Below are 144,179 nucleotides of genomic sequence, written 5' to 3'. Positions count from 1 at the left end.
GCTTGTTCACATCGCCGACATTCATGAGTGATTGAGTCAACAGTGAAATAATTCTTGCACATTAGTATGTTAAAAGCATCGTCAGCTATGCCCTTCAGCACACCGACTTTGTCCACTTCAGTCATGTCTTTGTCAGTTTTGTGGCACAGGGCTAGAATGTCTTGAATGTAAGCGATGTACGACTCTGTGGATGATTGAACTCTTGACACGAGTTCCTGTCTGGCTGCCATCTGTCGAGCGATCGACCGACCGCAAGTCGCGGAGCTTCTGCTTATATATATCCCAACGTGTCAGTTCTTCCTTGTGCATGTCATACCATATTCGTGCAATACCTCTTAGGTAAAAGATGATGTTTGCCAGCATAAGCGTTTTGTCCCACCTGTAGTGCTTGCTGATGCAGTCGTATAAGACGAGTCATTCTTCGACGCCACTTTTGTTTGAGCTGAAAAATGTGCCAAGGTCCAGAAAGTGAAAAGATTCAAGTGTTGGAGTCGGCGCCGACTGCGAGGACTGTGCACCATCTTCAAGCATCGTGACTGGACGAAGGTGGTGTCTGCTGCGAAGTTCCAGAGCCGAGTTGTTGTAACACCTGCGACCTCCACCAAAAGGGTGTTGCGGGAAGTATTTATTCAGCGGCAGTCAGTCAGCACTGATCGAGATGACACTGCACAGAATGCGCAGGTTCGTAGGTTAACCTGGCAGCTCAGATTCAGCCACACAACAACATTGTTGTCGTCTTCGTCCATTCGACGCCATTTCAGCTAGGAGCCTTGTCGGAGTGGAATTTCAATAACCATGACAATATCGAGCACATCCCACAGAGATTCCAAGCAGACTGTGATAGATACACAGTTGCTGCAATATATTGTTGCACCGATTAGAGCTTTGTGCTCTTTGACAGTTAGTGCATGAAAACTCACTGTGACTTATTTATTTATGTTTATCAGTAAACTTTCTCAATATTGTTGGAGACTGAAATATGATATCTACTATGTAATGTGTAGGCTGCCTCAAATAACCTCTGCATCGAGTATTTAATCTCAGGCTTATCTGACAAAAAAACAACAGCCCACAAAACATGCCTAATATAAACTAGACATGCTTGTGCGCCACTAATCGAGCACTTCCAAGCTGCCTGTGATGAATACATGACTGAAATAATTTGTCGCGGCACCATACAGGGCTTTCTGTTTTTTGATAGTTACAGCATGAAAACTTGCCGCTTATGCACAGATAAGTGCGATAGAGTCAGGTGTAGGCGAAAAAATTTTGCAATATATGACGAGGGAAACTGTTACAGCGCACATATGACACTCGATTCGCAAGCCCCTCTGATTTTATTATTAGGAGCCTGTAGAAGGTTAAAGCTATACTGATGCAGCATGAGATGACATGGTTGCATTAACACATGCCGATACGTGTGTAGTTGCCAGTTATGTCACGAATTGTATTGAAACATCCTACAAGACGAAGATATAACAATGCACTGATAAACGGATGCAGCCATGTATCCTTGAAAATTTGTATGAAAGCACTTTAGTGGCACACAAGTGCACTAAAGCGCACTTCATATTTGGCATCTTTCACTGGCTTTCTTTTTTTAAAAAACAAAAAAAAACAAAGCAGTTTTCAACAAAAAAAATTCTTGATTCTGAACTTATTTGGGGCAGCCTACAACTGATATTTTAGCGATTCAGGCAATAAATAAAAAAATACTGGTTGTAAGTGAGCACGACTATCACTACGGTGCAGTATGTAGTAGTATTTATCTAAAGGTCCTAGGTTCTTGTTTCTTTAAATCTTAGTCAGAGTTAGCAGGGACACTGTGTATATCTCATCGTAGATTTCCTTTAAGACAAACCGAGCAGGTTGGCTAATTACAAGTGTCTTCTCCCTTCCCAACACCCCCTTCCAGAAAAAAAAAAACAAAAAAAAACTGGTGAGGTAGATTATTAGTGTGCGACTGACTGAAGACAATATTGGTGATGTACCAGTGGAGAATCAACATTACTCAACACTAGGCATTTGCAATCATTTAACTGCACTAGCCACTATTAGCAATTATGGAGCCATGTTTAGTCAACAGTAGCCAGCACTACCAAATTTTAGTCAACTTTGGTGACTCAAAAGTTCTGGAACTATGAGAGCAAAAAGATAGTTGATGTGAAGTCACTGCTATGCCTCCAGGATCTTCCCATATTTTTTGTGACAATTCTCGTACCCTGTAATGCAATGTGCATAGAAGAAACTTCTAAAGACATTCTTTTTAGAACAACTGAAAACATTGCAGGTGCTTCCCAATATGTTACTTGAAATGGCGATGTAATGATCAAAGGAACATTAAGTGGTGGCTAAAAGTACCCTTATACAGATTTATCTAATTTGCACACTGCCGCTAACATCTTCGCCCTAATATATGATGTCAGGATAATTTTCTCGGTGTATTTTAGTCTGGCTGCTCTCAGCAAATTCTAATGCCCCTAGCATACTGAACAAAAGTGGCTATGCATAGCACATGTGACCATGAAGTCATTTCCTCTCAGACCAGGAACTAACTGACTGCCAGAAGTTTGAAAATTGAAGATGTCTAGTGTAAGTAGTCACCAAAATAGCTCCATTTTAAGAACAAAACAGGTTGTATTAAAGAGCATTTTTTTTACAATGAGTCTCTGAAAACCAACCAAACATTCCCACACTGTTGATTACATTGAAGAATTCGGTTTAACAGAGCTCGTATTAATGTAAGTTTACGGTGTGTGCCTGTACTTATACTGTGTCATGCACCACGATAGTGAATGACAATGACAACAAACCATCAAAGGGAAACTCTAACACTTTTCAAGCACTTTTTTTACTGATTGCTATGGGGGGTTTAACGTCCCAAAACCACCTTATGATTATGAGAGACGCCGTAGTGGAGGGCTACGGAAATTTCGACCACCTAGGGTTCTTTAACGTGCACCCAAATCTGAGCACACGGGCCTACAACGTTTCCGCCTCCATCGGAAATGCAGCCGCCGCAGCCGGGATTCGAACCCGCGACCTGCGGGTCAGTAGCCGAGTACCTTAGCCACTAGACCACCGCGGCGGGGCGCACTTTTTTTTTTTTTACTTGCAGGTACAGTAGACTAATAGTTGATGATGATGATATGCGGGGTTTAACGTTCCAAAACCATCACATGATTATGAGAGACGCCGTAGTGGAGCGCTCCAAAAATTTCGGCCGCCTAGGGTTCTTTAACGTGCACCCAAATCAGAGCATATGGGCCTACAGCATTTCCGCCTCCTTTGGAAATGCAGCTGGGATTAATAGTTGAAGATGCCTTTAGGTCTGATGATGAAAAAATTAATAAAATATTTAGTACTTTATTCACCTAAAGAAATCACTATACTTTTACCAACCCCAATAGCAAGCCAAGGCACTCACCAGAAGTATATATGAATAAAGTGACATCACCATGCACTCATTCATAATTGGCTATGAAAAAAAGTTTCACATAATCAATTTACTACTGCAAAAATTGATTTACTTTTGTTTGCTGCAACTATTACAATAAAGCAGGTCACCACTTTTGAAAAAATATTTCAGTTGTACATTCAAACCTCGATATAACGAACCCAGATATAATGTAATATCAGTCCTAACAAAGTCACTTAAAAATGGCCTTGCAATAAATATTGGGCATGAGGCTTACCACGGGAGGCACGAGCGCTGCAATCGCTGTGACGTGCAGGGATGGATCACGTGATCTTGCCTTGCTCTGGCGAAGGAAAGCTGGTGGTTGAATGCGTTGTTTGTAGCCGCCACTTCGTGATGTCTTCATTTTTTAACAGCGTTGTATTGCTCTCACTTATGGCGTGTGCACTTCTGCAGACTACACAATGCGAGAAGTCGCAGTAAAATTTACCGGCAGCGTGCCACAGTTCGCTGCGTATGCGATGGCACTGTCACGGCCGCTGGCAGTGCCACTGTTACCTCTCTCTTCTTTATTGTGGTTGTTATTTTAAGCCCATGGGGTTGAAATGAGCATAGACCATGAATATTAACATAAAAGCAGATCGTTTTAGTTTCTGCACAAGAGCCTCATTCACAACAAAAAATTAATGTACAAACAGTCTGATTATGTATATATTAAAATAGAATGTAGAAGTGTACATCTGCGAGAAGTTGCCGCTATTAGATGAAAAAAAAAAAAAAGTGCGTCATTGTCTGAATTGTCAGACAGTCAAAATAGCCTGCAAGTCCAATTTTTTCTATGTATTTTCGCTATTTTAATCCTATTTAGGTCTATTTCGTCGCCAGTTGCTTCTGCGTGTTCGACCAGCGCGTTGGACAAAACCTTCTCTCTTACATCATACATGTGCTGCTCCAGTTTTTGCTAAAGCCTACTGCTCTCCCCCTTACTCTCCCTCGGCTGTCCGTCCCTGTGTGTGTACCCGACTACACCGGTCTCCATTCGCTAGTAGTGGCGTAGCCAGCAAGAGCTGGCACACCAAGCCCGTGCCCCCCACCACCCCCCCCCAAAAAAAATTTTCATGGTATATGCGCACAAAGTAATGGTGCACCATTGCTGCCTGCCCGGGCCCAACTCTAATCAAGGTGGTGCCCCGTCCGAAAAAAATTTCTGTGACAACACCCCTGCCATCCACGACTTCATCTCACAGGTTTAATTCCTTGCTTATAGATTACGTCTGTAGAATCGGCCATAGCCACTCACTTCCCCTCAATGTTGTTTTGATCCACAGGCAAAAATGTGATTAGCTTTGAAAACTGATTCTTCTTCTAAGAGCTGCCATGAAATATTACACAGCTAATGAATGAAGATGTAAAAAGAAAAAAAAAACTGGACATTGGCAATTTTACTGAAACGTGAAATTGCCGTTTAGGTCACGGTACGCAAGGCCTCGCAGCATGCACATTCAAGGGCCCAAAATGATAAAGCTGGCTGATTGCAATTTTATATCACAATTTACCTTTTTATAAAAGCTTTGGAACTGAATCAATAATTCACAATTTTCACCCATGTGTGGCTCCATGGTGTTCGAATGTGCAAAGTGTGACCATCATAGAAATTTTGCGCAATAAATATTAGGATCGTGCCACAAAGAAAAGTTACAACTTTGAATGAGGCATGCGCGTGCGCGATTCTCACATTTGCCCGCAATGATAACAGAAAGGTTGAGGCTGCATGCGGATGTAATAACGCTGGGTTGCTTCCCACAAAGCGTGGAATCCACTTGCGCTCTGCATCGCAGGGCTATGTGAGCTAAACAAATTGTAATTTGCGCATGCTTGCCCTATCAACCGCGGACCCTCTTTAGACGCAAACTTACAATGAACGAAGTAGCTTGGTACACACATTTCTTGCAGTAAATATAAGCTTTTTTACCGTTAACACCCATGTGATACTTCAATTCGACACGAAATGAGTTACCACCTCTTACAGAGGCAGCGGGCTCGGCCCCCGTGGTTTTCATTCAGGTGGCCATAGCAGACGGCGCCAGCAGTCGGGCGTTATAAGAAGCATAAAACTTTTCCAGGGCAGTTATTTAGCACTTCGTACAGTCAGGGAAGAAGCTGCAGCAGTACTTTACCGATCTCATTAAGTGAAGTACAACAAAAATAATAAAAGAGACAAGAAAGCGGCTGCGGGCTGTGCATGAGAGGGCGGCGGAGCAATCCAACTACGTACGTCCCAGGGACGCCTCCGCATGGTGGCGCCACAGTATGTCCTCACGCCCAATAATGTCCTCAATGTACCTTTAAAAGGAATTTTCAGATAGACCGACCTTTTTTCCTGTAAGATGCAACTTTGTTATTCATAATGAGGTATGAGTGTAGTTCAAAAATTATAATTATGCTTTTGGCTTGTAGGGCTTGAGTTCAATTAAGCTTTAAAATCATTAATTTGTTAAAAAAGTAACAGAAGTTTACTAAATCGAAATATGCCAAAATATACCTGTTGTGCCAACAGTCATACCGACTATAATATGGTTGGTGTAGTTTCAATGAAACTTGGCAGGTTCGTAGTGAAAACATCCTGTGAATCTACCCTCCATGATTACACCTTTAAGCTAAGGTGTAATCTATAAAAGCTAAGGTGCACTATAAAAAAATATGGATAAAATTCATATTCGGCAGTAAAAAAAGTTACCGCTCATTTTCGACCATTTTGCTTGAGTGCACTTTCTTTATAAAGCAAGAACACAAAAAATTTAAGTGGAAATAATAATTAGAAGGTAAGTTATTATAGCATAATTGTAGGATGTAAAAAATCGTGTTTTGAGAAAAATGGCTAAAATATTTGAACATAATGTCCATGTTATTAATAAACAAACATTCAATATACCTGAAATTCAGCAGGCTCAGGAGCTTGGCACCTCCTTTAAAGTGGTACAATCACCTTTCTTAATCTCATCATGACTTCTTAATCATGAGATTAAGAAGCTTGCGGGTATAAATTGGCAGCAGCAAGCACAGGACCGGGTTAACTGGCGGAACATGGGAGAGGCCTTTGTCCTGCAGTGGACGTAGTCAGGCTGATGATGATGATGATGAATCTCCTTTCATGTGAGCTGAACCACATTTTTTTGTAGCTCGTTTTGTCTCCGGTAGACACTTATCCACGTGCTTCACAGCAGGTCCACACTAGGTATATTGATTCCTTAACTTGCGTTGGCGCTTTTTTGTCCTATGCTTCATCATATTTCATGAACTATGCTTCCCTCTTCCGTTGTATCAATAACAGACCCTTTGTTATTCAAGACTGCAATTTCTCAGCAATGCTTGTAACTATACGCAGTTTCCATTATCTATCTTTGTCTTGTATGTGCTTGAATTCTTATACATTTTTAGTTGACTTATGTTGCCTTCCTGATTTGCGCATCTGATACTTGTTTATTTTGTCTTTTTTTCTTGTGTGTTATATATGTTGTACCCACCCCCTCTGTAATGCCCTACAGGCCCCGAGGGTATTCTAATAAATAAATAAATAAACTAATACAACTCTCTCCTTTAAAGGCCAGAACTAAGTCCAAGAGCTTGAAATTATGTACGAAAAACACAAACAGCCGAGCAAAAATGCGTGCCACTTAAACAACAGTGCCAAAGTCATGAAGTGGGAATTTTAAAATAAATTGAAAACATCCTGTTCCAGAAGCTTTGAAAAATACTGACACAACTAAAGACTTTCAAAATGCTCCAATCATAAATGGATTTATTTTTCAAAGTTTCGGAGCCAATTCGGTTTGCTCCACAGGGGGGGTGACCGCAGAGGTATCAAGGTGCAACACTTCTTCGATGGGACAGCTGGGGAGAGGAAGAGAAGGGGCGTTTTATTCTGTGGTGAGTGTATTAAGGGGGTTGTGGTTGCTGTGGTTGCGTGGGGTTGACTGGCTGGGGCTGCCAAGGGCCGGGCCGTTAAGGGGAGGGGGGGACAGGTCTTAGAACGATCAAAAATGGCCAAAAAATAATTTCATTGCGCAACTTAATTTCGGGGCATTTGTGCCTCTGAGCACCTACTCTCAAATTACTAACGCCAAATTTGGTCGGGAAGTGTGATAAAATGAGCCTTCAAAGCACCCTGGCAGCAGTAAAACGCCCCCAGAATAACTAAATTTGTTCGAACTTCGTGACGCCATGAGCATTGCAGCAGGCCAAGCATCGCCATTTTGAGCTGGATTTGGAGCTCTTTTCTTTTTGTGCATTTGCGCCACCTCAAAATGGCATTGTTCAAGCAGAATGGCCGCTGCCGCTGGTTTCGTGAAGGTCTTTCTGGGGTTGCTGATAGGCTGTCACTCGGCGCGCATTTTGAGTGCGTCGTACCGAGCTTCCCATTAACTGGCATGCGCATTTTTTTTTGCATGTTCACCGTCATGTCGTCTGATCGTGTACGTCTGCTCTTGTACTCATGCATGTTTCTCAACGTACCGTGTTTGTGCTTTGCGTTGGTAGTTTATCCATGCGAATGAGATGACCAGAGACTCGTCTAAAACTGTAATCGCAACAAGCTTTTAAAAGCGGTAAAAAGCAAGCTTAGAACAAGCAGGCGTCTGCTAGAAGTGCATCGTCGAGATGAGAGTTTGGTGGAGTTGGTGCCCTACTTATCGTGAGGCGCCCTTACATATACGATCCACTCCGTGTGCAGAACGATCACGCGAGCAGTGGAACACAGAGCGCATGTCACGCTCCGCTTACGAAGGCGATTGAGCGAAGCGTGAGCGTCCACTTGATTTCACCGAGATTTTGCAAACACGCTTGTCAGAAACGCGAAATGTAGGCAGTTCCCTGCGCACCCTGCATTGTCTTGGGAAGCTAAATCCGAGCGTAAGCAGTGCTCAGTTCATAGCAGCCTATTACACAGGGCCGCATGCTGCTCGATATCCAGGCGGTTCATTAGTGTGAACCGCCTGGAAACATTCAGTGTTTTGGATGTACCATGATTCGAGTACCAGTAGTTTTTATTGATTACCGTAAAAAGCCTTTTTTGTAAGTTGCCAAGCTTCCTCTGCCTGTAACTTTCACGAGCTCAATCTTGCTACCTTTTTTGCATGCAGATACATTTCAATATGCTTTTTTCCCAGCCGCAGATTTATAGAATTCTTTGCCTGGTCACATTTGATCACTCTCTCCGAATTATTACATGACTATTCTTGTTGAAAATTATTATGTAACACAAGCTTAATTCCTTTATTGTTATGTTTTTTTTATTGTTGCTTCTTTTCATGTATCTTTTCTGTTGCGATATTTTACTGTGCTTTATAATCCCACTCTTGTAATAGCCCCTCTATAGGGTGGCTGTATGTAAAATAAATAAATAAATAACATAAGCCACATTATAGTCCACAAGCATAAGAAAAAGCATGTAAAAAAAAAGTTGAAGAGAACCCGAAACGGCCTGAAACATTTTTTTTTAAGTTTTGCCAGAATTTGGGCTAGAATACTGTACCACCAAATCATTCGCACTGCATATTTAGCGACATGCCATGTAATTGTCCACTACGGACGATTTTATCATACCCTCCTATTCACCCCAGCCGTGCCTCCTCAACTCATGAGACACGCTGCCGATAGCAGAAGTCTCATGAGTGCACTCAACAATTTGAGCTTAGCCCAGTCTAGACCTCCAGCATTGCACGCTGACAGGCTGCGCCCAATCTCAGAGGCTATCATACAGTGCCCCTGGCAGCAGGCATGCCATCTGACAACAGAGACGAAGATCGCGGAGTAGTTGATATTTGCTCCGATAGGTGCCACCACCCTGCCAGCCGATGTTGGCCGCACATACCACAGCCAATCAGATCAGCAGCCTGGCTGACGTTGCGTTACCAGAGCATACTGTTCTGTGAAAGGGCGGTCGAAAACCCATTCGGCCGAGTCGTAGTGATCTGCAGTGATTTGCAGTTCTAAAGCATTGTAATTAGGGGTGTGCGAATATAAAATTTTCCGAATACGAATCGAATACAAATATTCATGTTCAAATATCGAATTGAATAACGAATATCAAAGGACAAATGCCTCTACAGTAACAATAATTTGAGATTTATCTAAAAAAATACACAACAGCCTGTCTGTTAACACAACATACACTGTTATTTGGAACACAATGCAAGTAATGACTAGCTGTTATCATGAAACATAATGACTACATGTTATCATGGAGGAATATGAGTTGCTCCACATGATCAGGCAGGAGGCGCTCCCTCTAAACAGACACAACCTCCCCTGCCACTGAAAAGGCACGCTCGCTTGGAACTGAAGTGGCTGGTATGGGCAAGTACTTGGGGCAAAGCTTTGCCAGACTGGGGTATCTGAAGGTGCCCACAGTCTGCCACCAGTCACATGGGTCACTGTCTTTCTTCAGTAGGGCTTCTTCAGAATACGCTTTAATTTCCCATTCTGAAGTAAACAGTGGTGTGCTTGCTACTTGACTATTTGCAAGATTATCAAATGCACTCTAAACATCAGAGGATGGCTGCACACACTGTTGTGGCTCCTGCACTTTTGCTGCTGGCTGCACGACTTCCACAGCAGGGCATAGGGCAACATCCTGAAGCACCAGATCTTTCAGCCACACCAACTTTTGTTTGTTGTTTCTCAATACCGTTGACTTGAAGCGTGGGTCCAAAAACATAGCCAAGCATGCTTCTTTGTCCTCGGTATATAAGGGGAATCTGGTATTGAGAGACCTTGCCAGTTCCTTATGAAAGCCTGTTGTGCCGCTAAAGTTGCTGAGGCAACTTAGCATACCAAAAATAATTTGTATCTGAGTGGAAAGTGATGGGTATTTTTCTGCGCTAGTTATCACAGATGCATCATACAAGGGCTTCAGTGTGTCCAGATATTCAAGAGCCTCTTTCCATTCTGCTGAGCAGAGACCATCAATGCTGCTACTTGACGTTGCCAGCTCAACAGAGATAGCCTCCTTCAAGTCCAAGAGGCGGGACAGCATTAGGTATTGGCTGTTCTACCTCGTATCTACATCTTGCACCAGACGAAGTGGATCTTCGCCCATCTTCTTCTGGTACTCATCTAATCTCTTTTGCGCAAACGAGCTGTTCTTATAGTGGCCCACGATGTGCCTCGCTTTCTTGCACAGACGGTCAATTGACGGTGTGTTGGAGATTGCATCGTGAATTGCTAGCTGCAGGGTGTGGGCGAAACACGCACGCTCAGTCCACGGGAGCCTTCTGACCGCGGCACGGATGTTGCGTCCGTTATCTGTGACGATGTATTTGCGGCAGCCATCCAGTATTTCCCATTCCGCGCACATCTCGACAAGCATTTGCGCAATGTTTTCGGTGGAGTGGCTAACAAGTTTTATGTGGCGAGTGTTAAGCGTGAACCGCTTCATCCTAAAACTTGGAGTGAGAAGGTGGCAAGTGAAGCTTACATAACTCTCGTAGGCGCGTGATGTCCACACGTCGCTGGTAAAGGTGACTGCAGATGTTCCCCCTTCAAAAGCACTGCTGAGCTCGTCCTTCACTTTCTTCCGTGTGTCATCAAACAAGCGCGAAACAAGGGTACGTGAAAGCGTGGTGTACGACGGTAGGCGATAGTTAGGCACAGCCTCTGCCATGAGTTCCTTAAATCCGCGGTCTTCAACAAAACTATATGGTTGCAAATCAAGCGCTACCATGGCAGCCACCTTGGCATTGAGTGCTTGAGTTTTCTTTTCCGACAAAGGGTCCGTACGGTGCACAAAATCAAATATCATTGACTGGTCTTTCTCTGGCGCACCAGCTGCAGTCATCCGGTACTCCTTCATCGCGGTTGGGTGCTGTTTTAGATGGTTAACAAGAGGACTAGTCGTACCCGTCAGCGTTTTAAGTGTTGCGCCGCATGTCTTGCACTGCGCCAACGACGACGATGTCTTCACAAAGTGCTTCCAGATAGCGCTTCTTTCCCTTCGTTTCGGCGCCGTGTCTTGATTGTTCCTCCGTTTCGCAGGCGAGTCGTGATAACCTCCGCTATCTGCCATGGCACTTATTAACGGCGCGAGTCCATCACAGGTTACAAAGGCTCGCGTCAAAACCGCACCATGTGCACCGCACACAAGCTAGCAGAACTGATCGTAGCGGCTGACAGCACTAGCCAACGCCGCTGACCCTACTAACGTAGCACTGTTCACTACATGGCGCACTACCACTACTCATGCGCTCTGGTGGCCAGCACTAAAAATATTTATATGCATATACAGATATATAAAACTGAAAGGTCGGCACATGATTACCGTTTCATATATTCAATATGTTTAGAATGCAGTCCAAGTTATTTAACGCATACTTGCCGGGAATACGACATAACTTAGCAATAAAATCCCGAATTGGGACTAAACGCTTTCGAGCATGTTGTATAACTGTGCGACTGCTCACGTGCCGAACTTCCTCGAAAAAGGAAATAAATGCGACGTCATGGTACAAATTACGACTAGAACTCTTTTTGTCACTTATGTTTTCTAACCGAAGCATTTGCCCACGGTGACGAAGTTTCTGCTTTGGCACGTGCATTCACGGTCGTGCGTTATCAAGCGATGTTTTGATGAGACAACGCGGCAACGGTTAAGCTTCGTTCCTGCACACGAGGTCCCGCATAGTGAACGTGTGATAGTGCAGCACGTTACGGCGGCATACGAAAAGCGTGCAATACGTTTACATGAACGTCAACTTTGCTGCTGATTGTTGAACGTCGCTGGCCGACATAGTGCCTCCGTGCACTTCTGACGCTTATCGCCCCTCTGGGAAACGTTTTAATATCTCTGAACCCAGCAGAAATATTAAAGAAGAGTTATTTTCCGCATGATAATTGAATCAAATATTCGAACTTTTCGAATACACTTTTTTTCGTATCGAATACGAATAGTGCGAATTTGATATTCGACGAATATTCGAAACTTTTCGAATATTCACACACCACTAATTGTAATAGATTACACAGGCTATGCAGAGAGCTAAAATTGGTCTGCAAATGAGCCTAAGACTTGGTCTACAGGCCCAACGTTCTTGTACACAATCGTCAAAACCGTTTTAGGATCCCTTTAAATGGGTCCTGAACTACTTTTTCATTTAATGATGACTGACCTCAGTATCAGAGTCTATTGCCTCATGAATCAATCACGACAAAATTTTTCTTATCTTTCAAACATGAGCAGAGTAATAAAGATTTGCCACATTCTCTTCCTTTATTTCGATGAGCAAGATGGAAACCTACACAAGGAGGGTTGACATGAGAGAAAGAAGCCAAGTCATACGCACGTCATGAAACCTTGAGCACACACCATGAAATGCACTAGCTCTCTCTCGGCATTAATTTGATGGGCAACAGTGTCACTAGTACCACAGCCGCTCAATAAAAACAAGGTGCGGCCTCTTGCATCACGTTGCCGTCAATAGGCGAGCCCATCTGGGCAGCGTTGACAGTTTCAGACACTTATTTAGGAAGGGCGCTGACACTCCACCCATCAAAGCGGGTGACACTTCGTGTTTCTATGTGATTGCGTGAGGATTTGTGCATGTCTGTGTGCCTTTCCGTGTGCAATCGTGTGTGGAAGAGAGCTTGCCTCATGTTTCCTGTGATAGAGTGCGATTCTTTTATGCCCGCATGCGTGGCAGACAGTTTTTTAATGGTGTGATGCCGCGAAGCTGTTGTGTGTCGCTGAGCAGCTTTAAAACGACACTGTTTTTAAGTAAAATGCATGCCCCTGAGATCTACAGTGTCGAGAAGTGTATTGTGATGCGTATTATTCTTAACAGAGCCCTTATTTTTGTCACAAACGAGCGCTGAATCGGACAAACGCTGCCGCTTCCAGACGACAGCATTAGCAAATCATTGCGCCAAGCGGAGATTCGCTAGGGCGTGCACTATAAAACAATAAAATGAGCATCAAAAGGCGCCCAGGGCATGCCCTTACCCTCTACACATGCAGCAGCCAACCAGCGCAGATGATGAGAAATCGAGACCTTGAATCGGGGCCTCTTTTGGGGGCGACCGTTTTCGCAGACGAAATGGCGAGACGAAACCCTTTCCACTGGCTGCCGCCATGGTACTTACGTGCTACGCACAGTACAATTACTTGAAATGTTCATGAAACTAGGAGGGATCCAAATTAGAGGTGTCGGAGGGTAGGACGAGTGGTGAACTTGGCAAAGAAGTTGTGATGTTTGAGCGGTGTGAGTGAGTCAAGTAGTGCAGTCAGTCCATGTTGAAGAATTGAGTTATGACGCCGGCTGGAGTACTTTGTTGAAGTGTGTCACCGGGATGACGACCAGTGCTGGAATTCATTTCAGCATTTCCTTGAAGAGAAATATTCGAGACACCTTCAAAGAATTGCGGAGTACACGCGTCTGGCGAGTATTTGGGGCCGCTAAGTGTTCTTGCGCACTTTATAATGCGTGAGATAGCATTTGCAGCGCGGTAAGATTGTTCCCGCTGTTTTTGATACCCTCCAAGTAATTTTACGAGTTATAATTAGTACCTGTCGAGTCTGCAAGTTTGTGTCATGCCTTTACAGAGATTACGTATTTTGTTTGTGCAGACTTTTGTTTTTTAATTCAGTCTTTGGACCACAACCACAGTTGTTTGTTGGTGCACTAGAAGAACCTAAATTTAAATAGTGCATGCTTTCGCAGTGTGTTTTGGTGGACTGATACGTCAGCCCTTGGAATCAGCCTGACGATTGCCTCCCCACGAACCGAATCAGTGACCCTTTTCATTTCAGGTGAGTCAAACAGACCGCATTCCGCATGGAGAGTATTGAGGCCTATATTCTACGAATGATTGGCCCTCCTAGGGCGAAGTGTTCATATATGTGGTGTAATAGGTGCTCCCAATAGCGATTCAGAATCGAACTTGTGATGTGGAGCTACGAAACACGTTACAGCCGAACTATGCTACAACGAAACTGACGGGGCACGGAAAAAGTTTCATTGAAGCTAAAATTTTGTTGTAGTGAAATTGAAAAAAATGTAGCCGATCTGAGCTAACAAAACAAAGGAACGTTTATTCTCAAAATTCAAAAAGTGAACGCTGCTTCCTATTCTTTTCCAGCAGCGTTACGACCCGATTCTCACCCATGAATAGCGAGGCCATGGTGAAAAGCATGCTGAAACGCCTACAGCCACTTTTGTGAACGAACCAAACAGTTGCATTAACACATTAACACCAGCAGCGGTCCGCCGTCAAACTCTATCTGACAACGCCGAGGTGGAGACAGGGTATAATGTAGCAGTGACTTTTGCCTTATTCTATGCCATTCTTATCCAAAACTTGCGGCTAGTTGATTTTGTTGATAATGCAGACGAACGAACAGCCACTCTGATTAGTTACCATACTGGTCAAGTGCGAACAAAATGATAAGCATCGGCATCGGAAAAAGCACCGTTCCGCGGTTGCACAAACCAGCTGCGTGAAGGAAATCAAACTTAGCAACTGAGCTTCAGCTTCGGATCGTCTGCGGCTCAAAAGCAAGCCAGTTGCAAAAGCAGGGCAGTCTCATTGCCATCGCTATCGAGCAATGACCGCGCCCACGCTTGCTGAACAGCAGCGGTTTCTAATGGTGCCAACGTGTGTTTTAGATTTCTTCGATGTGTTTTCAGGTTTTGAATATGTTTGAAAATGCATCAAAATGTTAAAGACTATGTTTACTATATAGCAATAAATATCTGAGCCTGGAATTGCATCGTGAAATTTCGTTCAAGCGGGACGGCAGAAGAAAAGCGTTCGTTGTGGCGACAATATTTATGCATTGACTCCTATGAACTGCTGACGAGAAACCGTGAATTTTTCGTTGTAGTGGAAATTTCGTTGAAGCGGCGTTCGTTGTAGCGGGGTTCAACTGTATTTACGACCTACTGTCTCGCGTAGAAATGTGATTGATTGATTTGTGGGGTTTAACGTTCCAAAACCACCATATGATTATGGGAGACGCCGTAGTGGAGGGCTCCGGAAATTTCGACCACCTGGGGTTCTTTAACGTGCACCCAAATCTGAGCACACGGGCCTACGACATTTCCGCCTCTATCGGAAATGCAGCCGCCACAGCCGGGATTTCATCCTGCGACCTGCGAATCAGCAGCCGAGTACCTTAGCCACTAGACCACCGTGGCGGGGCGCGTAGAAATGTGTGTGAAAGCGTTTCTCCTGAGAGGAGTGGTGGCGCCAGAGCGGGCGTGAGGTGAACTAGGCCCGTCCCGTCGCTTCTGTGGCACACAACAGGCTGCACCTTGTTTTGTATCCAGCGGCCGTGCCAGTACTGTGTAATGTCAGTACACTAGAGAATGCAGCACATGCTATGTGGCGGTACCCCATGGCAAGAAGCAAATCTGATCCAAATGCCGCTCTTGGTTTGTCAGCTTTCGGCCAATATCAGCAATCTGTTGAGCAATGCACAATCTGTGGTATGATAGCCCTACAAAGAGAGTGTACGGGCCTCTTGTAAGGAGAGGGCAGTTTACAAAGTAACAACTTCACACACCGGTTGTGAACTCTCTTTGTCATGCATGACTACAACATTTGGCTGAGCTGTTCACAGCAGGGACTGCTTTTTGCTGTAATTATTTTTTCACCAAACATGAAGGGTAGTTTAGGACCTCTTAAGGAAATTTCGCTAACAGAATGGCTGAGAAAAAAAATCTCGACAGTGCAGTAAGCAATGCAGCCAAACACATGTCATACCAAAAACAGAGGTGTTTCATTTAGTGTGAGAACTTTCAGTGCATTTTTTTATAGGTGACCTACAAGAAAGACTAAACTTTAAATTTATCTTCATTGTTTGCATAATAGGTGGTATGTCACACTGTGGTCACCAAGTCCTCACATCCAGTCAGAGCAGTCGATATCAAACTTCCAGGAGACTTGATGGTAGGTAAACTAGCCTTCAACGATGCAGACGTCGAGCATGCAGAACACAGACCTGCAGAAAAATGGTAGTAATGAGGCCGGAGAAGCAGCCTTCTATGCATGGCTATGGCTCATGGGCTGCATTCATATAAAGCACCAACAAACCACTATGACTCAAACTTTTTTTTATTCCTTATTAGCCTAATAAATTTTGGTTTAGCAGCCTGCTCACAATTGGCAGAGGAAGGAAGCACTAGTATTGTGAGGGCTCTACAGCCTCAGGAAATGCACTGGTGTGCTCGCACTTGCTTTCTTGAGGCCTTAAGACAGAATATGGCAGGACAGGAAACGTTTTTTAACTGTTTCATGCGTAGTCAAAAAGTGACAAAGCTTACAGAAAAAAAATTTGAAAAAATGGCTGTCACCTGCCCTTTCAGTCTCGCTCCCATCTATCTTGATAGTTGGCATGGTATGGTCAGTGCAGTGAAATGCTTCTGACCTTTCCCAAACATTGCTGTTCTGATACATGCCAAAAATTTCCACAAACCCACTTAGATTTCTGCACAGGAAAAAAATGATTTAAGTATTGCCTTGTACAGAAAGAAACAGTAGTAATTAGGTTTTAAAAAATGCTGTTTTAGAGCCCCTCACTAGCCATCGGCTAGATGTCAATAGAGTTGCTGAACACCATAACATGATCACTATAATCACTAATCACCTCTTAACTTTTTCAAGCACAGAAGTCCCTTTTTGGTAGAAAACAAAGTTTTATTGAAAAAAAATTGAAATAATTTGCAGAAAATAGTTCTCACAAGAAACAAAAATTTGGCAATTTTAGTTCAAAAGGTATAAGGTGGTCACCAGGTGACCACATTGCAGTAAGGGTCTACTGGTCACTTTCAGTGAAACTACAGCTCTTCATTTGTACAGTACACTCCTCTTAAACGGAACTCAAAGGGGATCCATAAAACAGTCCAATTTATCAGAAGTTTCATTTAGGCAAACTACACTTATTTAGAGGTGTTACCTTTATTCAAATTGCACAAACCTCACCTTACTCATGAGGATGAGTAGGAAAAAAAAAAGGAGTGAAGAGTGGTTTGTTTGGCAAGCTTGAGTTGTTTTTTTACAAGGTACGCACCCATGCCTGACAAACTAGCTAGAAATTCTGGACAAGCCTCATGCTCAAAATAGAGCTGCAAAAGTGCAACAGCTTTAGCTGATCGGTCTGGTGGCAACACTGCACTGGCAGTATCATCCCATTGCTGAAAGGTTGATCACCATCTTGCACTTCAGCAATCATTTCCTCAACAGTCTCTTGACGATAGGTACGAATATTTTCATCAATTGATTCGCAGTCCTGCAGCATAAAAAAGGCAGAGGGCACGACCTGACTAAATAGTGTCTCAATGTCGGCATCCGCAGGGCTTTTTCCTTCATCAGGTACTGCTTCTTGCACTTGAAAGCCAGCATGGTGAAAGCATCTGTGTATTGTTGTTGCCTTCGCTTGCTCCCAGGCACAAGCCAAAATGTGGATGGCTGCCAATAAATGTATGCTGTAGAATTTCCCGCTGCCTGCTCTAGCAGCATTTGATGGAGCATTTGTCTGAGGTAATGAACTTTATTGTTCTGAATGACCCCTTGATCTATCGGCTAGATCACACTCATTGCATAGGCTGGCAAGAACTCCAGAGTGATGGCTTGGAGTCCTTGAACCTGACCGTGGGCTAGGCAATTATTCACGACGAAGACAACCTTCCTGCCTTGCTTCGTAAATCGTGCGTCTTCCTCCTGAAGCCAGTTTATGAAAATGGCCATGGTCATCCACGCTTTTTCGTTCCCATGGTACGCAATGGGAAGGTGTCGAATGCCTTTGAAACAACGTGGGTGCCTTGATTTTCCTGTTACCAACAGCTTCAATTTCTCATCTCCTGCCATGTTTGCATCCTCCAGCACATTGATGCAATCTTTACTGCATTTTCCTCCGCTACAGGCTTCGCCTTTGAAGGTGAGTCTTTGATGGAAGCGCCTTATAGAAAAGACTTATCTCGTCGACAGTGAAGACATCTCGTGGCTCAAAGCTCATCAAAATTTCCTTAAGCCGCCCCTGTTGCCAGTCGGTGCAAATGTCCCTGTTGACTGCACCACTCTCACCTGAGATTGTTTTGAAGACTAGGTCATGGCGTGTTTTGAAGTGGCTGAGCCATCCGTCGCTTGGGACAAAGTTTTTAACACCCGTTTGCATGGCGATCTCTCGAGCTTTCTGCTTGAGAATAGGTCCGCTTATGGGCAAATTGGAATTTCGTGCCCGCTTGAACCACAGAAAACGAACTTTTTCATGTTGTTCATAAGGCACCGCCCGCATTCGTTTAGATGTAAAGGTCCCTTCTTAACAGTGCCTTCAATCATTTCACTGTCTTTCCAGATTCGCGACAGCGTCGATTTCGGGATGTATTTTTTCACTGCCTCCATCTAAAGCTGGCCGCTTCGATCGAGCTCGTGAAGAATTTGCAGCTTTTTTTCAAGCGAGAGTGCATGGTGTGGCCGCTTCCTTTCTATCGGGCTAAAATAACACCGTGATCCACCGCACTTAGCCGCACAAATAGGCCTAACGCACAATTGACTCGCCGACTCTGCTCCCACCATATTTTTCCTTCCTCCATGGCTCCCACAGCCACAAGCGAGAATGGCTACTGGATTGACTTGTCTCGATCTCGAGGTGTTGCCATGGTTGTGAGATTACCGTTGGCATGAGCGAGTGTATGCTGCGTTTAGAATTTGTGCCGTTTAACCATAGGTGACCAATAAGCCCTGTTTCGATTAACCGATGAATTTTACTGTGCAACACATAGAAATCCAGCCATATGAGCCCGTTTAGTTCTATTAATGAGGCATTTTCGTTTAAGTGAGTTTCGTTTATTGGGAGTCTACTGCATAGTCCTTTGCGTTAGCTACTCATACTACATGCCCTCCTGCACTATCAGTATAATAACAACAGCACATATTATATATCTAGAAAAACATCTCTGGTCCACCGTTTAGCGTGCCTTGGGGATGACAGCAGCCGGAATAAAGCAAACGTAACATGTCATACTGAATCCAAAATAAAGTAGCGTCATCTCTGTTATATTGCCGAACGCTTTAAAATATGCGCCGTAATCCGACACGCCGGGGCTCGTGCGTTTAAGAGGAAACAATGAAGAAAAGATGGTTACCTGGGGTGACCACTGTGCTGGAAAAAGTTAAGGATCAACTTGCGAAATTCATAGACAAACAAGACTTGTGAGACTGTTGACTACAGTTAAGTTGTGAACTGGCAACGGCACAATTTTGCCGATCACAAATAACTAGCAGTTGAGCATTAACAGTAGAGCACATAATACGGTAAAAGCTCTTTAATTTGAGATTAGCAGGACCAGTAAACTGTCAGCATTAAACGAATGCCGAATTATCAAAAGTACCAAGAAAACAGAAAATGTCCATCTCATCAATGCACTTTCATTTGCTTAAGAAATACATAAGCCCAGCAATTATTTTGCATAGGGGCAGTGCAAAAGCCTCAATTTTAACAATTTGCAACTTCAATCACACTGTGAGCATGTGTCTCAAGACACCGTGTCTTATTAAGCCGAAACGAGGTCTGGACTCGTACCTTACCAGTCACCAAAAACGTATTTTTGCATGGCGACCAAGTCTTTCCGAAAGCCTAGGCTGTCTGCGAACGTGGTATTACTGCTTTGCGTAGCGTACATTTGCGATGTTTCTTGCGCAGCGCACTTTGAATATGTGACTGATAACAAATTATTTGGATATGGTGTCAAGACTCGTCACTGTGACTTGTGGACCTACACTGGTCACACTGAATGCATTTTAAATTCATGCTTGTGAGCAAACCTTTCAACCCTGTGAAGGCCAAATTTTTTAGACGGTTCAATTACTTTATTTCAGATTTTCGAATGTAGAAATTGAGCAAAGTCAGGAAAAAGTTTGTTAAAAAAATAAGGAAGAGTATTTTTTTATATCAGCATGACTCAGAACTGCAAAATGTTTAGCAGTATTTCAGTGTGGCATTTCTAGAAACCCAGATTTAAGCTTTGGACTCGGCTAATGGAGCCAAATCAGAGTCTGAGGTGTCCTGGCCATCGGTGTCAAGAGAACTGGCAGTGCATTTGGCCATATCGTCAATTTGCCGTGCATCTGAACAACTCGAATGAAACTTGGTTAACAAGTAGAGCGAAGACACCTCGTGAGTGTCAGTGATAAGCAAGCCAAGGTCAGCACCAATTGAGACAGAAATCAACTTCTGCTGCCCCTGCAAGGGAGTGCTGATAAAGATAAAAATTAAGTTTCATGCACCTCCATTGCAATTATATGGCAAAACTGAAACCCCAAAAGGGTGTTGTTGCAGATAGCGTGCCGCGCTGAAGCTAGAATTCAGCTATACTTATCGTGTAAGAAGGCAGCGCAATCAAATTTAAAAGAATTGCACATGCTTTTAGTAAGTCCTAGGGTGTGGCAGTGAGCATTCATTGTCATTATGGCGCGAACTTTAAAACAGAAGGTTGAAACTATACCTGCGCAGCAAAGAAATAGAGGCTCTGCTGCAGAGCTGGCTTTTCTCTCACCTGCATGTTGGGCAAAAGCAGCGACTTCCTAACCAGGTCTCTGGGCGTGCTTGGTCCTGGCGGCTGGCAAACCAACGACCCATGCAATCCAGGCACCACATTGGTCGGCACAAGCAGCCCTGGCACTGGCCTACTAGTGCTTCATCACAGAGTTTCTGCAGCTTTACGTTGGCCGTTGTCTGCATGCAGCCAATGCACGGCTCCAGTTCCTGCACATGCAAAACCACCACTTGCCTCTTCTCCAGCTGCAAATTCGGATCGAACAAATCATAGAGCACTAACAACAACAACAAAAAAAAAAAAAAACTGAGCAGCACTGTTACCCTAACAGTTGGCACTTCTGATATTAGTAAAATAGTGAATTTCTGTAACTTTGACCTCGAGAGGACCAACAGAGCTGAGTATTTAGTGAGCTGAATTCAACAAGATTAACAAAAGCATCAAAGTATGTTTATGTTTAATTTAGCTACATTATTCAATTCAAGAGTGCCAACAAGTAACTAAGCAAATAAAAAAATGGCTGTATGAATAAAAAAAGCAAACTAAAGTAGACTATACAGCTTATATGTTTCTTTATCTGATATTTTTTTCGTTTTGGCAAAAAATTTAACATGCCTCCTATTTCGGTGATTTGAATATATGTGCACAGAATCTTTAACGGGGTCAGCAATTCATCACAACTACATTCTAACCATTAGTACGTTTGAAATGGGCACACACTGAAATGTTATCACTGTATTTTATGACCATTCCCCAATATATAAGAGGGAGTGATCGAGTGATTTTTCTTCAATAGACAGAACCTAACAAAAGACAACGAAGCTAAGTAAGTCATCAGGGAAACTATTTGTCTCCACTGTAGTAAAGTAATTGCGACATGAATGCAAAGAAACTAAAGTGGAAAAATATTAACTTGCTGCAGGTGGGGACTGAACCTACAACCTTAAAAATAATGCGTCTATGCTCTGCCAGTGGCAGTCACTTTTCTATCAACTATATTGGGTATTTATGTTTGCATAATCAAGGGAGTGTTAGCCAGCAGTGCTCGCAGCCTTAACAGCGAGTGTGGAGCACTTTTTTTGCCAGCTGGCCTCACATGCCACATGATGCTGGCTGACAAAAACAGAGTGCTCCATGCATGGCATCACTAACACAAAACAAGACCTGTATATTCATTCAAAGGCTAAAACAGAAACAAACAAGAATAGAAAAGTTGTTTACTTGCATTCACATACACAGTAGTATACAGTGGAATTTCGAGTAAACAAATTCCTTCAACGAAACAACTGCCACTAATATTATAGGTTTTATTGTTGAATTCTGTACCCCTGTTCATCCATCACTAAACGCAATTTTTGTTAATGGAACACATTTTGCTGGTTTCTTAGGGTCCCTTTAACAAATCTTTTAACTGACGAGCACTGAAAAGAAAGGCTGATGAAATCCACAATTCGAGTGCACCAAAACAAGTGAATTCAGAACAACAAAACTTGTGAATAAAAGGAACTTTCCACAAGCAACAGTGCAGTACCGCACATCACGCAAAGCTGGTGCATGTGAAACAAAGCCGCTTCACAAGTCTGAACGCCGGTCGATCTCTACGACCATTGTCATGCAGATGATTGCATGTGAAAGAGGCTTCATTAAAGGGACACTAAAGGCAAATATTACGTTGACGTTGATTGTTGAAATAGCGGTCCAGAAACCTCGCAGTGCTAGTTTTCTACCAAGGAAGTGCTTCTTTTAAAAGAAAACCACATTTTAATGAGTCAAGTTGCGTTATCGCACTTCAAATCATCCATGCGTGAAAGTGGTCTATTAGATGTCACTGTTTTCGTGCTCAACGTTGCCCACCTTTACTACGCGGCTACCGACCCCAGAAGCAGCAAAGCGAAAGTAGCGGGAGCCACATACATTTATTGTGGGGCAAATAGCAAAACTAAAAATAGACTAAATTAGCCCAGCTCGTACCACAAGTATAACAGGCGAGCGGGAGCCACAGTAGCAACAACGGCTACTGAACAATTTTAGGCTATCTCGGAGACCATGATCCTGCTTGCTTAGTTCAACTGGGCCTTGCTGGATGGCACCACCTATGCAGCCTAACCAGCTGAAAATGGAACTTTTGTACCACTCGTGCCATTTCCCATAGTAACGCCAGGCGGTTATTTTTTCTATAAATCAAACAGAAATGGGCAAGCAGCATTTTATTAGGTCTCTTGATGCATGGAAAGTTCTTTTTTTATTGCACCTAGTTTGGTTACTAGTGATTAATTGTAGGTCGACACTCTCACGTCATAGGTATCATTTCACAAATGTACCACTTATGGCACACATCATGTGATACATTTAGCTTAATTTCTTGATAAGTAAGGCACTGCTGTTGATAATAATGCCGTTTTAGAAACCATAAACTGAGCTTTCACTCTGACAAATGTCCTTTGCCTTTAGTGTCTCTTTGAGCCTGCCTGCAGGTGCATGCCATGATGCAGGAGAAGAGGGGCTAGATGCATGAATAAAAGCTTTGTTTTTCAAAAACCAGGACAGTATCTTAAAGATGCACATGTTATGCAAGAAAATAAGGTAACTAGAAGGTGAACTTATTTACAGTCAAATTATTGTCAGGTTAGTTACTGTCGATACATTTTACAAAAAATAATCTGTTTCAGAACAAGCTCCAGCAACTAAGCCCCAGGCAGCATCAGTACTTGTACTTCCATATGCACAGTGTTACATGGGTGCATGTGCTGAAATCTCAAAACAAGCGCAAAGCAAAAAAGCAAATGCTGAAAGAGCACACGAAGTTATTATACTAACCATGCCTGCTGGCAGCCTGTACCTAGAATTCTGTTCAACATGGCTTCTGAAGGCATCAGTAAACCTGTCGCTAAGACTTCGGTGTATTACAATATTGCGCACATTGTCTAGTGGAGCCTGCAGTTTTTCCTTCAGGTCATTGTACTCCATTGAATTCACCCTGAAAAAAAAAAACAAAAACAAAACATTATCCATATATTACCAATATGTAACGTAACAAGAAAATAGAGTAAAACAAATGGCTAGACGCATACGAATACTCAATTTGAACAGTATGATATTCAATTTGATTTGCAAGGCACATATGCTTTTCAAAATAAACTCAAACCTTGATATAATAAACTCAGATATAACGAAATATTGGTTATAACGAACTAAACAAAAAATAGTTTTTCAATAGATATAGTGTAAAAAATAAACCTTCATAACAAATTTTCAGATATAAAAAACATATTCGTCTAAGATGCAATTTTGTTATAATGAGGTTTGAGTGTATTCCAACGGAAAATTTTTAAAGAATGAAAATAACACCCTAATTTTCACCAAATTTGATGCACAGATAGAGAAAATAATTTCAGTAGCCCTATTTCACTGATCATTGTTCATTTTTTCTCTATAGAATTCCGACTATTATGCTGCTGGAAACATTGGAAAAGATATGATAAAACAGTTGCAAATTTATGCAATGCTGAAAAACCATGTCATACCTGCCATCCAAGGTCTAGAACAGAATCCACATTTCTCCAAAATGACAAATTAACTCTTCCAATGTTTGCTATCAATGGTGTCACGAACCCTTCATCTATTATTACACTCCTACAAAATGATTAAGGCTTCATGGGGCAAAGACATGATTGAGAAAATGGATAAAAGTCAGGCTGTGCACGCTTTCTCAAGCTAAAGGTAAACACTCTCAAAATCCAAGAGTTGTTTTGAAGCATTTCAGCACAACTTAGGGTGGTGTGATCATCATAGAACCAGAAATCTCATTAGGCTAAGTTGGCACAGGAGTGGAATATCTGGTTAAAGAAAACCTCAACGAGGCCCTGACACCAATTTTCAGAGCAGAGTTTACTCCATCATAAAAATCTCCTGCATACAGAGACCACTCTAAGCAAATGTCAGTTCAGTAGATGCTAACAAGGTATTTTATTTTGATATTGAAGCCAATGTTCTTATGGCACAACTTGTGACATCATTACTAGCATGATTTCAGGCAACGGTATTAATACTGGAGACTTCACCCACCAGTATGGCTAGTTGTGATGACATCAGGTACCAAAATGTATAAAACGGTTACTTGTACATCACCAACAGAGTGGAGCAGCCATTAAACACATAATATCTGGTGTGAGCACACTATCAGAAGCTCATATTGTGCCACGATGTCAGGGTACTGCAGGAACCAAAAATTTTAAAACATGTCAATAATTTTTCAGGGTGCACTCATACTTATCAGTACATTTCCTAGGCTTTTCAGTGTGTCCTTTCATGTGACAAAAAAAAAGGTTTCATCCTAATTTTCATCACATGCACTATGGTATTCCAAAAATCCCTCACACGAAAACACCTACATAACACAAAACTCCATTTCAATATCAAGTAGGAAACTACCTTATGGAAAAGAATGGTATTCCAGGCCTGCGACTCTTGACGAGTATGTCCAGGTACTGAATGCCCATGCCACTGACATGTGACACAGAGTGCTCGGCACTGCTCACCAGTTCCAGCACCGCATCTGTCTGTTGGATAAGATGCAAGTCGTATGGTGTAGCTTTGATGATCCATGAATTGGTCACTACAGTGCGCGTGAGGGACCCTGCACCACTGATGAACTTGTCAACCTGCTCAAAAACAGAAAGACTCAAATTAAACAAATAATGAGGGAAAGAAAACTTGTTTAAAGGACACAAAGCAGCCTGTTTCCCAACCCTGACAACATGTAAAACTCTCTAAAACAGCAAGTGCTCATCATGTTATACCTACCAACGAGTGACATGGGCAGCAGAGAAAAAATGCTTAGCAGATCTTTTAATTTGGTAGGTGTCAGACACCCCCCTCCTTCCAAAATGCTAATTATGCCACTGCACCTGAAAACATTTATGGCCATGATGCCACGGACTATGTACTCATATTGATAGAGGAAAAAAAATGAGCAGAATCAGTACAAGAACTTCACCACAGCAATACAGAAAGTACACATAAAGTAGGCAACTGGCATTCGAGTCTCTTGATGTCACATAATCAAAGGTACTGTATGGACGTAAATTAAGTGCATACCTGCCAAGTTCAAGGATTCTGAATCCGGGAGATTTCTGCAACGGGGGGGGGGGGGGCATAAAAAAAAACCAAGAATAACAAGCAAACAAGAAAACATCGCCAAAGCAAAAGGGGTGGGAGGGGGGTCTCAATCGCAAGCGCCACCATCAGCGTTGTGGTCTTATAGTGGCTAGCAGTGGCCGAACACACGGGGATAGAGTTTTTCACTAAGGTGGGAGTCTCAAAGGATCAACAGAACTAGCAGAATATATTTCAGTCAAAACAACTCGCGTGCATCTTCCTGGGACACAAGTGAACAGACGGGACGGCGCAGCTCGCTGCCGCACAAGCGCGGGTCATAGCTTTGCTCACTGCTAGATTCTTTTGACAGGAACGCCATAATGCGTCTGGTCCCTTTTTATTGCGATAGCAATTATATGAACAGTCCAGGCCATTTTTTTTTGCCGTCACCATCGCCGCTGCCTTCACCGTATATGTATAGTACGTATCTATATATATATATATTAACACTCCAAGAAAAAAAGCCGCCCGCGCTTGGCATCGAGCTCGTCGCGATACGCCGACGCGTGCTTATCTCGCATATGTACTTTGCCCCATGGATGATGCCTGTGCGTGCGCGCTTATCCTTTGGTGGGAGAATCGTGCGCCTTCGGCTTTCACTGAAACAAAAGCGTTAGTTGCCGGGCCCACAAAGGTGACTTCGGTCTCTGCACAGGCCTCTTTCACAAAAACAGCGTGCTTTTCAAACACAGCGAGGTATAACTGGGGCACTTGTTAGTTTGCACTCATCTGTACCTGTGATTTTGTATCGTGCATTGTTTTTGTTTAAACAGCGCGGTACGTGTCGAGCGGTAAACACTGTTAGTTTGCTTTCATCCTTTGAGTATCGTTTTCGTGCGTCATTTGTGTGTGAGCAGCGCACTGCACGTTTCGATCTGCTTGCCGTTCTCAGCGTTACATTTGAAGTTGTTGCTGTTGCATTTATTGGTTCACCCTTGCGGCAAAACTGTAACTTTTTTATTTTTACGTATTTACTGCCTTTAACCTACCACTGCGTGCCCTCCAAGCTCATAGATCGCTATCACATCGCCGCGACTGCGGTTTCGTGCGCGGTAGTTGCAGCAAACTGCTGTTGATTTTACAATCCCCATGCGCTTGGCTGCGCACGTGCCTTCAAAACTAAGTCATTTTATGCCATCTACGATAGCATCTGCCGCAGGTTTGTTCGCAGAGTTTGCGGAAATCAGCGTTGCTTTGACTGGTTGAGCGCGCACACTTCGGGGTTCTCTCAGTTATGTCATTGCCATACATGATCTTGTCAAGAGCGGCCGCGATTTCGTCCTCAGCGGTTGTGGCAACGACAATCATACGCACTGCCGTGCGCCGGTGGCACGCGTACTTCCAAAGCTTTGAGTACGCTGCTCTCGGCCTTCGTTCGAAGATTTCCGTACGAAAGTTCGTATCACCCACCTCGATTAGGAAATGTTTTCAGAACATTCGAATTGAGGCCTAATGAACTAGTAACACTTGGCTGGGAAATTTAAGAATTCGTATCTGCAGCGGTTTCGCATCACTGAAATTATGCTGTATGTTTACATGAACGCCTTTTAAACTCATTTATAATAAAATGGGGTAGGTTCGCAAAGCCTGGAGTGGATTTAGCTGCTTTTTTGTCAATGCGGCCAGATCAGGCACAGAAATTTCGATTTCCGGTAGATTTTCATGACAACCGTACAATCAGAAGAAACGGTCAAAATCCAGAAGTCTCCCAACCAATCCGGGAGACTTGGCAGGTATGCAAGTGGAAAAAGTTGTCAGGAAGAAGTTGTGGCAATGGGGTGCAAGCTCCTAGCACTGTCAACAAAAAGTCTCAGGCTGGTACTGTCATCATCCAATGGCACCACCATGTGATAGGCTCCTCCAATTTTTGGGGTTTGGTGCAATATCTCATAGCACTGAAAATTCTTATTTTATCAATTTCAATTTTTTTACTCAATGTTCAAAGCAAATTATAAATGTACACTGAAGCATGCAAAAATGTATGTATGTGAAAGTAAAGGCCAGCCAGCTATGGCCAGTGGTGGCTGGCTAATCTTTACATTATTGCAGAAATGTGTGCCATAAATGTGTGATTATGGTAGTGAGTTCACAAACAATCAAAATAAAAGATGAAAATACAACATAGCTATGTTGTCCAGTCATTATTTTGCGTGCCATTTTTACTGCTGATTTCATTCTCATGAATGCATAAATAAGTTAGTGTTGTGATGTGGCATATCCGTTTTCTTTCTCTTCCTTTCTAGCACCTTGACAGATAAACTGTCACTCCCATGGTTAACAATTGTTGTAAGGTGGCATCACCTCATTGATAGCATTAAGGATCTAAACCCACCTGGGAAAATTCTGCATTGATGCGCATGGCAATCATGTGCCATGGGCTGCCATACTGCAAGAGTCGCTGGGTCACAGGGTGCCGGGCCCAGTCTGCCATGGACCATGTGAAAGCTACCACAATACCTGCTGTGAACACCAGGCAAGACACGGCCAGGCCAGCCTGCCACAACAGCTTGGACTGCCATAGCTCCACCAAGCTGTCATCTTCAATCAGGTTCATGAAACCAAAGAAGTAACCTGGGAACAAAATTTGCCACACAGTCGACACAAACTTCCCAATGAACCACTTGACTGGAGCCATCACAAAATGGGCTACAAGGAACACATCCTTATGGGGAGGGATCTTGATAACTTTTAATGAGTATTTTTGCAACCCACTTGCATCAGAACATGAAGAAATAGAGTCACGGCAATGAGTCAATGTCATATGTAAGAGTGCTTTTGCAAGCACAAATATCAGGGCGTATAATATCTTTCTATAAATAGCAAATTTAATTTGAGGCTGGTTGAATGAGAAATTTACTGCAATTTACCAAGCTGTTATACGGTAGTTATTAGAAAAATATGCCTTATTTGATGTTTATGTGCTTTCAGTTGATTAATTGCTCTTGCACTGCCAATTGCTATCCTTCAGGTTAGCTCAAATGGTAGTGTGACAATCTAGGAGAGGTGTTGGCGAGCCCCTGAACAGGGATAATTTCACGCCAACCAGGAAGCTTATCTATTTCAGAAATTGGTGTGAACTTCTTTGTAACTTGTGCTGCTAACAAGTAGATGGCAATACTTCTTCTTATAACTTCTGTGTGTGACAAGTATGAAATATTTTATCAGTAATCTCGAAAGTATGACACAAACCAAATTTTATACTACAAAATGACCTAGACTGCTGTCACTCATCCCATTAACAATATTTCATTGAGAATACACCGTTATGCAAGGTCTTTTATAGGCAATATAACAGAAGCAGGGAGAAAATGATTCCAGATGTTTTTTTTGCATCTTGTAAAATGAAGTTCCCCTAAAATTTAAATGCAATGAAATGTAACAACAGAGATCTCAAGGGATTCCAATGTCGCAAAGCAAAGGTCTGCTTAATTTGCTTTCATCACCAGAACGGGTCGTGTGAACAATCAAGCAATAGCGTGCTTTGAGTTGTGACTCCACTGAAAAAAGTTTAATGCTGATTGCTGGCGGTCCCAGTATGGCGCGCAAAATGTGTGGTTATGGAGCAGGGGCACCGCACGCAATGTCATTCTTTGAACTGCACTTACGCCCATCTGAGTGCACATTTCAGAAACAGATCATACACGTGATTCGCCACCTCGAAAACTTACATGGATGGTGGACATTAGTGAGCAAACCACAAGGCCTGCCCCACATCGGTATATTGGCTGTCGTTCTTAGTGTAAGAGTGTGCCTGCCCCACTTAAATAGGGCAGCACCACTTTCAAGGCTCTCATGCCCTGCTATGAACTAGTTCAGAGTAGTGCTGGCAAATCAAATGGACCTTCGAGCGCATGTGTAACAGCAGGTGCAAACATAAAATATTATATGACTTTGCTATATTTTATGCTAAAAAAAATAACAATAATAATAATACCCAGGGTTCTATGTTGGAAAAGCACAATAATATGGTTATGAGAGATGCCATAGTAAAGGGTTCTGTAAATTTTAACTATCGGGTGTTCTTTACTGTGCACTGTGATTGCACAGAACACGGGCTGCTACCATTTCGCTTCTATCGAAATGCAACCGGTGTAGCCGATATTGAATCCACGACCTTTGGGTCAGCAGTCGAGCACCCTAGCCACTGATCCACCGAGGCAGATTGATTTCATCATAATATGCTGAGCAAGCGTACCCTCCTCTTTTTGGGGGGGATATTTGAAATTAGGGACAAATAAGCCAATGACGGATCCGGGACTGAGCAAGCACCGCACTCCTAATCTGGTTAGATTATCCTTCACTCTGGTGGGGCACTCGCTCATCATTTCACAGCATATTCCAAGAACTAGTAAATGGAAAATTTATTTCCAAAAATTATTTCTTTAGCTTAATGGCGTTAAGCTCTTTACTGGAGTCCAAGCATGCACATCTTTATTGCACACATTTTGTTTAAAATTTCAGGCTTGATGCTTCCGAGACTCAATCTCTTCTGTTCATTTGTGTATTGTGCCCTTGGAGACAAGGTCAGATTTTCCCTACTTAAACTTTCATTAAACGCAATATATTTTGACAATTTCAATTATCTATGACACAATCTCCAGTTGACCCTGCTTTCCGCCACAGTGGTCTCGTGGTTAAAGGCCAACTTCGGCAAATTTTTAGACCATGTCAAGGTAACAGTGTTTCTATGTTCCTGAGACACTCTTGTCACGAGCTCAATAGCTGAAATGCTCAGAAAAATTTAAAATTATTTTTAATAAGCAAAAAGATGCAACACGGCAACCCAAACCCAACCAGGCGCCCTGTTTGTGTATGACGTATTATTTGGTAAAAACCGGAGGCCGTATACTGGTCCCACTGGCACAGTGTATGAAAACTGAAAACGCCAGACCAGCGAAGCGCCGGCCAAATACCACAGCGGAAGGAAGAAAGCTTTCCAGTGTTATACCCGTGCCAAACACAACCACCGTTGCCTTGTAGCCAGCTCTATAAACGCTGTAGCGGCCAAATTGGTGATGCCATCGGCTGTGTCTCTTCCGAGAAAGCCAAATTCTGTGAAATGCCAAACATGATGCCACACAGACAGTGTTGCCAATAATTCTGACAAGCAAGGTGAGCCTTTCGAGGCAATCTTTAAAATTCATTTGCAAACAGTCAGCGCATCTCTCAAGCCTGTAATTTGGCATAAATGATGAAAATGTGCAAAGGAACGTACCCAGCCAATTTCATTGACACCCATTGACCTCGAAAAATCACCGGAGTTTGCCTTTAAGGTGCTCAAACAGTTAACTCCACTACCGACCATGGTGGTCTACTGGTTAAGGTGTTTGCTGCAGAGACGCAGATCGGGGGATCGAATTCCGCCGCGTTTTTGATGGAAGCGAAAATGCCCGAGGCCCCTGAGCTTAGATTTCGGTGCACGTCACCACGGCGTCTCTCATAATCATATCGTGGCTTTACGACGCTAAACCTCATCAATTATTATTGTTATTAGTTAAATAAGCTGCCAAAAAATAGTTATGTAAGCGATTACGCTACAATAGCGCTGTGTCCGCGTCGCTCTTTGTCCTTGTCCGTTAGCGCGCTAAAAAACGATACATCGATTTACCAACACTTCTTTCACGTCATGAGGCAACTTAGACGTGGCCGCGCAGACTAACATTTCGAACGTTTATAAACTGCGCAACGACGAATCCAAATTCTCAAGTTCGGTTTTGGCTTTTTCTTGGGCAAGTCTGCTGCGCATCGCATTCACGCGAGTGACGAACCGCACGTCGCTAAACACCAACACTCGTTGGCCCGGCGCCATTTCAATTAACTTTTACTGCACGGACGTCGGCCAGTGTACCTCAACACGAAAGTGATGATAAAGGAGTATTAGAAGCCTTCGCTTATAATACGGCGCTGTCCACATCCTTAAATACCAAGGCTTACTCACGCGCAAGCTAGCCGCTAATGCGCGAAAGGACACGTCACTTCTATTCCAGTCATCGAATTTCGAGGATATGTTCACGACGAATCGATCACTGTTCGCGAGTGCGTACACTGAGCCGGCAGAGGTGTCGTTCCCGAAAATATCGGCAACACACGGCGTAAAAAAAAAGAATGCTTTAGAAAACAAGACGTTACCTAGCGGCAGAAAAGTATGGACGATAACAGTCAACAGTGTCCTCTGAATGTGGTGCTCAACGAACTTCACATCCTCTTTGTCGATGAACCTTCCGAAGAGATGTGTAAGAGTCAAACCAGCCGTCACAAATTCTGTTGGTGGCGTAAGGATATAAACACATATCATAGCATACACTACACTAAACCATACCGCCTCAGTCGCCATGTTTATTTACACTTAGACGTTGCTGGCTTGGCTACGTGCTCAGCATTTTTGAAAGAGCTGAAAAGTAGCCAATAAAATAGTTGGTCAGTCGGGCGCTGCTTTTGGTTCATCTAGAATATGGTTTATAACCAAGAGGCTAAAATAAAGTATAGTACCTTGCTATTAATAAATATTGAAGTTTAACGTCACAAAATTACCACATTATTATGAGAAACGCTGTAGTAGAGGGCTTCAAAAATTTCGACCACCTCAGGTTACCTAAATCATAGTACAGCTTGGGGGCCACAACCATTTTCACTTCCATCAAAAATGTGGTTGGGACCCTGGGAATCGTTCCCGCGACATGCGGTGGCTCAGCAGCCGAGTACACGAAAGCATACCCCTCAATATTTGAAAAAATAAGCTGATACGCTAAAGTAAAATTTAATATATAGCCAGAATAAAACAGTAAGGTAATAATATTTATGCCGCTAAAGTAAGGTCGACATATTATGCTTTTACACAAAGTAAGACGTTTACCTTTTGTTCTGTCCACGATGTAAGAAAGTATTCTTCCATCGTGGCTGTGTCTAACGTTGATCACAACCAGCAGGCGCTAGAAGAGGCGCTTTTCCCCTAGCAACAATGGCCTGTGGGTTGCAAAAACTTTTTTTTTTTTTTTTGTTCTCGCTCATTTGACTGATTCGACTTCATTGATTACTTCGGTGAGGATGCTGTGGACATGCTGAGGGTTTAAGTCATATAGGCCCCTCGTACCAAGGCTGCTACACGGTAAACTACAGTATATATGCTGTCTGAATTGTGCTCGTGTGTGTGCTTGTGTGTGTGTGTGTGGTTGCGATTTGCAAGTATGCATTGGTTTCGCATTTTAACGATAGTGTTACCTACTTTTTTGGAGGGGGGGGGGGGAGAAAACGCCCACGCAGCTTTATTGTATTGCATTGCATTTAGAACACTGAACCAACGCCTCGTAAGGAGGAGGCGTTGCCTCGGCAGATGTAACTGCTAACTCGTTTGGCTTGAGCTGGTTGGCGGCGCCGTTGACAAATGCTCCGTTCTTATTTTGCAGCCGTGGGTACGTGCCATGGCATCTAGCCCGAAAAGTAAATATATAGACGATCTCAGAAAAGCGGCATCAATGGAAGCGGGTTCTGCCGAGAAAGAGAAAACGAGCGAAGCTTCCGAAGAAAAATTGTTCGGCACTGACCCTGAGAACACCGAGGACGATGGCGCGGAGGACTTGTACGTTTTAGATGAAGAGGAGCTCGAGAATCTTGAGAAGACAATGACTGACGATGAGAAAAAGGTAGAACAGTGAGTGATTTGTTACAGTTCTTGCATGGGTCTAGTTCTCGCTGTGAGAATAGCCACCACCACTGATGTGATACAAAACACATGATACTTGGCTGACTCGTGCACAATAGTTGCTAAGCTTTCAACCATTGTATGTTCACCAATGCTATTCAGTCAGGAAATAAACTGCTGCTGCTTCATAAACATCAAGCTCAAGTCTACTCATGAACTCGGCTTGGTTCATACCTTCAACCTAATCTTTACTTTGCTGGCACATTCGTGCCCAAGCCTGCTTATTGCTAACCATAATTGGGATGAATTGTTATTATGGGCTTGACTTCTGGCTATAGCAGTTCTCTCTTATGTATGGGGCTGTGAACTAGTCAAGTTGTTTTAAAACAGACTTTTTTCTTTACTGCAGAAAGAAAAGTAAACTGATTTGATTTGATTAGTGAGCCGTACATATTTTTCACAGGCCAACAAGGAACGTGCACTAAGCCTTAAAGGAGATGGCAATGTGAGCTTCAAGGCAGGCCAGTACCTTGATGCCATGGAGGCTTACACACAAGCATTGAAGATATGTCCCCTCTCATCCTCAGAAGAACGCTCTGTTCTTTATTCAAACAGGGGTGCCACATGGGCGAGGCTGGTGAGTATACAAGTCTACGAGGGAGTATACGAGTCTTGCTTAAAGGGATTATTTCTGTGTTTGTGCATTGACTATACATAACTTTCAAGTACTGTTAGTTCCTGTCTTTCGTTCGCCATCACCAAGCTAACGGATCACTTACGTCTTGGTGATTGCACCATGTTTTGTTCCTGCTGCAAATTGTTTGGCATAGTGCACATGTTTTGATCATTTGCCTTGTTCCTGTGACCAAGGAAAATCGTTCAGGGCATTATGCTACCTGCAGCAAAGCAGTGTTGACTGGTGAACTCAGAGTGTCTGTGTGTGCAGTGCATTGTTTGGGAGTTGCCACTCTGGAATTGGGGTGACTCCGGAATCATTCTACCTTTTCCTTATCCAAAATGAAATTCGGACAGTGATCGAAGGGAATGAATGGAATTATGTGCCTTTTGTACGGAATCGAATGGAAATTGAATTGTCTTTTTCCCAAAATAAGAGCGTGCTCTTTTTCTAACCTCAGACATTGGTAAGTCAGACCCTCAAATTTAACAAGCAGTATTTTTTAAATTGGCTTGGCTGATTTTGGCGATACATTCATCAGCAATGCACTTTCTACAATTTTCTCCTTATAGAGACTGTGTTGCTCCAAAGTTTGTCTCTATACTTCGAAAAACTGTGCCTCTATGCAGTTGGTATTCATCGTGAGATATTACGATATTAGATGGCAGCATATTCCCCCCTTATGCCTTGCGTTTTTTTTCTTGGCGTCACTTCAGGCTCCTGCCATCTCCCTTCACTGTTCTGTTTTTGCTTCTGTCGTTGTCGACGACTCAGACGCATATTTGAAAAGGCGCTTCTCTAAGTTCTTATGCATATTGACGCTCCCACGATGCTTGTGTTCACTGGCTTGCAGGTCGTCTCGCCTCATACCCAACCTTCATTTTCGAAGACAATGCACTTGTGCCCATAAGTAGGCAAAAAATTTAGGGCTCACGCAGTTGCTCATGAAACATATCTTGCCCTTATGGCTCACTCGGGCCGTCACTTACCGATGTTTTTCTCAAGCGAACTCGCTTAAACTCTCGCTCACTAAAATTTTCCTCGATCGGACCCAAGCTCGCCAAAATATTACTCACTTAGACTCATTCAGACTCTCTATCTGAGCCCAAGCGAGTCTGCTCACGAGTCCGATAGCGTACTATTAGCTGTTTCGTTCGAGGTATTAATGCTTTTTAACACTTATACCTCTTGTAATCGGTGCTCTTCATAGCACTTTTGATCTCGTATGTTTAAGTAAAAGTTCTCAATGGGGCACTAAATACATTATTATTGAAAGTAATGACTCTCACAAAATATTTTTAATGTGATTCTTCTTAAGAATGAGGAAAGAGTCAAGCCACCTTCCCCTTCTATAACTCGGACATCTGTTAAATTTATATTGCGCTGGCATGTCCACACTACTGCATTGATGCGTGAGTAGACATAATTAGTATAAATGTGAGCCGACATAAGGCTGTTAGTAAAGCTGAAGCAGAGTTCGTAGGACTAGACGTCGGCCAAGCAATTTGGGCTCACTCAGACCACCATTGTTTTTCTTAACCTAATTGTAACTCACTAAAATTCTTCTCAATCGACTCGCCAAAATATTAGTGACCCAGGATAGCTCAAACTCGCGGTTCGGTCTGAGTGGAAATGTGAATTTTTAAAGTAAAGTCGGCTATTTTAACTGACTAATGCAGGTTTTGTGCCACTACCTTTGTCATCTCTAACATCCTGCCCTTGGCACAGCATAGCCAAAGTCACTTTTGTGGCAATAAACCCAAAGAAACATATTTAACGAACACGATGTTTCTCGCTAACTGCTGGTTATGACGCTGTTAACTTTGTGCTTGCTATTGTATACACATACGATCAGTCAGTCGTGTTGGCAATGTGCTGCAATGTTGCATAGACATAAAGTGCACTGTGCAAAAGGTGACAGAGGCTAAGAAGACGTTATGTACTATATAGGCAAGTGCTGTGCACTCTATCATGGATTACAATGTACCTGGTCCCACATCTTTCGAAGGCTTGTTGTACACACACACGATACGCATACATGTGTCTGCTAGAATTCACCTATATCAACTTGCCTTGATTGATATGGGGGGTTCAACGTCCCGAAACCACCATAGGATTTTGAGAGACGCCATAGAAGAGGGCTCCGGAAATTTCGACCACCTGGGGTTCTTCAACGTGCACCCAAATCTGAGCCCACGGGCCTACAGCATTTTTTGATGGAGGCGAAAATGCAGCCGCTGCAACCGAAATTAGATCCCGTGACTTGCGGGTCCGCAGCCGAGTACCTTAATAGACCACCGTGGTGGGGCGTATATCAACTTGCCTAAAGTCTAGTCTGTGTTGGACGTATATTGCAAGTTCACTTAGTTTGTTTATGCAAATTGCATACAAATAGTACCCGTTCAACATTATTAAGGAATTTCGCTGTGATGGAGCTGTGGTTCTGCTCAGCTGCTGACCTGAAGATCATGATTTCAATCGCGGTTGCGGTGGTCGCATTTTGATGGAGGCAAAATGCTGGAGGCCTATGTACTAACCGTGCAATGCCAGTGCACGTTAAAGGGGCTCTGCAACATTTTTTGAGCGTGGTCAGAAAATGCTGCCGATTGGTAATCGAGGCTCCCAAGAAAACGTGAGCCAAATATTATAGTGCTGCACATGGTCTGAAATTCATAATAAATTCTTAGTCAGCTGGCAATTGCTTCCTCTTCTCTTGACAGCTCCGCCGCGGTGGTCTAGTGGCTAAGGTACTCGGCTGGTGACCCGCAGGGCGCGGGTTCGAATCCCGGCTGCGGCGGCTGCATTTCCGATGGAGGCGGAAATGTTGTAGGCCCGTGTGCTCAGATTTGGGTGCACGTTAAAGAACCCCAGGTGGTCTAAATTTCCGGAGCCCTCCACTACGGCGTCTCTCATAATCATACAGTGGTTTTGGGACGTTAAACCCCACATATCAATCAATCTTCTCTTGACAAATGATGATACAAGCTTAAAAATCGCTAGTCACAGCCATTGTATCAGCCGTTGGTTAATTTGAGCATGGTGCGCTTGGTCATCACTCGAGCTGCGGGTAGAGGCCATGACTTGTTTATGCGCACTCTTGCAGGATTGCACTAAATATTGGCGTATTCGAAAAAAAAAAAGGAGAGAGAGAGAGAGAAAGCGGTCAAGGTTACGAGGCGTTCGTTACTTATTTTTCTTCCCCGTGCCATCCCTCCCTGCTTAGCTTTCAGTGCTTTCACCAGGATGAGAGAAGAGAGAATGCAATTGTTGTGTATAACAAATCTTTGTAACACTGCTAGTACTAGACCGATTCTTAAAATATTTTGTGGCGGTAAATTTGTGAGCCAATAAAGCTTCTTTAGTGAATGCATTTCGTGGCTACTTAAAAAAGTGTTGCAGGGCCCCGTTAAACAACCCCAGAAGGTCAAAATTTTCAGAAAGCTTGACTACAGCGTCTCTCGTAATCATGTCGTGGTTTTGGAACATAATGCTCCAGATATTAACATTATAAAGGCATCTTGTTTGGGTTTTTTATTTTATATTTATTGTTTCTGTCTAGCTTAACTATATTGCTTCCCATTGCAGGAAAAGAAGAAATTGGCAATAAAAGATTGTACAAAAGGTGAGTGCCAATTTCATAAGCTCAAATTAGTGTACTTTATGAGGGAGCTTCACCACTAATTAAATAAGAAAACTAGGGGTACTTTGTCACGGCATTTTATGTGCTCTTTAGAGGTGGCCAGAAATTTGCCAAGCTAGATTAAATGAATTTTTTTAACTGGAACTTTCTGTGCGCCTGATACTGGCTCCCACACCTCCCAATCCCTTCTTTCTTATAATTTTTTTCTTTTGTCAGCCATTGAGCTAAATCCCTCCTATTTGAAGCCTGTCTTAAAGAGGGCTTGGCTCTACAAGGAGACGAAAAATCTGGATGAGGCTTTGAAGGACTACCAACACATCCTGGAGCTGGATCCCAGTAATGGAGAAGCGAGGCATGCATGCATGGTGAGGCATTGAAAACTTGTACTCTTTGGATAATAGTATTCCCAAAATGCCTTCGTCATGCATGTAAGTTAACTAACATTTAGGGAAAGTGCACATTAGCGCACTTACTGTCGCTTTGTCAACATGCTGCTGCACAGAAAACCTTGTCCTTGGGAGTAAATCATGGTGCCGGCTGGCGATTCAGTAGCTGCAATGTATATACACTTAAGCCTCGATGTAACATACTCGGATATAACGAAATATCGGTTATATCAGAGTGTTGTATTTATTCGCATAATTTATACACTTTCTTTCACGGTTTTGGGGCTCCGAGAAGGGTGTGCGCAAATTACACGGGTTTTTCGCAGACGCACACGGCATAATGTGCAATAGTCCTAAAGCATGCACTATATACACTAAAAATAATAAATGGATGCACAAACAAAAAGTATACTGTTAATTAAACAGAATTAGCACGTACCTCAACCAGTCTGATCCTGTCACGTGCGGTCTAGTCCGAATCACTGATTGAAAGCATGCTGTAAGAAACTAGGTCCGACGACACGGCAATACTAAAAGACCTAAGCGTTTGCATATAAGAGAAACGGCCTTCTTCAGTGGCAGAAAACTTCTATTAGCAAGGGCCCACTCTTCTCCTGTACCATTTGCACCGGCCGTGATACGTTGAAGTTCACACTGAAGTGCTCGGCGGTGGCACGGTTCTAGTTTTTCTCGGCAAACTTCTCGACAGCGAGCTTGAATTTAGCCGTATATATATAATTATCGCAGATCATCGCAAGAGAAAAGTAAAAAAAAACGCCAAGCCTGCGCAGAAGACGCAGCACAGTCACAGCAAAAGCTAGAAAAGCAACCTTTCAGTGCCTTTTCAAAACAATCATTGAGTAACTACTGCAAGCACACTTCTTTGACACCCACTAGGGCATTGTTCATAAATTTTTTTGGTGGTAGGCCAGCATTCGCTATTTTTCATCATTCCTCTGAGAAGCGTGGTATCCGCTAAACTATTCGAGGAATTTTGTGCCAATTTTTCATGCAGTGGCTGACGACGATGAGGAGTTAGGCCTGAAGTGAGTATGGGCCACAGTTATTAGGTCATAGAGAACAAGCTTTTGTAGTAAGTTGGAGCATTGGACGACCCACTTGTTACACTATTCGCATAGTGTGATGCCTGGTTGTTCGTTTGCTGTTGTAAAACGCTTTGTTACTCATAACATGATTGCGTTCCTGACATCAAGCCTCCCTAAGGCAAGTTTGCGAACAAGTCGCAAGCACCGGTGCAGCTCAGTGGTGGAATGCTGGGCTAGCACCCAGTGAACCCGAGTTCGAGCCCCGCTGTGTCATTGGTGCTAGTTTTTTTTTTCTAATTTCGCGCGATATGGTTACGGACTCCGGTGGTGGCGGCGGCGGATAACTGCGCGTGACCAGAGTTGTGATCTCATAACAACTATTGCTGTAAAATGCCTAAGGTACTTGGATGCCGATCTGCAGATCGCAGGATCGAATCCCGGCTGCATTTTCGATGAAGGCGAGAATGCTGTAGGCCCGTGTGCTTAGATTTGAGTGCACGTTAAAGAACCTAAGGTGGCCGAAATTTCCTGAGCCCTCCACTACGCCGTCTCTCATAATCACATGGTGATTTTGGGACGTTAAACCTCACATAATTAAATGAATTAGTAAAAACGCGATGGATAGATGGTGAAACCAAAACTTCAGAATTCATCCAAGTGTGTGCTGCAGTGCGGGTGCAGGGAACAAGGAGAACAGTTGGCGCGAAGAGGGCTCGCACGCCTCCGATGCAGAAAGTTGTCCGTGCCGTGACGCGAGCATACGTACTCATGGTAGAGATCGTAGAGATAGAGGAGGGAGGCAAACGCTCAAACACTTCCAGCAGGTACAATATTCTAGGAACCTTAGTTCAGGGGAAGTCCTCGAAAGAAGAGGCTTGGCACTCGCAGCCTTTTTTATTGCGTTCACCTGCTTGGCGAGGCGCGCGTCTGGCGTGCCCTATCGAGTCATCCAAAGGTTCAAAGTCTGTTCGTGCGCGTGTCGGTGAGCCGGCTCGGGTGGGTCGAGAAGCGTAAAGGAAAAATATGCAAGTATTTTTTTTTGCGTAAAGCTGGCAAAGTATTAGGGCTGAGCAATTTATGTGAGGGTGTAAATTATGCGAGTAAATGGGGTAAATGAAAAAATAGCCTTGTAATAGATATAGTGTTAGGAATATACCTTTCTAACATGTTTTCTGATATACAGTCACCAACCGATTTTCCGGACCTGGCGGGCACCGCGAAATAGTCTGAAAAATCTAACAGTGCTAAAAAATAGTCAAGCCGTGAAAATAAAGTTTATTTGAATTAGGAAAGCCTAAATAAGTCCCCAATAATTCCATGCTTCATATTCTTAAGGGCAAGCAAATTTGGTTCTATTTAGGCTATGGTAACATCGTTGGCAAGCACGTTGGCAATTGCTGCCGTCGACCGCTGCGGGTGGCAAAATTGATGGCTCCCTGAAACCAAGCAAACAAAACTTTATGACGGTCGCAAAGAGATGCATGCAACGTCTTGCCCGTTTAGTGGGATAACAACACAGTTTGGGCTTCTTTTAGCTGCATAGACACCGCGTAGTACGTGAGCCTCCAGCATTTCACCACCAACAAAATGCTACCGTCGTGGCCGCAGTCGAACTCGCAGGACGGCTCGAACACAATTGGCTCACCACTCGCACAACCACGTGAGCACTAACGACCAGACAAATGCCCAGAATATGAAAACAACCAACCAGCATAATAATGATAAGGCTGACTGAAAAAGTTTTGCAGTTTTGCTAGCCAAGGAAGATCAGATATGGCCTCTGAAACTCTTAAGATTGTGTGCACTTTCAATCTTGGAGGTCACACAACTAGCCACTACAAGCCAAATTCGACCAAGCCAACAAAAGATTTAACATGGCGGCTTTGAAAATTGAGCAGAATGGTTCAAAATAGTAGTTTAAAATAATCGAACATTGGAAGATAGATTCATGCCTCTTGTGGTAACCTTTGGAAGGCGATGTGGTGACTACCGAAAAGCGCGGCAGTATGCCTTATTGCTGATAAAAAGCCTATATGTTTGTGGCAAGCGCTGCCTTAAGCCCTGCACACCTCATTCATTGACATAATAAGGAGGGGGGAATAGGGGGAGGGCAAAGTCAGCTCTATACATAAACATGATAGAGGGGGGGGTGCTGCGACCAACCTTTGCCCTCCCCCCCTCTGAAGGGGAAAGCTGTGCACGTCCATGTGCTTGGTGGTTAATGCATACTACGTTTCGTGCGTAGTTAGCCGCATTCCCAGCAGGTTGTCCGCATGTGTATATATATTAACAATGTTTTGCCGTAACAAGCTTTGAATGTGTGTGTGTGCGCACTGCTATGAACTTCATGCTGCAGTGAGCTTGTTAATGCAATATTCTTCACTCTTACATCACCGCTTCTGTGCGTAAGCCTACTTTTGTTTATTTTTGTGCTTATTTTGTGGGCTTGCAGCTTCTGTATAAATGATTATGTAAATGGAAGGAACATTAAATTAAAGCTAAATTTTCTTTCCTTGTGTGCTCTGAATCCCATGTGTGCTCTGAACACAGAGGTAGCTGTTCCAAAAGCAGATTGTGCTTGCTCCAATGGCTGCTCAAAAATTCTGGAAGGCATTCCTATCATTGTATTCCTGAAAAGGGCCCTCCAACAGTTTTGAAGCAACCATTTTTGTTTGTGTTTTGCCTAGAGTGATGGCTGGGGATTGTTTTAGCATTTGTCTAAGTGCTGATATCAAATGATTTAGTATTTTAATCATCACATGAAATTGCTATGTCGCTGCTGACTGCATCAGCACGTAGTGGCACTCGCAAAAACTGTTGCGGTTGGAAATGATGGAGGATGGCTGTAGGCCTGTGATTGAATAAATGTAATACTAGAAGAGACCATGGCGTGAGATTGAAATTGAGGTTACTAATGTGTTTATTTTTTTTTTCTGTGCATTTTTTATGGAGCCCCGAACAGACATGGCAGCAACAAAAAAAAAAAAAAGATCACTGCGACTACAAAGCATGACAGAGAGGCTGGCTACCAATCCACCTGCAGATTTTTTTTGCGTGTGCGGGTCAGATGTCCATAGGAAACACCTCTCTCTTTCTTCCCTCTTCTTGCTTTTGTGAATTTGTGAGCTGTCTCTTTCTGCCCGTGCGGTAGGCTCTTGATTGCTGTTGAAGGGGTGAAATGCACCCTTGTTCGTCGAATAGCTCAAAAAACAACTCGCAAATGGTCAACAGTACTTCCCTACCCTGGTCGTTCCACAAATTTCCCTTTTAGAGTGAGAGGAAGGAGCGACACGGAATGTTGTAAAAAACAGCAAAAAATACCCCGCTTTGAAACAATAGTTGTCTCTTTCTGCCCGTGCGGTAGGCTCTTGATTGCTGTTGAAGGGGTGAAATGCACCCTTGTTCGTCGAATAGCTCAAAAAACAACTCGCAAATGGTCAACAGTACTTCCCTACCCTGGTCGTTCCACAAATTTCCCTTTTAGAGTGAGAGGAAGGAGCGACACGGAATGTTGTAAAAAACAGCAAAAAATACCCCGCTTTGAAACAATAGTGCCACTCACGTTCTAGCAAGCCAGATGTCAGGCACCACGTTTATTGTTGGGGCAACGAGGTTGAGATCACGTTGGAAAGAACAAACAACAATGGTGTGCGAGCTTCTCCTGCGTAGGCACTTTAGCTCATTTCATTGGGGAGCCACCTGACTTCACTGGGCTAGTCGGGGCGAGGGAAATCTGGTCAGGTGAACCCATGAAAATCAAATTTGATAGTAGGCATTTTTTTCTTGTATTTTGAATTTTCTATGTCGAATAACTTCCTGCCTGCTGTTATCACTGCCGTTCTTGCTGCATTAGTATATCTGTTTTTCAGTCTACTCAACGCACAAATAAAAAATTGGGGGCTAAATAGTCTTGGAGGGCCCCTTTAAATGAAAGCTCAGACATTATTGGCAGCAAATATGGAACAAGCAAGCACAAAACAAGGTTCATCTCCTCAAGCCATGTCTCGGGAATGAAATTTCAGACTTCCTTATACATTGATTCTATGGGGCTCGTGGCGGTGCTGGGAAGATGTCCGAATTATCGGGCATGTTCGAAAATTCGGGTGTCCGAAAAATCGGTAGTTGACTGTACATTTATCGATGTTCATAGGCAGAGAACCGGTTTGAACATTAGTCACCATTGGCCTTTTCAAAGAAAATGCATAACTTGCACATCATATAGTACCCAGGTAAACCATAGCACGACCTCTGAAAAGGGTGGTTGCTGCGGAGAGCAATGACGTTGGGACACAATGAACTTGTCTGTCTGCCTTTAGAGTCAAATACGTTGTGTAGGAATTAGTGCTATTTCTACGTTTCTGACTTGTATTATCTGCGTAAAATGAAACCTGATTGGTGGCAAGCCTTCATGTAAGTGTAGTGCGCGTGGTCCACTTATCACCATGGACAGGCACGCATATGTGTGCAAAGCTGCCGAACAGGATGCGCATGCCTGTCAATCGTGATACCTGGACGGGGCACACTATATCGTCGCGAAGGCTTGCCGCTGTCCTGGTTTCATTTGACATTAACAGTACACATCATACCCACTTGCAGTTTATTCATTACACACTATATGAAATTTTTATGCTATATTTTTATGATATATAGCGTGTAATTTTATGCCTTTATACAGCCATAATACACCCTGTCATCATAACCATTGGTCAATCCTAACTCCACATCAGACACGACGCTCTTTGGCGACCCATAGCTCTTGGCCGCAAAACCCCGTTAATCATCATCATCAAAATCTATAGTATGATTTCAAATGCCGTTAACATCGGTGATCATCACTGGCCATGGCTCAAATGACTGTAGCTGCCCATGCATAAACAAAGAAACCATTACACACTGAGGACGGTTGCATGCCTCTTACGGCCACAGCTGTAAACACCCAGAGGGAGCGTAGTAAATTAATTTTCAATTGCATGTTTTCCCACGTGGCAGTGATTTAGTCTCACTAGCAAGTAACGCTGCTGTCCATCTGCTTCTTTTTACTGTTATGTTCCTTGCCCAAGACGTCACGATGATATCTAGGTCATCAAACCCTTGATTGATTGATTGATATGTGGGGTTTAACGTCCCAAAACCACTATATGATTATGAGAGACGCCGTAGTGGAGGGCTCCGGAAATTTAGACCACCTGGGGTTCTTTAACGTGCACCCAAATCTGAGCACACGGGCCTACAACATTTCCGCCTCCATCGGAAATGCAGCCGCCGCAGCCGGGATTTGAACCCGCGCCCTGCGAGTCAGCAGCCGAGTACCTTAGCCACTAGACCACCGCGGCGGGGCTAGGTCATCAAACCCTGCTAAACCGATGCCACTATAGCGAAACATTTTTGAGACACGACCAACTGCTCATAGAAAATACAATAAAACATTATTAATTCAGTCACAGGGCCTATGAAAAATTTTTGAATCGAACGACTTTTCAAATAAACAAGACATTCGAAAAGCGGAATGCAAGGAAGATAGAATTACTGAAAGTAATCAGAGGTAGTCATTTGCTATGCCCTCTGGTTTGCGACTCCAAGGGTTATGTTACCCAGCAATACCTGGTCTAATTTTTGTGCAGATTCAGGGAAATGGTGGGCCCCGCTACTGCCAGCGTAAGAAAAAAAAAGGAAAATTCTTCATGATCAGCTAAAATGCTTGCCTGCAGAAAAGATATGCTTCACTGAAACATAGTGATGACACGAGAGCAGCATGCGATCTCCTCGCAGCGTCGCCGTGCCATGATGTGACCGTTCACTTATTCTTTCTTGTAAAATAATATATTTAACAGAAAAAGGAGAGTTTGATGATTTCACTAGGCGTTCTGGCTGGAATACATGATCAATGAAGTCTACCAGTGCAAGAGTGCAGATTGTCGGAGCAACTGCCATTCGGATGTTCGCAAACATAGCAAATTTCTTCAGACTGTTTGTTTTATTTGCCTCAAAGTGGGTAAATTGTATCACACTGGTGTTGCGAGAGGAGTGCGATATGCTGGCACGTGTCACCACTGTGTTGCAGTTGCAGTGAAAGACATTTCTATTTTTGTGTTATGGCTTTCTGTTGCTTTGTAATAGATAAAAAATTTAATGAAAAATATTCCCTGTCATTTTCTTTATTATGATGGTATGATCGGGTACTAGGAAGCAGTCTGAAGCACTAAACTAAATGGGTACTATAAGAATTGGTTGTAGCTTTTTTGAAATCATTCAACAATTTTGACTGAATCTCGTTCCCCATATCCAGAAAGTAGAAATCCTGTGCAGGACACTCTTTGGCATATAAAACCCTTACACCATTCCTACCTCCATGCCCTCCCCCCCCCACACACACTTCATGTTTGCTAGATGGAGATTGTGCTGTGCTGGGGTCTTGAACCAGTTTTCCAAGTAATTGATTGACCTCAGTATTGAAGCTTATTACCTCGTGAATAGATTCACACAATTTATTCACACAGATTTCTCAAGTTCATCAAGATTGAGCGGAGTTACAGAAACCTGTTGCACACTTTAAGCACGTTGGCTCGTATGACGAGCTTGCTGGAAGCTACACTGGGAGGAGTGGCACGTCTGAAAAGAGTTACATCAGTGTGTTTCGTGACTTTGTGTGCCCATAGTGAAAGTTAATCACTCCCTCCAGTTGCAATTCCTGTGTGCACTATTGTGAAATGCTTGCAGATTATGTATTGCACTGTTGGCACGTTGTGGCATTTTGGGTCAAGTAGTACATGTGATCTTGATGTTACTCTTGATTTATGTTGTGTATAGGCCAATAGTATGCTATCCGTGGTCTGTCGTGAAACAGTGGGTGCCGGCAGCTCTGACGAGACTGAGAACAGGCTTATATGACAAGAGTGTACCTGAAAAAAATGCCAGCTTCATTCTCTGGTGTAAAGATTCTTTGCCACACCGGGTTGCAAGCATTGGCTCAGCTGTTCGTAGCAATGTATGCTTTCTGCATTTTTTCAATAAGCATGGGGGTTGGTTCGTGATCCCTTTAAAAGCATACGACACAGAGATCCAGGTTAGCATCTCTGATGGGGTGAGTTGAAAACACTGCAAAAAAGCAGCATTTATTTTCTTTTAATACTTGGCTCTAACAAAAGTTTTAAGTGTTAGTACTGATAGGCCCAGTGGTCCCGTGCCTGCATTATTTTTGCCTCTTATAGACTATATTGTAATATGATTGTTAATATTTTTTTCCTGGCTTTCTTTTTTTCATTAGACACTACCTGATGAAATCAAAGAGAGAAACGAGAAACTACAAGCTGAAATGATCGGTAAGATGGCCACACGTCTTTGTGTGTTTTTAATCCATGGAATCCTGATTGCTTCTTCTAAAAATGACGTTTATCCATGCAGACAAGTTGAAGGAGCTTGGAAACCTTGTTCTAAGGCCCTTTGGTATGTCAACTGATAACTTCAAGCTTACAAAAGATGGGGAAGGGGGTGGGTACAAGATACATTTCCAGAAGTGAATGTATTGTAAAGTGAAACCAAATAAAATACACATTTTACTCGTTGTCCTAGTCATGGTCTTAACATCCTTGTAAAATACCTGCAAAAATATGTGTTCCATTTGTGTGATTGAAGACTTTCTCATGATGAAAGTAGAAGTGTGATAACTATGCAGGACACATGTCAATAGAACATGCAGAAGTGTGTTGCAGGTTTGCAAGAACAGATTCTGTATAAAGAAACAGCGCTATAACAAGGCAAAACGAGAGGACACAAGCACGGCACTGTTGTCCTCTTGTCTTTGTCTCGTTCTAGCACCATTTCTTAAATTGAAATCAGTAACGAGTCCAATTGATGATGCTAATTTCAAGAACTCTTCGTTTTAACTTGTAGCACTTGCTCTGGGAATGCCACAGAAAGTGTGGCTCAAGGAATAAAGAAAAACTTTGTATTGAATATGTGTATACTTATTTACTACTCGGGTTGTCTAGGTTGTCTAAGTATATAGACATGCGGTCGCCCATATTTCTGTTGTGCAGTCGAACCCTTTATATAAGAGACAATGATGTAGGAGACAAATGAGTAAGAGACACCAGAGGGCCTACATTAAAATAGGGGTTGATAAAAAAAAATGCATGCGTGGTACCTTGCTTATAAGAGACACCTCCTACAATAGACAAAAATTGATGCCCAGAGCATGTCTCTTGCAGAGGGTCAACTGTATAAGCAGTCTCTCATTGTCTCCTCAAGCTCGTGAGAACTCGCATGTGTTTATAATTGCTTTTAGGGACATTTACTCGGCACAGGTTTAATTTAATTCGGCACAGGTTAGAATTCGGACTGCTTCGCACGAAATAGATTCGCACAAAGCGTGGGATTTATCAAATTTTCAAAGACGATAGTCTTTCTTGGGGACCTTCGACGCAAAAATTTTGGTCTGTCTTTGTGTCTGTTTTTCCACCCATAACGGTACCCCAAACGACTCCAAAGTGACTAAACAATACTTTAAACGGCCGACCCCATCTGCAGTGCCCACCATTATTAATCAAGGTTCAGCGTTCATACTTGTGCGAGTGTCAATTAAAAAGCAATTGTTGAGCGTATCCAAGGCACCATAACAACACGTCATTATTATGTATGTGTATTTTTTACTAGAAAAGGCATGCATAAGTAATTTCAAGGATCGTAGCCTTTAAACCACTGTGCTGGTCATGCAACGCTTGCACGAAACGGCAAGTGTTTCCAACGCTTTGCTAAGACGACACGGTGATGGCACCTAGCCGTCAGCTTGTGTTCTACACCTTATCACCTCGGAGAGGGGTGAGCTCAGTTCGCGCCCATTTTTCCAAGATAACTGCAAGATAGCGCTCATGTCTCACATGTGACGCGACTTGAAGTGCTCGTTCGCCTTCGCTGCATGCTCGAGGCACTCTAACGCAGCGCCTCCAGAATACGAATCACTGATTTTCTTGCGCAGAACATCATATAAACGTTTTGTTCACTTTCTCCAGACGCAAGACTATCATCTTGCGACGCCATTTGCGGTGTAACATGCAGATACGGGGCCAATTTTATCACTCGTTTAATTTTTTCGTTGATAGCACGTGCACGCCGTCGCAAAATGGCAGCCGCCGACAGTGGAGTTTATAGCTGACGACTTCTAGGGCTCACTTCGCACAGAAATATTCTTTTACAGTCCATTTTTATTTTAGAGCAAACTGATCAAACGGAAGCTTTTAAACATAACTACTGCTTAAATTAAGCAGCTGCTTCTAAACTGATTGAATTCGTACTTGATTTCTACACCTTGTTCCTTCATCAGTAAGTGTAACTTCTGTCAAACAGAATATATTCTTGTGATCTCTTAAGGTATTGTTTGACTGTTTCTAGAGGCACACTATACCCTCCTTTTCTGTTTTTTGCGGAAAACCTCAAATTATTATAGGTGACCATGTCACAGCTCCTTTGTGATAGTGACTATAAAAGTTAAATTAGTTTTCTTTTTAGTTACAGCAGGCAGGCAGTCTGGTCTAATAGGAAAACGGGAGTCCTTTATGCAAAAAGCCGATTGTTCTAACAAGATTTCTGAGAAGCAGCCACTAGTAAGTTTTGTGAAGGTATGAAATTGACTTTCACCGGTTAACCCAAAACACCAGTATAGCGCAAAATAGTAACAACATGGCACGATAAAGTGATCAGTTCGAGGTTAAGTTCGTATTCATTGGCATGTTTTTGTGTTGATGCTACCAATTTGTGCTCAAGGAACTCTCTCAACAGTAAAAGTTACGGTTATCGTTCGCTTTCTTTTCACAGTATTAATATAGTCTACGTGTGAGAACATCTGATGGAATGTGTAAGAATTCCTATACTTAATCATCCTATTCTCCTTCGTTTTATTTTACGTGCTCCTGTTGCAAGCCAAATATGCAACTCGGCTTTGTTTCAGTTGTATGGAAGCGTTGACACCACGTTTAAAGGATGTTTATCTCTGTTTTCGCCTTTTGAATTGATTGATGATTGATATGTGGGGTTTAACGTCCCACCATATGGTTATGAGAGACGCCGTAGTTGAGGGCTCCAGAAATTTCGACCACCTGGGGTTCTTTAAGGTGAACCCAAATCATGAGCACACGAGCCTACAGCATTTCCGCCTCCATCGGAAATGCAGCCGCCGCAGCCGGGATTCAATCTCGTGACCTGCGGGTCAGCAGCCGAGAACCTTAGCCACTGGACCAGCGCGGCGGGGCAGCCTCTAAAATTGTCAAAATGGAAAACCTGGAGAATCTAGAGAAACCTTGCACTGCTGCAATGCTCCGACAAGACAGCCAAAGACCACAAAAAAGCCCTCGGAAGTATAGAACAAAGAATTTTCAAAAAGTAAACCTCGATAATTTTTTTGAACATTTTTACCGAGAAAGCTGTTACGAGGTCACAACAAGGAATGTTTTTTCTGCCGTGGCTGACCGCTGCCGCCAGTGTCCGTGACTGCTATTGCTCGAGAAAGGAAAAAAAGTTATCTAAGATGAAGTGGGGTTCGAAGCTGGGTCCTCTCCATGGCAGCCCAGCATTCTACCACAGAGCCGTGCGGGTGCCCAAAACTCCTTTTAAAAAAGACCCTGTATGGGCATTATGTTGGGAAGGAACCATGTTAACCATGTGGTGTTGGAAAGAAACCATGCTCGTGTAAAATATGCAAGTGCCAGGCGTAACCTGCACGACCTACATTGAGAAAGTTATGAAGCTATGTACACTCTTAAAAAAAAGTCGTATATTGACTAAGTACTAGCCCATTACTTTTCACAGAATCCACTAACCATGGGGACAAGGAAGTCGAAGTTTTTCCTGAGTGGAACACTGGTTTCAGTCTCTGTTATTTTTTCTCGTTTTTGATTGGTGCTTGTGGAAGACGCCGTTCTCCTGCCTGCGGAAATGGACGTAGAATCACCAGGGCTTCCACCTATACCTTCCAAGTCGTCTGTGGCCACTCTAAGAAAGCGCTCTGGCCACCCAAGTGACGTCAACAGCGAGGACACGCTGATATACTCTACGGCCAGTGATGAGAGCTCCGATGAAAGTGACTTTGTGCCCGTGGCAAGACGCAAGGCAAAGAGGAGGCTACTTACGACATCATCTTCCCAAAGTAAGGTTACCACGAATACAGTCGCCGACCGATTTTTCGGACCTGGCGGGGACTGAAAAAAAGTACGAAAAATCGAACAGTCCGAAAAATTCGTTTTCGCCAAAAATCTGAAGTTTATTGCATCAGGCAGGTTTTAAAAAGTCCTTGATGCTGCCTTGCCTCAAACTACGCTTGGAGGCAATTTGGTTTGCCCGTATTTGCGCCAAGGTGACATCGTCGCCGTAAACGCTCGACAAAATTGTCACCGCGTTGGCGATCTCCGCCGCCGACGGCTGCGGGCGGTCGTCGTTGTCGTCATCCGAGCCGCTCTCCGGCTCCGGGACAACCTGGTGAAGAATTTCGTCGTCAGTGGCCTCCGCGCACGCTTCTTCACACCACCTGGCTCCCGCGATGGCACAGATGGCGGAGCCATGGCACCGAGAACACAAAATTCGATGCCGCAGATAGCCGCTGCGAAGCACACAACGTCTCGACGCTACGCGACACAACACGTGCAGAATGGCGACTGAAAAAAAGCTGCAACGACCCGACAATAAAAGAATCCTTCTTTCGCCTCCTCCCCGTGCGATGTGATGACGATAGTGCTGACCGAAGACGAAAAAACGGCATCCATCACCGCGTCTTTTAAAAAGCAAACACGGCCTCCGAAACTTAAAATATAGCGTGCGCATTCCAATCTCGGAGGCAGGAAAGGCATCTGAAGACCAAGTTTAGTCAAGCCGACGGAAAATCCAACATGGCGGCGTTCACAATAGCTTGGGGCGTGGCACAAAACGAGCGATTTAGTCCGAAAAATCGAACTTTCAGGGGCAAATTCGCCCGAAAAATCGGTCGAAACAATGCATTAGCTCTATGGGATCCCTGACGGTGCATTTATGAAGTCCGGAATATCCAACAAGTCCGAATTTTTGGAGTCCGGAAAATCGGTCGGCGACTGTATTCAAGAGCCACCGGTTCACACTATTTTGTTTATTCCGCTGAATGCCGCTGACACCATTAACCGACTTAATCGGCAGGTCACGTATATGTCACTTGAGGCGCTCGTTCTGGGACAAATAACAGACGTGAGAATCAGTGGCCGCAAGAACGTTCTGGCGATAGACGTTACGCAACGTACTGCTCTCGACGTATTGACCAAGGCGCATGTGCTGGGGAACATCAACGTACGTTCTTTCATACTAGATTGCAAGGACTCTTGGGCAGGTGTTATCTACGACATCGACACTTCTATCAGTGATATTGATTTTTTCATTCTAGTCAAACCAGTGATGGAAGCTTCTATAATCTTGCAAGCCCGCCATCTCGGGAACTCACGATGCGTGAACTAGTTTTCAAGTGTGACAGTCTCACAACTCAAGTGAGAGTTGGTCATTTTCGACACACAGTACGGCCGTTCGTGCCGAAATCTTTAAGTGTCGGAAGTGCTGTAAAATAGGACACGCGAGTGCTGTTTGCACAAATTCTGCTGTGTGCTCCCGATGCTCGGAGTCACACAACACAGAAGCCTGCCGCAAATGCGGCAATTGCCAAGGTCCTCACGAGGCGTCATCAAAGCAGTGCCCAAATGTAAAGAAAGAGATGCAAGTGCTGAGGCAGATGGCCAGAGACTGTTCCACCCACAGGGAGGCTGCTGCCAAAGTGCGACGTCGGCAATCGCGCCATAGGAAAACTCCTAGGATATCCTCTGCCAAGGCCAGGGATGCACCGCTACCCCATATCACACACTCACCACCACAAGCATCAACAGGTGCCAACAACAAGCATCCTCAGAAAGACGCAAGAAACATTGACCCTGACGTGTGGCCAGTGCTGCCGTCAGTGACACCGCCAGTAGAGCCGCAGCATCGCCCGCTGAAAGCTACTTCAGAGCGAGTAAGTTGTGACAGTCAAGATAACGAAATAATAGACGTGATTAAGACCCTCATAAAGACAATTCGAGTACTCCTGAATAATATTCAGACTCCGGCTGCCCACAGCGCTCTTCAAATATTGGACGCTTTGAATCCGGTGCTATCAAATCTAGAGAAGCACCATGGCTCTTTCTTTGCAGCCCTTCCATAAACAAGTGAAAGAGGCATCAATTTTCCAATGGAATGCCCGAGGTCTTAAACCCCGCATTTCGGATTTTCCACCATTTGTTTTCAAGAATCAGTTTTCGATTATCATAATTTGTGAACCACGTCTTCACAATGCTACTATACGAATTTCTAAATACGAGGCTTTCAGATCTGCAACCCGAACGAAAACAGTAAGGTCATTGTTTACATCAGGTGCGAACTCACATATATTGAGCATCCAGTAATACCGGACGACAGCAACCAATACGTGTGCTTGACAGTTAAGCGTAAGAACGTGAACTTTACGCTAGTAGCAGTATGTATTTCGCCCTCAGGCTGCTTCGACCCAGCAAGACTAAGTGCCATTATATCAGCGACACCTGGGCCATGGATTATTACTGGTGATTTTAATGCTCATCACCCGCTGTGGGGAAGCCAGAAGATGGACCGTTGGGGAAGAAATGAGTCCTCCTTTGCATCTGACCACCAACGATATTGTTTAAATGACGGCACTCCCACTTTCCTACGGGGTCTGACATATAGTAGCTGTCTCAACTTAACTTTATGTCTAGTAGCCTGAGTACCAAGGTGCAGTGGTTTGCGGACACTGAAACGCATGGCAGTGACCACATCCCCACCTATATAAAGATCAAGGGGCTAAGCAAGTCGCAGATTGCGTCTGCTTCACGGATATACTGGTCAAAGTACAGATCATCCACAGAGAAGCAATGCGAGAGAAACCAAGAAGGTTCTCTTGAAAGCCTAGAAGGTATAATGAAGGCCGCTATCCAAGAGGCAACGTTTAATTGTAAACCTTTGCCAGATTTTTGCAAATATGAGGTGGAGTTGGAGCGGCTTCGAGAAATCCGTCGTCGCGCCGAACAATGTTATAGGTGCACGAAATCTATCTACGACTTGAGGGAAGCGAGACGTCTACAAAAGAAGATTCATCGTCGAATCAATGCACTACAGTCGCTACGATGGAAGTCACTATGCGAGTCGCTTGATCCCCACAAACCTCTTTTGCAAATATGGAGAATAATCCATGGCCTACGAACATTGCCACAACAGCATCGCCCGTTCAAATGCCTTGCTTTCCACCAAAGCCGACGTGAAATCGATGTAGCAGAAAACTTCTGTGCCAGGGTCAAACAATGGGTCCGGGATCAACATGAGTAACCTACGAAACGCGCCGGTGTCCAGAGACACTCGGATGGACAATATGTTTTCTCTAGAGGAGCTTCAGGCAGCATTGGCAGCATGCAACCGCTCGTCATCTCCTGGACCCGATGGAGTCACTTATATGGCCCTTGCTAACCTAAGACAAACAGCTCGGCGTGCCCTTCTAGCTGTATACAATGACTCGTGGAGCAACGGCTTGGTTCCTCCTTCGTGGAAGTGCAGCCGCCTTGTGCCCCTGCTCAAACCAGGCAAATCGCCTGGTGGACATGGCCTCCTATCGCCCCATCACGCTTGCCAGCTGTTTTGGAAAGGTGATGGAGAGAATGGTACTGACTCGCCTGGAGTGGTACCTGGAACATAACAATATATACCCCGATGCTTTGACCGGCTTTCGATGTGGACGGTCTTCTATAGACAATGTTGTTTATCTTGTCATGTCTGTACAACAGTAGAAAAGCCTAAAGAGATTATCAGCGGCACTTTCCTTGGATATTAAGGCTGCATATGACAATGTACTACATGAAACTATCCTGGACGCCTTGGGCAGCATTGAATTGGGAGGCTGCATTTACCAATGGATCTACAGCTATTTGAAGGACAGAACCTTCTTCGTTCAGACAGAGGATGATGCAACAAGGCACCGTCATTCTTATCGCGGCGTACCTCAAGGTGGGGTCCTAAGCCCCATACTTTTCAACCTTGCGCTCATCGGCCTCGTTGACGTCTTGCCACACTCCGTACATCTGTCGATATACGCGGACGACATCTACATCTGGGCATCAGGGGTCACGCGTCTACAAACTACCTTCAAGGACGAGGACTGGAACTGTCATCTGAGAAATGCTCACTGGTTGTGTTTACATGCAAGACAATGACGCCATACCGCATCAGAATTAATGGACACACGATCAGCTATAAAAAAACCCACCGTTTCCTGGGAGTATTAATAGATCGTGACTTGTCTTGGAGCCCTGATATCGCTCACATGAAGAAGAAACTGACCATGATCACCCACGTCCTAAGGTTTCTTGCGGGAAAATCATGGGGTGCATCGGTACGAGCCATGCTTCAACTGTATGCTGCACTTTTTCTTGGCTTCATGCGCTACAGCCTACCTGTGCTTGGTAAGGCCCGCATAACAAACGTACGCGTCCTCCAGTCATTACAAGCTCAAGCACTGAGAATATGCCTCGGGCTTCCGAGATGTGCATCCTCACCAGCGACTGTCGCAATCGCTCATGAACACCCTACACAATCTACATTCGTGTCGATGCTTTAAGAATGCACATAAGACATGCCACTCGGATTCAATCGCATCACCTTGCCTCCCTTCCAACTTCCAGGCCACGCTCTACGTTCTGCTCTATTATTGCCCCACATTGCACGGTGATTCCCACGAACTTCACGCACGCAGCAAGACCGTCGTTATCATTGTGGTGTCTACATCCACTGGAAGCCCTGATAACCATCCCCGAAATGCAAAAGAAGAAAAATTTGTCAAATTTGGCCCTACAACAAACATTACTGTTTGTGCATGAGAAACACAGTGGACGCATTCACATTTACACGCATGGGTCGGTCACTTCAACAAGTTCAACAGGCGCAGTGGTAATTCCGGAGAAATCCATCACAATAAAGTTCAGGACCTCGCATCTGACATCATCCACGGCGGCAGAACTCGCCGCCTTTCGTGCCACTCTGGAGTTCCTAGTTGAAGAACCGTAGCAGACATGGTCAATCTTCTCCCACTCCAAAGCAGCCCCCCAGGGCTGCTTGCCTTGCCATATCGTCATGGACCAAACGAACAACTAATTGCTGAACTACGACTGCTTCATCACCGGGCTATAGAGAAACAACATGACATAGCGTATCAATGGATACCAGGCCACTGCAGCATTGATGGAAACGACCGTGCAGATGAAGCAGCCCGATCTGCTCATGATGATGCCCCTTGTGCAGCTATACCATTATCAAGAACGGACGCCGCTGCAAGGTTTCGATCGTTTGCACGAGAACTGACACTCGCTCAGTGGAATTCGCCAGCATTCACCAACATCCGCCTTCATAATTTGGACCCATACCTACTGCTCCGTCTTCCATCAGGAATAACCAGAGCTGAGGAGACACTTTTGTGCCGTCTGTGGATTTGAGTGGCCTTTACGAATGCTTATTTATTTCGAATCGGAATGGCCAGCAGCCCGACTTGTGACAACTGTGGCTGCGCAGAGACTATCTCCCATCTTCTCAGCGAGTGTCCTCGCTTGAGTGTGCCAAGAAAAGAACTATCGAAAGTTTTAGATAGACTAGACAATCGCCGATTGTCGGAAGAAAGGGTATTAGGACACTGGCCGAGACCGTCCTCTGCACCCAAGGCATTGAGAGCGTTGTTGCGCTTTCTGCGGGCAAGTAATCTTAGAGACAGACTGTAAGCAGCGTCCTGGATCATCTGATGACCTTCTCCTTTTTTTTTCAATGTCTCTTTTCTCTCATATTTTATCCCCCTTACCCCCTCCCCCAGTACAGGGTAGCCACCCGGTGTGAGAACTGGCTAACCTCCCTGTCCTTCCTCTTTCAATCCTCTGCCTCCTCATTAACCAGCTAGTAAATGCAGCTATTAAAATTAAACCTAGTGGAAGGCACTACCTCGTAGAGCTTGTAACAAACACTAGCCCAAGTACTAACAGGCTGGGTAAAAGCGTCGTTGGGTAGTTAAAATTACTACCTAGTTGGTAAGTGAAAGTGAGTATATAGTACTGACTAGAGTGGTTAGTTCATTACTGAATTTTTAGTAACCCCCTCAAATTGAGGTTTACGCCCATTTTGTTAAATGTTTGTTTGCATAGCCATATCAATATGATTCTATTACAAAAGTATAGAATAAAAAACTAATTGAGATGGCGCTCGTAAATTATTATTGGCTTTTAATTACATCATGTGACTAACTTTTTTTCTAAGAGTGTATAGGATCATGAACTGTGGAATGTCTGCGGAAGATAAAGTCGGGCACACCTAAAAGGGATTGGCGAGGTTGTTTAGTTTCCTGATGTTGAAAGAAACCCCGACTTGAGTCACCGGTGTGACTTGCTACTGTTGCACTTTTGAGCCATTGAAAAATAGGCAAATCTCGCTGAAATTTTGCAGGCTGGCAAATGTGACGACAGTTGCAACCACAGAGAGCAACCATTCACTTGATCTTGCATCGATGTTATGGTGAATAGTCCGTAAAAAGAACTATAGGCCCGTATGCGCAAGTGCCACATCCAAGCACTAATCACTTCCACCTGCCACCAGAATTCGAGCGAAACGTTGCTTCGTTCTCCTCGCACCAGGCGGCGAAGGGAATTGCATGGGGATTATGGTTTCACGCCTCGACATAAGCCATGTTTCTATGACAGAGGCCCAACCTGTGACACTCAACCACGAGGGCAGCCGTGTCAAGACCCTGTGCCTGAACAAACCCCGCGGCAGCAAGGACAAAACCGACCCTACTACCAAGGTGCAACTTATGACCAATACAATGAATTACAGAGAGCGGCTCGTATTTCGCATGATAATAAACTTGCTCATTGACAACAGCGGCTAAGAGATGTTCTGATGAATAGAGCATGAGCTGTGACCCTTCCGCGTGCTATATTTCACTGCACATATCACTCGTTATTGCTCTCAGCAATGCCACCCACCAAAAGGGACCCAGCCATATTCTTTCCACCACGAACTGGTTCGCCTTATGACCCGCGGACGACAGACTTGTTCCAAAAGGACGCTTTCTCGTGTGAGACTATAGACGCACTGATTCTCCAGCATCTGACCGGAGTTCCACACCATTTTCTAACCGTCTTCGTCACTCGCCATCCCATATGCGTCATTCTTCCCCTCTGCCACCCGGAAATTATAGCATCCACGGCCAATGGAGGCGAGATCGTAGAATGGTCTTTTCAAGAAATACCTCTGCCTGTTTTTATGCTCAAAAACAAAATGAACGAATTGATTGACGGAGTACCGACAATAGCATTAGTTGAAACTGAGCGACTGTATCGTGATGAGCTCTGCCTTCAAAAACCGCCTAGGTCAAGTTATTTTTCTTGGATTGATATCATTACCTTTCGGGGTGTAGGCAGCAAGTGGCTTTATCATCTTTGTATTTATGCTGTGAGTGCTTTGTTGGCTGGAGAAGTGTCGGAATTCTGGGTTCTTTCTTGTTGTTTGCATGGTGTCATTCTTGGTATCGATTTTCTTGAGGAATGCGGTGCTTTCATAGGCTGTGGCAGTGGAGAAATATCATTAAACATTTTCTTTGTACCGTCACTTTCAAAACAAACCTCTTCATTTTTCTCTTCTTTTGTGCGTTTTGCACGTCCGTTACATTATTCAATATAGTGTGTTAGAGGAAAACATTCGGCAGATCCCACGTGCTTTGGGAATCGATGTTATGCGAAGCATGCGGCGGGAAGGTGACAGAGTTGTATTTTTCATTGAGTGAAACGTTACAAAATGATCCTAAAGATATATGTAAAAATACTGTACATGCGTTAAATAGCCACATATTTACTGTCGCGTGACGGGGCTATCAACAACAAGGATATTAACAACACCAGAAGCGGTGGTAAGCTGATATGTGGCGCTTGTGCCAGCGATGGTGGCTCTGGACACTGCTAGATAAATTAGTTTCAGTGGATGGCGCTTCACTACAACTGTCGCTAACCCAACGTAACAGCTGTGGAATAGGAGTACTTGTGTACTGTTTATAAGATCGCATAGCAGGCACTTTAACCACAATTGATGTTTCATCAATATTACGGTGTTCTAAGCAGTTCGGAGACCTGGCAAAGCTCTCTGGTAGGAAACTTGATTGTCATGCAGACTGATGCTGGAGTTAGATTCCTGCGGGGATTATGATATTTATTTGATGCATTTGTTGGCTCATTACTGCGATGCCAGCTTTTTAGGGACAAAGCTCCTTAGGGCCGACTAAGTTGGCATCCATCACACCCCACAAAATCCAAACTGAAACTGAACACCTGTACAACAAAAACAAATACATGTGCACACAACTGACTTTATGTGCAATCAACTATACTACTGCACAATGCATGATCACCCGTGCCGTTCCATTTGCCCGTCCATTCAAGCATCTGTCCATCCATCCATCCATCCATTCTTCGATCCATCTATCCGTTAGCCCACCTTTCTGTTCACCCATCTGGCCGTCCTGTCCGTGCATACGTCCACCTGTTCATCTGTCTGCGCATATGTTCACTTGTCCGTCCGTGCAGCCCCGTCGTGGTGGTATAGTAGCTAAGGTACTCGGCTACTGACGCGCAGGTCACGGAATCGAATCCTGGCTGCGGCGACTGCATTTTCGATGGAGGCGAAAATGCTGTAGGCCCGTGTGCTCAGATTTGAGTGCACTAAAGAACCCCAGGTGGTCGAAATTTCCGGAGCTCTCCACTATGGCGTCTCTCATAATCATATGACGGTTTCGGGACGTTCAAACCACGCATATCAATCAAATCCGCCCGTGCATGCGTTCGTCCATCCATCCGTCCATTCTTTATACTAGTTGGCAACCTAAACGTAGATATTGTGGACCTTAGGACATTTGCCTCACCCACTCGTCGTCATTCACTTCATGGAGATGCGCCGAGTTTTCTTAACGCTCTCGAATTAAATTTACTAATGTCTATTTGTGCTGTTCTTTGGTAGATATAAAGCTTTAATCACCATCAGTGCATTACGCTTAACTACAGTTGATCTTAACACAAGGTGACGGCTGTATCGTAGGAGTACATGTGAATTGTTTATAAAATATGAACACCACTACTGCATTACTAATTAACGCTTCATGAACATTAGGGTCTATTTGAAAAGCAGTTACAAGACCAGGCGGGGCTCTGAAGTAGAATACTTAGTTGCCACGCACAATACTGGAGTTCAATTCGTGCTTGGACCTTGTTTTTTTCTTCACATTAGGCAGGTCAACGCAGCTGATGCCAGCTTTTTGTTAATGCTAATGCGTTAAAATTATCCATGTGTGGTTTCACCGTTCCTCGGATACGAAATGTCAATCACGTGCGGCCCATACCAGTGGCCCGCGGTTATGTGCCACTGTCTGGTGGTAAGTGTTTGGCGATGTATGCGACAGGATTGTGACATTATTCATGTCATGACCAGCAAGTCGTATTCGTCAAACCATCATATTCCCCGAAACTAATTTGGTTTACCCCAAGTTAATGGGGTCCTCAAACACTTTTTCAAGTAACCATGGACCGAATTTACTACAAGAACTTATTTCCTCACGAATTCAATGCTTCAAAAATTTTAACAATCCATCCAGCGCCAGCGGAGTTGCAAAGATTTGTTGTCCGCTGCAAACGCATTATCTCTTCTCTCGTCCCAATGAAAGCGCTGGAAGCTAAGCAGGGAAAGATGGCAGGGGAAAAAAAATGGCCGCAGTTTCCCGAGAGGGAACACTGGTTAGCATGCAGAGCATATATGTTGAAGTGTGATAAATGTGGTTTGTAATTTGCGACATCGTGTGTGTTATGAGTGAACATGAGTGAACACGCACGCACGTATGCTGCGAAAGACGATGTTTATTGATGAGACGCTTGAGGTGGACGTTGATGGCAGCGTCGTCTGGAATGTTGCGAGGCAGACACCTAACGACGGCTTGAACTTCGATGGGGACACTCACTACCTGGCCCTTGATTCCGTACTGTCCGTTGCCGTGAGTCAAGCGTCGTGTACTCATAAACGGGAGTCGAGGAGCGATGAGCCGTTCTTCGACAGCGTTGAACTGGGGTAGATGTTCCGGTCGGGGCGGGTAGCGGTAGCCGTAACTCATGCTGAGCGATGGAATTCTACCGGCATTTAACGACTGCTTGCACGTTGCACACGCGATGTAGTAGGAAAATTCGTCGGCGTCGCTTCCAAACGCATCGCAAAGAACCGACAACGCTTTGGAACGATGTAGTTCATTCTGAATGTTGCCGATACGCGTCAAGTTGTTGTCGAACCAAAGTCGATCATACACCTTGCAGCTGTGGCCGAAGCTCCAGTCGAGGAAGTCGTGCTTGAAGCGAGCGTTGGGCGTGGCATACTGCTTGGCTCGCCACGGCGCGCTCGCGCTCGCGGGCGGCATCGAGATCGGCCTTGCGGCTTCGACGCTTCAACGTGGCTTCATCGTCCGGATTCTCTTGCCGATGCCTACGCCTCGCAGCGGCTTCGTGCTCTCAAAGCTGGGAATCTTCCGCTCGACGTTGACATATCGCAGCTTTTCGCATTGAGGATCCTTCGCTCGACGCTGACGTCTCGCAGCTGCTTCACGTTCACGGAGCTGGGGATTTTCCGCTCGACGCCGACGTTTGCGTTCCGCATCGCGAGCTTTTCTCAGCGCGGCCTTGTCCACGGACGAAGTGTCTTCGGAATCGCTTGCGGTTCCGCCAACACATTGGCTGACGCTATTGGAAGGAACGTCAGTAAGTGTGTTTGCGGATTCGTTAGCATACATTTTCACCAGCGACATCGGACGTGGAGCGACCGCACAAACCAACCGACGAAGGGCGGCGCGCTCCGACACTCTGTTATTTATAGCGAGCGCCGGCCCTGCGCGCGTTAGCATACAGCTGGCGCATTAAAACAAAAGATCGCGCGGCGCGCTGTGTTGAGAGCAGAAGGGATGCACAGATGGCTGGCGGAGGCTGCGGACGGCGACGGCGCATCACTAGCCCCTAGTATAACATGCCCCGCATGTAAAAAAATACGTCAGGCACGCCTCATGACCTTGAGCACTGTTTTTTTTTCTTTGCATACGCGGCTTTTTCAGTGTGATCACGCGCGCACGCGTGGACAAGTCGTGGCCTCCCGCGGCGATACCTGTACTGGCTGAGCATGCCATGTTCAAATCAATTAATGGCTGATAAATTGCCTGTACGAGTGATTTTTAGTGTCTTCCGCCATTTGTCGAGCAAAGAGAAAGCAATCTTTAGCTTTCTTTGAATATTTATTGCGAATTCTAGCCGCGCGCAGTGCTATAAAACTTAGCTCTCGTGTTCTCGGGAGCCCCTGCTATCGATCACCATCGTTTTTTTCTGATCATGCTCAAAAAGTGTTCCAGGGCCTCTTTAATGAATGTTCACAAGAGGCCAAATATAGGCGGCTATATAAGATAGAAAAGAAAGATAAGATAGTTAAGGTAGATGCCAAAAGTACTTGCAGTTCGCCAAGAAATACATTTAATAACAACCAGGCATCACACAGTGTGAAATCTGTAACCAATCTTCATAAAATACGTAATTAGTGAGTCGTTGAATGCTTCGGACCCAATCCAAAGGGCTCAGCTAAAACTCTTCTACATGAGTCACTGAATCAACAAAATTCAGCATAATGTCTAGCAGATGTGTGGCGGGTACCTCTCTTCTCCGCAGAATAACTAATGACGTAGTAGGTGCTTCCCATATTAACAAAAATTGATTTATGATGTAGTGGGCAGCTTGCAAGCATATTTGTATTAGTAGCCACAAGGCAATTTACATAAGTTTTAGAAATGCCGCTCTTCCAGCTTTCGCTATGACTGTGCTGCGCTGTTCGCACAGGCGTGGCATTTTTTTTTCATGCTCACTCTTTAAAAGCAAAAGTTAAATTGACAATCAGTATAAGAAAAATGTTCCTGGAATAATGTTGCAATTGTATTTTGTCAAGTAAATGCCTAATATGAAAGGATTGCATGTAAAGGGTCTACATATGTGTAGTGTGATTCAAATCACGCGTATCGACTGGGAGAAATGCCACTTAAGTATTCAATAGTTATTCCTTGCTTACTCAACAGATCACGCTGCGGTTTCTTTCGTAAAATGTTCATAGAATGCAAAAGTTGTAGTGACGTGCCCGGGTAGCGCGGACGCCGCTAGCCGAGCCAAAAGTGGGTGTGAAGCCCGCGAAGAATGACCCGACAATGCGTAGTTCACAAACAGCAAAAAGCCCCGTTTAATGCCCACCGATGCTTTTTATACAGAGTGGGGGCACCACCTCCCAGTTACTAGAAGCAACAGGTGGCGTCCTCTACATCCCTCCTTCCGGAGCTCTCAAACACAAGTGTTCCAAAAGAGCACCACCAAGAAACAGTCCTTGCAGCAGTCTCGCAAATTCAGTCTCCGAGGTGGCACCATGCGCCGGCCGTATCGTGTGTAACAGTGACCTGGCGATCCTGCAGCAGGTGCAGGAGCTGGAGTGTCCGATGTGTTACCGGTTGCTGCCCGCTGTGATCCGGGAGACGGCGCCGATGTCGGGGCCGCAGGGTTGGGGATTCCCGTCTCATCTGAGGGGGCCGACTGAGAATTGCTGCAGGGGACAAGGTGTCTGCGGTTTCTCACTAGTATGCCACTGGGCATCTGGACGATGTACGAGCGGGGTCTCTGAGTCGGGCTTAGGACCGTCGCCCTTGCCCGCGTGTCACGCACCCAGACTTCCTCCCCATCGTCGAGAGCACGAAGATCATGCGCTGCGTGTTGGTTATTGTAGTCTCTCTGTTGTCTTCGTCTCTGGGCGGCATCTCTGTCATTGAATTCCTTCACCTGGGGCCAATCTGGAACAAGGCTTTGAGCCGTGGCTGGCACACGAGTTCGCAGAGAGCGTCCCATGAGCAGTTGGGCCGGGCTGTAGCCAGACACACCGGGAGTGTTACGGTATGCTTGCAGAGCCAGAAACGGGTCTGTGGCCTTCAGAAACAACTCCTTGATCGTGCGAACCATGCGCTCTGCTTCGCCGTTCGACTGCGGGTAGCGTGGACTGCTCGTGACATGCGTGAAACGGTATGTCTTCCCAAAGTCCTCAAAAGCTCTGCAGGAAAGCTGTGGCCCATTGTCGCTGACAACAGTCACCGGGATGCCGTGTCGGGCAAATGTGCTCTTGATCACAGAAATAACGGCTCCAGCAGAAGTGGACCGGAGTGTGAGGACCTCAGGGTACCAAGAACGGTAGTCGACAACCACCAGGAACTCTTGATTATCAAAATGAAGCAAGTCAATGGCCACCCTTTTCCACGGAGCTGATGGTGTCTCGGTCGCAATCATGGGCTCACAGCGTTGAACGCGTATAGAAGCACATGCTGGGCAGTTCTCTACGGCTGCTTTAACCTGGCTGTTGAGACCGGGTCACCACACAGAGCCTCGGGCCACCGCCAAGTACCGATTGACGCCTTGGTGACCATCGTGCAGCAGGTTCACGATGTCTCTGCGTAGTGCTGCAGGCACAACTAGGCGTCCGCCCATGAACAGCATGTTCTCGCATACAGTGAAGTCTCCCCGGTGGTCCCAGTAACGCGTCATGTTGAGCGGCAGACGGTCTCGTCGAGGCCATCCTTTCATGCAGTATGCTTTCAGCATTGAGCACTCGCCTTCTGAAGTTTGGTGAGACCTCAAGTCTTCAAGACGTACGGCCAGAGTTGAAGGAAGGGCTGCCACGACCAGAGACACAAAAATTTCTGTGCTGTCCTCTTCGAACGTGGAAGAGCCTTCGGGATCCCTAAAGAGGGTGTCTGCCGTGGCCAGGTACTTTCAACATACTTGACTGTGAACTGATATCGCATGAGCCTTATGCGAAATCTTTGAATGCGAGGGGGCATGAGGTCCAGATCGGCGGAACCAAGCAACCTGACGAGCGGCTGATGGTCGGTTTCAACGACAAAGCTGAGTCCACGCAGGAATTCCTCAAACCTCTCGATAGCCCAAGAGACACCAAGCGCTTCTTTCTCAATCTGACTGTACCGCTGCTCAGCGGTAGTCAGTGGTCTTGACGCGAACGCGACAGCCCGTCGCTTTCCCGTCTGTTGCTCCTGCAAGAGAACCGCGCCTAGCCCAAACGAACTGGCATCTGCCGACACAAGGGTGGGTAGCTCTGGATTGTAGCTGGCCATACAAGCATTAGATGCCACCATTCTCTTCAATGTCTCGAAAGAGGTTGCTTGTGCATGGTCCCAGGTCCAGACCGCGTTCTTGTTCAACAGAAGCCGTATCAGTGTAGTGACGGCAGACAGGTTCGGTAAAAATCTTCCAATGTGGTTCAGCATGCCCAGGAAACGACGGACGCCATGCGTATCTGTCGGCGGCTTCATGTTCACAATAGCAGATACCTCGTCAGGGTCAGCCGAGATGCCACTGGTGCTCACCACTACACCAAGGAACTTGACGGAAGATACCCCGAAGGAGCATTTCGAGGCATTCAACGTAATGCCCGCTTGTTTAACTTGCGAAGGACTGCTTGGAGTTTGCTGTCGTGCTCGGAACGGCTCTTGCCGAATACTAGAATGTCATCTACCATGTTCAAATAAAAGTTTATCCAATCCAAAAAATAAAAGTTTATCCAATCCAATCCAATCTACCATGTTCACACACCCTTCCAGGCCCTCTAGAATCCGAGACATTTGGCGCTGAAATACTTCGGGAGCGGACGTGATGCCGAAGGGCAGGCGGCGGTAGCAGTAGCGTCCAAACGGTGTTATGAAGGTAGTCAGCTCCTGACAGCTTTCCGATAGCCTTACTTGATGAAACCCCGATTTTGCATCAAGTTTCGAGAAGACCGCGGCATTGCCAAGACGGCCAAGTACCTGGTCCACTGTGGGCATAAGTTGTCTCTCCCGAGGAACTACTTGGTTCAACTTCGTGAGGTCAACACAAATTCTGTATTCGCCATCGGCTTTGGGTACCAGCACAATACCAGCCCACCACGAGGTTGGCACTGTGACTCGCCGGATGACCCCGTCCCTTTCCATGGCATCCAAGTTCTTCTTGACTACGCCTTCGAGGGGAATAGGGATGCGCCTAGGAACGCTGAGAGAAAATGGAATCGCTCCCGGCTTGATACGAATGTGGTATTCTTCAGGCATCTCTCCAAGGCCTGAGAACAGTGAAGCTGCGGTGTTGTCTGACGTTGGGGGCCTATTCGGAGCTTCCGCATCTTCCACGGTGTCAACAAACTGGACGACTCCCAGGTCCACTATCGCCGAGTACCCCAGCAGAGGAGAGTCAAAGTCTGCTACAACGTACAACGTTTTGCATACCGACCGGCCTCGCCACGACAGGGTAGCAGGAAACGTCCCAAGCAACCTTAGGCGGCAGCGGCCCGGCCCCATCAATCGTTCATTATCGGGTTTGTCAAGGTCTACTGGGCACCCGGCGAAGCTCGGAGGTACGTCCGAAACGTCTGCCCCAGTATCCACTTTGAATTGAAGGGGGCGTCCGTTGACATGAACAACAACGTGCCGCCGTTCTGTTTGTGAGGCATCCACCCCGCAGAGCTGGATTTGGCTTAAACGCCTAGTATTATTCAAGCGGCATACCGCCGCGAAGTGTCCCTTCTTGCGACATTGGTTGCATGTGGCCCACCGTGCTGAACACTCAGATCGCGGATGAGGGGCGTGGCCGCAAAAATCGCATGCCGACTTCGGGCCGGCACGATACTCGGGAGGCCAACAGACGTTACTTTTACTTCGGGCAGCTTCGCATGCTGGGGCGTCAGCCATTCGGTACTGGTTGTTCGCAACGGTGTCGACGTTCAGTGCGTCTGGTGTAAGGCCTGTCTCCTGACGCCGCAATTTCTCACTTTCAGCGTCTTCGTACTGACGCACTTGGATGAGCGGCTTGTCCAGTGTAAGCTTTGTATTGCGGCAGAGCTGGTCGGTCAAGCGAGAGTCAAGCAAACCTACGATAAATCTGTCCCGAACCAGCCGGTCGTCGACTTCCCAAGAGGCGTAGTTGCACTTCTTCACGAGATTTCGGAGCGCCGTGAAAAACGCGTCGACTGACTCGCCTACCACTTGCGCGCGCTTGTGGAACCTGCTCGACTCGTATACCTCGTTGATGGGGTGTACAAAATATCCCGAAAGACTTGTTGTCACACCGGAGTATGAGCGATAGGCCTCGGCGTCTGACATGAGAGACGAAAGCACCTCGCGACCTTGGGGACCCATACAGTAGAGGAGCGTGTGTACCTTGGTTTCTTCGGGGGCGGAGGACAGTCCTGAGGCGAAGAAGTAATCCTCGAATTGTTGAAGCCACGCCGTCCATTGGGCTGGGTTGTCAAATTGAACTGGGGCGGAGTTCGCAATGTGAAGCTGGCGGTCACGGCGGAGGCCGCGGCTGGGTTATCCTGCATGTTGTACGGTTGTCGCAGGATCCCACTTCTGACACCATGTAGTGACGTGCCCGGGTAGCGCGGACGCCGCTAGCCGAACCAAAAGTGGGCGTGAAGCCCGCGAAGAATGACCCGACAACGCGTAGTTGACAAACAGCAAAAAGCCCCGTTTAATGCCCACCGATGCCTTTTATACAGAGTGGGGGCGCCACCTCCCAGTTACTAGAAGCAACAGGTGGCGTTCTCTACAAAAGTGGGGGCAGAAATTGAGGCAACATAACATGAACCCAGTATTTGCTTTTGTTTGAAGTTACATTTGTGCCCCAAGGGCACGGTAAATGGCTGTACATTCCTAATGTCTTAAAGTTTAATGCCATATATTTGGTGCCTACAAGCAAAATGAATCCTTCATGGTTTGCATTAGGATGAACTGTCTTTAAATGTGTGAAATTCCCACTATTTGATGTCATGTTCTGTAGGCTGAATCTAAAGTAAGTAGACATGTTGAAATAAATTATATTGTATTTTATACTAATCTATGTGCTTTCACTTGCCTTTCACATTGTGAAAAGTATAGGTTTGTTTTTTTATTACCCCAAAAAATGCTCGCTTCAAACTTTGCTGTCATCGACGTCAACAGTTCAAGTGCAAATATATTTAGATGTGTGGCAGAATTGTGAAAATTGTGGCCTTCGGTAATGTAAGGCAACTACTTGGTGTGTTATGTGTGCCCATTCGGCACAGTGCCAACTTGATGTTCAGGCAAAGGCAATGAACCACATTTTGACAAAATTAGTTAAATTGTGGAACACAAGTGGCCGATTTTGACTTCCTCTCTTGCCTAGATTACTCTCAAAAGATAATGCAGTGTCTTTAGCATCATGGCCATTACGTGTTTATGGCTTCTGCTATTAAGTTTAGTGCTCCAATTAGGTAAAAGGGTAGTCTCTGAGAATAGTGGTTGTTACTCTGAATAAAACATTGCAATGCTTCAAGTTCTTGAGGGCGTGGTTCATGGCGTGGTTGACGCAGGGTGTGGTTATGGTCAACTGAACTTTGAGAGCGGGACTAGAACTCCAGCTGCAAAAAAAAAAAAAAAAGAGATGGCGGCAGCTAAATTGTGGTCACGACCTTGATCACATAAGCATGTGAAATCGAATGAGCAACACCCACGATACAGACGACAACAGAGCACAAATAAACATGGACGGTGTTTACTCGCTGCGGTTGAGCAGCCTTCTTTTAGAAACTTCCGCCCAAGGCTATCATGTCTTGAAACCAGTCGTTAATCTAGTAAAATTTAAAATATTTCCGAACTTTATGGAAGGTAATATTAATATAATATCTGACGCTTTGCGTCCCGAAGTCAATATGATTATAAGAAATGCCGTAGTGGAGGGCTCAAAAACTTTCGGCTGTATGGCGTTCTTTAATGTGCACTGACATTGCGAATTGCACAGACCTTTAACTTTTCGTTTCCACCAAGATTCGACTCCTGTAGCCGAGACGAAACCAGTGACCTTTCGGTCAGCAGCTGAGCGCCGTAACCACTATTTTACTGAGGTGGACAAATTACAATAGCCATCTTTCTGAAAAGTTTCTGTTGTCGAGGTTATGCATTTTGTCTAAAATTGAATATTTGCGAGTTTCAGGAGTTTGTTTCATAAAAACTGTCATTTTAATTGAATGGCATTAGTTTCCCGGTGTGACAGCCGACAAATTTAATTACAAATAATTGAAATCCACCGTAAATGACATTATATTTGCCGTGTGATAGGAGTACTATAAGCCCCACCATACCTTGGCACACGTGTTCACAAAACGCAAGTACTGCACACCTGCGAACGATTAGTGAGAGATCTACAAGCACGAAGAAAGGATTGCGAAGGGACATAACTACATCGGCGAAACAGCCAAGAGATTAGGAAAAGACCAGGAAAGAAAATGTTGCTAAAGTAAACCATGCGACGCGTTTTCACGGAATTTGAACATTGCTGGACCGGACATAACTTTATTTCTAGGCACGATTGTTTCGGCCCAAACGATGCGATGACGCTAGCTCATGAACGAAGGAGGGAGGGGGAGGGGATTGTGGAAACGTGGTTTATCCAGCACGCAGCATCACCTTACAACAATAACCGTGATCTTATACTGCAAATACATGTATGAATAATGAATTCATCGACGTCGCTTTTTTCTTTCTTTTCATGCCTGTGTATGCTAGCTGAGGATGCCACCTGCATTGGGCGTGAAAAGTAAGTGTGTTGTTAAGTCAGGTTGATAAGTCGGGGTATATCATTGACGATGAGTTACACAGAAGTTCTGGCATTTCTGTCCAATGCTCCGAATAGCCCTTTGTGGTGAAGCCCTCACTCCCATATCGACACATCTTAAACTCGCGCACCAGACGCACCCTTGGTTCAGTAGAGGATGATCAGTGACACTTCCACTAACTCCAGGCACATACAATCCCGCATTTCATCTTTTTACACAATTATTACACGTACGGCAATACAGACTCTGGCTCTGGCAACTCATCATCACCATCATCAGTCTGATTACACCCTCTGCAGGGCAAAGACATTTCCCATGATCCGCCAATCAACCTGGTCTTGTGATTTCTGCTGCCACGTTATACCTGTGAACCTAATTATCTCATCAGCCCACCTAGCTTTCTGTCTCCCCCTCGTGGGTTTGCCTTCCCTGGGAATTTGGTTATTTACCCTTAATAGCCAGTGGTTCTCCTGCCTACGCGCTGCGGGCCCGGCCCATGTTCATTTCTTCTTTTTTTGATTCAACTATGATATTTATAACACCGGTTTGTGCCTGGCCCACTCTGCTCTTTTCTTGTCTCTTCGCTTGTCTCTACACCTATCATTTACTTTATTGTTTCTACACCTATCATTTTCTTTTCCATCGCTTGCTGTGTCGTCCTCAATTTAAGCTGAACCCTTTTTGTAAGTCTCCAGGTTTTTGCTCCGTAGGTGAGAACCAGCAAGATGCATGTGTTATGTACATTCTCTTTGAGGGATAGAGGTAGATCAACTTTCATGATTATGAGAATGCTTGCGGAATGTGAATCACCCCATTTTTATTCTTCTAGATTTCACTCAAGGTTCGGCTCTACAATTACTACCTGTCCTTAATACAGACGTATTCCTTTACACTTTCCAGTGTCTCTACACCAATCGCAAAGTGCTGTTTTTTGCCGAGACTGTTGCAAATTACCTTATTCTTATGCATAGTAATTTTCAGACCTACTCTTTTGATCGTGTCCAGCTGAATAATCATGAGCTGTAATTTATACCCTGAGTTACTCAAGTCAGTGTCGTTAGCGAATCGCAGGTTACTAAGGTACTCTTCATTAAGTCTTATACCTAACTCTTCTCAATAAAGGGCGCTAAAAATCTCCTTTAAATACGAGGTGATTAGCATTGGAGAGATCATGTCTCTTCACCTTACACCCATCCTTATTTGAAATCTGTCACTTTCTTTATGGAGAACTATGGTGGATGTGGGTTAGTTGCAGATTTATTCCACTATGTTTATGTAGGGTTCGTCGATACCCTGATTCCGTGGTGCCTGCATCACTGCTGATGTCTTGACGTAGTGAAATGTCTTCTCGTAATCTAAGAAGGCTATGTTTAGGGGTTGGGTGTACTCCATGCATTTCTATATGACTTAATTATCAGTATGAATCTCTCACCAACTGTTATTGATACCATGGTGGAACGTGCTGCAAAATAGTTAGTCCCTCGCCTCCCAACAGTCTTGTATCTCCTGAGAGTCAAAGAGCTTTTGGAAGATGCCTCCGCCAGAGACAGTTATAGGAGGGGGGGGGGGAAGGTGTACTCAATCAGGGAGGTGTATTAAGGTTTCAGTTGTTTAGTGTCCACAATACTTGCTTGTCAATTATGCTTGCACTTTCTTTTAGGTTGTTACAAAGTAAAGTTGTCCTCAACAATAGTTGCACAAAGCATGGCAACATAAAATTCACTTTACTTCATACATAATTAATCCACCATACTTGGAGGTTTATACATTCAAATGTGAAAGAAATTAACTGTAGCAAATAATAAACAAGTGAAAATAAGTTTATATAAAACATGCATATCATGGTGTCATCACCCATAAAGTTTTCTGCCATCAATATTCAAAGCAAGCTACTACAATAAACATAATGCCTAATACAGTGTGTTTGCAATCAGGAATCAGTTTATTGCCTTATATAGAAGAAGAGAAATGCTAATACTACTTGAATACATCTGTATGGTTAACTTGTGGGATGTATTTGAATAGTTGCGTTAATATGTGTAGTGGTGAAGTCGTGCTCAGAGAGCTTGTACAAATGTGTCTATGTGCAATTGTCACACGCCGCTAAAGCCAGATCTCCAAGATTTCTGAGAGAGGAATTGTACTTGCAGAATAAATTGAAACATTAAAACATTCATGCACTTTTCTCTTTCAACTCTTAGACATGTTCAATTCCATAAACTGATTTGTACTAGTGTAAAGAGACCATGAGGCATCAGGGGACCTCCATCAAAATGGGAGAAACAGGTTGTCATGGACAGGGAAATAATAATATACATCGGCTTTGTGATAGTACCATTTGCCACTTTCTTGTTCATACTTTAGACGAATGCTATCTCTTGTTTCATGAAGCGTTCGATGCCACTATAGCTACGGTTTTGAGGCCAATACTGCTTAGGACTGCAGTACTGGTTTTAAGTTGCGCAATATAACTTGACTTTATTCACTTGCACAGGAGTGAATGAGAGGGTGGTGCATTGAATAGCATGCACAACCCCATCTTATTGCAATGTCTGGCCACTTTACGCCAGCATCTGACACAATCACTGGCTGCTCTGTAACTTTTTTCTTGAATTGTTGCTCAAAAGAATCTTAACTTGAGAGAGAGGGACCATTCAGCACATTTCCGCTCAATGTATGTTTAAGCAAAACATTTAAGAATAGTTGAAATGATAGAATTTGGCTTATTTTACTGGTTCATTTAGCACATAAACACTTGAACTCGGAGTGCTTTTGAACAATATATCTTCACTCATTGTTTCTAACAAATAGGTAGATATATTGACCTTAGTACAGCTTATTAAGCAAGCTACATCATGGTACACTTAGTTGAACGCTACTAGTGCTTGATGGAATCTTTGATAGAATCTTTGCCAGAATATTCCTTGACAGCGACCACCTTGCTGTTAGGTTTGCGGTTCTTGTAGTAGCAATATTCTATGGCCAGGGTGATGCAGGCCATGACAACGCCGATGAAGATGACAATGAAGACTCCACCTGTTTAAAGAGAAGATTTTCACAACTACTGCATGAAAAACCACACAGTACATATTAAAACTTTCAATAAAAAGAACTTAACACACATGACTTTACCCTTCATAAATATCCATGCAACAATAAACTTTATTAGATTTTTTTTGCAAGCTCTATATACTAATCATATGGTGGTTTTAGGACGTTAAACCCCACAAATCAATCAATCAATCAAGTTCTATATACAAGGATAGAATAGGCCTCCAACACTTAACAACACAACAGCCTGCAATAGTCAAATTCATGTCGGGTGCAAACTTGCGCATGCTGGTAGGTGATAAATATATGAACAGCACTAGAAGCAAAGATAGAAACGAAAAGACAAATTTCTCAGGTGAACACAATAGGCATTTATGTCTATCATATTTGTTCTGCCTCATTTTGCAAATGTTTTGTGTATTTTTGTTACATTACTCACTGCATCTGATTTTCTACTTTATAATTTATGTCTACATCATGTGAACTTGAATGCTTACTACAGCACCTGAAAGCACGGTTTAGAAGGTTTCGTTAGGTAATGTAAGTGTGCTTATCTACAGCTAATATTAACAATTTCATTTAACTTAAATTTAAAATATCTGTTTGCTAAATGGTATATCGTTCTTCTCTTGTAAACTAATTTAAAGTTAACAAAAATACTAGTGCAGTCTATTCAAAAACCACACATGAGAGAGAAGTTTCCTTCTAATACGTCAACATTGCTCAGTAAAAATATGTGTATAGAAAAAGACAGAAATTGTAATCAATTTACATTATTCAGCTGAATTATAACATATATGTACAACATAGCATATATGACTCTCTTCCTATTTGAACAACCTCTGATAGCGGTAGTTTAGTTTGCGGTTTTCTTTCAGTAATTTGCATCTTTGCATCTAGTAATGCCGAAATTGCAGCATAAATGCTCTAACGCATTGTATATCTAATGCTAGCGTAGTTATTTCAGAATAACTGTGCATCCGTCTTAAATGCACACCTAAATACAATAAAGCACTAGCGCCTCACAGCGGGGTAGCGCCAGAGACTACGTATGTTAGAGGTTCGGTGACGTGGAATGAGCCGTTTATATATATTGTGCTTCCTTTGGAGAACGACATGAAAACTCCTCAAGACTTTGGAGGCGTAAGTGGTGTGCTGAACACTGGCATGGTCATCGTAGGTCATCGTACATAGCTGTTGGCTTCTTTGGGTACCTGATGTACGGTGATCAAGTCGCAGGGAGCATCACCCTCAACTTCCCACCTACACCGTAAGTATCCCTGTTGGGCTTTTGCAGCATTGTATGGATTCATGTTGAAATTTTCAGAACTTGTATGGGCAAAGTTAGATAAATGAATTCATATCCAACACAAGAATAGCTTCACTGTATTGAGTGCTTGTTGTAATCCCCTATTTGTGATATACTTGTATTAACTAAGGAACAACTTTTAAATCCTTCTTTAAATCAAAAGCTTTATAAATCTCAGTAATAGTGTCAATATAGACCCTTCACGTGCTTGTAAATGTAAAAGCGACTGCGCAATACCAGGTCACGAAACAGATATACAGCAGCAACAATGCTGGTAGTTCATTGTTGTGACGTCTAGCTTTAGCACAGAGCATAAGCTAATACGTACGCAGGGGCGTCTGCGTAAGCAAGCGTTTGGTGTGTAGCGACAACACGGACCCGAGCTAATCGGGGGGGGGGGGGGGGGTTCTCACCAGAGAAGAATTGGCCACCCTGGTATAATATCTGGCCACTACCTCCCAGATGCAAACGTTAATTAACTCACGGCCCTGAGTTCCCAGCAGCTGCGAAGCAACTGACCACGCCGGCGGTCAGATCTGCAACGCAGCAGAGGGTACTAAGAATCTCTGGATCCGGACAGGCTGCCATTGGAACCTGAACCTGGCAACGTTTAACGCTAGAACCTTATCTAGTGAGGCAAGTCTAGGTGTACTATTCGAGGAGCTAGAGGGTGTTAAACGGGATATAATAGAGCTCGGCGAGGTTAGGAGGACAGATGAGGCCTATACGGTGCTACAGAATGGGCATGTCCTTTGCTATCGGGGCTTGGATGACAGAAGAGAACTGGTTCCTGATTCACAGAAGCATAACTGGCAACATGGCAACATAGAGGAATAGTACAGCATTAATGAAAGGGTGGTAGGTATTGTAATTAAACTCGATAAGAGATACGAGATGAAGGTGGTACAGGCTTACGCGCCTAAATCCTGCCATGATGACGCTGGAGTTAAATGTTTTTATGAAGACGTGGAATCGGCGATGAGTAATGTAAAAACACAGTATCCTATACTGATGGGAGACTTTATTGCAAAGGTAGTGAAGAAGCAGGCTGGAGACCAGGCAGTAGGAGATCATGGCATTGGCACTAAAAACGCCAGAGGAAAGATACTAGTAGAATTCGCAGAACGCAATAATTTACGGATTTCGAATACCTTCTACCGAAAACGAGGAAACTGCAAGTGGACATGGAGGAGTCCTAATGGCGAAAATAGGAACGAAACAGACAATAATTAGTGCACACCCAGGCATTGTGCAGGATGTGGAAGTGGTTGGCAAGATACGATGCAGTGACCATAGAATGATACGGTCTCGAATTCGCCTAGACTTGAAGAAGGAACGACAGAAACTGGTACGCAAGGAGCCAATCAATGAGCTAGCACTGAGATGGAAAGTACAGGAATTCAGAGTCTCGCTTCAGAACAGGTACTCGGCTCTTATTGAGGAAACAAACCTTAGCATAGATACAATGAATGATAATCTGACGAGTATCATTACGGAGTGTGCAGTGAAAACCGAAGGTATGGTAGTTAGACAGGACACTGCAAGCTTTTCCAGGAAACGAATAATCTCATTAAGAAGCAACAAAGCATGAAAGTCTGAAGTAGAACAGACAAAATAGAACTGTCAGAGCTTTCGAAGTTGATTACCAAGCGTAAGGTATCCAATGTAAGAAGGTTTAATATGGAGAGAATCGAACACGCTTTCAAAAACGGAGGAAGCATCAAAGCAGTGAAGAGGAAACTTAGGATCGGATGTATGCACTAAGGGACAAAGATGGCAAAATAACTACCAATATGGATAGGATAGTTAAAATAGCGGAGGAGCTTTACAGAGATCTGTACAGTAGCCGGGACAACCACAACCCTAATACTATAAGAACTAGCAGTAACCCAGATGACACCCCACCAGTAATGACAGAAGTCAGAAAAGCCTCAGAGAGCATGCAAAAAGGCAAAGCTGCTGGTGAGGATCATGTAACATCAGATCTGCTGAAAGATGGAGGACAGATTGTGTTATAAAAACTAGCCACCCTGTTTACGAGGTGTCTCCTGACGGGAAGAGTACCAGAGTCTTGGAAGAATACTAACATCATCTTAATACATAAGAAAGGAGATGACAAGGACTTGAAGAATTACTGGCCGATCAGCTTGCTCCCTGTAGTATACAAGCTATTTACAAAAGTAATTGCTAACAGAGTTAAGAAAACATTAGAATTCAATCAACCAAAGGAACAAGCACGATTTCAAACAGGCTACTCAACAATAGACCACATTCATACTATCAATAAGGCAATAGAGAAATGCTCAGAATATAACCAACCACTATACATAGCCTTTATTGATTACGAGAAGGCGTTTGATTCAGTAGAAATATCAGCCGTCATGCAGACAATGCGGAATGAGGGCGTCGATGAGGTATATATAAACATCCTGGAAGAAATCTACAGGGGATCAACTGCTACCATAGTGCTTCATAAAGAAAGCAACAGCATAACAATCAAGAAAGATGTAAGGCAGGGAAATAAAATTTCGCCAATGCTATTTACCGCGTGCTTACAGGAGGTTTTCAGAAGCCTAGAATGGGAACAGTTAGGGATAAGAGTTAATGGAGAGTACCTTAGTAACCTGCCCTTCGCCGATGACATTGCAATGCTGAGTAACTCAGGGGACGAATCGCAACTCATGATTACGGAGTTAGACAAGGAGAGCAGAAAGGTGGGCCTTAAAATTAATCTACAGGAAACGAAAGTAATGTACAACAACCACGGAAGAGAGCAGCGCTTTGAGGTAGGTAATAGTCCACTTGAAGTTGTAAAAGAATATGTCTACTTAGGGCAGGTGATAACTGCGGAGCCGAACCACGAGATTGAAGTAACTAGAAGAATAAGAATGGGGTGGAGCACATTTGGCAAGTACTCTCACTGAATTATGACAGGTAGACTGCCACTATCCCTCAAGAGGAAGGTATATAACAGCTGTATCCTGCTGGTACTTAGCTACGGAGCAGAAACATGGAGACTTACAAAGAGGGTTCAGCTTAAACTGAGGACGACGCAGTGAGCAATGGAAAGAAAAATGGTAGGTGTAACCTTAAGAGACAAGAAGAGAGCAGAGTTGATTAGGGAACAACAGGGGTTAAGGATATAATAGTTGAAATCAAGAAGAGGAAATGGACATGGGCCGGGCATATAGCGTGCGTAGACAGGACAATCGCTGGTCATTAAGGATGACTAACTGGATTCCCAGAGATGGCGAGAGGGTTAGGGGGAGACAGAAGGTTAGGTGGGCAGATGAGATTAAGAAGTTTGCGGGTATAAATTGGCAGCAGCAAGCACAGGACCGAGTTAACTGGCGGAACATGGGATAGGCCTTTGTCCTGCAGTGGACGTAATCAGGCTGATGATGATGATGACACACCAGTGAAAAATGAAGCGATGTGTGTGCTTGGAGCGTGCCCTCCTCAGAAATAAACTATGGATGATCTCTCCGTTTGGACCCATGATGGGATGCGAAGCAGCAGCAATATGCACTGTTTTGACCCGGTTGAAACGGGCGTCGACGCAGGTGCTGGAAGAAAGATTTGAAGCAAAACTGTGTAGCGTTTACTGGAGTAAACGTTTGCTTGAAACGCAAAGACACGGGAGGCGGCACGCGTTGAAGACGCTTGCGATCGGCTTCCTTGGCTCGCGTCTCGTCGGTGTTACCCGCGCACTGTCTGTATTTGCTAACGCGATCGGTGTTCTTGACTCGCACCTCGTCAGTGTCGCTGGTCTCCCACATCCGACGCTTGCGTTCGGCTTCCCTGGCTCGCGCGTCCTCGGTGTTGACGTTGCCAATCACGAACGCGATCGGCTTCGGTAACCCTCGCAACGCCGGTGACAGCCAGGAAACGCAGGCGCACACTAGCGGGAAGCATGCCACGACGGCGTCCCTTCTGTCGGCGAGCGCGCGGCAAGCAGCGGTGCGCTGTCCACATTGTTGACGCCGCGAGATTTTCAAGACGCTGGCCGGCTCGCGGCTTCTCCTCGCCGTCAGATGGAGAGAGGTGGCGCGGGTGAGATGATGCCCACGTGAGGAGTGGGCTGGAGCGTTGCGAGGGGTAGAGAGGGTGAAGCAAGACAGAGCTGACACGCGGCGAGTGCGTGGCAGGTGAGGGATAGAGATGTCGCAGCGCACTGCTGAGAGGGCGTAAGCTACTTGGCACCGCTCCAACACCTGTGGTGAGGGGAGCGGTGCAGACGGAGGGACAGCGTTACACAGGCTAGTCAAAGAGCCGCTTTGCATCTAATACATTATAGGCAACGCTCGTCAGTAATCGGTCAGAAGTGCTCCGTGTGCAGGAATCTCAAACAATACAAGCATCTCGAGTTAGCAAACTTGGAGTCAGTATAATAAAAGAACTGGTCTCAAGGAAGTAGAGCAGGTAGAACTTGCAGTATGAGAACAACTTGTTTTCCTAGGCGTAATGTGTTTTGTAGTGTTTTAAATGCAATCTGGTTAGGTAAATAATCTCTAAACTGGTTTTCTCATCTATTTAATTTTTTTTTATTATGCCATAAACCTTCAAACCCTACGCTGTAGGATAGTTCTGTAGTGGCAACGAGCTCTGACAGCCAGAGCTTCATGAAGCTGCTGCGTGCTTTGCACTGCTATTCTGTTATTGAAACAGAAAGCAAGACTAAATCTCATTGAACATGCTTTAAAGTACATACCGATATTACGGATACTGATGCCATCACTCTGACGCTCGCTGTCGTCACAAGTAACACGGGCGGGGTTCTTGTTCCACCAGGTTTCCTTCAGACCTTCCAGGCGACGTTGGTTGAGCAACTTAAGGATTCTGTTATTATCAAAAGTTAAAAAAGATATCACAGTTTCGCTGCACAGGCAAAACAAAGAATGTGATAGCAACAACTTGGAATGTAACGCTAAGAACGGCAAGCAGATCGAAACGTGCAGCGCGCTGCTCACGTACAAATGACGCACAAAAACAATATACACAGGACGAAAGCGAACTAACAACGTTTACCGCTCGACAATTAACGCACTGTTCAAACGAAAACGAGGCGTCAAACGTAATCACAGGCAGAGATATGAGTGCGAACAAATAAGTGCTCCAGTTGTTACCTCGCTGTGTTTGAAAAGCGACCTCTTTTAGCAAACAGTGCCTGTCCAGCGAGCAAAGTGATCTTTGTGCACCCGGCAACTAAATGCAATTGTTCCGCTCAAAGTCGAAGGTCCACTATTTTGCCCGCTGGAGGATAAGCACGCACGCACAAACATCTAAACTGCCCCCCCTCGCCCCCCCCCCCATTCGCGGAACAAAGTACGCATGTGAGATAAGTGTGGGTTGGTGCATCGTGACAAGCTTTTTTCTTTCTTTACTTTTCATATACAGGGTGTCCCACATAAATTGAGCCAGGAATTTGAAAATGAAAGACACTTCAGTGGCAAATTGAACCAAACGCGTACTACCCGCCTGTAAGTGCTCAGGCTATTTTTTATTTCTCCTTATACTAATTATTATTAGTTCCTAATTCTTTAAATTATGGGTTGTTATTCTTTTCATGTTGTAAAGAAAGCCCATAGCCGCACTATAGCTGTTTGCTCGTGGTCAGTCACACAGCTTCTTTTCACATTTCACGGGCTTTCTTTACAACGTGGAAAAAATAACAGTGCGAGACGTATCGTACAGGAAACAATTTAGTCGGTGGGTTCTGAAAGTGCTGTACATCCAAGTGTTCATATTTGGGTTTCCAGTCCATAATTAAAAATACGTAATTAAGAATTACTAATTAGTTGGTAGAATCCCTACTGAAACGTTCCGTATGCGAGTCCAATAATTCCATATGTTTCCGTAAAAAATACATATGTTTCCTATATAATTTCCATATATTTCCGTAAGATTATTACGGAAACATACGGAATTATTGGACATCGCATACGGAACGTTTCAGTAGGGATGAGAAATAAAAAAAGTAGCCTGAGTACCTACTGGCTAGTGTGAGTAGTATGCTTTTGGTTCGATTCGCCTTCTAAGTGCCTTTCACTTTCAAATTCTTGGCTCAAGTTATGTGGGACACCCTGAGATATGTATATATATACGGCGAATGACGGCGGCGGCAAAAAACCAGCTGAGACTGCGCATATTATCGCTATCGCAATGAAAAGAAACGCCATGTCATGCTTGTAGCAAATGCGTCGCTTCTGTGCCACTCGTGTCAGACATTTTTAATTGTGCAGGTACATTGCGGATAGCTTCGCCTTGTGTAATGTAGCTGTGCACTGAGGAAATCATGTTGCAGCGCTTCAGTGAGAAGTTAACGACTGCATGCTTACTTGACAACTCTCTAAATTTAAGCTCCTGCAAACTTTTGATCTTTCTTGTCGTCGTCTGTGCTGAAGAAACTATTTTTTTGAGCACGTGGGTATTTCAGCAGAATAATTTTCAAATAGCACATAAAAAAGCATTGAAGCTACTGACACAGGCTGTTTCTCTTTCCCGCTCTCTTTTCTATTTCTATTTTCAATTTTTGTGATCCCTTTGTATGCTGCATGCTATCCATGGAGCAATTATTGCAAAGAGGTGTGTAAATGTGCCTTTAATGCAAAAAGAAGCCTGATATATTCAGTTATCTTCTGCCACATTTTTTCAGTTATCTCTTGATAGTCATCATAAGTATTGTGACCTGCAACACCTTTCACAAAGCTATTCCCAGCCTATTCTCGCAACCCCAACTTTCAGTAAGTTTTTTCTGGGGCGGGGGATGACTAAGCAACTAAACACAGCAGGGCAGACTTATTGTAATGAGCTTCTGTTACAATGAACAGTTTGTGATGTCATAAGGCTAGTAATAATTAGTGGGCTCTAAACTGTCATAATTACAGCCACTTTGTTTATAGATAAGGCTCGGAAGATAAGGCTCGGTTTTCGGAGTTCATATTTCTTGAAATTCAGAGGGTGTTTTTTAGAGTTTATTTTTTGGAGGTCATTCGGCGTTTATTGGAGCTGAAATTCGGTGTTTACGTTTGCATTTATAAGTTGTTGCAATGTCTTCCTATCAATTTTATTTCCAATGGAAATGCTTTGCAGTGTTGCTGATAATCATGTTTTTTTCATCTTTTTATTTCTTTTCCCAATTCTTGTTTATTTACCTTGTTAATAAGTCTGTTGATGTATCCTGCTGTGAGCTCCCGAAAGTGTACCTCTAAGTTGAGCAGGCGCTATAGTCAAGCTGCTTCTCAGCTTTTTTCACCCAGCTTCTCTCATCTCCTTAATTAAAAATAAAATGACCTATTATTGTTATTCCCAACACTCCTGTATCTTCGATGATATGATACCTAAACACTAGAACATGTCAACACATGAAATGCACGTTTGATGTGGGGAAGCACCTACGTTTATTAGTGTTTACAACGTTAAAGCCTGTTGTAATAGGCGCAAGCATACTTTACGTGTTTGCTGCCGCTGATGTAAGTGTGATTCTTTCTATTGATGACTGTCAGCTTTGAAAGTGCTCTTTCAATGTTGAAAATACCTTTATAAAATGAAAGCTTATCGAATAAATCTGAATTGTAAAAAATTACCAGTGAGTGTTTATAGGATTTGTTCGGATTTATCTGAAAACACGGAGCCCTATGGATATGTATGTACGTACGTATGTAGACATGTATGTGTGTATGCGTGTATACTGAATGTTTCGAGCAATGTGTCTAAAATTAAAAACGTCAGACAAAAATTATATTTGCTCGATGCCTTTGTACTTCTTCTGTACCCACAAGCGCGCCTTAAAATTGCTAAATATTGTTTGAGTCAGTAATTAGAAAAGTTAAATAATAAAAATTTTTAATCACTGGAGTTAAGTGGCTCTATATGGGCATGTAGTTATATAGTAGAATTATAGTATAAGTATGGGCATGTGGGTTATGTAGTTAAGTGGTTATGTGTGGGCAAGGCGGCGGCAACGACAACCCAATGCTCACGCAGTGCTTCTTTATTGTGCATTTTCTGGTCAGCATCGTGCACCGCCGCGGTGGTCTAGTGGCTAAGGTACTCGGCTGCTGACCCGCAGGTGACGGGATCGAATTCTGGGCGGCGGCTGCATTTCCGATGGAGGTGGAAATGCTGTAGGCCCGCGTCATTTGGGCACAAGTTAAAGAACCCCAGGTGGTCAAAATTTCCGGAGCCCTCCACTACGGCGCCTCTCATAATTATATGGTGGTTTTGGGACATTAAACCCCACATATTAATCAACTAAATCATGGTCAGCATTGTGGATTCCCCGGTACATTGCCAGGACAGCGCGGCGGTTTGGAATGCGTCAACTGGCGCAAACCAACATACCGATCACCGCAGATGCATGCAGTCCGCCTTTCTGGTCCCTCTGCCAAATTACTACCCTGGTCCAACCATGGAGCCTGCGTTGTTCCCAAGTATCTACGATGAATATCAGTCGGGTCAGCAAACCTTCGCCAAGCCCAACTTTGTGACATCATCAGCATCAGATATAAAAGGCTCCCAGCCACAGCCCAGCTTCAGTGGGCAAGGCGGCTGCAGCGACAGCATAATGCTCACGCGGTGCTTCTTTAATAAGGAGGTGTGTTATTTGGGCAATGCACGACGTATACGTTAATATAACTGTTTCTTGCTGCTGTTCTATTGCCCCCAAACTGTCGTTTCTCTATTTGTTTACATTTATGTTCAGTTTGCGTACTGTGCGAGTTGCTTAAATTTGAATGGAGATGCTGAGCTAAATCACAGGCCAAGGAGTGGTAAGAATACTTCTACTAATAATTCTGGTACTGGATCTGCGGTATCTATGGTGTCATTGTCCGGCGTTTAGTGTGGTGCAGATAGTGTTGTGACACGTGCACCCTTTAACAGTGAACCTTCCGTTTCTGCCATGTTTTTCACTCTGCTTGCTGGACAGAATATAATAAAACAGAATATTGCTGCACTCCATTCTTTCGTAAGTTCACCCTTCCAAGCTGTTGAGTGCATGAACCCCTAAGATTCATGCTGAGTGCTGTAGCTGCAAAAAGCAGTTGCGTGCTAATAAAGCCTTAGCAGTTGCATGTATTTCTCTTTTAGTTTGAACCAACTATGCCAATAGTATCAATGCTTATTTGCTCTCATGACCACCATGTGAAATAATGCCCTATAAACTGAAAGAATGAATTAAGATCAAGACAAATAACCATCATGATGCAGTGACGGTGTTTTGCAGTAATGAATAAAATTAAAAGCAGTGGAATGACAGGTGTTGACTAACACACAAGCGACAACATGCATACGTACGCGCTGGAGAGTTGGTCCTTCAAGGGTGAGTTCTGTTGAACGGCCAGTGCCAACGGCTTTCTGCTGAATTCACTGCCCACAGACACGAGGTCACAGTTAGTCATTGTGGCGTACTTAACTCGGGTCGAATCCGCTGCAACACACGAGCACAGTCACGTGTGACTTTTGACTGCAGAATGTGCACGAGCGGTGCCTGACTTAATCATGCTATAAGTTAAAAACCACAAATGCCCGTGAATGCTGAAAGGGCAGAATTCATTAAAGGTTGCCTGAAAAGATGTCCTGTAAGTTTCTATAACAGCATTCAAAGCCAGCTTCCCAGGACCTACATTCAAGTAACGCTGGTCGTGGGAAAAGAAATGCTGCAAGGCAGGCGCTGAACCAGGAAAGGTCAGTTTTTGCCAATCACTGACGCTGTGGGGAATTTCGAAAGTACCACAACTGAAATTTTGACAGTGAAATGAAAATAAACAGTACATAGAATGCATACACCATTGTTTGTTACATGGAAGATGAAAACACTGAAAGAAAATGTGCCTGAAAGATACAAACACTGTACTTGTGCACAATGCTGTAGTACTACGTTTGTGCCAAAAAAAAAAAAAAGAGGCCATGTTTCTGTGCCAGAGAATGACAGGAAAACAGTGAAAAACAAGCGCTTAAAACAAAAAGTGAAGGTAGACTCACAACTGAACGAAACATTTCATGCCCAATATCACCCGCCGCAGTAGAACAGTGGCCGTTGCGCTCCTGAATTCTACGCGGAAAGCTGGATCCCAACCCCGATGGCGTCATTTCTATAGAAATAACATGCGAAAACAGCTGTGTACTTGAATGAAGGGTTCTTGAACGTGCACCTAAGCATGTTCAAGAACCCCAGATGGTTTGAGTCGACCTCAAGTTGCACACCGTGGCGCACCTGATATAAACCCTGTAGTACTGTAATACGATATGCCGGATTTTTTTACTGATAATCATGTGCACAGTTGGCCACTCTTGGTACCATGAACACGGCGCAGCTATCGCAAGCGTGCTCCGTGCAGCGCCAGGATGTCCGGTGCGGCCACGCATCGGAACAAGGTGGTGCAGGCTCAGAAGGGGTGCGTGAGTTCTCCAGAGCACGAGAGTGCATTGTCTGCTTTGCTGTGAACTACAGCTAAGCATCAGCATCTCAGTAGAGACTGAGTGCACAGCAACGTCATTACAAGAAAGTTAGCTTTGCTTGCTGCAACACGATGTGCAATTTTGCGCTTACGACAACTGAGCGGTTCATCTTTTCATTGCCACAATCCGTGTTATTTGGGCACCTTTTTTTTTTTCAAAGTGCTGAAGAATGCTTTAGTTGATCGTATTTTTACACAGCAGGAACAATATTAAGAGCTTCAAAGTGACTCTGCTTAAAAGATATGCGCGGTTGAGTTATTGGACAATTACGGTGCCCCCATCTTTATTTAAGGCTGGTTGACAATGCAAAATAATGTGTACAGACAGTGAAATGAAAATAGAACAATAAATAAGTAAATCCTGATACTGTGACACACCGTTGGGCGACAAAAATACGCTGATTGAAAAAAAAAGTGTGTTTGGGCTTGAGCGTTTACAAATAATCCAATCGTTTCTTCCCAGGACGAACTATTGCTGAAAACTAACATACCATAATGCCAAGGAAAATAAAGAGGACACTATTAGAAGTGATTGTAATGTAAATGTAAAGAAAAAAAAACGGAAGAGAAAAAGATACCTTGCCACCAGCAGGAACCGAACCTGTGACCTTCGAATAACTTGTCCTATTCTAAATCACCAAGCTATGATGGCGCTCATTTCCCTATCCACTTCAAAAGGAGCGTTAGTCAGCACCACTTGTCATTACGGCGAGTATGTGAAACATTCTTTTTTTTTGTAATTTTGTCAGTTAATTTTTGCTATTTATTTCTTTCTCGCTGTTCTCCCATTTCTTTTTTTCCCTCCTTTTCTCCTTCCCCTCTCTCTGTCCCCTTTATTTTCCCCCAATTCGCTCTGTCTCACTCTGTCTTGCTCTCTCTCTCTTCTCTCACTCTTTTTTTCTGTCTCTTTTTTGTGTGGTTATTTCTATTCCTCTCTGTGTCTTTTTCCTGTCTTTATTTTCTTCATTTAACTATATCTTTTTCTCAATCTCTAAAGCTGACCTCTCGCCTGTCAAAGTTATTGCATCTAAAGGCGGACAAATTGGCGCATGCTGTCTGGGAGCGAAACGAAATCTGAAGAAAATAGAAAAAAGAGCACGGTGCCAGTTCCTGATTATGTTAGTTTTATGTTGGCTCTGCACGGCTTAACTTACAAGCTTAACAGCTCAGCCGTGAAATAAAAACTGAGAAAACACAAGTCGGAGGAAATGGAGATAAGCGTTCAAAAAACGAACCTTGCTAGGGTGCTGGTCTTTTGTTTTCATTAGAGAAGTGCACCATTATGGCTACCTAGAGCTTTGTTCTCTCCTCTTTATGATGACTTCAGAATGGTGGCATTGTGTCATGAAAAAGCTGCAAGATTTGTATTTTTATAGTCGAGTTATCTCATAATTTTCAGTGACAGCAAAGTGCTCTTTTGAACTTCTGCTGCTTCTTTTGTTATAATAGTTCATCATGACATGAAAGATAGTTTGAGGTTCGCACGAAAAAATTAATAAATAGTAAAGTCAGACGTTTCGGCCAAACTTTTCATTCCCACTACGCTATACCCCGTCAAGATCGACTTGCTATGGGTTAAAACAATGCTCTGCCCCGTGCACATTTTTCTCGTCCTGTGTCAGCGCCTTTAAAAGCTTTGATGCTCGACGTTCATAATTAAGACATGAAAATACCAAGAAACGAGACAGAGACACAGTGTGTAAACGTATGTAATTTTTTTCTCTCAATTTTCAGTTGCCAACCTGGTCTAAAAAAAAATGAAGTGTGCCATCTACAAACAAATGACTGTGCTGGTACAATTTCATGGGTTTTAAGCAGTGATAAAATGTGTAGACACGCATCTTTTGATAGGTATAGCTCTCTATGCCAGTGTGACCCTCTATGCAAATCTACACCTCAAAACCACAACATAATGAAGCGAAGGAAAGCACAGGGACATGAGGTTGGCTTCAATATCTTTTTTTCATATATCAGCTGCGTCGAACTGAGAAATGGGGTCCTTGGTCTATTACCATTCTTTTGTTCATGCTAAAGCTACACCTGGACAATAAGCAAAGCTGTTGTGGGGGAGGGGAATATTTGAAAAGTCCCACACCCTTTGAGCTTCCATTTAGTTCTCTGGGATGAACCACATTCATACTCTCTATCTATGAATCAGGTGATAGAGAAATTCTCACAGTACACCCAACCACTATACACAGCCTTCATAGATTACGAGAAGGCATTAGATTCTGTTGGGGTATCAGCAGTCATGCAGAAACTGCCAAATCAGGGCGCGAACGAAGCATACATAAATATCCTGGAAGAAATCAACAGCGGCCGGATCAACTGCCACCACATTTTTCTATAAAGAAAGTGACAAAATACAAATAAAGGGTGTATAAGACAAGAGGATACTATCTCCCCAATGCTATTTTCCGCTTGCTTACAGGAGTTTTTCAGGGGAATAAGAAGAGCTGGGGATAAGAGTTAATGGAGAGTACGTTGGTAACCTGTGCTTTGCCGATGACATTGCGTCGCTTAGTAACTCAGGGGACAAATTGCAACTCATGATTACTGATTTAGACGGGGAGAACAGAAATGTAGGTCCTAAAATTAATCTACACTTGAAGTTGTAAAAGACTGCTTCTACTTGAAACAGGTAGTAACCGCAAAGCCAAACCACGAGACTAGAGTAACTAGAAGAATAAGGATTGAGTGGTGTACATTCGGCATGCATTCTTAAATCATGATTGGTAGATCATCACTACACCCAAGAGGAAGGTGTAGAACAGCTGCATTTTGCCGTTACTTACCTATGAAGCAGAAACCTTCAGACTTACAAAGAGGGTTCAGCTTAAATTGAGGATGAGGCAGCAAGCGATGGAAAGATAAACGATGGGGGTAACTTTAACAGACAAGAAGAGAGCAGAGTGGATTAGGGAACAAACCGGGGTTAAGGGTATTATAGTTGAAATCAAGAAGCAGAAATGAACGTGACTCGGGCACGTAGCGGGTAGGCAGGATAATCACTGTTCATTAAGGGTAACTGACTGAATTGCCAGAGAAGGTAAGCAGGTGAGGGGGAGAAGGGAAGTTAGATGAGCAGATGAGATCAGGAAGTCCGGGGTTATAAAGTAGTAGCAGCAAGCACAGGACCGAGATGACTGGTGGAACATGGGAGAGACTTTTGTCCAGCAGTTCGCGTAGTCAGGCTAGTGATGATGACTGGCTGAACCAATGACTGACTGGACCAAACCTGCCTTTTGGCTCGTTTTTAGCTACAGGTCTTCATATTTGTTTTGCTACAATAGCAAGCTGTGCATCCATAAGAAAGACGATTGAAGCTCACTAATCTGACTTAGTGGTGACTCACCGATGAAGGCGAATCCTTCCTGCGAGCCCTTAGACTCTTTTACCCTTCGCACACCTTCCTCAAATTCTATGGGCATGTTGGCTTCTTGCATGGTCCACCATATCTTGGTGTATTTGTCACTCACGGGGTAATCCCATACAGCCAGCTTTGCTCTCTCCTCGTCACTCAGGGTATCATCTAAGGACATGTTCTTCCAGATGCTGTAAAACCAAAACATAGAGTGAGAAGAAAAACAGATTAAGTGGTAACACTGATGTGGTGCAACATGCTTAACATGTTGCGCCACATAAAATCGGAACATGTCTCAAAGCAATATACAACAGAGCAGATGAAATTGGGGACACCAGTAGGAACAAAAAAAAATATACTATAATCATGCACATAAAACATTCGCTCATTCTTGACTACTGCCATTAATACATGAGGGCTTATCATGCACTCAAAAATCATACAGTAGTGTATTAAATATAAAACACAATACATTATCATATGAGCAAGTAATGGGCAAGCTATTTTTATCAAAATTGACCAACACCTGTGAGAAAAATAAAACAAAGTTTTTTTTTCTTAATGATAGCGCATGCAACAACATATGCCAGGCCATTAGTACCAGCGCCTTCAGTAATGGTGGCTTCGTTAGTGTACGTAATTTGTTTATGCAAGTGCTCCGATAGTGTGGCTAAAAGAGACCAAAATGCATTCCTCAATAAAAGAATTGCACTTTCCACATGATTGGTATGCCATCACTTAACCTCAGCGAGCTATACAGGACTGTGGGTGATTGCTTTGAAGGCTCTATGATGTTCAACAAATCATCTGACGTGTCACATTTCAGCATCAAGAGCATAGTATTTCTTTTCTTGAAATGAATACAACCAAAATAGTGGTGTGATTGGTTTAATGATTTAGACGCAGCTTTTGGAGCAGATAGAACCCCTTTCGAGCAGAAAATGAGTCTTCTGGAGCACGTTACCAGGCCCACACTCGCAATCGTAAATATTTGCGTTTATATTATCTAAAAGTTGTACCAAGTTCAAGAAAATGTATATTTTAACACATGAATGCATGTCTATAAAAAAAAACCAGAAGGTGAAATTAACTTCCTGCTCTTTGTTCCTACCTACCATGTGCTCAGATTCAGGTGCACATTAAAAGAACCCCAGAAGGTCGAAATCTCCGGAACCCTCCACTACGGCGTCTCTCATATTAGTATGGTGGTTTTAGGACGTAAAACCCCACATATCAATCAATCAATTATTCAATCAATCAAATAGTCATTTGTTGACACCGAACCTTCAGTTTCTCCAGTCCCGTGATCATCGGTCGCATCACATTTTTTCGCAATACAGTTCATGTTTGTAAATAAATGAGGCATTCTCGGCACATAATCGCAAGCTGCGTAAATCTTTCCCATATTATTTTCTTACTGTCGTATAAAAAAAGCTGATGAGTTTCTACTTTCAGTTCAAACAATGTATATGTTGTAAGGTAAAGTAAGTAAATGGTGTTGTGCCTCATGAAGAAAATTGTTGAGCTGCTGTTTCATTGGAAGTTGATTGAATACAGCATTTATTAATTAGTTGCTATCTTGTACACAAAATATTCACTGTGTTTAACGAAATGTGCGGTAATGAAAAACTTCGTATTTCATTTGACACGTTCTTTAACCGGAACTTCTGCCGCTGTTGAGAAGCACGACCAAGACACCAGAATACTCATGCTGAGATCCTGCGTCTTCTCAAGAAGATTTTACAGGTCTTTTTCGCAGTTGAATTTAATTTGCTGATAAATTCTCACCGCAGCAATAAGTACAAAAAATTGACCTTCATGTCTTCTTGTTGAAGCAAGCTAAAGTGAATAGTGCTACCAATATTTATGAGAAAGAGAAAGACGTAGTGCAATTTTTAAGTACATTCATTAGCACACTAAATTAATACGAGTGCTTTGATGCGTGACTTTGAATACTTTGACGACAATGCCGCGAAGGATTGGACGTTGTTGCCGAGATAATACTTCGGTATACTTGGTTGGTATGTTGGCTCGCATGAGTAACATCTCGGCAACAGAACCCAAAGCTGCGCGGCGCTAGCGCCAATAAACTGTTTCAGGACACGCTGCGGAGCACTCCTTTTAAGCTTGCTGACGGCGATACATACACTTACTGCTCCCGGCAATAAATGCCAAGTACTACTTTCTTCTAACTTTAAAACAGTTACGAACTATATTTAGTCGATTTATTATAATGCTATTGAATCAATAGAAAATTTTATTTAGCAGTTGGTGTTGTTGGCAATGCTTGACAGGGGTTTCTTACAGCCACCCTGCCCCTATCCTTCTCACTTGCGGCAGGAAACAGTAACATCTGGAATTATCACTGGATGCATAATAGGGTTTTGTACAGCATCAGAAGGCAGCACTTTGTGAAAACCAGATTCACAGATGCCCGCACCATTGGGCGTGCTCTACATTGACGTCATGAGCTTGGACTGACAATGAGCCGAACATCTGAGAGCACTGCTGAAAACATGGGTGTGACTGTTTCGTTAGTTGTGGAGTCATTCAGCTACCACACGATAGTCAGATGGGCTGCGCCTGTATTGTTTCTTTAAGTTGTTAGAGAACACAAACAGGTAGTAGAAGGCTGCAAAATATTGTGCATATGAGCTCAAAATTTTAATTGGTCAGATAGTTAAGCTGAATTCCTCTCATATTGCTTGCTTCCCAAAGCCCCCAAAAATGACGTTCTGGTGCATAATCGGCGCTAATATGAAGTTTTTGCTGAAATGTCGCAGGATGTAGCAGGTTTGATCTTTTTGGTGCAGTTTGGTGCTATGAGCGCAGCTATCACATAATTGCAAAAAACTGATTGTGCACACATTTAGAACGCGTGATTTCATTCTCTTTGTGTCAAAATAGAACTTGTCTGATTGTAGGTAGATTAAATATTTAATTACATGCTAACTACAATTACTTACTGACACACCTATAAAAGAACACATTACTGAATTTTCTTTCTTAGAGTGTGATATTGAGTGTCTTGGAATTATATTGCATGAATGTGGCACATTTAATGACAGGGCACCACAATTTGTGCCTAAAGGGGCTAATTATTGCTTTGTGATCACGACAGTATATGGATCAAAGCCAATAGTATGCTGGACTTGGGTGAGCGGACTCCCAGTAATCACCACAACAGCAAAGCATATCTTATGTCAGCGCCAGAGGCACGTCCGTAAAACGAGCGAAGGACATAAGTGCCGTGTCCTTCGCTCGTCTTACGTATGTGTCTTCAGCGCTTACATATGTTATGGATCAGTACCAACTATACCGAACCCAGTGCCTTCTAAACAAAGCATAGCAATGTATTTAATCAATGAAGACAACATAACCCCTTCATTCCATTCCCTCTCTTTCATCTGTCCTGGAAAGTTCTACCTTGACATTCAGCACTGGGTGTTGCTGCACTAAGTTGCATTAAAAAATGTTGCTTACTCATAGAACTTGGACTCTATGTAGGCCATGCGCTCGAAGTACGTCATCGAAGACGTGTCTTTTTGAGGCGCATACTTGATCTTGTACTGCTTGGCGAGGTCATCAAGAGACTCAATGGGTGAGTCGAGTCGCGACACAGTCAGGAAGGCGGCCAGATTGGCCGTGTAGGATGCAATGATGATGAAGCCAAACAACCACCAAGTCGCTGCAACCAGACGTCCAGAAAGGTTGCGAGGTGCCTCGCCACCACCTGCGCAGTGAATTAATGTGGAACGTGATGTAGACATGTTGTGCCCCGGATTATGACTTGAAGCTGGCACCTGGAACTGAACCTGTATGGACCGTTTAAATGAAAACGGAGGACCTCCTCCCTTTGCAATGTTTTATAAGAGTACAATACGCCAACGTCGCAGCCTCAGCAGGGCATTTCTGCAGAGTCACGCATATACCAACAACCCAGAGAAAATTATGGCAGTGCCCAGGAATGCTCAATTCATTAACAAGGTGCATAGGGGACAAAATAAGTATGATTCAAAATGACAGCGATTTTTTTATAAGTGAAATTCACTTGGTTCAGCTATATCCAGGAATTTTCTACTGTTTAGTGCTCAAGGAAGGAGAACAAGTCCGGCACAAACTTTATCATGTTTTCAGCACAGCAATGTTGATTATACGCTCCGCCCTGCAGACAATACTGCGCTGTATTGTACTGGCAAAATTGTTTGTATGCCAACACTGGTCAAGGCCTCACAGCCTCAAAAGAATCTTAAATATTTTATTAATCTTATCTGTAGTTAATAATTGTTAGTACTACAGCTATGCCAAAGCTGTAAGAATCATTATGAATTTTAATGGTGTGAAAATGATCGAAACTAAATGCCAAATGGACTCTGTGGTGTCCAAATTTAACGAAATGAATTTGGTTGATTGTAACTTAGTTAAGGGAGATGTATGAGCAGCCAACATAGTATATTTTTATTTATTATTTATTTATTACATAACTGCTGGTCTGATCTTCAGACCTTAGGCCGGAGTGGGTACAAGTGAATACAAAAAAAAAGGTTACAATGAACACATATGAAGCATTGTGGCAATAATACCAACAAAAGAAGAAGAGTACAACAAATTCATACAAGCAAAGCAGCAAGATATTTAAATAAGCAGTGAAAACATGAATACGTAAATATATGAAAGAAAAAAAGCGTGAGGGTTCATGTAAAAGTATGTCAGAGCTATGTTTCATGGATTGAAGGGACTGTAGATAAGATGATAGCGACGGGCATTGCACCACAGCTGAGGGAAGGAAATTCCAATTGGTTGCAGTTCTCGGGAAAAAGAATACTGGAAAATGTTGGTGGGAGTAGAGAACTCGGTTACTTTTTTTATTATGAAGGGATCGTGTAGGCCGCCGGTGGGAGTCTTTTAGATATGCATCCTTTTTGATACCCAAATGTCCATAATAAATAAGGTAAAATAGTTTGATTTGTTCATGGTGTCGGCGATTTGCTAATTTTTCCAGCGCAGCCGTTTCTAGAAGAGATGTGACTGATGCCTCCCAGCTTTATTAATTAAAGATGAACCTAACTGATTTCCTCTGTATTTTTTACAATACTGAAATGTTTCTTTTTGTGTATGGATCCCAAACAGCGACACAATATCTCAGGAGTGGCCGAATAAATCTTTTATAGGGTAATAATTTACCTTCTGGAGAGGACTTGCTCAAGCGCCTCCTTAAGTATTCTGGTTTTTTCATCACCTTTCTAGGTACTTAGTCAATGTGGTCATTCCATTTAAGATCGTGAGAAATGATAACTCCCGGATACTTACCGTTAGTTGCTACTTCCAGAGGTTCATTGTAAAAACAGTAAGAAAACGTTATAGGGTGCTTTTTGCGACTAATTGTCATTGCGACAGTTTTCTTTTTATTGGTGGTCATTTGCCAGTCTGTGCAACATGTTTGAATTAGGTCAAAAGATATATTTCTTGTTATCTGGTCGTTAAGCGTGGTAATTTCACGGTATATATTACAATCATCAGTAAAGAGCCTTATTTTAACGGGCATGTTCTGAACGATGTCATTGCTGTATACAAAAAAAATAAAGAACCAAGAATAGAGCCTTGCGAGATTCCCGAAATGACTGGAATGGCACGCGAAGTTTCGTTATCAATGGCCACGACTTGTCGTCTACATCAGACGTAGGCTTCTATCCAAGCAAATACTATGATGTTCCTGAGTATTAGTTCAATAAAAACTTCAATAATAATTTTCGGCGTGAGACTCGGCCGAATGCCTTTTCGAAGTCAAGAAATATAATTGTCGACCTGGTTATGTCTGTCTAGGGCTGCTTCTAAGTCGTGGACAGTTTCGATGAGCTGGGTCACTGTAGAGTAACCACGGCGAAAGCCATGCAGGAAGGAACCAATTAAGCCTTTGTTTTCAAGGAAACTGGGTATATGTTTAAAAATTATGTGCTCTAGTTCCTTCGCGCATGTGCATAATAAGGAAATTGTTCTATACAATGACGGAGTTGATGGCGCGTTTGTTTTAAGAATTGGCGTGATTTTCGCGTACTTCCAGTCGCATGGAAGATCCGCATTAGACATGGATTACTTGAACAACAGACATAGATATTTAGAACACCATTCAGCATGTCGCTTTAAAAATGCATTCTTGCGAAAAGACGACACCAGACGCTACAGCAAATTGACGAACTGGAAAGCTTTTCGGCACCACATAACAAACCAAAATAGTGAACTCACGACAGTTGAAAGGTTTACTGAATTTCTGCAAGATAATGCGAATAAATGTACAAAGAAAGTCCCGATTCCAAAAGACTATGCTGCAGTCGATGGAGAGTATGAACATCTAAGAGCCATCAGACGACGTTCAGAAAGGGCATATCGACGCAGCGGAAGTTTAGAAGCATACAAAAATGCACAGAAAATCCACAGTGTAATGCGCAGACGGCTAGAAAATTTAGGTAAACGACGCTGGCGTGATTTCTGTGGCACTCTCTCCCCCCACACACCTGTTCCAAGAATTTGGCTTGTAATTCGAGCACTTAGTGGCCCTGTATCACAGAGCTTCCCATTTCGTGCTCTTGCTGTAGCTTTGGACAAACCGGAAGCTGTGGTAGCAGATGAATTTTGTCAACTTATCAGTAGGCCCGCCGCATCACAATGTGCCTTATTTGATAATTCTGTTGCATTAGCCAGTCAGAAAATTAACGCTTGCTTTTGGGCCCAGCATCCTCAGCTAGACCCTGTATTTACGTTAAGGGAGCTGCATTGTGCTATAGCATCATGTCGTCAAAAATCGGCCTCTGGACCGGACGGCATTACGTACAATATGCTAAAGAACCTTGGGCCCACAGGCACAACTATTCTCTTAGATATTTACAATAATCTATGGACGCAAGAAATTGTACCCGAGTCTTGGAAGTCTGCTCGCATCATTCCGATCTTAAAACCGGCTAAGACACCCTTGAACCTTGAATCCTTCCGTCCAATCAGTCTGACAAGCTGTTTATGTAAGGTAATGGAAAAAATGATTGATGCGCGACTTCAATGGTGGTGCAACAGAACTGGTGTATTCTCCAACTACTTGACAGGATTTAGGAAACAGAGATGCACAATGGATGCAATACTGGACCTAGTAACGTATGTGGAGCATGAACGCGCCTGTGGTAGTTTGACGGTCGCAGTGTTCTTGGACATCAAAAGGGCATTTGACACTGTCAGTCACACTCATGTTCTGCTGAGTATGTTGGAACACGGACTGTCCGGCAGGTCTTTGCGGTGGGTATCCAAATTTTTATCAGGTCGTAAAATATTCATTCAGACAAGCGAAGGAAAAAGTGCAGAACACGACGTCAGACAGGGAGTGCCACAAGGAAGCGTACTCAGCCCTTTTCTTTTCAACTGTGTTATGGCTGATTTAGCTAAAGGACTGCCTTCCAGGTTGAAATACTCCTTATATGCAGATGACGTGTGCATTTGGGCATCTGGCACGGACATACGGTTAATTCAGATTGCATTGCAAGACGGAATAAATATTGTCAACAACTTTTTAAAAGAAAGAGGAATGATTCTATCGCACGCAAAGACAGCTGTATTGCCCTTAACCTGTAAGAAGTTAAAGAACCTCAATCTCAATTTAGAAGAAGAACCACTAATGATTGTGACACAGCATCGATTTCTCGGAGTAATACTTGATAGGCAGCTATCATGGGCACCTCACATAAAGAAACTCGAAAACGAGGTGAATACACTAGTGAATATACTCCGCAGAATTGCTGGCACATCATGGGGCGGATCTGCATCATCCATGCTCGCTGTTCACAATGCTTTAATACGACAAAAAGTTGCATATTCTGCAGCAGTGTTACACGGCCTTTCCCGCACTTCAGAGGAGCGACTTCAAAGACTATTAGCTAGGGGACTGCGCGTCTGCATAGGTGTTCCACGAGCGACTTCCAGCGGCCTTGTCATAGCAGAGACTCGACAACCACCCTTTCCAGTCATGAGAACAATTGAAACATGCCGCCATTTTTTTCGCTTACAGACGCAACACAGGGACCACCCATTGGCGCTGGATATTTTACTAAGAGATAAAAGCAATGCTCATAACGAAGTCCAGAGTAATGTACATATATTACCCAGCCATGAATTTTGGAACTCTGAAATGGACTATCCTCCATGGGTGCTTGTTATACCAAGCATTGAATTCTCAGTGGATGGCATTATTAGAAAGAGAGACATGTTCATCCAAGCTGCTCAACAACTAGCGCTTTATCAGATACACATGCGGTATCCAGGGTACATACATATTTACACAGATGGCTCAAGTACTACAACGTCTTCAACATCGGCATTTATCATACCACAGCTCAATATTCAGGAATCGTTTAAATTATGCCGCACGACGTCATCTACAACATCTGAGCTCTTCGCTATTCTGTATGCTCTAAAGTTTATAAACTCGGTAGCAGACGCTAGAAAATGGGTACTTTTCAGTGACTCACAGGCCGCATTAAGATCACTTTCCAGTACAAACAGGACAGTAATAAGTGATAGTATGACATACGAAACGCTGAAGGAGCTCACTAAAGCAAAGAAGGCGCAACATGAGATCGAATTCCAGTGGATACCTGGCCACTGCAACATTCCTGGAAACACAGCTGCCGATGAAGCAGCACGACAAGCACATCGTAAAGACGTTACTGTTTCTTTACCGATTTCGAAAAATGAATTGCGTAGTATTATAAAGAATACAACTTTCAGAATGAGCAAAACTGCTTGGTTTGACCAAAGTACAAAGAGCTGCGATTTATATCACATCGATCCATTTATTGAATTCAAATTTACGCTGGCATTAGATAGAAGGATGGAAACTCTAATTCACCGATTGAGGCTAGGTACCGCATACACAAAACATTTTTTGCACAGAATCGGCAGAGCTGAAACTCCCGAATGCGTTTGTGGATTTGTAGATGAAGACGTTTGTCACCTTCTCATAGACTGTCCACATCATGACGCGCCAAGACGCCGTCTTAAAAGCGAACTGTTCGCATTGGACCACAGACCATTTAGCATGAAAAAACTTCTGGGCCCGTGGCCAACTGGAGTTTTACAGTCCCACGCTTTAAGAGCATTAACACGTTTTTTACAAGACAGCGGGATTGCTGACAAGTATTAACAAAGAACAAGCTTTCATTTGTAACACATGTACTTATTATATACAGTATCATGTGACGCCCATCACGTGTGTGTTGTGAAATGAATGACGTGTCGACTATTATGTACATACGAGCGAATGCATCTTTATAAGGACCAGACGTGTGCTTTGTTGTTTTGTTGTTGTGTTTTGTGTTTGTTGTTTGTGTTTTGTTGTTTCCAGAGACTTCTTACAATGACTTTCAAACATTTACTTACCATTGTGATATGTACGTATAAGTGTGTCTTTACATATCTGTGCCTGAGTTTTCTATTTTCCATGCACTGCTTTGTATGTTTTTGCTTCAAGATACGTGTTCAAGTTTCAATTAACGGCTAAGGAGTAGCCGGCGCCATAATGGTGCGCCAACATCTCCTTATATATCATATCAATAAAAAAAAATAAAAATGCATTTGGTATACCATCCATGCCTGGCAATTTCTTGTCATCTAATTTTAGCAGTAGTGCTGGTATGCCTTCTTCAGATATAGACACATTATCCACAGGTTCCCTATAATCAAAATTGCTGAAATCCGGTGCGCGGCCATCGTCAATGACAAACACAGAGCCGAAATAACCATTAAGAGCTTCGGAAATTACTGCGTTATCTGTCACAGGGGCACCATCAATTGATAGAGTAGGAGGATCTTTCTTCTTTGGCAAAATGTGCTGCCAAAATATTTCTGGCGAAGTTTTAAGAAAGTTTTTAAGACGAACATGTTCGTAAAAATCTTTGGCCTTTTTAATGCTGTTCTTCAGTTGTTCGCGTAACTCCAATATCTTATCTGAGCCACCTGAGCATGGATACCGCCTGTACTGCCTTTTCGCCTTGTTCAACTTACGTTGGTGACGTGCAATCTCTTTCGTCATCCACGGATTGTGTGTACGCTGCAAGTGTCGTTTGTGTGGGATAAACTTTTTCACACAAGTCAAAACCAGGTTTTTAAAAAGCACCACATATGTTCAACAGTACAGACATCTGATTCGTAAAACGAGTTGAACAAAAAAAGAACTATCTGAAACATCCAAAATATCAACATTGCTAGCACGAGAAAACACCGGAACAATACACTCTTTCTTCGCCAGCCTTGATAGGAATTTCACTTCGAGATTTAAGCACACGAGCATGTGGTCTGAGACACCTTTGAATATGTCCACTCTCGGGGCACGATCAAGACCACTGTCACTAATAATGAAGAGATCCAAAATTGATTGAATATCTTCGTGTATTCTTGTAGGCTCTTTTACTAGTTGTATTAGGCTATGTAATGAAACAATGTCTACGAGTGGTTCAGCGGAGGCACAGAGTGCTTCAGAAAAATCACCATTATATAAAAAGGTTTCGGAATAATGTGCTGAGAGAAAGAAAGAGATAGAGAAACCAAGTTGAAAAAGATACGAGGATATAGAAAAACTTGGTTACCATGTAGTAGGGTGGAGTGGGGCGGGTGAGAGTATTTTATCTGATTTGATTTATGCCAGGCAAATCGGTACTTATTGAGTAGGGGAACATGACTAAAGGCTTAGTAATCGCCGAAAAACAAATAGAACAGTAAGAAACCTCAAGGAGGCACATTTGCTTGCTGGTAGGCACATATACACTTCCAGGTGAACCATAGGACAGCTTGGGGCTGAACATGCTTTTCATGCACTAACCCTGAGGTGTCAATGACGTCATGCAGAACCAGAGGCACTCCTTCAGGTTGAAGTCACGTTTCTCCTCATCGTCCTTGTATTTCTCCTTGTTGTTTCGGTAGCTGTATGGACTCAGCCGATCGAAAAGGTACATGAGGAAGCTGCGAAGAATAGGACACTTAAATAAGAAAAAATATTCTGCTGATTTCGAAGCTGCATAATATGTTCACTGCTGTCAACAGATTTTCCAACTGGCCTATGTAAACATCTAGCATTGCAAAAACATGAATGGACTGTACCACAAAAATCTACGAAATTCAGTGATGAACGGTGTGATATGACAAGCCACCAGCTTGTAGGGAATCTGTTACTATTAAAAGCAGGCAAAGTTGCGCTGTGTAATGAACCACAATACATATTTGATTTGAAAGGTCAACAGGCATGTTAGGTGTTGTGGCTGTATTAAATGAGTCTGGTGAGTGTCAGCATTATGTAAATTTGTCCTTTTTGTACGGCTCCTTTAGTAGTTAAGAAAATGGTTTGTACATAAAATGTATGTGTGCTTGAGGTTTTTGTTTTACTGTAGTTGCTGGTTCCATTTCTTTGAATGAATTAGAAATAATACGAGAGTACCAAGCAAAAAAAAATGCTTACAGTGTACAAACATCCCCATGTATGTGCCCAACTTCTGTGCGGAGCTGATTCATGCTGTTTTTTACAATGATTTATGCCATGTTCAGCTTACAGCTAAAGTTTCAGAAGATGAATTTAGCAAAAAAACAAAAAATCTTTCCCTGTGCCTTCACGTCTGAGCTTGAAACTCAAGGAAACTATGCAGTCGTGGTTTGCAGAAATAATGGTTTGCTGAAATACATGTTTTGGCAGTCAACTGAAATCCAACAATTTGTTTTTTAGAATTCGATGAATCGAAAGTTTTAGTGGTAAGAGTGCGCATTAAACTTTTATTGAAAAACATCATGGTACAAAAATAAAAAAAAACGATTTTATAATTATTTGAATATACTTGTATTTTATAGGTTGATTAATATTTATTCTTTGTACAAGCATACTGTATAAGCAATTTTAAACCAAATGAAAAACACCCGCTGACCAATTATGTGCTACCGACATTTAACGCCAGAGTCTCTACGCCAACAATAAGGAAGTGGTACTAAGGCTGTCTATTGCTCCCATTACTAAAGGAACACTTCATTACCCACTTATAAATTATTTACCTGATTTCTAAGTGAAGGCTTTTGTAAATGAAACTTTCACCAATGTTGTGCCTACACAACTGTAAAAATATTTTTATGCAAATGTTAAAGGGCGAAAAAAATCATTCCCACTTATTACAATTCGATTGAAAACTCAGTAATGCAAGGCGTGGCAAAGTATATGCCACTCTGAATAGTCCACAATAGCAATTGAGAAGATTTGTCACCTGCCACTGTCTTCAGAACCTGCTTTACAAGCAGCAGTTACAACTACCAAACTTGTTCACCGTCTTTTGAAGAATCTCAAACTTACCTATACACTTAAATCTGTTTACGTCTTAAGAGTATTCATCAAGCTATTGTCAAGCGTTTCAATCTTACAAATAATAAATGAATGCATACTGGATGCCCATAGAGATTTCTAATTTTAATGAGTCAAGATTTTAACTTCCTTAGGTATAGTCACACCACACTGTGCGCCGTATATCTACCATATATGTTGTGAAAGTGAAAACATATGATTTGAGCAAAGAGAGAATATTTTAAAGGCCCACATATTATAATGTGCTCAGACACACTTAATCATAAGCAGCAGGAGAACTATCAACAAAGTGAACAACTGCGTAGGTTTGTGCGTTGCTCCACAGACAAATAGTGGACGCTTCACTAATTCGCAAAAGGATTAAATATGACGTAGTGGACACTTAACGACTGTGTTTCCAGTAGGCATTCAATCATATACTTTGAAACGGCCAATCTTACGCGCACAGTATTTCGTTTTTCCTGACGGCGTGGTTGAGGCGTGCACCGAGAACTGAAGCAGGCTTGCATTTAAGAAGATGAGCGTGTGAGGCCCGAATATGCTACCATGATCTGCTCTTGAAGGCGAAGCTCAAGCACACTTCATTTTCTTTTTTTTTTCAGTCATCGTATCCACATAGGGCTGTATTTTGTACAAATACTTTTTAAAAATTATCTAAAATGTTAGAAGGGGAAATTTTTGCAGTAAACTCTCATTTATATGAGGAAAACATGGGTTTCAAATAGTAAACAAGCGTATTTATAATAGATTTACAACTTGTACACCACTGTCTGTGTGCTGTGCATATCTGACGAAGATACCTTCTCTGTCGTGATGGGATTAATAGAATAAATAAGCACCATCACAGCTGCGTAATCACTACTATATAAGCTGACATATGATAATGACATGACTAAACCACCTTTGTCACTGTATATTCCAGTAGCAGCAGTGTATTGTAGCAGTTTTATTGAAAATGTCAAGAGTAGTGAAATGATACCTTGTGAAAAAGTAGGCAGCCAGGATGCATCCCCAGACGTTTCCTTCGAGCACAGTGAGGAACTTGAAAAGCGAAGACTTCACTTCGGGTTTCTTCATGAGAATGGAGATACCCACCAGGTCGTAGTAGGGCACTGTGAAGTCCACCACTGTTTCTCGCTCGGCCATAACCGAAATTGGCCCCAGAGCGATGTCAGCGTTCTGCAATGCACAATATCAGCAACCAAACATTACAGCATTTTTCTGGATTCCCCCCTCCCCCGCCCCTTTAATGTCACATATAGAACTTACACATATTGTAAAGTGACATGTTGTTAAACTTGTAGGTATCAGGGTTCAATTCCTGGCCATAAGGCTGCTATGATGAGGGCAAAGTGCAATAACATCTATGTACATAAATTCACTTAGATGTTAAAGAACTCCAGGTGATCAAAAGTATTCCATAGGCACCCTATATGGCATGCATTATAATAATATTGTGGTTTTGTTGCAAAAAATAACAGAAATTACTATTTCTAGACCACGTACTTTGTTTTTACTAGTAATCTGCATTGAGTACATGCTAAAGGGTAACAACAATGCCTACAGTGGAAGAAAAGTTTTTACTGGTGACTAGACCACCGTGTTTCATTTATTTACTGTCCCATACCTTCATCTTCAAGGTGGTATGATAGCGTAAATTGTATATACTTGATTTAACGTGTTTAAGATATGGGTGTATGCATACCACTTATGGATGCCGAAAGTACTTCTGGTTAATTTGCTGGTGTATCTTTAACCATTATTAGCATTTTTTTCTTTGCCTTTTCTTGACCTTGTCATATGAATAATTCTGACCTGTCATCAGGCTTTTTGCCCATTCTGCTCAGTACAATATCACGACACATTCTTGGAACAATTCATGGAGCCTGAAATCAGCTGTCTGTGCAGAATTGTTGTCACTGTATTTTTTTAACCTTTAATCACTGAACTGATGTTCTCTGCAATGAATCACTCGTAAGCATGCTGAAGGGACACTAAAGAGAAACAATGACTTGTTTAGATTGATGAGCGGCACTCTGAGAAATCTAATGTCATTTGTTTCACTATCATAAGTTCATGATTAACAGGAAAAATGAAAGTGGTAGTGTCATTTTTAAATTTTATGCCGAAATCTCCGCACGTGATGTCCAAACTTTCAATAGAAACTTTTAATAATTTAGTGACATTGACTCGATGAAATTTTTTAAAACTTCGTATGCTAGGTCTATGGCAGCCACAGATGACCATGTTTTTTATTTTTATCGATTAGATGCGACGTATACGAACAAGTAGACGCCTTCAAAATCGGTGACGTCGTGGTGTCTCCACCCATATTCTCTTTTCACGCATTTTCTTCCTTACTAAGCGTTGTGTCGCTTGGTTTTGCTCTTTGGTTCCCTTTTAGTGCATCGCATTCGCTGCAGATGTCAATAGCCTCTTCCAAATCTATTATGACCTTGTTACACTTTTTACAAACAGCAACATTTTGAAAGAAGCTACGGAGAAGCCCAAAGTTTTCTAGATTGTAGCCAAACTTATGCTACATACACGGAACAATTACAGTACTACATATTGGTCCTCTAACCAACTTCTATGAAACTCGCACTTTGTAATGCTGGTTTCTCATTGGTCTTGGGTAAACCAATTATCGTTCTAAATTCTTGTCATAGCCAATAATCGTTCTAAATTCTTGTCATAGCCCATTTGCTATATAATCATGACATCGTCTGAGCAAGTGAGACACTTGAAAAGCAAAACAGGCACCTGACAACAAAAATAGTTGGAGCGAGAACACCAGGTACAGGAACCCGACTGGCAGGCAGCACATCAACGATAAGAAATTATATATTCAGCAATAATTAATGCTTCAGCACACATAACTTAGTACCTGAACACTTAATAAAAATATAAATAAATAAAACAGCGTCATAATGAATAAACAGTGAAACATATTTAAAAAAAACAGGGCATTTATCCCTCTCTATCACTCCACCAATTTTTTTTTCAGCGCGTACAACAATTCGACGTGGTAGTTAAACCTAATAACGAAGCAAATTTGACTGCATTGGAGTGACATGATGTAGCTTTCAGCGCACAAAATGACACTGACACAGCTACATGTTGGACACACATGTCACCCTGTTTTTTCGTCATTTCATACGTCAAGACCTAGAACATTTAAGACCACTTTGAAAAGGCTCTCGAGCTTGCATTTCCGCGAGTTTTTCTTTTTGCGCCAATAATTTTTTTTGCATTCTAAATGAAAATTTCACATTTAGTGAGTTACTCAACCATACCCCCTTTATCCCACATTTATTAATAAGCCACTTAGCAAAGTATGCTTCAGCACAGCATTTAGGTACTGTTGGTGGTGCACTTTTATGAAAGCTGTAGAGCGGGCATATTTACTTACAGCTGCTGGATTGGGTAATGCATGTCATAGATTTCTTCATACAAAAAATTTGTACTTTTGGTGGCACAAATATTTTCTATGTGCTGACATGTCGGAACCCTTAAACATTTCGTCAAGGGGATGTTAGTTCTGGGATATATTTGTCATAGATTTGAGTATGTATTTTTGTATAGGGTGTCAAGATGTGTCATAATGTAGAAAATAATTTACTTGACACTATATCAAAAGCCCTGATGTCGGCGATCAACTGTGAGCTGTAGATAGGGCCCTCAATGCAGCAATTGCGCTTGGCCTCACTGTCCCAACATGGGAGCGGCCCGCTGCATGTTGAGTCATTCACCTCAGGACTTACAGTAAAGTTTCACACCCATTGATTGTATATTGACGCTTCAGGGGCCAGTGGTTCGATGGAAAAAATGGTAAGAAAGTTCTTTGCAGGCATTTTTCAGCAAAAAGGGAAATTTTAAAATGGGAACTTCTCTAGAAAAATCTGCTTAATTGTGAAAATGTTCTTTCAGAAGTGATTTCTTGTTTTAGAAGCTTTGATAATTTAAAATGTACATCTACATGTGCACATTGTCTTGCTTGGCTATTCTTATAATGTGAAAAAGTGTGCCTTTTCAGGCTGCACAAAAACAGCCTTCCGCCACCCAGCTCGAAAGATGTATTCTTGTTTGTTGTACAGATTGAGCTATTATTACTCTTGATAAAGCAACTTGCAACCCTAGAAATTTTTATGTCCCTTTACCTTCCTAAATTCAATCTTATACAGTTAAAAACTCGATATAACAAAACACGATGTTTTAGATGTAAAGAAGAAAGTTGCAGACCTTGAAACTGACCTACAGAGTTCAATATTGTGATCAACCCGAAGGAACGAAGCTAACTTGACCATGAAACCCAACTTAACAAAGTTTTTTCTAAACTAGTGAAATGCAATGATTTCATTTTTATTTTGACATAGATGGGTTTTTCTTCGAGCATGTGCTCTAATGCTGTCACGTGATACATGAATGCACCTGAGTCATGGTCCTAACTTTGTTTCGAGGAGACTGATTGACGTGCTCATGCACAGAACAATAAATTAAGATATCGGTGACTTTCCCATTGAACAGCTAGCGCAAGCGATGGCACTGGTTGTTTTTATCATGCCATAGTTTATGCGGCAGATGCTAACGATCGTGTCCTCGCAACTTTCTTGCTAGGTTTGTTCGCACAGTCACTGTATTCATTCTCCACGTTTTTTACAGGCCAGCACCCCAGGATGACGTGACGTGCTGGCCTGCATCGCCCAGACATGGGGCCTCACATGTGCGTGTAGCACCCTTATGCACATGTCACACGTACAAGTGTGACTTCAACACAGGCATCGTCATGGTAGCTTTCAAGCTTCGCCTAATTACCTTTGTGGATGTCGAACAAACGAAATTTTCTTAATTTTAGGAATTTCTCGATTTAACGAAATAGTTCGAATGTGGTCATCACTTTGTTAAATTGAGTTTGAACCGCACCTTCCTGAAGAGCATCTGCCTGTCGTTCCACCTTAAAATTAAGAAATCATTGCGAAGCAACCCTAGCAAGCTGTTAAACTAGACTGTTCTGGTGAATGCCAGTCTAACAAATATACTCGCATAATTTACCAATGAAGATCAGCTCACTTAGTTATCCATCAGGAACTCTGGCAGTCTAGCTACAGGAGAGCATTAGAGAGAGTTTTTACAGGGTATAAACAACTAGACATTTGCATGTTGGCCTGCAGTTTAGAATAATCAGCCAGCTTACCTTGTCGACCAGCTCCCGGATCATTCCGTTCCATTGTTTAGTAGTGGTGTTGATGGAGCCAAACATCTTGTCCTGTACTTCGTAGATGGTGTACTCGAATTTCAGTATCTTCTTGATTTCGTCAATTAAGTCAATGCAGTAGCCCTCAAACTCGTCTTCTCCATTGCTGGTGTTCTTTTTGACAATGAACGGTGGTTGCTGGGTGCAGCAGAGATAATCAGCATCAATGGGGTGCAACTTTTCTGTTTAAATTGGCACTGTGCTCTTAAGCATTAGCTCAGTAGTCTTTAGCGGTCGTTTAAATAACTGGGACATTTAAACTCTCGGGAGCAGAGAAAACAATCGATAATCAAACTTGGCAAATCACATGTGTCTCATTTGGTGCTCATCAATAAGAATGGTTCTTGGATAAATGAACATAAGAAGAATAAACAATAAATTTTTACATAGAATAACTATATTGGAATGTGAGGTGTGGTTTTGCTCCGAATCAGAAGATATTGACATTTCAATGCACTGCAGTATACACAAGCTTCACTTAAAAAATATGATACCTAATTTGGCACTAAAAAGAAAGTGTAATGGTCACAGTAAAAAAAAAATTTGAAGTATTGGGACCATATCCAACCACTTGACTATACAAGTGTGCCTGTAGCACCTTAATGGGGCATGATGTTACGAGCAATGCATGCCAACTGTTGAAGGCAGCATTATCGTTTGCAACAACTTCTTATAATATGAGCTAAATTTAAAATCTCTACTGTTGAGGGTTTTTCAGGAAACAAGTGGGATCTGTGTATGTGTCCTACTACCTATTGAAAGTGAGCCGTTTCAGAAAAAAAAAACACTTTAGATCTTTTAATGCAAGCTTACTGCTGGCTTGTGCTCAACGAGAGAGGCTAAACCCAAACTCCCTATTACAAAAAGGTCAACTAAATGTACATTGTACGCCCACTTGATATAACGGCACTCGAGCAGCAAATGTAGTTACTGGTCGTGCACGCCTTCATCAGTCTAAATTTTTTCTCTGGATGAAGCTCAAGTGCTTCCTCTACAGGAAGAGACATTCCTGCATGAAGCGAAATGAAGATTGGATACTGCAATCAGCAGTACATAATGTCAAATTGGATCTTCTTTAAAAAATATATCATTGAATGATTGTCAATCTTGCATTGCACAATTTTTTAGAAAAATGTGGGAGCAAGAACGAAGGAAACCAGTATAATCGCACATTTAGAAACTCATAAGTATGAAATTAGCTTTTCAAGCTTGCGTCTTATACTGAATTGGGTGAAGAGCGCACAAAAATCTGATGGAAAAAAAAATACAGCGCATAGAAGTGAAATGGTTCATTTGGAGCATGTGTGTGTTCTGCGACCTTGTGAATACCATCAAAACAACTACTAAAGCCGCTTTCTAAAGGAACGAACCAGTTGCACCTATAGTTTACAGCAATCTATTCAATGGTTTTGGTTGAAAAAATTAGAACACGGTTAAGAAAAAATTAGGATATATGAATGCCGCTGCCCTGCAAAGGGTTAACGATATCTGGAAACGTCACGAACTACAGAGAATTATTGAAAACGCACAGTATCTTTTTGGCAAGTAATTATATTCCACAAAAGTGAATGTCATTGGGCGAGTGTAGTTGTTGCATAGGAAAATGAATAAACAGTGTTTATATTACGAGGAGAAAGAAGGGATGAAACAGGATGCTCTAACAACATTTTTGCAGAAAAGTGTAAATTTTAGCACTCGTTTACTTTGTTAGACACAATATTCATAAGAAATAACAGACAACAATGTCAGGAAAAGTATAGGGAATGTTATTGGAAGTTTTTCTAATGAATGTGAAGAATGAAAAGCGGACGGAAAGATAACTTGCCACTGGCAGGATCCGAAGCTGCGACCTTCGAACAATGCGTCCGATGCTTTACCACTGAGCTATGGTGGCCGTCATCCCCCTGTCCGCTTATTAGGAGGACTTAAGATATATATATATATATATATATATATATATATATATATATATATATATATATATATATATATATATATATATATATATATATATATATATATATATATATATATATATATATATATATATATATATCCTGAACTTGGCAACGTTTAACGCTAGAACCTTATCTAGTGAGGGAAGTCTAGCTGTGCTATTCGAGGAGCTAGAGGGTGTTGAATGGGATATAACAGGGCTCAGTGAGGTTAGGAGGACAGATGAGGCTTATACGTTGCTACAGAATGGCACGTTCTTTGCTATAGGGGCTTGGCTGACAGAAGAAAACTGGGAGTGGGCTTCTTAATTCACAGAAACGTTGCTGGCAACATAGAAGAATACTATAGCATTAATGAAAGGGTGGTAGGTATCGTAATTAAACTGAATAAAAGATACAAGATGAAGGTGGTACAGGCTTACGCGCCTACATCCAGCCATGATGACGCTTCAGTTGAAAGCTTCTATGAAGGCGTGGAATCGGCAATGAGCAATGTAAAAACACAGTATACTATACTGATGGGAGACTTAAATGCAAAGGTAGGGAAGAAGCAGGCTGGAGACCAGGCAGTAGGAGATTATAACATTGGCACTAGAAACGCCAGAAGAGAGGTACTAGTACAATTCGCAGAACGCAATAATTTACGGATTTTGAATACTTTCTACCAAAAACAAGAAAACAGTAAGTGGACATAGAGGAGCTCTAATGGCGAAAATAGGAACGAAATAGACAATAATTAGTGCACACCCAGGCATCGTGCAGGATGTGGAAGTGGTTGGCAAGATACGATGCAGTGACCATAGAATGATACTGTCTCGAATTCGCTTAGACTTGAAGAAGGAATGACAGAAACTGGTACGCAAGAAGCCAATTAATGAGCTAGCACTGAGATGGAAAGTACAGGAATTCAGAGTCTCGCTTCAGAACAGGTACTCGGCTCTTAGTGAGGAAACCAACCTTAGCGTAGATACAATGAATGATAATCTGACGAGTATCATTACGGAGTGTGCAGTGGAAGTTGGAGGCAGGGGAGTTAGACATGACACTGGCAAGCTTTCCAAGGGAACGAAGAATCTCATCAAGAAGCACCAAATCATGAAAGTCTCAAGTACAACAGACAAAATAGAACTGGCAGAGCTTTCAAATTTGATTAATAGGCGTAAGGTATGCGATGTAAGAAAGTATAACATGGAGAGAATTGAACACGCTCTGAAAAACGGAGGAAGCGTCAAAGCAGTGAAGAGGAAACTTGGGATAGGCAAAAATCGGATGTATGCACTAAGGGACGAAGAAGGCAAAATAACTACCAATATGGATAGGATAGTTGAAATAGCGGAGGAGTTTTACAGAGATCTGTACAGTAGCCGGGACAACCACAACCCTAATACTATAAGAACTAGCAGTAACCCAGATGACACCCCACCAGTAATGATAGAAGAAGCCAGGAAAGCTTTGGAGAGCATGCAAAGAGGCAAAGCTGGTGGTGAGGATCAGGTAACATCATATCTGCTGAAAAATGGAGGACAGATTGTGTTATAAAAACTAGCCACCCTGTTTACGAGGTGTCTGCTGACGGGAAGAGTACCAGAGTCTTGGAAGAATACTAACATCATCTTAATACATAAGAAAGGAGATAACAAGGACTTGAAGAATTACTGGCCGATCAGCTTGCTCTCCGTAGTATACAAGCTATATACAAAAGTAATTGCTAACAGAGTTAAGAAAACATTAGAATTCAATCAACCAAAGGAACAAGCAGGATTTCAAACAGGCTGCTCAACAATCGACCACATTCATACTATCAATAAGGTAATAGTGAAATGCTCAGAATAGAACCAACCACTATACATAGCCTTCATTGATTACGAGAAGGCATTTGATTCAGTAGAAATATCAGCCGTCATGCAGACAATGCGGAATGAGGGCGTCGATGAGGTATATATAAACATCCTGGAAGAAACCTACAGGGGATCAACTGCTACCATAGTGCTTCATAAACAAAGCAACAAAATACCAATCAACAAGGGTGTAAGGCAGGGGGACACAATCTCCCCAATGCTATTTACGGCGTGCTTACAGGAGGTTTTCAGAAGCCTAGAATGGGAACAGTTAGGGATAAGAGTTAATGGAGAGTACCTTAGTAACCTGCGCTTCGCCGGTGACATTGCAATGCTGAGTAACACAGGGGACGAATTGCAACTCATGATTACGGAGTTAGACAAGGAGAGCAGAAAGGTGGGTCTTAAAATTAATCTGCAGAAAATGAAAGTAATGTACAACAACTTCAGAAAAGAGCCGCGCTTCGAGATAGGTAACAGTGCACATCAAGTTATAAAGACTATGTCTACTTAGGGCAGGTAATAGCCACGGAGCCAAACCACGAGATTGAAGTAACTAGAAGAATAAGAATGGGGTGGAGCACATTTGGCATGCACTCTGAAATTATGACAGGTAGATTGCCACTATCTCTCAAGAGGAAGGTATATAACAGCTATATCTTGCCGGTAATTAGCTACGGAGCAGAAACCTGGAGACTTACAAATAGAGTTCAGATTAAATTGAGGACGACGCAGCGAGCAATGAAAGAAAAATGGTAGGTGTAACCTCAAGAGACAAGAAGAGAGCAGAGTGGATTAGGGAACAAACGGGGGTTAAGGATATCATAGCTGAAATCAAGAAGAGGAAATGGACATGGGCCGGGCATGTAGCGCGTAGACTGGATAACCGGTGGTCTATAAGGGTAACTGACTGGATTCCCAGAGAAGGCAAGCGGGTTCGGGGGAGACAGAAGGTTAGGTGGGAAAAGAGATTAAGAAGTTTGCGGGTATAAATTGGCAGCAGCAAGCACAGGACCTCGTTAACTGGCGGAACATGGGAGAGGCCTTTGATCTGCAGTGGACGTAGTCAGGCTGCTGCTGCTGCTGCTGCTGCTGCTGCTGCTGCTGATGACATATATATATATTTAAACTGGGGGCGTCAGTCAGCGCCCCTTGTTGCCACGACGTCGAGTGTGGAACACTCTTTCTTGCCTGTTTGGCATCATGTAGTAGGTGATCTTACCACGAGTTGGCGGCTGACCAATTATCCGTCGAATACCACCCCAATGCATCAAGTTTGCCAGAATGGGGCCCTCGCTAATAATGAGGGAAACTGTAAATTTAAGGGCCCGTTTTCTTTCTTGGACGCAAGGTAGTATATGAAAAACAAAGGTTGCTAGGACATACGCAATTCGCATTGCCATGCCAATGTGGGAATAAAGACGTAATAGAGCAATTTAAAAAGCTAAAAAAATAACTATTGCCAAGATTTCCAGCCGCTGGTTGTGGAAGTTCATGCAATTCTTAGGAAGCGAGACTGTGTCAGCACAGCATTACCCCTTAGCAGGAAAAAAACTTCCGTGGTTTCTTAGATAATGTATCTCAAGGTCACGTGCAACTATCACTTTTATCTTTTTGATAACAACATTTACAGCTGAGAAGAAATTTCTCTTCTTTTTAAACTTCTTACGTTTTTTTCACTCACACTGATGTAACATTGTTAACTGCATGTGCTAGCAGGCATTCTTTTTGCATCTAATGTCTGCTGCAGTAAAAATGTTAGCACATAATGTGATTTTCCTTCTCTGTTCTTATCTTAAAGCACTTTTTATTCGTTTCATTATGAATTATATTACCAAGTAAAACTGTGTAACTACTTATGAACTGTGACTACCTGGTCCCAGCCTGACACCAAATGCTGCCATCTAATTTGCAACTGCACCCTGTAGGAAGCCATCAGAGACCAGGTGGCTCCTATCTAGCCCCAGTTGTAGGCAAGCTAAAAAGCTCACATCTATTTCCAGTAGGAGGCCAACTGAGGCCAATTGATCTCTACTGGGGGCTGGGGCCACTGGATGATACAGTTGAAAGACTGTATGATGATAACTTGGATCAATTCCAATCGAAATTGGACAGCATGACTGAACACACAAATAGTTCATGTTAAAATGTTTTGAAGGTGAAACAAATTGCTATCTCTTGCTAAAGGAAACCATGCGTAGATGTGCAGCAGCCGGCGATAACGCTTACACTGGCAGCGACGTTGAGCCTGGCACTTTTCTTGGCGTTGTGCATAAGAGAAACCTGGGGAGGCGCAAAGCACTCAGTGATGGACCGCGGTGTTTTCTACTGGAACATGCCAATTGCTTATAACGGTCAATGAGAGACAGAAAACTGTGATAGGACACAGTTACCCGCTGTCCGCTTTTACTTAACGCGGACGCTGCGAATTTTTATTGCTCAACAACACACATGAGAAATCTCCCACCGGCACTATCTTGGAGGTCAAAAGCCAGTGGCTATGTATACGCAAAGCCCCTATACATCGGGTGGCTGTTGAATGGGTGTGCTGCGCGAGCAGTCGGTTTTTTAAATCAAGAAGCTTGCTCGCAGGCGCTGCCTGTCTCGACGTTGCGAGGCGAGAGAGGGGAGCGCAGGAAAAAGAGAGAGAGGGAGGGGATGTGCATGCGCTATGGGGGTGTAAAGGCCGCGAGGAGAAATGCCTAGAGGAGAGAGAAAGGGAGAGATCGTAGGTTAGCAGTCGTTCCCTGCGTTGGCGTTGCGAGGCCAAAGAGAGAGAGAGAGTGAACGCACATCCGCAGCAAGGGCACGCCGTGTCGCCTGTAGGCAGACAGAAATTAGGTGCCTTCTTCCTTTTCCTCATGAACCACTAACAACAACAACAACAACACCGGATTGAGCTTAATTTTAAGCTGCTTCGCATCTAATAAAATCTCTAGTTTAGCAAAAGTACTTCTTTCGTTCTACTTACGACGATTGTGGTAACTCGAAACACTGTGACCGCAGCATACTTTTTCATATCCTCTCCCGGGCTTTCCACCAGCACTCCGTCTGGGTCTTTGTACGTCCAGTTTGCAACCTAAAATATATAACTATGTATTAAGCGCAAATATGGAAAAATTCTAGAAGTACTTCAACGATTTGTACCACCGCCTGGTTAACTTGTATTTGAAACAGTTCAATGCAGACTTGCAACTATGTTACATTTAGAAACTGTTTCCAAATCGGTCAAACTTTGCACGTATACATGCAACTACACGAAGTTGAAATTCTGGTAATGCCTTTTTTATTTTGCATCTGATTTCACAAGCCAACAGTACAGCTGGGCTATAATTAATCTGTTCAGTAGTAGGCAGCTGTCTCTACGTTAATCTGCTGTTCTTGGAATGACATAATCGAAGGTTGAAGAAAAGGTGGGCTAGAATGCGCACTGCCGCAAGTGAATGCAGACACCTGCAGCGTGTATCTGTACCCTAAACAGTGGAACTCCTTGTTACCACCGCATGTGTATAGTCACGCAACTTGTATGGAAGAATCACTCATGGTCACTTTACCAGTAAAAAGTAACCATGTTACAGTTACATAGGCCAAAAAAGTAACTCTGTTACAGTACAGTTACCGTAAAAAAGTAAGGTCGTTACTTTTCTGTTACTGGACAAAGTAAAGCATGGCTTACGTTTCAAATGATTTATTTAGTTACGAAGAGGTATGCGACGTGCGTAACGAGTCAAACGTCCATTGACGATGTTCCTTCCCTACGTTCCTCAAGGTGTACCAGACCTGTTCGAAGAGTTTTGCGTCCGCTATGCCTACAAATCATTGAAACACATGTTCGCGAAATCGAATGGCACACCGGCACATGATTAGTGCTAGATCACCTCTAAGTACGACGCGGTTACTGCGATGCAACATAACTACATCGGCGAAACAAGCAGCAAAAGATCAGGAAAGGACGACAAAATAAAAAGTTGCTCATATCAACTAAATGCGAGGCGCTGTTACGTGGCAGGAGTGTAGCCAGAATGTTTTTCTTGTTTTTATTGGGGGGGGGGGGGGGCAGAGGTGAGTTATATTTAATGTATGTGCGTGCACTTTTGTGTGTGTATATATATATGCTGTAATAAAGAGTGGCACAGCAGCTGTGGTGCATGGGCTGGACAACGTGGAAGAAGAGGCGGAGTAGAGCAGCTTGCTTTATGAACGGGTGGGTGTTGTGTATGTCTCACTCACTACAATGGTGCAGCCGCTCAACGAACCTTTGCGCAACTACCTGCATGCAGAAACCGTGCTACGGAGCAACAAAATTTCAACAAAATTGAAATATTTCGTGGAAGGTTTAACCCCCCTGCCCCTCTTGCTACGCCCATGTTAAACTGATTTCGTTCAACACTGCTGGACAGGGCATAGCTTCGAGCTATACAATGCCACGATGCTACCTCATGAAAGGAAGGAGTAGTGGAGGCAGGGGGAAGGAGGATTTCTGCAAATGTTTGCTAGGTCATGTTTGGCTGATGCTGATGGACTGATCGACGTCCGCTCCTATTCTTTTTTTTTTTGTCTCTATACACGGAGCATTGCTTCGTGCCAGTTCATGGCATTTTGCGTTTCAGCTGTTTCGCTATATATATATATATATCTTTGACGGCATTTCGCATTACAGTTACTCTGTAAAAAATAGTGTTGCAGTTACAAGTTATTGAAAAAAGTAACTAGTTACTGCCCAAGACTGGTACGAATGTCATGTATGACGACACTGGAAGAGGGGCACATCGCTGTAAGCCTTGGTTCTGGCAAAATAGTGAGATCACGAAGCAACATAGAGTAGGTCATTCTGGCTCCCCAGTGACAAAAACCAACTGTTGGCATTGCAAAAATATAAAGACACATGGCGCAACCTATATTTTTCGTTGAAGTTTCGGTGTAGTTATGACGTTATACCTCACTAGCCGCATGAAACAGTGACCAAAAGTTACTCTGCTGCGCTCTTTAGGGTAGAGAAACAAAGCAACACATTAGAGAGTTATGCCATTCAGTGACTTTTAGGCCAGTACAAAGAAGCACTCCATCTTTAAGATATCACACGCATCACGCAAGGTGAACCTCTGCAGAATGCAATAAGTTTGGTGTGACGACTGAACAGAGAAAATAGAAATAACCAGCTACTGTGCTGAGAGACATTACAAGATTAACTAACTCCATCATTCTAATGTATCCAAACAATATAGATGACGGTGTAGTTTTATGGCGATGACGTCTGTTACCGGCTCCTAAAACGGGGATTAAAATGAAGCCTACCGTGGTGAAAGTCGTCCTTTTTGGCCTCCGTGGGATATTGACCTTCTGTACGGACATCCTGATCTCTTGGTACCCGTTTTCCCTTTCTCGTATCACGACGGGCCCGAACGGTCCCACGTACTGCATCTGAAATATGGCAAATCACAGAAAATGTCTATTGGACCTGAATACTCAGATGAGCACTCACTTTTTCCTTTAAAGGAGCCCTTCTACACTTTGTGAGCATGATCAGAAAACACTGCCGATCGCTAGTCGAGGCTCTCTAAAAACGCGGGCAAAATATTATAGCGCAGCACGCGGCCTGAAATTCACAATAAATTCTCAAAGTTAGCTAAAAATTACTTTTTCTTATCTCGACAAATCACAATACAAGCTCAACAAACAAATAAAAAAAGCTAAACCAGTGAAAGCTGAAGCGTGCGGCCCTGGTGTTTTGCAGTGAGTTCAATTCGACGTGACACTGAAGCCTTTCACAATTGTTGGCCCAATCTTTGTGCTTAATAATGAGGTTAGACACACGTTTGGCTTGGGTTTACCACAGCGTTTGTTTTGCATGCCGCACGACGTGCTTCGCATGATCACGATCATGTAGGAGTGTAATGAGCGGTTAAATGCGTTTCGCAAAGCGTTAATTAGAGCGGTTGTTCTCGCACCACAGGCGGTCACAGACGTCGCAGCCGAAGCCAAAGTACTGCTACAGGAACTCACGGCGAACGTGCTCCGGCAATCATCCCGTTGACACCGCAACGCAACCTAATTGTTGGGTGTAGGCACTGCACCATGTCACCTATAGGCAGGAAGAAATTAGGCGCCTTTTCCCCTTCAAGAACCACGTATTCATTTTGCAGCGTGGCGTTGTTGCAAGCATTTGATATTGTGAGCGAACTCCGTGGCGTGGTTTGCTGGATCCGCCCACCACCAGTGCTTGCATTCCCATTCGCGATTTAGTGCGGATTTGAAGGCTGCCGAATTATCGGTACGCAGAACTGCTGCCGGCACTCGGCCTCCCGGGCCTGTTTCTGTGCCAGGACTGCACCATCAGCTGGGCGAATACGAGCTCTCTCGTGTTTCCACTGTCAGCGCTCATCTGAAGTTGTCCGGGGCCTACCCATGTGGAAGGTTTCAGGAGAAACTGATGCGTGTGAGCTCGGCCGCACAGCTGTGATGAGATGGACGACGTCACTCACAATGCAGCCAATGGCGCGCGTGCTTGGGTATACGACGCTGCGAATGACTAACTGATAGGGCAGCCAATGGAGGCTACTCGTGACGCCGCTGCCGGACAGGTTTTCACGTTTTTCCTAGCCATGTACAGCTTTCACTGTAAAATCACTTACCACAGGTATTGCATCCGACAATGGTTGATTTGAGCATGGCTCGGTTGATCGTTACTTCGCCACTGCGAAAAGCCGTGGTTTGTCAACCCGCATGCGTGCGATCGCACGAAAAAGCCGCGTATTCGAAAAAAAGAAAAAAAGAGAAAGAGCGCTCGTGGTAACGAAACGGGCGTGACGTGTTTACTTTTTCCGTGCCATCCCTCCCTGCTTAGCTTCCAGCACTTTCGTTGGGACGAGAGAAGAGAGAATGCAACTGCAGCGTGCGACAAATCTTTGTAAATCTGCTCGTACTAGCCCGATTATTAAAATTTTTGCAGAGGTGAATTCGTGAAGCAATGAACTCCATTAGTAAATCCATGCTTACAAAAGTGTTGCAAGGCCCCTTAAAAATCTACGTAAATTATGTCATAGGCAACGCTCATCGCTAATATTCGGTCGAAAATGCCCCCCCCCCCCTCACACACCTGCAGGATTCAACAAGCATCTTGAGTTTCCGAATTTGGTATCGGGATCCTTTAATGGCACAGGGCCTATATTTCCCATGCATTTAGAGGCTTCTTTTAATACTTATTTATTCTGAAACTACTCCGTGTAAAGCTTTCAAGTTGGTTTCACGTTATTCATCGGCGTCTCCTCTTGCAGTGGAACTTGAGTTATAGTTGTATTTCAAGCGTTGACATTTTGGTTATTATTTCAGCAAAGCTAGTAATATTAGTCATTATTTTTTCCAAAAAAATGGCCAAAATAAATAAAGCTATTCCGCGTATGTGCATCCTTCTAGTTTAGTATCTTCATAAAAGACTGCCTCGTGTTTTTTTAGTTGTATTCATAATACGGCAATTGTAACAAAAATTGATTTTGAGATATAAGAATTTAAATAGGAAAAACAATTTTATTTCATGTTTAGTTCGACAAGACGTACCGAAGAATTTATTCCATAGCAAGTTGCCTTATTGTTATCACACGAATCAGCTTTATGCCTCTTTCCTCGGCTTGTTTTGTCCTACCTTCCTTTTTCCTAATGGCGGAATACTGTCAGTGATGGTCCATCTGATAGAAACATACAGCAGTGTTGCGTATCACTGATGTGTCAAGCGGCTTTAACAACGTTTATTTGGGACACGCAGGCCGCCACCAAAGTTAAAAGAGTTAGAAAGGTGGCAGTTCTGAAGATTTCAATCCTTAAGAAAACAATCTACTGTGCTCTATACAAGTCTCACAGTTCCTCTGCATTTTGAGCCGACAAAGTTACTCGTAATCACGGTTCTTTAGAAGCACCACATTGATCAAACCATAGCTGTTGTAATTACAGGTAACATTTTGTTCTTTCGGCGACGCGTAATGAGGACATGGCTTACTTGCTGAAGTGTTCGCATAAGTTCCTAGTTCTGCCGGTCTTGTTTCTGTTAGTAGGCGAAGCTTGTCGATTTACAGTTATACTGTGCTCTCGAGATAGTTTCTTTCATTTGTCAACACGATAATATCTACCGCCGTTGCCACAGAATCAACCTAGACGCAACTAAACTGAACATATATGCACAGAACCACGTCTGCGACCTTGTCTTATAAACACAAGGTAAGTGGACATGGTAAACGCAATGGGTGTTCAAAAAAAAAAAAGGGTCCATTATGTGATTTTAAGAAGCCTGAATGCAAAAAAAGAAAAAAGAAAACCTGCGAAGCTCGGGGGAACTACCAGATTTCATTGAAAAAAAAAATCACTTTAACAGAAAGGTCAGGTTGTGTATCGTTTCAGAAAAAAAAAGGCTTCGCGTTTTATCAGTTTGTCTCGAAAACTTGGTCTTTTTGCCACAATCAAAGCGCGAAAAGAAGTGTGGGCCACTGAGTATTGTCAAAAAATGCCTTATCTCTTCAAACAAGCAAAAAACAACTTTGAATTTTTGTTTAAGTTTAACCTTACGCTGTTCCCTTTACCGACCATGGAAATGGAATCTGACAAGAGACGCACTGCACGCACCTCCATCATCGTCGTTCTGAGTGTGATGTTCCGGCGAGCCATCAGCATGGAACTGGTAAGATTCATGTTGGTGCACGTTGGGTGTTCCAGGTCGGGTGGAAGCCTTCTGCTCGCTCTCTCTTGGCTAGCTGCTCGGATGATCATCCTCGTGACGTCGATGTAGAAGGCCGCGTCAACCTGCATTATAAGCGCACACTGAGCTCGTGGTATCTCTACAACAAAATTGCGCGACGATCTCAGCTAGGTGGTAGAGCACAGTGACTGGTCTCGATAAAAAAAAAATATTGTACTTGATAGTGGTGCCCTTTAGATATAGGTGATACATGGTGATCACTGATGACACATTATATGAAAAGGATTGCTCACTCAGCGCAATCGCCAACCGGGCCTGCCAGGCTAACACCGACTATGGCCACGTTATCACATCACCACCATGCATCACCACCGCCATCATAGTTTTAATGCTTTTGGGTGTGAAAAGGCTGATTTTGTTGACTGCAGCTTGTTGTTGAGTGGTAGTCACAGCAGCTCACTTCCAGGAAGGACAAGAATGAGACAATGGCTCAGTATGGCGACGCGAGCGAAGTGTTACGTTTTGTAGCCATACAAAACCAGGGAATTCGCGTTTGGTGAACGGCAAATCAATGGGGACCTGACCTTTTCAAAGCTTATAACGAAAGAACCGTGTGTGCCGATTGTGGCGAAATGAGCGGCTACAGCTCTGCACACAGCAGCGGCTGCACAGCTTGTCAGACAGCAGTACATCACTACACGTCGAGGGATTAAGATACCGAATATATGCTTATACTTCCGTTCTTTATGCTGATGCATATTGTTTTCTTTATTCAGCGTGCGAGTTCACGTTGCTACGCCGCTGTTTGTCTGCTGACATTGATTTAAATAGAAGCAGTAGGTTGACAATCTTCGTGCACTGTTCAGTATGCTGCACAATGTAGCACATGAGTGCAGTCACATGGTTTTATTTCATATTTCATGGTACTTTTTTTAAAAATGCTGTACAGAAATCACTGCGCAGAATTTGCATCGCAACAAAAAATTAGATCGATCATTTTGGATTGATTGATTGATATGTGGGGTTTAACGTCCCAAAACCACTATATGATTATGAGAGACGCCGTAGTGGAGGGCTCCGGAAATTTAGACCACCTGGGGTTCTTTAACGTGCACCCAAATCTGAGCACACGGGCCTACAACATTTCCGCCTCCATCGGAAATGCAGCCGCCGCAGCCGGGATTCGAACCCGCGCCCTGCGGGTCAGCAGCCGAGTACCTTAGCCACTAGACCACCGCGGCGGGGCATCGATCATTTTGGAATGCCCTCTACAATGTAACGAAAGACGCTTATTCTTAAATTCAATATGAAATAGTTTTGAAAACTGAACTTTGTTCATAAACTAATTAGTCAAATATCAAAATACCCTTAACGAGCACTGGACGATTCTAAACCAGATGTATGTGGTTGAGTCCTTTTAGTTGCGGTTTAATAGTTCTGTTTTTTAAACACTTGTTCTTGTTATGTGACACACCCCGTACATCCATTTGTCAAGCACAGTTTCATTAACTCTCTCCAAAAAGCGGGCCAGATAGAAAGCACGCTGCACACATCCGTGAATCGCTGGTTGGAAGGCAGTAAAGTTAAAACTCGTAAAGAACAAATACACAGCAAGTAGTCTTTTATAGATTACTAAATTAAAAGTTTGGTTGGTGATGCTTCGTTTCAGCGACACTTGCTCTCTTTTAAAACGAAACCGAAAATGAGAGAGCTGCTGCGATAATGTCTATAACGAAAAAATATTTGGTTCACATAAGGCTGAAAACTGATCAATATGTGGGGTTTAACGTCTCAAAACCGCTATATGATTATAAGAGACTCCATAGTGGAGGGATCCGGAAATTTCGACCACCTGAGGTTCCTTAACGTGCGCCCAAATCTGAGCACATGGGCATACAACATTTCTGCCTCCATCGGAAATGCAGCCGCCACAGCCGGGATTCGAACCCGTGACCTGCGGGTCAGCAGCCGAGTACCCTAGCCACTAGACCACCGCGGCGGGGCAAGAACCCACCATAGCGTAAATACTGTTAAAGAAGCCTTGCAACACTTTTACTCTTGAATGACTTCACGAAAGGGGCTTCTTGCCTCACGCCGCAAAAATTTTCAGAATCCGTCCCATACGAGACGAGTTATAAATACTTGTCGCATGGTTTGATTGCTGTTTTCTCTCTGTTCGTCATGGCGAAAGTGCTGGAAGCTAATCAGGGGGAGGATAGCATGGAATGAGAAATTAAGGCACGCCACGCGCACCCCATGACCCTGAATTTTTTTTTAGCGAAGCTTCTCAGGCTCGCACCCTGCTGTCATCGCCGTGGAAGCTCCCCGCCGCTTGCTCTCCGAGATGGAAGCGATGGCCGACGCAACAACTAGGGACGCTGCAGTTCCATCTTGCATCATGTCTCGCGTGTTCGCAAATCCCGCACAGCGCGCGAAGAAAGGGTGCACGGAGAAAAGCATCACAAGCGGCTATTCCTCGCGCGTTTCAGCTTGCTGCAGCATGCAAGTTCGGGTGTCAGCCCCGCGTACCGCAGCTCGCGAGCGGAGCTACGAAACTGTTCTGGTTCTAAAAAAACGCTCCCCACATTACCGCCTTTATGAAATACAGTGACGGGATCAGCCGCCTAGTCCTTTGCGTTCCATTTCTAAGCTTCGCTCATCGGTTGTACTAATACAGAGAACAACTGCCAGTTTTCTTCGAACGCGCGGATTTTCAGAGTGATTTCGGTGCGGAAAAAGTGATTTTAGCTGACTAGGATTTTAATTCGAATTTCAGGCCGTGTGCTGCACTATAATATACGGCTCACGTTTTCTCGCTAGCCTGAACTACCGACCAGCAGTGTTTTCTGGCCATGCTCAAAGAGTGTGGCAGGGCCTCTTTAATTTGTGTGTCCTCGTTTTTTGCGCTCTTTCGCAAGACCTTTCGCAAGATCGAATTAGACCTTTCTTAATGACTTTAGATCGCAAGACCATTCAGTTTAAGGAAACTTTTGGGCGCATGACCAACAAGAGGTTTACACAAGTGCGCCGTAAAACCATTGAATGTTTTTTCTTGAAGACGGTGGCCTTCTTGGCCAATACTAGTGTACTTATGTTTTTTTAACTTCACAGTGCATACTTATGTGTCTATTCACTATCACGTTGACTATTATGTTGACAGTTATGTGACTGTTGAGTGTATGTAATGGAGGCTCTTCAATTTGTACAACACCACCGTATTTGGACATATATGTGATTGTTAAATACGTTGTTTTGCAATCTCATGTCATAAATGTTATGCTAAAATGTATATTGTATGTGCTGTGGAGTTGTTACACTTGAAGACTTGGATTTTACGTGATCTATGTTAGACACCTTCAAAGGAATAAGGCATAGCCGGCGTCCTGTTCGTGCACCAACATCTCCTTATATGACGTGAATAAAAAAAAAAGCCATACCAAGTTGTTCAGTCCCGTACCCTATCGATGTTAACTTGTTCTTACAGGGTCCAACTCACTTGTTTACTTAGTTTCACGATCTCAATAAATCGGAAGAATTCAAACGAACTACAGGCTACCGCACTCTAGATATAGGCCATTTCTGCTGCATCAATCTGGGGTTAAATAAGTGATGCGAAATGAATGAGAGGCAATGAAAGGATTGGGTGGGAGAGACACGGGCTTTGGGGGAACATGTTTATCCCTGACGCCCCCGCACGGATCCGCCGTTGCCTAAAGGATGGCGGCGATCAACCCGAATCAGTTCTGAATTCATGCAACTGCTGTGAATACCACCTGTATTGTAAGAACTGACTCGGTAAATATTTCTTTAGAATGATTGTTCAAAATAGTGTCATGGCCGCACAGGGTATTCAAAGAAAAAAAAAGAGCTGAGCTTTTTTCTCAATGACAGATGTGCCTGTCCTGCCACTCGGTCTATGCTTGACGACCTTGGTTGACGGTGAAAAACCTGGAGGCACTGCGCCGACCAAAGTACAAGTTTGAGAAGAAAATGAACGACGGGTTGGCCGTACGCCTGACGAAGGTTGATGAAGCTTAAAGTTTGACGGAAGCCCGTCTGGTCGGGGTGATACATGGTTGAAGGTAAAAAACCTGGAGGCACTGCGCCGACCAAAGTAAAAGTTTGAAAAAAAAAAGAACGACCTTTATTTTTTTGCCCACTGTGGCAACGATTCTACTCACCAAGTGAATAATTTATGCGTACGCAGGGTGCTTGAAGTATGAAAAAGAAAAAAAAATCAAGACGCGTGACGAGTTTTTTTGTTCATCATGCCATCTTTCTCATCTGATTTATGCTGAAGAAATGACGTTGGTTTAAAGGAATAAGTGGGCACGGCGAAGAAGGCAGCAAGTGTTCCTACCTGTTCTCTTTGAACGTCGAAGTCCTTGTCTTTCTTGGCTTCTGCCAGTAGGTCATCGTTGGTCGGCTCCGGCGTAGCTGTGATGAAGGTGACGTTGTTGCACTCAGTACATCTGGGTCGGTAGTTCTCCTGCCGGTGGGAGACAAACGTCAACACGCAACATCTGGCACTCGATGCGCCGAATTGATTGTAATAATTAAGCTCTCTCTTGGGAAACAGGTATATTCAAAGGGGTATTAAAGAAAAATGACAATAAAGAGTATACTGCCAACTTGCCATCGCATATAAATTATTGTCAAATGGCATATCAAATAAATGCTATAGGGACATGATCGCGTTTAAAAGCCAGTGACGCAAAAGTTTTGGTGTCGGTGTCGGGGGCGTTGGCTGTGAAAATCTGCAATGTGTGCGAACAATCAAAATGATCAGTTTCGAGCAGAGAGCAAATCCAGGTTTCTGCATGACATTCAGGTCTTCCACCACAAGGTCATGCCAGCGCTTAAAACGGCTTTGAAAATAATTACTACAGTGCGCGGAATCTCGATAACTTGCAATATTGCGTAGCCGAAGCGTAGAATAGCACCTGACGTTACACCATGTGAATTGCGCATTGAGTTGATAGGTCCACTCATTACGAAGGACCCAGGCATAGTTCTTCATCACCATCGGCAACGCCATCAACAAGTTGCGGAGCTGTATGTGTAAGTGCACGGCTACACGTATTGCCTTACGGGACTTGAAGCCCGTATATACTCCGCTGTTCCATGAAATGGTGAATTATGGCACGGTGGGCACTTAGCGACTGTGCTTGCAGAATGGGCATGCATTCCGGGAGAGTTTACGTGCGTAGGCGTTCCTCGCCTCACGACACAGTGCGGGTCGATCGAGAAGCGATGGCCGGCAAGGGAACGGGAAGGTGACGGGTAACGCGTTCTACTCTTGCAGGCGTCCGCCAGGTTTTATCTTTTGGCGAGGTAGCCTTATCTCTTTCTAAATACATAACACATGGCTTGTTCTCGTCTACAGGCAATCCTATGATCAACAGGCAATTCTTCGAGCTTCTGCCCCGCCGCGATGGTCTAGTGGCTGAGGTACTCGGCTGCTGACCCGCAGGTCACGGGATCCCGGCTGCGGCGGCTGCATTTCTGATTGAGGCGGAAATGCTGTAGGCCCGCGTGCTCAGATTTGGGTGCACGTTAAAGCACCCCACGTGGTCGAAATTTTAGGAGCCCTCCAACACGGCGTCTCTCATAATCATATGGTGGTTTTGGGACGTTGAACCCCACATATCAATCAATCTTCGACCTTCAATATTCTGATATAGCTTCCACATGTTATCTCGCTGTTATTTCTAAAGTCATCGCTGCCTGAAAATGAGGTAAAGACGAAATGCGAACGCCTGAATAAATAACGAATGCTGAGAAAAATAGCAAATGAGAAGATCGTGAAGTGGATTAGGAGGGGGGGGGGGTGCAAGGATGCAAGTGCCTCTTTTTGCACCCTCTGCCCCTGCCGAAGTCCATGCAAGAGGATTTCACGTGCCAAAATTACTATATAATTATGAGGCAGGTCGTATACCGGGTGTTCAAAGCTAAGCTTCATGGTTTTCTAAACAATCAGCATTGGGAAGTACATGAAAACTACCTTGCAGAAAACTTATGTATCCAGGAGGAGGCAAAGGGACAAAATAATTATGGCTTTCAGTGGTCCAATTAACACAGATTTATTAATTACCTTTTAAGCAACTGCAGCAAGCAGACATATTCGTATTGAAAAGTTGGAGGCAGTCGCGTTTCTACAGGGTTCCTCTTGGAAGGATTTTTCTTCCATGTCTGTGCTCAGAGATATTCCGCGGCAAATTTTAACTGTGCTTTGCACGATTACGCATGCAGTATACAGTCAGCGCTGGCGCGATGCTCCTCTCCGGTGGGCCGCGGCAGTGGCGTTCGTCGTTTACTCTGACAATGGGTCGAAGGCATTGGTAACGATGATAACCATTGCCCTTTTCTACCGGCTGGCGATGGCAAGCTATGACTGTCCGTCACATCGGGGAGGAACATTGCGCCGATGGTCACCGCCTTGCATGCGTAATCATGAACTGCACAATGAAATTTTGTGTGGCACATCTCGGAGCTCAGACATGGTAGGAGAATTCTTCCAAGTGTAACTGTGTAGAAACGTGAGTGTCTCCAACTTTTTAATACAAATATGCCAGCTTGCTGCAGTCACTGAAAAGTTTATTGAATCTTAGTAATTTGGGCCTTTGACAGCCAAAGTTATTGTCTCACTTTGTGTCCTCCTGAATACATGAGTTATCCGCAAATGTTGTTTTCATGTTCTTTCCACAGTTGAATAAAAAAAAAACCATAGCACTTAACTTTCAACACCCGATATAGAGAATAGCTGCGGAAATTTAGACCACTTGGTGTTCTTTCACGTGAACTGACATGGAACAGTACATGGGCTTCTAGCATTTCGCCTCTTTCAAAATGTGACCGCCGGGTTCGAACCCGCGACCTTCGGGTCAGTAGCCGAGTATCATAACCACTGTGAACCACCGCGCCTCACAACTAGCGAATTGTGGCGTCACAAAATGGGCATGGTGCCCCGTAGGCTCCGGGGTACTTACTATTGCTGCTAGATGGTGCTCACGGCCTCGGTGACCGTGGACAAGAAGCCGCCGTAACGCAGCCGCCTCTCGGCGAATGAAACCATCAGAAAGGGCTGACCCACATAGAATTGTGTGGTACGCTTCGTGTTATACGCATCAGACTTTTTAAAGACGAGAGTCTTTCTTGGGGACCTTCGACGCAAAAATTTTGGTCTGTCTGTCTGTACATTTGTCTGTTTGTCCACTCTTAACGACACTATGTACTTAAAACGGTCGACCCCATCCGCAGCGCCCACCAATGTTGCTCAAGGTGTAGCGTTCATACTTGTCCAATTGTCAATTAAAAAGCAATTATCGCGCATGTCTCGGGCATCATAACAACACGTATATATTCTGCATGTGCGTCTTTTACTAGAAAAGGCATACATAAGTAATCTCAAGGACTATAGCGCTTATCACGCTGCGCTGACAATGCGACGCTTGTACGAAAAGGCAAGCGTCGCATCGTCAGCGACGCTTGCCTTTTTTGGAAACCGAAGCGCGTGGATCTGAGACGGGCGTGCGCGCCCGTCTCAGAGCCACGCGCTTCGGTTTCCAAGAAAACTGCCAGATGGCGCTCATGTCCCACGTGTGGCGCGACTTGATGCGCTCGTTCACCTCCACTTACCACTCGAGGCCCTCTAACGCAGCGCCTCCGAAATATCATTAATTAGTTTTCTTGTGCAGAACATCAAATAAATGTTTTGTCCACTCTCTCCACGCGCAAGACTATCGTTTTTCGATGACATTTGCCGATTAACATGCATATACAGGGCCAATTGTTTCCCTCGAAGCAGCTGTCTTTGCACATTTTCAGAGAAACGATTAAAAATCTCATATGTGCGATTACTCGCTCGTTAACTAGGCTAGTATTTTCCAGTACAGCTTCACATTTGTATGCCACGTACGGTATGCCATTGTTTTCTCCTTTCGCTAATACCGTACGTGAAGTGATGTGGTGAATAAATATTAGGGCCACACACTTACCCTTGAGATAAGGAACCAAGCAAACTGCCAGTTGTTCCACTTGTTTCTGTTAGCCTGGTGGAAGCAAACACAAGAATGAGCTGTACATAAATTGAACCTCGATATATCACAATTCTGTAGAGCACACACCTCTTTGTTGAAGGTACCATAAAATGTTTCTGTCGAATCTTCAACTTGATGACAGAAATAAATGATGCAGTGGTAGAACTTCCTTTAGGAGGCTTTTATCTCTTCACAGTATTGCAGTGTTACGTGACATCATAAGGTCAAAGTGAACACATAACACTTTGCTATATCAACAACACCTTTAAGAATTAACGACTTAAATAATGCCGTATTTTGAGACAGTTTCAGTCCTTGTATTTTAATTGAGAGATTTTGCCTTCTTTAGAACAGTTCTGGCCTATACTTTGTTATTCAAGAGGTTTAAGAACTTGTATTGAGTATTTAGGTTAAGATGTACAGTCGTCAAAAAGCTTAACACGAACGTGCCGCAGCGTGCCCTAAAACAGTTTGATTGATGCCAGCACCGTGTAACTTCGGGGTTGTGTTGCCGAAATGTGACCCATGCAGGCCGTATTGTCTCGGCAACGGCTCCCAGGGCTTCGCGGCTCGCAATAATCAAAGTAGACCAGGTGGCATGTCGGAGCCTTCGGGTTATTCTCGCTGACGACTGTACATGCAGCTGACAAGGTAGCAACAATAATAAAAATTTTCAAGTCATGTTTGTGCGGTTGTACTAATGCTTTAGGTAAGACACAATATTTCAGTGCTTATGGAATAACTTTCACCTTGATTTACTGAACCACTCTGGACGACATTTCTTCCAATAGGACACGCGAAGTGGACAATAAACCACACGGATAATGAAAATTAGGTGGTATTACGCAAATGTGTTTTCTCCGCCCTCTGTATTAGTAGCTTCGTGTACTGGCCCTGGCTCCTTAAAGACGAAGGTATGCCAAAGCAGTAATGTATTTCCACTAGATATGGAGTTAGTCATATTCTTTAACGCATTGGGGGTTTATTAACTATTGCGTTACCACTGAATATCCTAGAATGCAGCAAATGTTTATTACATTTACGTGTTATGTCAACAACAATAAACAGGAGTTTAAGGACGAGGTATCTCAATATATGTAACTAAATCGAGCTATACGAATACTAACCTGCTTACGTAGCTATCTTAAAGCTTGCAATCGCAAAGCAGTATTCTGGATAATATAAGTAACGTAGAATACTGGGCAAGTTGGTATATATTCCTGTCATTTTATATTACAAGCATAATTTTTGTGCTTTATCTTTTTGTACATTCACAGTTTTGACATCTCCTCTTGGTTATGTGGGTCAACAGAACGGCAAATCTTAGAATATTGTGCAAATTGATTTTGATGATTGATTTGTGGGGTTTAACGTCCCAAAACCACCATTTGATTATGAGAGACGCCGTAGTGGAGGGCTCCGGAAATTTTGACCACCTGGGGTTCTTTAACGTGCACCCAAATCTGAGTACACGGGCCTACAACATTTCCGCCTCCATCGGAAATGCAGCCGCCACAGCCGGGATTTGATCCCGCGACCTGCGGGTCAGCAGCCGAGTACCTTAGCCACTAGACCACCGTGGCGGGGCAGAATATTGTGCAAAATAAAACATACTATATCATACTAATAATCGCATTGTAAATAACTAAAATATTGATTTCTATAGAATTTTTGTCAGCCAAAAGCAAGATATGATTATGATGAACGCTGCAGTGGGGGGCTTGGGATTCATTTCGATCACCTGTAGGGTTTCTTTATTGTGAAACTGAATCTAAGCACACCCGTTTTTTGTTGTTGTTTTTGTTTTGGCATACTGATTTTGTTTGTACGCAAAGCTATAGTTACGAACTAACTAGACCAACAACATGTGTTGTACAGAAGAGTAAGTTTTCCACTGTGGTGCTGTGCGCTGGGTCGCGGGGTTTGTTTTTGATACGTATACAGAACGACTTCTCGGTTAATGGCGACACTGATAAACTTGACCGAGAATGTCGGTGCAATTCAGATCAACCTTAAAGAAACTAACTTTCATTCATATTAGTGAGAAGGCTGAGAAGCAAAACATATATGGTCTCTACGATGCACACGAGAGCTGATGCTAAGCCCGAGTTGAGGGCCTTCTGCAGGGACATCCAGAGTGTTTGCGTTCCACAAAAGAAAAAAAAATCTTCGCTCATTTTCACAATACCCTGTCAATAATAGTCAAAGCGCACAGGCGTTTTATTGGCAATTGCGGAACAGCGGAAGAACAGAAGAGCATTAGCAGTTGCAGAAGAGCACTTGCAAAAGAGCTTTGTACACGCGTTTCCATACTGCGGCGCGAAGGCTCTCACCAGCTCCAAGGCTTGGTTCATCGTGTCGGCGCGGCCAAGAATGAAGAAGTTCGCCACGTCCGTGGAGTGAATGAGCTCCGCTTTTCTCTTGAAGTCCTCCTTGGTGCCGTCCACCTCCCTCATGATGTGTCGTGTCGGTATGTTCTCCAGCAGTCGGGCGTACTTGTGGTCGATGACTGGAGTGGCAGTATAGAACTGTATTATTGATTCATAGTGAATAAAAAATACGTGGTGCAGTGTGAAGTTTCCTTTTTATTTCGCGCAACAGAACGGGTGGTGCGAAAAGCGCATGCCTGGTTGAAAGACACCTGTGCTCATTTCGAACTCTATTGTCCACCACTATACTTCCGTGACATAACCATGTCATCATAGAGTGTGAAATTGCATGGGCGTCCGAACTACATTATGATATTGCGTGCAGTATAGTTGAAACTCTCAATGCCAGGGCAACGGCACAACTCGAGGCACACTTAGCCGCCTTTTAAATAAGTTGACTTTAATCGTTACAGTCAACTAATAACGTCGAGGTTGTGAGAATATAGATTGATATGTGGGGTTTATTGTTCCAAAACCACCATATGATTATGAGACGCCGTAGTGGAGGGCTCCGGAAATTGCGACCACCTGGGGTTCTTTAACGTGCACCCAAATCTGAGCACACGGGCCTACAACATTTCCGCCTCCATCGGAAATGCAGTTGCGAACATATAGGCTTTCACCATTTTTCTCTTTATTGTCTCGCCTAAGAGGACCGCTAAATTATTTTATGTCTGCTAAACGCAAGACTAAATCTTGATTGTTCCCGAGTTACCAGAAAGGAACGATTTGTCGAAACTGCTAACTCTTTTTGCTCGCATGACTGTCACGCGTTGCTGCTTTACACTTGCCCAGGCGGAGCGCCAAGACTGAGCTGGCACGTTTTCACTAAGTTGATTTTCGTAAGAAATTATTACGCTGCGGGAGCCACTTCTACGCGGTGCTTTTTAATAGTATATATCTCCTCAAGGTGTACAGCCACTCACTGACGCTACTGTCGTAGATGATGCCAGCGGTAGCGAGGTCCATCTGCTTACAGAGGTCGCGAATCACTTGCGTGTAGATGTCTCCTGGTGGTGTTATGTGAACGAGGTATTCTCGCTCGAGTGCCGTGAGTCGATCCCAGCCGCTGAGTGTGTAGTCGTTGTGCACGCCATATGTGAGGCTAAGCGTGGGCAGCCCCATGCGACGTGCCGTGTCGCGCACCGCTGTCGACAGCTTCTCCACTGTGCTGCCCGGGGTGCGCACGGCGTCAATGAGCACGTCCGGCCTCGGATCGGCGAAGATGGCGTTGCACACTGCATGGACGGACTTCGGTTAAAACCCTGCGGCGTTTATCGTGGTATTGCCGACTTAAAGTGTCACTAAAGCTACAAAATGATGCATCGTGATCTCCGTACAAGATAATCGTAATTGTAAATATTGTGCTCCTTTTTCATGTATGTGTATTCCAGAACACTTAGTTTACAAAAAAAAATCATGAGTCCTAAATGCTTGAGAACTTCGTTTGTGATAGTTATCTTGAATATACCAAATTAAACTCGTTTACAGAGCATCTATGTGGCATAAAAGTTACTTTCTAGTTTCTACGAATAACATGTACAGTTGTTGTGCATTTGTACAAGCAAGCAATCGCCTTTAGATTTCTCCGGGTCAATCCCTTGAGTCTGCATTTTAGTTCGAATCGTTCTACGACAGAGATGAGCCACAAAGGACTGCAGGATGAAAATACTGCGCATGAATTTAGTGCTTTTATATGTTTCAGAACTTCTTTTGCCATACAGTTGTCGACTTATGTAATAAGAAACTGGAAGTCTTGCAATTGCTGACAAAGTAAAAGGGTGAAAAGGGGCAATAACTTAGCATAGGCTTCAAGCGAGAACAGTTATTAATAATCAGTACAATGTAATCAAATAACAGTTTCTTTTCGGCTGGGCATTATGCTAACAGCAACGAATATTATTAAATGCCTAGCGAAAAGTAATATTGACGTAGTTCCAAAAGCTGCCACCACATAGCGCTACTTGAAGCTGAAATTGCGTGTGCGTCGCCCGAACCAGTGGCAAAAAGGACTCATTGAGCCATTGAAGCACTTTCTTCGCAGGGGCGGATGCAGCCGCTCATTTTAAGGGGTGGGGGGCGGTCACTTGAAGTAACACCGGAGAGGGGAGCATGGTCATTACATTTTTGTTTTTATTATCACAAAAACTCTATCATAGCATAAATACTGTTAATGTGTGCTCAAAAGAGTGCCACTCATTTGTCCTAAATGGTGATATCAGGTGGACGGCAAGCACTGAAAAGGGGGAGAAGCGATGCTTACAGGCGTGGGGGGGGGGGGCAATAGCCCTTACTTCTCCCTCCTATGGATCCGCCCCTCTTTCTTCGTCTCTCTCTACCGCACACGTTCCCGAACATTGTATTGAAAAAGTTCGTGAGCCCCGCCAGCTGTTTCGACACACCAGAATATATAGAACGTAGAAGCGTATGTATGCTTTCAAAACAAAAAAAGGGTCGACATAAACGGCCGAAGAAGTTACATGGTTTTAGTTACACAATAAAGTGGCATACCAATGGAAAGTACGCTTCTCCACTAGCCTAAAATCCGAAGTCATTTTTTATCCCCCCCCCCCCCCCCTCGGAACATTGCAATCGAAATGGAAAGGCGCCAAACTGGATCGGCATCGAGGCAGCTCTCATAGGCTGTGTAGTAATATTGTTGCGGGAAGAAAACAGGCACACGATTGCAGAGTTGGTGTATTGACAGGGACCACATAGGTTGACCAGGCGGTGATAAGTCCCATCGCCTTCCTCCAATCTGAGCGAGCTTTTTTAGATCTCGTTACCGCAACAATATAATCAAGTGGTCTGTAAAAATAGGCGCTTTGGGGCTCATTTGTGGAATTGTTCCGAAAAAGTACTAGTGGTTCCCTAGCATCTGAAACCTCGAGTCGGTTTCAATATCATATCTCATTCTTGAGGTATTAACTTTTTGTGTACGCTTCCCATTCAATTACAAAGGGGCACCTGGCTGCGGCCAAGAAATATCGCGAAAAATGCTATTAACAGCAGAAGTTTGCGGGAGGCGAAATGTTCGGTAAAGCTAAATTCCCGCTTTGTCTCAAAATGTACTTTCAAAACAAATGTTCCATACTGCTCTTGACATCCCGACCTATACAGTCACCAGCTTGATTGATATAGCGGAAATTCGCATTTGTTGTGGTTGCACGTTCCGCAAACTTTTGCTATTAAAAGTACATGTCCCGTAAATACTGGGGATATTAGCGCAGTCAACTGTGTCGACTAACTTCATAACTTATTGCTCAAGAGAGCTCGTTGTAAGTCGGGAATTGAAGATGGTCAGTGCCGAGCATATACGCGCATGAGAATTCTTGCGTCTATAGCAACAGCTTCGATATCATCAAACTCTCCCGCATTGGTGTGCCATATGATATTGTCCCTCGTTGTAAGAGTGAGAATGAAGGCTCAGGAACTAAACTTTTATCAGTTCTAGCCACATGAGGGCAACATACAACAAAGCAAATTATAGAGAAATATACTTCGGCTTTTCAACTGAAATGTTGCGACCTGGTAGGATAGAATGAACGTGCGCAAAAAAGAAAACAAAAGCAGGATTGATTCTTCCGTCAAAGTAATCGGTGTAAGACGAAAATGAAAAGTGCCTTCAAAGAAGTAGTGCTTATTGTGCATTGATATCTGAGAGTTTGTGCCATGCCTATTGGTGTAATTGGCACCTATAGCACAGTTTGACGTGAATGCACCCACTTTGATGCATAGTGGCGCTTTCTCATTGCTGCCATCAACGCTCATGATCATGATTTAAACTTTGTGGTAGCAGTGTTATGTGAATCCCGCTCAAAGATGGCATCAACAATTACATTAGAAACACTGGTACTCGATATGCACTTCTTCAAAGCGTCGTTAAGGAGATAAACGGCATGGTGTACGCTCACAAGTAATTGGTAACTCGCGCCTGTGCTCATGCATAAACTACCACACTGCGCTTCAGCAACACGGAAGGCAGGGGTTTATAGCTTGACTCGAGAACGCACGCGGGTGTTCCACGTGTATCTGTCCTGCTCTATTTGGGCACGACATTCACCTGTCGACATCGCTGCCTTTCTGCGGCGTATTCGAAGCAGTTTTATGAGCCAGTGCTATCGCACTCGAAGCAGTCGGCGGCGAAAAAACACCGCTGTTGCTAGTAGAAGCTGCTCTACTCCGACAACGAGCCGTCACACGTTAACACGAAGCGAAAGGCAATAAATGTAACTACGTCTAGGGCGATTTTCCCGATGTAGCCAGTGCTCTTCGCTGGTATCGAGACGTTTTAGCCATGGCCTCTGAGATTGCACTCAGGCACGTTTCATGCCCGCCTCCAATCTCGGAGGCTATGCCTTAACTGCAACGTCGCTGAATTGTTCCCTATACTCGCTAGCAATTGTCATGACGCATTACTTCACTTCACCGCTCACAGACTGCGGCAGCGCACCGTCCTGTCTTGTGCCGCTTACAGACAGATGCGTACGAGAGGGGATGTGTGGAGTGTGGTGCATGTGTCTTGTTAGCTTATTCGATAGAGCACTGGGCGCTTATCGTCACGGACCCAGAAGTAGGTTTGATTTGTGGCAGTGAACTTTTTCATGTTTTTATCATCTGTTCAGTTTTATTAACGTCGCATTCATGACAGAAATACGTCACTGTAGTCATGGTGAACCGTGGCTAAAAAAAAAAAAACCTTTTGAGGTAAAAAGAAAAAAAGACCAAAGTGCACCTATCATCAAAAGGAAGTTCCACATTCGCTGCCATAACCGTGAGTTAAACTAGCAAAGCACTCCCACAGATATATCTACCACAAGTGAACAATTACTCAGAAAGTGGATCACAAAACAGCCTCAGCGGTAGCTAGGTGGATACAGCATCTCACCCGTGGCACAGTTTCCCTTGGGATTCATTTAGCTTTGTTGTTTTGATTGCAGGAATACACAAAAAGTCTCAACAGCCTGTTCCTGCCCTGTTTCAGTTGGCAGGGTTACACTTATTTGGAAGACTTGGAGATTACCTTAAACTATTTATGGGCGCATTTGGCAGCGACGGCCAAGACGTTTCTGCTGCTTTATTTTGCCATTGAATTGGCTCGGATCAGTGCTTCGAAAAACTAATCCACTCTCATCAACAGATGCAGAAGGGCAGGCAGTGACCGACCTTGCTCTGAATAATGATAATATCTAGAGTAACGTCCCAAAGCCATGATATAGTATAAGAAACACCGTATGTTGTGCAGGGCTCCGAAAAACTTCGACAATTTGCGGTTTATTAACGTATACTCTGACATTGCCAGTACACTGGCCTCTCCATCGAAACTCGCAACCTTCGGGCCTGCAGCCAACCATGGTAACCGGTACACCCCCTCGGTGAACTAAACCTTGCTCTGAAGTGTCTGCACGAAGAATGAAGAGCATCGAATGTTCTCATCCTAGTAAACTCCCATACTGCTCTTACAATATTGTTGATAAATGATACCGATAGCACAGTTCCATGTCATATAATAGAATTTGCCGGGAAAATTATCTATCGCGGGGTATCCCTCATGCCCCGCATGATAACATCACACATTGGTATCACTGACAATGGAGATGTCGATAGCCTCGCTTTAACTTATGCCCGCAACGAGAGTGAGTGCTAAAAATATGTTGTGTGCTTGACAACGCCCGTCCGCTGATCTGCTAATACGACTTCGAGCAGCACCCATACTAGTGCGTCGTTGCCTCCCCGTGTTCATTGTCGTGGCTCTTTGTTAGTCTGTCTGCCCCGACGTTGCACTATAAGCCGGGTGCGCGACATCGTCGCATATAAACATTCCTTCCTTCACCCAATGAACATTCCTTCCTTCATTTATTCATTTAATCGTGTAAGTCTCGTGACTCTTGTAGGATACTTGGTCACCTTATTCTAGACTGTCCCGTATTTGTTACGCAGCAGGACAAGGCAATTAGGGAATATAAACTCAATTTATATATTTACCTGCGTGACCCTTAACAATTTTTTCCTTTCCAAAAGGGTCGACGTGACCAGAACTCCCAAGCTTTGCCTTCATGAATGAAGCGAATCGGGCTGCCCGTTATTGGCGTTTTTTTCTGCATTATAGCTCATTTCATTATAAGTCGTTGTCATTTTTTAGTCCTCTCTTTTTCTTTCTTACTTTTTCTTACTTTATATCGTAACTTATACATTTCTTTTCTACTCCCGAAAGAGTCGGCAGACGATGCACCCTTATAAGTGACTGTTTTCACCCTGTTCCTTCTCTATTTTCACTGTCACCTTGTAGCATACATGCAAGATTACAACAACAACGCCAAGCAATAACACTAATAATAATAATAATAATAATAATAATAATAATAATAATAATAATAATAATAATAATAATAATAATAATAATAATAATAATAATAATAATAATAATAATAATAATAATAATAATAATAATTGCTTTAAGCGTGACCGCTCGAAAGAAGTGTTTGGTGGAGAAGCCTTGCGCGCCAGTGCATTTACTCATAAGTTAAATTAAGGATACCTCAGAACTAGTACAAGCAAGTCTCAGTTTTCTAAATGCGCATATATAATAAGTTTGAGCACTTTCTATTCAGCAAGAACAGAACATGTTCATAGAATTATTATGAACGCATGAGGTTTGGGAATTTCTCCTAATCAAATATTTAAGATATTATTATGTTAATAAACTCATCTGCATCCCTGTTATGTTCATTGGGGTGTCTGAAAATTTGGTTGCCTTCTTCCATTTACAGCAGGTAGAGCAGTGTTAACTTGTCTTACTTTTACTTCGTTAGCTGGACAGTAACCAGTCTTGTGGGTGCCACATTTCTGCTTATTCTTCAGAGACTTATCCTTTACTGCCCATCCTCTGTAACTTTAAGATATGATTTAGAAAAAAAAGACCCCAAGAGGAGTTTGTACCCTACTTCAGGACTCCAACACGTCTTCTGTGATCGTAAACTCCTCCTTGGTAAATGATCATACATGAAGCTGATAACAGAGGCCACAGAAATTACAGATCAACAGCAGCTTACTTATTCTGTAATAATTGTGCCTCCTGTGTATCGGCCATGTTTGTAGTTCTACACTATCATGCGATACCGAGAGAGCCGCAAAAAATGCTTACCATCAGCGACATTCACTTCTTCCGGGTCTAGTTCAACAAGAGAGTAGGTCAGGACTGCGTCGGTGGTCTTTTTGAGCGTCTCGGTTATCATGAGCTTCGCCACATCGTTGCCCTTCTCCACCACAACGACTGCAAGCGGGGCAAAGAAACAAGAGTCGTTTTCGAGAGTATCGTTGCGCTTTTTTCCTGGTTTCACGATGGAACGTTAAGGCACGTATGGTTTGGGCTGGCACGAATATGCCCGCTCCGATAATTACTGCATGTATAGTATACACGCTACATTGTATCTACCATGATTCTCGAAAATACTGACCGATGGACACACGCACGCTATTGTTACTTCAAAGCTGTTATTTCAAATACTGTAAAAGCTGTTAGTAATCTTCGGGTAGTGCCTTACATGCTACACAATAGCACCACTGATTTTGAAGAGGCGGTCACAGCATTCCCAGAGACAGGTAGCGGTAAAATATAGTTTGTAGCTTGCAAATGACGAGTGCAGTGATTGCACTTTTGCGTGGAGCGAATCGTTCGCAAGCTGTTTGGTTGGAGAGAGTCGACGTGGCCTCATGCACGTAATACGTCAAGATAGAGCCCTAAAAAGGAGTGTACGAATCAGGGTTAACAATTGCCAGACGCTAATTGTAGATACGCCTATAGTCCTAGTCTCCTTTAGTGGTCTTCTTTATGTTCACAGTATATACTTGAGATTCATTGGAACCGACGAGAGTTGCTATGTGGGCTTGTTGGCGATGCATTTAAAAGAATTTTTCGTAGCGCGAGGCGAAATACGGAAACTGTCCATCTATTTCTTCCTGATTTCGTTTTTCGCCTCGCACGACGAAAAATTCTTTCATTGCAACCATTGGGTACCAGTTAGACCGTCTGATGCCCTTTGATGCGCTGTTTCTAAAGCTCACTGACGGCACCCAGTTATCTTTGAACGTTCTTAATGGTGGTGCGTGACGGAACTCAATAGCGCAGTATGAATAATCTGCATGTTGCGGAAAAACATGACAGCTTTGCACTTGCAAACACCTTTTTGTGTGGTAACATGGAGGCATCTCTTGCAGTCCTTTGGCGGTGAACCCCATTGGATACTTCTGATGGGGTAGTGAGTAGCAAATATTACACAAGTACTATCAAACGTTCATTCATCAGTACCAACCCCTTATCTGGATAATAATCAAGGTAATCTAAATAACAATGCAATATCACTTTTTGCCTTTTTGCATAAGAAAATCTTGATCTCCAAAACATCAGTAACAAGTATGGCTATAGTCGACATCGAGTGTCAAACCGATATTCACTCTAAATTCACAAACTGCATATCTATACAACTGTGCTAAAGTATATGTCCCAAGAAGATTATAATTTCGAGAAACGAAATGTTCATCCCAGGAACAAGAGCAATACGTTATTTATAACCACTGGTTATTTTATCATGATTTATTCAGAAATTACATGCAATTGTAAATTTGGGGCATTGGACAATAAATAAGCTTTAATTGTTATTTTATGAGATTCTTCTTGAAGTATTTATTTTGTCCCAAATTTTGATGAGCGAGTTTCCCTACCAGACTGTCAACATCACGCACTCTTTTACAGTGAAAGTTGTTATGAGATGACAACACGGTAGACATGCGCGCCGTAGTTGTCCGCTGCCTACGCCACCGGTGTCCATAACCACTAACAAAAAACACCAAGGACACAGTGGGTCCCCTGCGTACCCGCTTAGTATTCTACCACTGAGCCATGCCAGTATTTAGAACTTCTTTGCAAACTGGTCTTATGCATGCTCGATGTCGAGAAAGGAATCGCGTTAGTATGAGTAATGAGGCGTTTTATACCAGCAAAAGAACAGTCAGGTGTCACATAATGCGAATTGCGCAAAAAGTGCCAATGAATGCTGGAACCGTTTACCAAAGCTCGATATGGTTCTCATATTAAGTGTGGCGCATACCTACTGTCGGGGATGTGGAGATTACAAAGGCTTCTGCCATAATTCTTCATGGTCATCAAGCACAGCACAAAAAATTGCACTATGTCCTATTCATGTGTGCAGGAGGTACCACGCTTCTCGAACGAATGACGAAGGATAGCATAGTCAATACCTGTCTACGACACAATGATTAATGGCGAAGTGGGTGCGCTGCAAGTGTGTTCCGAAAGTGCGGGAAATTTAGAAGTGGTCCTATTTGGCACGCCAGTGGAGGCCAGCTGTGGTCCAAAGAACGAGTGAGAGCCGAGAGTTGATAAACAAAACAAAATTATATTCTCCAATATGGCAGATCAAACTGCAGATCAAGTCTTTGCAAACCCCGCAAAGAGTGTTTTAAAAAGGCTCTGAAAGTCCGCTCTTCCAGCTTTCGCTGTGACAGTGCTGCGCGTTTAACGCAGGCCTGATGGTTTTTTAGCAAAGAGAGGGACGTTAAGCGTTATTTCGTACGATGTTCTGCATGAAGTGCAACAGAGAGGGCGAGGAAGAGAAAGTGCAGGAAAGGCGGGGATTTCAACTACACCATGTCCAGTTTGGTGCATGAAGAGCACGCTTACACGTTGTGTCATGTGTCGTAGCGACTCTATTTTCGTGAGCTCTTTGCGTTCAACTTGTAGTGCTACGCATAATAATGAAATGAAAACCCGACTTTATTATATTGCAGTGAGACTGAATGAATAGACCGAAGAAATTATAGAAGCTTCTTGTCGAAGTGTAACACAAAAACAGAGAAGGACCTAAGGTTGTATTGAGGCATACCTTGTAAAAATGAACAAAAAGCCGTGGAAGATTTCGCAGCAAGATTTCTTTAAAGCTTCAAAAGGAAACCTTGTATTCTTCTTTTACATAGTTTGGTATGGGATAATGTTAAAATGATTCGTCATTTTGACATGTTTTGTTTCCTTGTTTGATTTAGCATTATTGACGAGAGTGTGTGCGAGTGTTTACGTAATACTTTTGATCACATTTAGAGAAGAGAAATGTTTATCGAGGCAGAAAAGTTGAGAAGTCAGCCTGAATTCATTTTTGGCTTGCTACTTAGTGTTGTAAGCGTTAGGAAAGGGGAAGGGGAGGGGGTGTAAAAAAAGCAGAGAGAAGGTGTTGATGATGACGCGGGAGGTGGCGATGAAGTGAAGCCTTGTATCAATTTAGTCTCTTGTCGAGCTCTGTCTTTCGCAAAAAACTTGGTCTGTACTTTCATAATATCACGCTGATGACGAGTTGGTGTTCCCAACATGACATTTTGAGTAACTTTCTGCTTCGAGCATTTCATCGAGATGGGGGCCATCGAATTAATTTGCGCGATATATCATGGGCAGGCGTGCAAGATATGTTCGTGATCACATTTAAACTCGCGTATGATTTAATGCTCCGATTTCAACACGTGTTTCAGGAATAATATCTCTGCTGCTATTAAGCACTTCTCCCGTATACTCAGAGTGCTCGCCAAACGTTGTTCTATTCTCGAGCAGAGTTTTATGGGCGTAGGTGAAGTCTATAGTGAAGCCAGAGAAGCAAGACTTACCAAAACGCAATGAGTCCTGGGCCGTCGCGATCACCATGATCACCGCAAAGAATGCTGCAGCGCTGGTGCCACTCTTGCCAGCTGCCACGGTCATTATCGAGGCAGGGTTGTGAGCCTTGCGCTCGTTCCGCTTTTCTCAGTTAAAGTGTGCCTGCGCCAGATCCACAACTGGTTAGAGTGCACAAGGGAAGAAAGTTTTGCTATTATCCGGTCTATTCATTATCGCGTCTCACCGTTTGTTTAGTTTTACAGCTGAAGTGTCCTTGCTAACATCGTAGAAGCGTGCAAAAAAGATAAATAAAGGAAAAAAAAGCGTGCTTATTCATGGCTGGCCACATGCAACTGTTGTACGCACAAATGGTCCTACCTACGTCGATTGCGGTAATACTTCCCATATTCATAGATTCTGACTACTTACGCATCCTACACTTTGTGCACATCTAACGATAATGAAGACAGACAGCTGCCTGCTTGCACGCTATACATTCCAAGCTGCTTGTGGTGCGTATGACACTATGCGCTTAACATAAATGGGAAGTTCATCGCCAGAGGAGCCTACTGGGCCAACAGCGAGGCTGACCGACTGACCTGCAATCGTAGATGGCTCCTGCCTCTCATAAATTGCACGTGGAAAAGTAGCCGCAATTTTCAAGTGAAGTTTATGCTGAAAGGTCGTAGTGCATATTAAACTACATGTTAGCTTGTTCAGGTAGCAAGATTCTAATTTTAAAAATTGAAATGAGGAGTGGGTAGGAGCAGCACGCACAGGAAAGGCTTTGAGGTCGAAGCCTTACTGTGAGTACGAGAAATGACCAAGATAAACTAAGTTTTTGATTTAAGTTATAAGAAAGGCACGTAAGATTGTTAGCAGAGGAATGTAGTCCCTTGATAACCCTTTTCAAACATTTCAGGCACAGGAATCTTTATATTTGTTCAAAACGTATAAAACAAACCCAAGAATCTTCTGCCTAAATGCGTGTGCGCAGTCTCTGTTGTGCAAGTAAATTGTATCAGACATTTCAATGGTAACTACACAAAGCTTCGCATTTAGTGTACTTCCCTTTCCGTTGTACACTATGCGCCAACCTGGGAGGTCCCATTAGCGTACACTCAGAGGTTTCTTGGCTCTAAATGTTTAAACATGTTCATTAGGAACCTCGATGAATTTCAGTTCAGTTTTGAGAAATGGTCTGTAAGACTGAAAAAAAAAACGTTCATGGAAGGCAGCGTAAGCAATATGCCGCTTCGACATGATTGAGTGTGATAATGAGAGAAAAGTTTAGACGCTTAACACCACAGGAAGAACGAATGAGCCCAAAGAAATGGCGTTTTAATCGTCTAAAGTTTTTCCGCGTTATAATGTTCCAACTAGCCCAGCAAAAAGTACAGTAAAGAAGAGGAAGTACTCCGGCGCAGAGGCAGTAGTATCGAGCGTTAAGCAGAGGTTTGACCCTCTGTTGATTTCGGCAGTTGGCTCGCCGCTTTACATCCGATGACCAGAACCACCAAAAAGCGATCCACGATGCCCAAAGCTGAACTCCCGTTTTTCTTCCTTGCGTAGCTGTCACTGCCGCATCGCACACCTGGACTCTCTTTCAAAGTGCAGCTAAAGTACGATGGGCCATATCGTATTATCGAACAGATTTCTTCAGTAAATTACCTTATGGAGCCTCTTACGCCACCGTCAGACCTGTGACGCCGTAACCGCGAGGTTGTACACGTCCAGAGACTAAAGTCGTATCATGGTTATACGGTGCCAGCAGACGACTAAGTCGCCAGGACAACTCCTTTTTTTCCACGGGGCCATTGTAAGGAAGAGGTAGTACTCCAGCACAGAGGCAGCAGCATTGAGCGTGCAGCATATGCTCGAGCTCATAAACTGTGGCCGGTGCATTGCCTAACTAGCAACGATCTCTATGCTCAAAAAATCTTCTTTATAGCACTTCTAAGTGGAGTGTGATAACCTAAGCTGTGAGTAAATAATAATTAGCTATTTTTAATAGCACTATACAACACTGATTTAGAAAGTACTTTTTCTTTATAATGGATCACTTACAGTTTACCATACGTCAGTGTATTTTGTATATACAGCTTCGTGAAGTTACTGCTTCGCAAGACAACTTCCACCGAAAGTTCTCGTACTGATTCCGCCATTTTTCCCCATACAAGCATTTTCTTCATATTATACCACACTTTTTCTCACCTGACGTCCTGTAGGGCGACGTTTTTGCTGCAGCGTCTTGCACGCTGCTGGCCCCACCTGATTGAAGACGTGTGCGTGGTCCGTTTGCGCGGGCGGTTCGCCGGACAGCCAATCAGCGTGAAGAGACAAAACGCGCTTTGTGTGCTGCGTGAATCGATGCTTGGGACACAAGTGCACCGTTCTCTCCCTCCCATCTTCAACTCTCTCTTTCCCCGCGTATCTTCGCCCGGCGGCTCGCTTTTTGAAAGTCGCAGGCCTTTCTGCGCAACACTTGAAAGTCAATCAATCGCTGGCCGTTTTATTTTATTCGTGGTGCGCTCTCCAGATGGCGCCCCTGTGCAGACAGTGAAGCCAGCATTGCCGTTTTATAAGGAACCAAGGTTAAGGTCACAGTAGGGACACATTTGTCTTACCTGAGCCAGTTAGCAAAGATCATCGTTTTTTTTTTAGTTAAAGAAGGCCGTGTAGCAGAAACTTAAGTTTTTTGGTCTTGCTATCACCGAACTTCTGCTTGGGAGTGTCAGTTTTTTCACTAAGCAAAACATCTGAACACGGTATTACGTGCTCGTGCTTGTGCCAGTAAACTTCAATTCACAATATACTCAACAAGTCTTTTTCGATTACGTGTGCGAACTAAAGCATGGTAGTGTGGATGATACAGTCAGTACTGCTCCGAGAATTTTGATCAGTTCACAATTAGGAATGCAACCACGTGTAAGCAACAAAGTGTTAGGTCATAAATTTTTTAATCTTTCTTTTAGCTGCTTCATAAATTTGCTCTGCAGCTACAACAAAATACTACTCAAGTCGTGCGCTTTATGAGAGAAGCGCGAATGCTAGCCTGAGTATTTAACGGAAGAAAGTTGACGTGTATACACAGAAAACAACTGGATGAACCAGGCTCATTGGTCATCTGAAGCAACGTTACGCTGCGGTCGCTAGGTGGCATCTAAAAAGAAACAGCATATAATAATAATAATAATAATAATAATAATAATAATAATAATAATAATAATAATAATAATAATAATAATAATAATAATAATAATAATAATAATAATAATAATAATAATAATAATAATAATAATAATAATAATAATAATAATAATAATAATAATAATAATAATAAATTAGAGATAAATGGAATTTCACGTCCCAAAACCATGTTATGATTATGAGAGACGCCGTAGTGGAAGGCTCCGGAAATTTTAACCACCTAAGGTTCTTTAACGTGCACCCGAATTTGAGCACACGGGCCTACAGAATTTTCGCCTCCATCGAAAATGCAGCCGCCGCAGCCGAGATTCAATCCCGCGACCTGCGGGTCAGCAGCCGACTACTTTAGCCACTAAATCTCTGCTGCGGGGCCACCGTAATGGAGAGCTCCGGAAATCGGGAACCATCTGGTGTTCTTTAAAGTGAACGGACATCGCACAGTGCACGAATTTCTACCATTTCGCCTACATCGAAATGTGACCGCCACGGCCGCGATCGAACCCGCGACCTACGGGCCAGCATCCGAGCACCTTAGGCACCGCAGCAGAGGCAGCTCACAACAAATTGCACCTTGTAGAGTTTCTGATTTCCTTTCGAACTGTTTCTTAGAACAGATCATTAGCTATTTCGTGTAACCTTTCATATGCACAAAATGTTGCAAGTTTTGTGAACGTAAAACGACGTAGTGCAGCTGAGGGCCTGAACTGAAGAGCAGGTGGCACGAAATTTTAACGATACAATTAGGTGTTTTTTGATACTTATTGAAGGTGCAACGAAAAGATTGCGCGAAACAAATCACACCGAATCATGAACAGATATTAAGCAGCACCTCTTTATCCTGAGTTATTTTGGGTGTTAAACCTCATAAGCGAACCAATCGCTTTCCAGGTACCACTTGAATATACGCGTAACAAGCTCTCGAACTTATTAATGCGATATTGTCACCGTCTATTTTTTTCCCTCATCAGAGCTATCCAAGGTGTCCTAGAAAAGGTTTCTTTAGGGGGCAGCCATAATGGCGTAAGTATTGATTACAGGATTTAGTCTATGACTGCTGGACGTGGCCCTGATTTCCGTTTGGTTGAACATTGATTTGAATCCGCATATCGTGAACACCGTAAAGAATGCCCTGACGCTCTCAGCAAAGCAGAGCTGTATCTGAGTTTGCGCAGTTTGTCAGTGAGTGTTTACTTCCTATGAAACTTATGAAGCGTTCATATTTGTTACTACCCTCCGGACTCGTTGAATGTCCACTTCATTAGTGTTGCGGTGTGGGTTAATTAGTGTGATATATTTTGACCACATAGTGTGTTTTGTGTGTGTGTTTGTGTGTGTGTGTGTGTCATAAAGACGCGCGCTGCAATATTATTAAGAGACGGCTGTAGTACTTCCTGCCTTTTTTATTTCATTTGATCCTTCTCTTCCTTCCCTATTTCCAGCCCTGGTTTACTCAGCAGACATTTAGGTCATCAAAGGGGAAGCTTGCTCTTGGTTAGCCTCGTGGCCTCTCCTCGCGTCTCTCTCACGTTCTGATCGTTTTTGACTGTTCCTTAGAAGCGTGCTCCTCCTCCGAGTATGTGTTAATGCAGTGAAGCACCGAAGCAATTGCTGAGACAGCAGTAAGAATATGGAATTGAAAGTAGTGTTTCGTGCGAATGGAAAACATGCGTGGTATCCGCACACCCATTATCTAGAAATTGATAGCATTCGAATGAAAATGACATTTCTAAATCAGTCATTGAAGGGAATGGTGGTGTGCGAGAGGTTGGCTTTCATAAAAATCTCGGATAAGATCTCTCTACTCAGTAAGCTATACACCAATATATGAGTAAGCTATACACCAACAGGAACATCGTTCGATGACCCAATTCGTAGGGCTGCTTTGAAAATAATTGTCATTGTGCTTAGTTTTACTAAATTCTGGTCACCAAAATTCTTTCTATGAGACCACTGTTTTGTTACGTTTACGTTTTGCTGCGCATATAGAACAAAGAATATAATCGTCAGAATTCAGTTGTTTCTTACGCTATGGATCATTATTTTATTTTATTTTCATTCATTTAAATGTTGTAGCGGTTATTAAACGAAGAAAACATACGGGAGAATCTCGATTATGTTGCTGCATGAGTTGTTGGTCTGACTGGCCTTACATTGCACCAATCTTGCTCTCCCACGCGTAGTAAATTTAATAACGCTGTCTACGTCAGGCCCATAACCTTGAATTTTCATTACACAGTCATTAAATGATCTCCTACTGGCTTTTTGCATTGGTTGAAC

At 43.4% G+C, this 144,179-nt stretch overlaps 4 protein-coding genes and 1 pseudogene across 5 annotated transcripts; 2 read left to right on the top strand and 3 right to left on the bottom strand.

Moving 5' to 3' along the window:
• Positions 1 to 4,532: 4,532 nt before the first annotated feature.
• On the bottom strand, positions 4,533 to 14,128 carry LOC142775576 (uncharacterized; annotated as a pseudogene).
• Positions 14,129 to 16,168: 2,040 nt separating this feature from the next.
• Positions 16,169 to 32,477, bottom strand: LOC119175899 (E3 ubiquitin-protein ligase TM129). 2 transcript variants are annotated; one of them, XM_037426934.2, is made up of 6 exons: positions 32,248 to 32,477; positions 28,451 to 28,689; positions 25,393 to 25,622; positions 23,779 to 23,938; positions 20,962 to 21,206; positions 16,169 to 16,409 (listed from the first exon to the last, which is right to left on the bottom strand). In XM_037426934.2, exons 1-6 carry the CDS (start codon positions 32,450 to 32,452, stop codon positions 16,367 to 16,369), a joined length of 1,122 nt encoding a protein of 373 aa, XP_037282831.1. In that variant the 5' UTR covers positions 32,453 to 32,477; the 3' UTR covers positions 16,169 to 16,366. The 2 variants fall into 2 exon arrangements, with proteins under 2 accessions (XP_037282831.1, XP_037282832.1); XM_037426935.2 differs by having other exon boundaries at positions 20,962 to 21,170; positions 32,248 to 32,476.
• A 584-nt stretch (positions 32,478 to 33,061) lies between these two features.
• LOC119175898 (tetratricopeptide repeat protein 1) lies at positions 33,062 to 47,066 on the top strand. Its single transcript, XM_037426932.2, has 7 exons — positions 33,062 to 33,223; positions 33,522 to 33,758; positions 34,221 to 34,394; positions 38,019 to 38,055; positions 38,290 to 38,438; positions 46,770 to 46,824; positions 46,907 to 47,066. Exons 2-7 carry the CDS (start codon positions 33,537 to 33,539, stop codon positions 47,020 to 47,022), a joined length of 753 nt encoding a protein of 250 aa, XP_037282829.1. The 5' UTR covers positions 33,062 to 33,223; positions 33,522 to 33,536; the 3' UTR covers positions 47,023 to 47,066.
• Positions 47,067 to 49,580: 2,514 nt separating this feature from the next.
• Positions 49,581 to 58,186, top strand: LOC142775575 (uncharacterized). Its single transcript, XM_075877036.1, has 2 exons — positions 49,581 to 50,642; positions 57,277 to 58,186. Exons 1-2 carry the CDS (start codon positions 50,432 to 50,434, stop codon positions 57,462 to 57,464), a joined length of 399 nt encoding a protein of 132 aa, XP_075733151.1. The 5' UTR covers positions 49,581 to 50,431; the 3' UTR covers positions 57,465 to 58,186.
• A 12,804-nt stretch (positions 58,187 to 70,990) lies between these two features.
• Positions 70,991 to 141,339, bottom strand: LOC119176648 (ionotropic receptor 25a). Its single transcript, XM_075877031.1, has 18 exons — positions 140,907 to 141,339; positions 138,704 to 138,854; positions 135,180 to 135,308; positions 128,962 to 129,273; positions 127,940 to 128,115; positions 125,565 to 125,618; positions 121,928 to 122,056; positions 117,495 to 117,671; positions 114,180 to 114,305; positions 111,856 to 111,963; positions 105,032 to 105,229; positions 100,817 to 101,016; positions 98,323 to 98,462; positions 90,951 to 91,200; positions 87,459 to 87,658; positions 82,941 to 83,073; positions 78,355 to 78,482; positions 70,991 to 72,319 (listed from the first exon to the last, which is right to left on the bottom strand). The coding sequence occupies exons 2-18, from the start codon at positions 138,795 to 138,797 to the stop codon at positions 72,162 to 72,164; spliced, it is 2,712 nt and encodes a 903-aa protein (XP_075733146.1). The 5' UTR covers positions 138,798 to 138,854; positions 140,907 to 141,339; the 3' UTR covers positions 70,991 to 72,161.
• Between the last annotated feature and the right edge of the window lie 2,840 nt (positions 141,340 to 144,179).

Source organism: Rhipicephalus microplus, chromosome X (genome assembly GCF_043290135.1).
Source record: "Rhipicephalus microplus isolate Deutch F79 chromosome X, USDA_Rmic, whole genome shotgun sequence".
Lineage (NCBI taxonomy): Eukaryota > Metazoa > Arthropoda > Arachnida > Ixodida > Ixodidae > Rhipicephalus > Rhipicephalus microplus.
This window is presented reverse-complemented; position numbering and strand designations above follow the sequence as displayed.

Coding starts and splice junctions, on each gene's coding strand:
- LOC119175899 (XM_037426934.2), bottom strand. CDS start 32,452: ATGGCGACTGAGGCGGTATGGTTTAGTGTAGTGTATGCTATGATATGT. Junction 28,690..32,247: donor CCATACTTTTCTGCCGCTAG/GTAACGTCTTGT, acceptor TTTTGTTCCCAG/GTTACTTCTTTGGTTTCATG. Junction 23,939..25,392: donor ATACCATTCTTTTCCATAAG/GTAGTTTCCTAC, acceptor TTTTTTTTTCAG/GGTGAATTCAATGGAGTACA.
- LOC142775575 (XM_075877036.1), top strand. CDS start 50,432: ATGGACGTAGAATCACCAGGGCTTCCACCTATACCTTCCAAGTCGTCT. Junction 50,643..57,276: donor TACGACATCATCTTCCCAAA/GTAAGGTTACCA, acceptor TTTCTATGACAG/AGGCCCAACCTGTGACACTC.
- LOC119175898 (XM_037426932.2), top strand. CDS start 33,537: ATGGCATCTAGCCCGAAAAGTAAATATATAGACGATCTCAGAAAAGCG. Junction 34,395..38,018: donor GTGCCACATGGGCGAGGCTG/GTGAGTATACAA, acceptor TTCCCATTGCAG/GAAAAGAAGAAATTGGCAAT. Junction 38,439..46,769: donor AAGCGAGGCATGCATGCATG/GTGAGGCATTGA, acceptor TTTTTTCATTAG/ACACTACCTGATGAAATCAA.
- LOC119176648 (XM_075877031.1), bottom strand. CDS start 138,797: ATGACCGTGGCAGCTGGCAAGAGTGGCACCAGCGCTGCAGCATTCTTT. Junction 129,274..135,179: donor AGAAGTGAATGTCGCTGATG/GTAAGCATTTTT, acceptor CCGTCCATGCAG/TGTGCAACGCCATCTTCGCC. Junction 87,659..90,950: donor ATAGAGTCCAAGTTCTATGA/GTAAGCAACATT, acceptor TTGGTTTTACAG/CATCTGGAAGAACATGTCCT.